This window comes from Hylobates moloch, unplaced genomic scaffold (assembly GCF_009828535.3).
Source record: "Hylobates moloch isolate HMO894 unplaced genomic scaffold, HMol_V3 SCAFFOLD_1, whole genome shotgun sequence".
Lineage (NCBI taxonomy): Eukaryota > Metazoa > Chordata > Mammalia > Primates > Hylobatidae > Hylobates > Hylobates moloch.
The window spans coordinates 204,644,751-204,788,929 of NW_026652276.1; the positions used below are offsets into that span (position 1 = coordinate 204,644,751).

A 144,179-nucleotide genomic window follows, 5' to 3' on the forward strand; every position below is an offset into this window, starting at 1 on the left:
GGTGGATAAGCTTTTTGATGTGCTGCTGGATTTGGTTTGCCAGTATTTTATTGAGGATTTTTGCATCAATGTTCATCAAGGATATTGGTCTGAAATTCTCTTTTTTTGGTTATGTCTCTGCCAGGCTTTGGTATCAGGACGATGCTGGCTTCATAAAATGTGTTAGGGAGGATTCCCTCTTTTTCTATTGATTGGAATAGTTTCAGAAGGAATGGTACCAGTTCCTCCTTGTACCTCTGGTAGAATTCAGCTGTGAATCCATCAGGTCCTGGACTCTTTTTGGTTGGTAAGCTATTGATTATTGCCACAATTTCAGAACCTGTTATTGGTCTATTCAGAGATTCAACTTCTTCCTGGTTTAGTCTTGGGAGGGTGTATTTGTTGAGGAATTTATCCATTTCTTCTAGATTTTCTAGTTTATTTGCATAGAGGTGTTTGTAGTATTCTCTGATGGTAGATTGTATTTCTGTGGGATCGGTGGTGATATCCCCTTTTTCGTTTTTTATTGCATCTATTTGATTCTTCTCTCTTTTCTTCTTTATTAGTCTTGCTAGCGGTCTATCAATTTTGTTGATCTTTTCAAAAAACCAGCTCTTGGATTCATTAATTTTTTGAAGGGTTTTTTGTGTCTCTATTTCCTTCAGTTCTACTCTGATTTTAGTTATTTCTAGCCTTCTGCTAGCTTTTGAATGTGTTTGCTCTTGCTTTTCTAGTTCTTTTAATTGTGATGTTAGGGTGTCAATTTTGGATCTTTCCTGCTTTCTCTTGTGGGCATTTAGTGCTATAAATTTCCCTCTACACACTGCTTTGAACGTGTCCCAGAGATTCTGGTATGTTGTGTCTTTGTTCTCGTTGGTTTCAAAGAACATCTTTATTTCTGCCTTCATTTCATTATGTACCCAATAGTCATTCAGGAGCAGGTTGTTCAGTTTCCATGTAGTTGAGCGGTTTTGAGTGAGTTTCTTAATCATGAGTTCTAGTTTGATTGCACTGTGGTCTGAGAGACAGTTTGTTATAATTTCTGTTCTTTTACATTTGCTGAGGAGAGCTTTACTTCCAACTATGTGGTCAATTTTGGAATAGGTGTGGTGTGGTGCTGAAAAAAATGTATATTCTGTTGACTTGGGGTGGAGAGTTCTGTAGATGTCTATTAGGTCCACTTTATGTAGAGCTGAGTTCAATTCCTGGATATCCTTGTTAACTTTCTGTCTCGTTGATCTGTCTAATGTTGACAGTGGGGTGTTAAAATCTCCCATTATTATTGTGTGGGAGTTGAAGTCCCTTTGTAGGTCACTGAGGACTTGCTTTATGAATCTGGGTGCTCCTGTGTTGGGTGCATATATATTTAGGATAGTTAGCTCTTCTTGTTGAATTGATCCCTTTACCATTATGTAATGGCCTTCTTTGTCTCTTTTGATCTTTGTTGGTTTAAAGTCTATTTTATCAGAGACTAGGATTGCAACCCCTGCCTTTTTTTGTTTTCCAGTTGCTTGATAGATCTTCCTCCATCCCTTTATTTTGAGTCTATGTGTGTCTCTGCACGTGAGATGGGTTTCCTGAATACAGCACACTGATGGGTCCTGACTCCTTATCCAGTTTGCCAGTCTGTGTCTTTGATTGGAGCATTTAGCCCATTTACATTTAACGTTAATATTGTTATGTGTGAATCTGATCCTGTCACTATGATGTTAGTTGGTTATTTTGCTCGTTAGTTGCTGCAGTTTCTTCCTAGCCTCAATGGTCTTTACAATTTGGCGTGTTTTTGCAGTGGCTGGTACCGGTTGTTCCTTTCCATGTTCAGTGCTTCCTTCAGGAGCTCTTTTAGGGCAGGCCTGGTGGTGACAAAATCACTCAGCGTTTGCTTGTCTGTAAAGTATTTTATTTCTCCTTCACTTATGAAGCTTAGTTTGGCAGGATAGGAAATTCTGGGTTGAAAATTCTTTTCTTTAAGAATGTTGAATATCAGCCCCCACTCTCTTCTGGCTTGTAGAGTTTCTGCTGAGAGATCAGCTGTTAGTCTGATGGGCTTCCCTTTGTGGGTAACCCAACCTTTCTCTCTGGCTGCCCTTAACATTTTTTCCTTCATTTCAACTTTGGTGAATCCGACAATTATGTGTCTTGGAGTTGCTCTTCTCGAGGAGTATCTTTGTGGCGTTCTCTGTATTTCCTGAATCTGAATGTTGGCCTGCCTTGCTAGATTGGGGAAGTTCTCCTGGATAATATCTTGCAGAGTGTTTTCCAACTTCGTTCCATTCTCCCCATCATTTTCAGGTACACCAATCAGACGTAGGTTTGGTCTTTTCACATAGTCCCAAATTTCTTGGAGACTTTGTTCATTTCTTTTTATTCTTTTTTCTCTAAACTTCCCTTCTCTCTTCATTTCATTCATTTCATCTTCCATCAGCGATACCCTTTCTTCCAGTTGATCGCATCTGCTACTGAGGCTTCTGCAATCTTCGCGTAGTTCTCGAAACTTGGCTTTCAGCTCCATCAGCTCCTTTAAGCCCTTCTCTCCATTGGTTATTCTAGTTATCCATTCTTCTAATTTTTTTTCAAAGTTTTTAACTTCTTTGCTATTGTTTTGAATTTCCTCTCGTAGCTCAGAGTAGTTTGATCATCTGAAGCCTTCTTCTCTCAACTCGTCAAAGTCATCCTCCATCCAGCTTTGTTCCGTTGCTGGTGAGGAACTGCGTTCCTTTGGAGGAGGAGAGGTGCTCTGTTTTTTAGAGTTTCCAGTTTTTTTGCTCTGTTTTTTCCCCATCTTTGTGGTTTTATCTGCTTTTTGTCTTTGATGATGGTGATGTACAGATGGGTTTTTGGTGTGGATGTCCTTTCTGTTTGTTAGTTTTCCTTCTACCAGACAGGACCCTCAGCTGCAGGTCTGTTGGAGTTTACTAGAGGTCCACTCCAGACCCTGTTTGACTGGGTGTCAGCAGCGGTGGCTGCAGAACAGCGGATTTTCGTGAGACCACAAATTCAGCTGATAGTTCCTCTGAACGTTTTGTCTCAGAGAAGTACCCGGCCGAATGAGGTGTCAGTCTGTCCCTACTGGGGGGGTGCCTCCCAGTTAGGCTGCTCAGGGGTGAGGGACCCACTTTAGGAGGCAGTCTGTCCGTTCTCAGATCTCCAGCTGCGTGCTGGGAGAACCACTACTCTCTTCAAAGCTGTCAGTCAGACAGGGACTTTTAAGTCTGTGGAGGTTCCTGCTGAGTTTTTGTTTGTCTGTGCCCTGCCCCCAGAGGTGGAGCCTACAGAGGCAGGCAGGCCTCCTTGAGCTGTGGTGGGCTCCACCCACTTCGAGCTTCCTGGCTGCTTTGTTTACCTAAGCAAGCCTGGGCAATGGCGGGCGCCCCTCCCCCAGCCTCGCTGCTGCCTTGCAGCTTGATCTCAGACTGCTGTGCTAGCAATCAGCGAGACTCCGTGGGCATAGGACCCTCCGAGCCAGGTGCGGGACACAATCTCCTAGTGTGCCGTTTTCCAGGCCCGTTGGAAAAGCGCAGTATTAGGATGGGACCGACCCGATACTCCAGGTGCCGTCTGTTACCCCTTTCTTTGACTAGGAAAGGGAACTCCCTGACCCCTTGCGCTTCCTGAGTGAGGCAATGCTTCGCCCTGCTTCGGCTCGCACACAGTGCGTTTCACCGACTGTCCTGCACCCACTGTTAGGCACTCCCTAGTGAGATGAAACCGGTACCTCAAGCAGAAATGCAGAAATCACCCGTCTTGTGTGTCGCTGGGGCTGGGAGCTGGAGACCGGAGCTGTTCCTATTCGGCCATCTTGGCTCCACCCCTGAAGTCTTGTCTTGTGTGTAACAAATCACTTGTCTTCAATTTTGCTTTTACATACAAATACTTATTTTCAATGCAAAATTTTTACATTGATCAAAAAAGATTGTGGTTGAGAAATGAGGTTCTAGAGGCAAGACTGGCCCCAAAAGTCTAGGACAGGGCAGGATCTATGCATGGAGGCTAAAGGGCTCCAAGGAGCATGTCACTAAGGAGCTGCCAATGTAGGCATTTCACTCTACCATCTCACTCTAACATTGGCACATTTTAGGGCCAGAGTTCTAAGAATATCTACATTCACTTGTGCTGACCCTCCTCCCTCAAAGACTCCACCCCTTTTCTATGTGAGATCTGGCGGCAGAGGTCAGGCTGTGTAGTCAGGAATTGCTGTGCAGGCTTCAGTTGGGAGGGTGTTTGGGAAAGTCAAGGGTTGACAACTGGAAAATGGAAGTCTGGTTCTCTAAATAAACTATCCAGAGGTGAAATTATAATCTTTAAAACCTTAACTCTTTGAGTTCATTAGACAAATTTGCAATCTAAAGCTGAGGGTTTCATTTAGATATATCTGTTTGTACATTGACAATGCTGCATGAATTTTCAGATGACTAATCACTTGTTCCAGATTGAAACACTGTGTGATTAGCTGTATAGCCTTTAGAACAAGTTAAACAGTTTGTTAGCAACACAACCTTTTTTTAAAGCCATATATTTAGAATGTCTTAAAAATTAGGCATGTTATTGAAATGTATACCAATCTTCTCACATCAAAAACTATAGTCACTAGCACTGCTAAATGTCTCTTTCTCCCTAAATAGAATCTCAGAAGATCCATTAATCACTGTTACATAAACACAAAAACAAATGATCTAAAGTCACTCTCAGATTACAGTTTGCAAGTTGTCCTTCCTGAATTTATCATGAAATAATTCCCTGTCAAGCCGGGGGTGGGTTGGTGGCAGCACCCAGATTAAACCAATACATTCCTGTGAACAAATTATCCAACAAATAGCAGCTCAAAGGGATACTTTACATTGAGGCAAAACTGGAAAAATACAGCTTTTTTTTTTCTTAAATTACATTTAAGGGGAAGAGTCAGAGGAAAAATATATTGATACCTATTTGTGAATGTCTTTCTAGAAGTTATACTTCAATCTTCTGCAGTTCTTGCTTTTTCAACATGTTAGCAATTTAGAGTTGTGGTGACTATGCAAGAAACCAGCAATGGCTGAAAATATCACATTCAACAGGAGCAAAGTAACACCAACTTTTTCTCTAAATCCTGCCAAGAATTTCTGGTGACTCTCTGCAGAGACACTCATAGAAAATTTAGCAGGAATCTTGACCTGTTAGAACTTGCTCGGATAGATTACAATCCTTTTGCCTCAGAAGCTGTCACTAATAAAAGCTGTTTTTAAGAAATACAAACTTTTTTTTTCTTTTAAGCAACAAATCCAAGTTGTTCCTGACCTCCTTAAATTAAAAATCACCATTGGGTTCATTCAGAAATATAAAATAAATATGAAATACTTAAGAAGACACATTGGCAGATTACTCTAAATTCACAAAGAAAACTCTGAGGTAATGCCAAATAAACTGTTGTGTAATCATTTATTAAGCATGTGGGATTACTCAAACATACCAGTTACCTAATCTTTCAAGTGGAAAAAATATTTCATTGGTGGTGAAGTAGGGAATGGGGATCAGGGATGAGCAAACCAGATAAAATATTTTTAAAATTCTATTCATGTACTCCAAAAAATCTGGGGCTGTTCTAATCTTAAAACTTGCCTTAGTGGCTGCTGGTTTAGTTGCATGATTATAATGTATTTTCCTTTCTGTTGCATTTTTTTTTTTTTTAAATCACAGTGTGACTGCATTTTTCTTTGGGTCTTTGCATGTGCATAAGCAGAAAAATCCCAAGTCCTCCACATTTGAAGTAGATATTGGAATAACCATTTTATTTTTGCATCCAGACCATCTCCGGTGTCTTAATGCTACCTGGTAGGCAGGGTACTATAGTGGTGAAGGGTTTGTATTAAGACAGACTTTATTTTGAAGCCCGGCTCTGACATTTATTAGCTACTTAAATTTGTGCAAATTATTTAATCTAAGTTTCATTTGCTTTGGCTGAAATATTGGGATATCTTGCTCATATAAACCATTTCATGTAGCGTGCAACACTTAATAAGTGTTCCAATAAATACTAGTTAGTATTATGAGAATTCTTTTCAACATGATTTTCCTCAAAGGAAAAACATTTTGGTGATGAAGGTCTGGGAGTGGGGTGAGTACAGCCATGGGACTTTTGGAAGCCCCTCTAAATGGCTTCATCACCGTCATGAAATAGTCCAGTTTGAAACTAGGTGAGAGTCCACATACCATCACTTCGTAGAAAGGAGACAGGGCCTGAAGATGCCACCCTCAGGAAGTCAGAGAGCAGTCTACACTGGGAAATGAAACTAAGTGGCTCAATTGCGCCCTCTGGAAACTGTATTTTAGAAAAATACCACTATAGACTGATACACATATTGCCACTGCAAAGTAGGATGAATATTTGAAGGTGTTCTTGTTACTACTAACAAGAAGTCCATGAAAGTTTCACTGTGCACCCATCCTCCAATATCTATTCACTTACAAGTTATAGAACCCATATATGAAAAAGCAAATCCTCCTCTGTGCATTTTATATCCCCCCCCCATTACCCTCTTAATACCTGCACTTGAAAACTAGTACTCATTGCTGTAACGGGGGGACAGAAGGAGGGAATGGCAGAAACTATAAAACAAAATTGCATTGGATAAATTCTCCGAGTTGTAAGCAGAATGAAGGTTATTACCATAATATTCAGAGAAAAAGTAAACCAATGCTTTGAAGAGAAGTAATAACTGAAGACTGAGAAGCAATGCCATAATTCTCTGAAACCTGTTGTTTCTTCTAGTTGCCTGTTCAACATCATGCAGTTTCTATCTTTTGAGATCCTGCAGGGAAAAAAAAATGCCATTGGAAATTTAGGTCTTAAAACCAAACAGTTGAGAAAAACAGTTTTCTACATTTTGACTTTTATATAGCATGATTTATGTTCCTCCATAAGAGAGCCGGAACAGCTCTAGCAAGTTGCCTAATCCCATTGCCAAGGTGCATATTTAGTCAGGCCAGTTCTTCCACAAGAAATAGATATTCGTCTAAGATGCCACCTCCACCTACATTTCTCTGAATAGCATGTTGGACACAGACTTCTGCATGTCCAAAATTCCATGGTTAATGGTCCCTTTTTCTAATTATAAGAGAACAGATGATTTAGCTTTGACAAAATGATTAAAGGATATGTATTTCCTACATCAGTGACTTAAACTCTCATATTTAGAAATAAATTATGCAGCAATTTGATATGAACCATCCTGCATAAAACAGCCTGTAGTCACCAAATCTTCCAACTAGCCTGTTTTCACCACTGAACCATTATCAGTCTTGTGGGTAACAATTACAAATATAAATCTCCTCCTTACCCTTTTGTTTTGCCAACATTTTCCCATTAGATTAGATGCTGAGTGCAGTCACGTAAACCTCCCAAGAATCATGACCTATGGATAAAAAGCTATTTCTCGACCTAAATGGAGTCAGCCACAGAATAATTTATGCACTAGTTCCTTCTCCTTGTACTTAGCAAGTTGTTTTAAATTTCCACAGGTCATGGTGGTTCTATAAATATTTTATATACATCAATATACATAAATGTTCTTGCCCATGCATACTAAGGCAATCTCTAAATAACATCAAGTAGCTCCAAGACTAGCCTCTCCAGTGACCTGCTAACGCAGGCTTTGTGTTTTGCACGTTTGGAAGTGGCCTGAGCTGTTGGTACACACACACAACCAGTGTATCTCTCCAATACTGTGTCAAACTTTTCCAGCTGTCCTTTACTTCTCCACCAATGCATGCCTTTTTGCCATTCTTTCACAATTGGTCATGTGCACAATTTCTATCCCAAATCCTACTGTGTCAAGGGAACTTAATAAACTATAAAAACTTGCTAAGGAAGTGACAGAAGAAAAAAAATTAGCCTGATTTCTCAATGGGACTTAGCATTATATGGTCACATGAATTTCCTGTATGACCCCGATCTTAGAGATGTATTAGTACACAGAGAGATTTGTTTTATTCTGGGGTCTCTTTCCAACTTACAGTAATGATAATCATTTGTTTGTTTCAGTATAGGACATTAGAGTAATACTTGCATTCAAGTGCATTTATCCATTGGCTTTGAAAACAAATCATACTTCTGGAAATTTCTGAAGACTCAGGAATATTAATTAGCAGAACATCTCCTTACATTTCTGTTCTTTATTCCTTTAGTCACCATTTCCTATTAATATTTAAGAAACTTGTATATTTAAAAGCTTCCTGGGGAAAACCTTCAGAAAAAATTCCTTTACAGTTTTACAATGCCTATCTCTACCCTCAATTTTGTGGAAAATCTTACCAATGTGAAGATAGAGCGATAGTTTTTCACAAGTTGAAAGATACCCCAAAGTTTACTATGTCAAGCAGTTCATAAGTAGGATCATTACCACAATCCTAATATCACAAGGCAAGACCAAGATACAAAGATAAGGCTACACTGAAGTGTTAACCTGCCATGCAGTGGAAAGGGCAACTACATTTCTTTTTTCTGTGCATATAAGTTACCCTATCTTTTCCAACAACCTTTCAAATACCATTTAACAGTAGTACATAATTAGTGAAGTAGGCTTTGCAAAGTCTTTACAGAATCAAAACTGAACTCAAATGCACAATCTGTTTTTCCTAAGCTGGTTGAATGATCTTGGTTAGTATGACTTAGACAATTTGGAAACAAACAAAAACCATGAAACATACCGTGATTCCCATAACGAATCAGTTTTTCCGCTGTTTTGAGTTTTCGGAAAACAAAGTGATGAAAGTGCTAAAGCGAATAGGGTGCTAAAGGGCTCATGTAGTGTGTGCAGACTACCTCTCTTCGCACAGTCTAACTGGCCTAAACCGTGTCAAGTTAATGCAGTATGTTGGCTACAGAACTTTTGCGCACTGATGCAGATCTCAAACAACCATCTGGCTCAGAATCTACTTGAACTTCCTAAACATCTCTGGGCAGCAAGTCCATTATAAGCACGTTCTATAGCATCCAGATATTCAACCATGGCCAAAGCAAGGCCTCTTAAATTGAATCATAAGGTCCATTTACTGGTGGGTTGGAAAGAATGTGGTTGAAATACTAGGGTTATGCTTGTATCTACAGCAAAGTTCAGAAAACTTAAAAAAAAACAAAAAAAAAAACAAAAAAAAAACCTTACACTTGAATGGTCAGGTGTAGTTTTGAGCTTTAGCTAACACAATTAAGGAAAAGTTTGGCCCTTATGCATTCACATCCTTGCTCAATAAACAAAACACAAATATGATCTCCTCCTCCAGAACTAGTTTTCGTCTCTCAAAATGGAGATTCAAATGCATTTCTTAATTCTACTTGCTGAGCATTCCCCTGATCACCACAATATGCTTACAAACACAAACTCTCCTTTCTGTTCTCTGCCTCCTTAGATTCCCACCCTGGCTAAAAAAAAAAAAAAAAATTAGGTCAGTCGCTGATTTAAGGAGCTAAATTATACTTGCCTTTAAGACAACTATAGAACTGAGACATGAACAGCTTTGTTTTCCCATAGTTAACCGGACATGATAATGCCTTTTCATTTGTTTCTTGTATTTGTTCCACAAATATGAGATCCACATTTTATTTTCCTGCCTCTTTTCCAGTAAGGTTGAAATACATGCAACCAAGTTAGGATCTCCCTCTCTCTCATCAATAATAAAGCCAGGAAGTTGGATTTGAAGCATTGTTTGTCCTTGTGGTCCTTGGAAGAACTCCCGGTCTTTACATTGACAGTGCAGCTGTTGATCAAAATTATTCAGAAAATTAATAATTCTTAAACTAATTTTCTATCAGACAAGTTGACTGTAGACTTATGAAATACTTATGTCTAAGTAAAAACAATGCCTATAGTTTCTGCAAGAAACTAACAAAAATAATTTGGTTGTAGAAAGAAAAGCTCAACCTCATTTGAACTCTGTACTAGATGACAGAAGTGCCCTGTGATGACCAAATGCTTGGGCAATGTAGGATGACTGCTGCCAATGAGCCAAAATACAATCACATGCATCAGAGTTACAGGCTGGCTCCTCAAAGCAAGCCAGCTTTTCTGGTTAGAGATGGACACAGGATGTTGGCGGCGTCTATCAACATCCAGATGATATGATAAAGGGTGACATTTGTAGCCAGAAACAAACTAAATCTGCGTTTATTCTTAAGAAAAGAGAAAGGCATACAATAGGATTATGGTGCATGAGAAACAGCAGCTGAACTAGTCAGATCTGGCTTCTAGTAGATACTTTAATTAACCTTGGGCAAGCCCCACAAGCACTGTGAATATGAACACCCTCACCTGCAAAATTAGAGAACAGGCTTGGTGGTGTCCACATGCCTCTGTTCTCATATAATTCAATGGTCTTCAAACGTCTTTCATTTATGAAATAAGTATGTTAGATTTAAATGATGTAAATGTGGGTGGGGACCTATCCTATCCACTGTTGTATCTTAATGTCCACCACACATTTAGTTCATAATATGATGATATTGATGTTAAAAAATCCTTAAAATTAGGCCTTGATGAAAATCTTCACACATCTAGCAATAGCTAAGACAAGACAAAATTTAGGTCATGAACTGCTAAGCAATTCAAGACAGAAAATAGTGTTTTGTTCAAGTTCTATAATGCAATCTGATACTGCTGAAATTGAACTTGCTGTTAAATAGAAACTTTTTTTAAAAAAAATCCTAAGGTAGACTTTTTGTGGTTGTTAATTTAGGGACTACTTCAAGTTTACTAGAAATGCCCCAATACACAAACATCTGATTAGACTGAAACCACCTATAAACTACAATCTGTTATGTTTTACTCAAAATAATTGTGTGCTACTCTTATCTTGACTTGTCAATCTTGATGGTGTGCATGGCCAATTTGGAGTCACACTGGACTTGTTTAATAGTAAACACTGTATCAACAGTTAGCACAATCTGTGATGCTTTTCTTTTTTTGGAAAAACCTATGGCAGATGCATCCAGAGACAAATTTTTCAATAGGCTCCTCATGGCAATGGAGGATGCCACGTATCACATACAGAAGTAAAGGCGGTAGCTGCAAAGCATGTTCTCTAACATATTCATAACAGTGTACTATACCTTTCCCAGAGGCTTCCTTAGAAAGCAAGGTTTTTGTTTTTTTTCAATCCATGAATAAATGATCAAGAGAATAAAGAATGCTGTGTTTTGGAGGTGAGATGTGACAATGTCAATAAATGTGGAAGGTAAAATTTCCCAACTTTTCCATACAGGCTTTTCTATTGTACTATAAATAAGCCCTATCTCTATACTTGTCCTTTAGGACCTCCGTTTCTAAAACAAGAGTTATCTCGGGAATCCCCTCTGTTGATTAGATAAAAATGATGTGACAGAAACAATTCTTAGGCATATTTCACTTCTCTTTAAAAAATTCTTTTAAAGGTCTAATATATTCTTATGTTCACATTTGTACAACAGAAACAACTTTTTAATAGAACGTATTACTCTTGAAATGGTTAAATTTGGCCAAAGCTCTTAAAAAGGAATTTTGTAGCATCCTACACTCTGAATTCCGCAACTCAGTTTAGTCTTCAGACACCCACTTGTGCCAGGGTCAGTGAAACAGAAAATTCTATTTATCAAAAACAGTTTCCCGTTTAAAACAAGCACCCTCTTTGATATCATTTATTAAAAGCTACTTATGTCCCATACAAACTGCTATATTTGGCATTTATTGAAACTACCAATAAACTCCAATATCATTCTGATTCAGAAAACTTCAACATTTCTGCTATGTGGAAGAGTTCCAAACAATTTGACCTTGCAATGTCAATGCTCTGTAAACGACAGCAGTGGCTTCTAGGGGAGCTGCTGAGCAGCTGTCATGTTTCCCAACAGAACAGGGTGTAACATTCTTCTGCTCACCATGTTTATTTAATGGCACACTCTTAACTCTCAGGGCACGCAGTCTGCTGAAAACATCAACCATTAACATTGATCGCTCTGTGCCCTTCGCCATACAGTTTAAAAATTTTAAACCTATTTTACTCTCTTAACAATAAACAAATGAAACACATTATTTTATACTATTTGGGTCAAATTAATTTTATTATGCTCCATGATGAATTGCCACCAGTGCAACATCCTATTCACTATACATTTCAAAAAAAGAATTCACATACTAAACAAAATTTCAGTTGTTTGAAAATGAAATGATTGAAAGTCTTTATGAATCTCATACATACAATATGTGGCTAGCTGAAATTGTCTATCACGTAGCATTTAGATATAAAAAGCCTCATGCTAGTTTGTTAAATGCAAAGGCTACCAGACGACCACTTAGCTGGAGAATATACGGAAGGCTTTCAGACAACGCACAGGTATAGTGCTGCTCACGGTGCAGGATGGTAGAGGACTGAAACATGCAACCTTACACCTTACTTGGTAAAGCAGATTTAGTCTTCATGCCTGGACTGAACTCCACAGCTGCTGTGTGTTTCAACAAATAGTAATTTAGACTTTTTGCAACAACAACCAATGTCTTTTTTTCTTTAAGAAAAAAAGAATAAACCAATTACCTTTGGCAAATTATATATCCATTTTACATGTTTAAAACTGTGCTTTGAACTCGAAGAATGGGTACTCTCTGCTGAGAGAAGTTCCTGATAAATATATATTATACCAAAGTCAGCTGGAAAATCTAGAATTTCTTGGCCAAAAGTTAAGAGGGATCTTAAATTGGCATTACCTTGAAGACATTTCTAGGAAATTAAAAATTTTTATATTGTCAAAAAGAAAAAAATTTTCAATTAACATTACTTAAAATAATTATAATGTCCCATTTAACTTTTGTACAAACTCCTGATTTTATTGGTTAGTAGTTGTCCAGCCTCATCTGCACCAGATTGACTGAGCTCAAGCCACAATAAAAATGATAGTAAGTAGAAAAAGGTTTCTAGCAGCAGAGGGCACTGTTGTTGCAAGAAACAAAAAGTCTAGACTCTTTCCCATGTGCTTAAATTACTCTTGCAAGAAAGATAACATTCTTTGAATAACTTAAGTATTTTACTGCACCACTTACTGCTTTCAGCAACAAAACCTTTTAAATTATTTCTTATGATAACTAGATGCATGATCACTAGAGATTATGTAATAAATGGTTAAATTCAAGCCACATCTTGCAGGTCCAGCCTGTCAAGATCTGCCAATACGAGATTTTGGTCGGTACAATTCTAGATAGCGTAATTTTTAGTTGGATATTGTGACTATAGTAATGAAATACATTTGGAACTACATTATGCATATGACTCAATGTGAGAAAAATATGTCTGTATTTAAATCAGATAATTTTCTACCTAAAATTTAAAGTAGGTAGGTATGATAATTAGCATTATAAATATGAAACAACCACCTTTAGGCAGATTAGTGTACTGTAGAGAGGCAAAGAAACCCTAATTTTAACACACCATTTAGTATGCATAACAAATGTGCAGGTTGTAAAGTTTTATCTTTAAAAAAAAAAAATCTATCATTCAGTTATGTGTTCCAAGAAATTTGACATTGGGACCACCAATCTTTTAAAAAAAATGTAACCCTTCACATGCTATTTGACAAAAACCCTCAAAAGTTATCCAAATCAATGCATGTTCGGTTCCGTGTCTCAGCGCATACCTTTGCCAACTCGATTACATTTTTATGGTTGGTATTTCAGAACACCTCAATCCACACAAAGTGCAAAATAAAAATCCTAAAATTCTACAGTATTTTAATACTATTCTGATTTGTATAGTTTTTTTAACCAAATATTGGAGTTACCATAATATTACTTCAGTTCATGTAGAATGAAAACTACTCCCTAAATCCCCGAAACTCCAACTTAAATTTTGTTTCAGAGTAATACCAAAAAAATTTTCAAAAGTTTTGCTAAAAAGAGCCTGTCACATTTGCTACAGCATAAAAATAACCTCAGTCAATAACAAGTATGTAAGGGCTCCTTATGATCCCAGTCTGCAAATACCACTGCTATACCAATAACAGGCAGTATTACTGTAAGAGGTGTGTTACTCGTCTTCCCCACTAGTATCTCTGTAGTGATTTTATGTAGAGCATATTGCTAAAATTTGAGAAACTGCATCGGGTGTAGTGATGTCTACAGAACTGTGCAATGTATCAGCTTCAACATTCATATGTAGCATTGTATTCAAAATAAAGGGGCTAAAGAAACTAAGGTTTGCATCACTTAAAAAAGAATGTAGTGCTATACTAGATTTCTTTTTAAGAAAATTTAGGTACAGAAAAAGTAGGGTATGAAAATAGTGTTTTCCTTCTGGCATTATAAGTAAATTACATTAAGGTTTTTGTCAGTCTCACATATAGTATTTAAACTCCCTTGTTGATGGAATGAAAAATATTCACAAATCAAGTGAGCATCCTGGTGTAAACTTGCACACAATAACAGGGAGTAGCTTTGTAGAGGATTACGACAAACCTTTACAGATTAAATGAGGTATTGCACAGATTAAAAAAAAGCAAAAAAGGCAACAAAAATATACAGCAAATTGGTAGAACATTTACATGATAATTTTACAGAATCCACAGACAGAAAGTAGTGTTTAGTATTTCACCTTAAAAATATATATATATAATATATAGATCAGTCTTCCCACTCATCATCATCCTCAAAATCTTCTTCATCATCTTCATCTTCATCTTCATCTACAAGAAAATCATCAAGACAATTAAAACATACGTATAAATAAAATGACATTACATAATTCTTCGGTGGTTTCTCCAATTATTTAACTCCTGAAACACAGATAATGTGACTCCCAGAAGAATCTAGTTACTAAAACAGTTTAAAGTGAATCTAAAGAAATATATTTATAGAGTATGATAGTAAACTAAAGATTAAAACAGGGTTCAGAAGACAATGGTTCTAGTTCCTTAATATCTATGTGACAAATTTCAACCTGTTAATGTATAAAATCACATCTGGGTTGACCTTTCTGTCACAAATCCAACTGCCTTCTTGTACTCTTCATATGGATTCTCAAACTCAAAACTTCTATTTCCTTCCCATCTTCTTTTCCTGCTCCATCCTGGTCTGCTGCTCCATCTCAATAAATGGCATCACCATCCTGTCACATAATCAGGCCAAAAACCTAGAAATTATTATTACTTCCTCCTTTTTCATGATCCAATTACCAAGCCTGCTCTTTTTCACCTCTTTCACTGCTACTCTCCACACCACCATCACATCCTGCTTGGATTATTGCAACTCTAGAGTCTATTTGACTCAGAGCAAATGGAGTGATATTATTTAAATTCCAAGTTTAAAAAATATGTTGCTACCCTTCTTAAAGTCCTCCTGCAGCTACCACTGCTATTTGAATGAAATCTGATGTTACCTCCCTCCACAAGACTTACATGATTTGCCCAGTTATTGTCTCTCTCTCTCCCCAAACTTTTCTCATAATGTACTCTCCCTTCAAGTCACTCTCTCTAGTAAGATGGTCTCCTTTCTGTCCCTTAAACTTACCAATCTTATTCTGGCTTTAGAACTTCTGCAGTAGCTATTTCTTCTGTTAAACTGAATCTTTTCATCATTCAGAAACCATTCAAAAACTGCTTCCTCAGAGAGGCCTTTCCTGATCATCATATGTAAAGTATAGCCCTTCCCCATAATCAGTAACTGCCTATCCCATTTTATTTTCCTCATATCACTTGCTAATATCTAAAATTATTGTACTTTATCTATTAAGCTCCATGACAGCAGGGATCTTGCCTATATTATTTTTCACTGTATCCTCAACACCAAAACAGCACTACACATCAGCTGTTCAATAAATATTTGTTGAAGGAATATTTAGATATCATCAGATTTTATAAGCATACTTCTATATTATACTGACTTTCCATATTTAACCTCTTTATATACCTATATATAAAATATGTATAAATATATATACCTATATATAAACATAAACACATATACCTATATATAAATATATAAATACATATAAATATGTATATAAATATATATATAGGACCCATGAAGGCCAAGTATATAAAGTGGGACAGCAGATGAGTAATTGTACTTGATAATGATAAACAGCCAGTAAGACTACGTGAAATATGTGTGGGTTACATGTACAGAACACAGAACAATCTTTTTCTTCTATTTTTCTCATGTAAAATTGATTGTGTGAAGGTAGTATTTGAAGAAGTACTGGAGCTCTAGTATTAGAACTTGAAAATTAACAGAAGCCCAAGAGAGGCAATGTTATCTTCTCTTAGCCCTAAATTAAGTTGTTACTTTTAAAACAATAATTATTTATTATTTATTTATTTAAGTCTGATGGTCAGCTCTAAATTGTCACAGAATTTATTTGGAAAGTTCAATTGAGTCTTGTTAATTTCTGTTTACTTTTCTAGCAAGGGAAATAATTTGCTACCAGATTTTGCTAGACATGCTTCACAAAATTTACCTGGATGAAAAGCATCAAAGACACCTGACTATGCTGGCATTGCAGAGTGACAAAAGACAGAAACTTATCAGTATCTATGGTGAAGAGGAAGAAGTAGCTAATAATTCCATCATCAGGTACGACCACAGAAATACTAATAGTTAAAATAAATGGGTCTGAAAATAAGTAAAAACCAACCTATATTTTCATTATATTAGCATGACTGTTATATATTATTTAAAAAAAACACTTATTGTAGGGAAATATTTAGCAGAACTCACAGATACCAGCATAGAATAAATGCTTTTTCAGAATCATGTAGTTCACAGAAGCCTTACATTTCTTTATGAATGAATGAAGACCTTTCTTTATCCCTTCCTAGCAAACAACCTCTAAACAAAGCTTGAAATTTTTAGATCTCATTCCTGTGACATCACTATGACATAAAAAATTCAGGCAGTTTACCTCATCTGTGAGGATTAGGGCTAAGAATTTAGGTAATTTTCACTGTTTTTAGAATTTGCTAAAGAAGACTATACCATAGACATAACCATAACTTTAAATGCCATGTGTCTATGTATATCCTATTGACATGCAATTTAACAATTCAGACCTCTCCTGACTTCCAGACTCATAACCAAATGCCTATTCCACATCTATAGTTGAATTAATAGGTATCTCAAATTTAATATGTAAAACCAAACTCCTAATCTTCCCTCTCAAACTTTTTCTTCCTAAGTCTTTCCCTTTTCCAGTTGTTCAAGTCAAAAACCTTGAACAGGCTGGGCGTGGTGGCTCACGCTTGTAATCCCAGCACTTTGGGAGGCCGAGGCGGGCGGATCATGAGGTCAGGAGATCGAGACCACAGTGAAACCCCGTCTCTACAAAAAATACAAAAAATTAGCCGGGCGTGGTGGCGGGCGCCTGTAGTCCCAGCTACTCGGAGAGGCTGAGGCAGGAGAATGGCATGAACCCGGGAGGCGGAGCTTGCAGTGAGCCGAGATTGTGCCACTGCACTCCAGCCTGGGCGACAGAGCGAGACTCCGTCTCAAAAAAAAAAAAAAAAAAACCTTGAACAACTGTGCAAGAGTCATCTTGCAAGAGTCATCTTGCACTCTTCTTTTTCTTCAACCTTCACTTTCAAACCATCATCAAACCCAGTGATCTCCACATTCAAAATATAACTAATATTTAACCACTTCTCATTGGTGCTATAAACCTGGTTCAAGCCTCCATCACCTCTTGCTTGGATCATTACTACACCTCTGCTAAAAACCCTCCAATGGCTTCCCATCACATTCAGAATAAAAGATAGTGCACTTTCAGGGGTCTCCAAAGCCTTACCACTGGCCTCATACTACTTCTTGTATTTCATTCCTTACTATTCTTTCCCTCCCTCCCTTGCAAGCTCCCTGATCTCCTCATTGTTTCTCAACCTCACAGACTTTACATTTTCTGTTCTTTTCATCGGATACACTTTCCCTAGTTTCTACATGGTTCACTTCCTGAACTGCTGGTCTTTTCTCAAATGTCACCTCAGTTAGGCTTTATTGTCGCTTATCATCCTTTATCATTTCAAAATGAACCTCTCTCTCAACAGTCTGCTCCTATTTCCCTTTTCTGTTAAGACTTTTGTCCTTAGTTCATGTCACCATTTAACATACTATATGTTTTTCTAGTTTGCTTTGTTTATTGCTTGTCTCTCTCTCTCTCTCATTAGACCTAATGCATGTCAATGAAGGCAGGGACTTTTTTTTTTGTTGTTAAAATTTTATTATTATTCCACAATAAATATTTACCTCTATCTCTGTAATGGAGGGTAGGTACAAATATGCCTATTTAAGGAAAACAAACATTGCTCAAGGATCTTAAAACATGCACATCCTTACAGAGAAACAAAAGGAAGGTAACATTTATTGGGCACCTACTATGTGCTAGGCAATCTGCTGATTAGTGACATACTATTTAATTCTCACATCTATACGCTTCGTGAGTTCTCTGAATGTAACAAACAAGAAACTGAGGCTCACAGAGATTAAATAAATCTAATAAGAAGAAAGATCTGATTCTAGCACATCATGTTGGAAAAGCTATTTAGCAAACCGCAACTACTCCAATCAGCAAAACTCACATTCTTGTTCTTTCTTTAAAGCAATATTCATTTATATGGTGGTATGTATATGTTTAATAATAACCTCAGAATAGGTACTGGTTTGTTCAAATCAACCTTTTAGAAAATGAAAAAGAAAGGTTTAAAAAAAGTTAGTATTCTTTAGCAAACTCTAGAAACAGTAAAAATTACTTAAATTCTTAGCCCTAATCCTCACAGATGAGGTAAATGGCCCAATTTATTTTTATTTTTATTATTTATTTATTTTATTTTTGAGACAAAGTTTTGCTCTTGTGGCCCAGGTTGGAGTGCAATGGTGCGATCTTGGCTCACCACAACCTCTGCCTCCCAGGTTCAAGCAATTCTCCTGCCTCAGCCTCGCGAGTAGCTGGAATTACAGGCATGCGCCACCACGCCGGCTAATTTTTTTGTATTTTTAGTAGAGATGGAGTGTCTCCATGTTGGCCAGGCTGGTCTCGAACTCCCGACCTCAGGTGATCCACCCACCTCGGCCTCCCAAAGTGCTGGGATTACATGTGTGAGTCACCGTACCCGGCCCTGAATTGTTTATGTCACAGTAATGTCACAGGAATGAGATCTAAAAATCTCAAGCTTTGTTTAAAGGTTGTTTGCTAGGTAGTCTATTAGCATTTCCTGATATAGGAAACAAAACTGTCAATATTCCCAAAGCTGTTCTTTCAATTTATGGCTATGGCTGTGGTGGTGTTGCATTTGTTAAGTCTCAGAGAGACTAGTCACAGATGTGACAACTTTTTAAAATATACCCTAGAGCCCACATCAGTAGTTACTCAATTAGCAGAGAGAAAGCTAGCAAAGACAGAAATAAAAATAACAGAACGTCAAACATTCAAATTTATTAAACACACACGCGCACACACTCTCTCTACCTGAAGAATGAATGGCTTTGCTCCTTTTCTGCATCACTTCCATTAATGCACCCACAATTCCTGAAGTGGGTGCAGGTGTTGGTGGTGTAGACTCTTGGCCATCAGACACCTTGGAAAACAAAGTTAGCAAAACTCAGTAATAAATCCTTAGCAAAGAATCTTTGTCTCCAGAAAGTCCTACTGTCTTAGAATCACTTCTTACTGTAAAAGACAAAAAAGGTATCAAACTGGCAAGTGCAGGACAAGATTAAATTAACAAGAAACAAACTGCTGCCTTAAAGATATTATTTAAAAATATTTCCTTTCCATCTTCATGTATAAGCCAACAATACATTTCCAAATCTATGTTTATGTTCAGATAACAAACCCTCTCCTGAATAATACTTGCTGGGTTACTTCTGTTTATTCCAGCACACACAGACTTAGGTGATCAACTTTAAAGCTATTATCAAGGGACTTCATGTTATAAACAGAGGGTAATATTTAGACTCCAGAGTTGTTATGTGGGAAGCACACTGAAGATACTGAAAAACAACGGTAGAAACTTATTTGTCTATAAAAATTCAGCTTTACACCTTTATGTTATATTTATACCTTCAAAATGAACCTCTTTTCTCATAGTATATAATTTCTTTTTAAGGAGATTGAGTTGAGCAACTTTCAAAATGTACCTGCCTCACTAGGCAAGTAACAATCCCTAACTGAAGTAATTCCATCTGTGCTAAAGTGCATTCAGGAAAAAAAAAAAAAATTATAATTAAAGATGAAACAGCACAGCTGTACTAAATGATTACCTATGTTTTAATACATACATATATATAATATATATTTTTGAAATTCTTAATCATTTCCCAAAGACAATTATTTTATTAAGACAAACTTTCCATTTTGATCTGTACGATTCTTCTTCTAATACTCCTTGTTCTTTCTGGAGTAAACACCTTTTTTAAAAAAATTCAAAGTGGTTCCCCCTAAGATACAGATTCATTCCTTAGTATTTTGGCTTTAAACATTATGTATTAACTATTTCCAGTATAGAAGTATCACAAATGAAGAAAGATAACAGAGTTTCAGAGCTTTGTATTTCTGCACAAGGCTCTCAAGGAGGTACAACAGCGGTAGGGACATTTAGACTACCTTTAAGCAATGTGATAATGTAAAGCAGAGAGCACAAAGCAGAAGTGAGCACACTCTCATCAAACACATTTTTTGAAGTGCTTACTTGAACAAGGTACTATTTGAGGTACTGAAATCATGGAATTCAAAAATATATGTGAGTATTTAATACCTCCTACTAGCTCTTTAATCTATGGTTTTATGTTAATCATATTCATCACAGAATAAATTGATGATTTACTCAAAAAATTTAAAGAAACATAGACATAGAAATTTCAACCACAAAATGGTTTTTTTAGAAAAACAATGAACCCAGATTACATGTATAACATGCCAATAGTTCACTGATTATGCACTCTATGATTGCAATAAATGCAATCAAAAGGAAAGTGATTATTTAGGATAAAAATGGCCCCCATCCAACACTTAGAATAGAAAATATGGAAAGAAATGGAGTATTGGCATGGGACAAAGTTATGCAGAAAGTAAACAAATTTAACTCTTACAACTTTTTAAAATAAATGAGGATACAACTTTATTCATTAAAAATTTAAAATCACCTTATTATAGCTAAATGAGAGAAAGAAACAAAAGTTGGTTTGTGAAAAGGAAATAGAAAAGGGAAAACAAAAAGGTGGGTTAGGAGTGAGAGTTACGGGAATGAGAATGACACAGGAACTAGCAGAAATTCCAAGGTAAAAGCTGGGCTGTGGTCATTTTGACATTAATTCTCCCCACTAACCACTCTTTAAAGTTCTTCAACTGCTCTTGACAGGCCTTTGGTCTGATCTAAATGGGGAAAGAGAACAGAGATGATTGTTCATAGGTTTAAGTGTCATCCTGAATACATGTAAAGACCTAGATATATTTTAAAGATCAGAGTCTTCTTAAATCTATGCTAACGTTTACATGTTTTCATTCAATTAGTTGTGCTTCCTATCTATTACTCTCCTTTTAGACAGTTTCTGAGATCTAGAAAGTTACTTTAATTCCTATACTGGGAAATAATTATCAATTAAAACATCCTCTGTCATCTCCATTTACTTCACAGAAAAACTGTATCATCCATGACCTGCCTGAAGTCCTGGAGAACATGTTATAAAAGGCTCCAAAAGAAGTATGTAAATGTAGACAGGTTAGGTTCTAGGACAGGAGTCAGCAAACTAGAGCTCATGGGCCAAATCTGGCCTGTTCTTGGATTTTTTTTTTTAAACTATCTAAAAACTAAGCTTGATTTTTACATTTTTAAATGGCTGAAAGAAAATGAGTATTTTTGATATGTGAAAGTTATATAAAATTCAAATTTCAGTGTCCAAATACAGTTTTATAGAACACAAGAATGTCCATTCATTTATGTATTGTCTGTGGTGCTTCTGTGGTAAAACAGCAAAGCTAAGTGGTCACAAGAGGCCATATTGCCTATATAAGCCTAAAATTTTACTACCTGATCCTTTATAGAAAAATGTTTGCTGAACTCTAGAAGATTAAATGACCTGTAAGATTAAATGATTACCTCATCCAAATCAGATAATCCTAAATATATTTGCCATCACTGTCAGAAATTCTATTACAACTCTTTCCATTTTTTTTAGTCTGATTCTCTACTAATCTAAATTTTAGAACGTGAAAACTTTGGAACATGATTTAATTTTCATAAAGCTACCGGTTTAGATTTCCTAAGGTGATCGCAATTGGTTTCAAGTAGGGCTATTTTTAATTCTCATAGCTTAATAAGGATTTTTCTTTAAAGTACCTTTTATTTGAAAGCAAAGTCTAGAACAATGAATTGCAAACATCCTGTAAAATTCCATTCATATGAAGTTCTAGAATAGGTAAAACTAATCTATGGTGATTAGATCAGTGATTGTTTATGGAAAAATTAACTGGGAAGAGGTATGAGAAAACCTTCTGGGGTGATAGAAATACCCTACATTTGGATATAGAGATATGGGTTACATGGCTACAGAGATGTATCAAAGCTGAATTAAAAATTTGTGCATGTCATTGCATGTAAAAGTATTTTTAAATTTATAGGGTTAAGAATGAATTAGCAAGAGAAAAAAAAGAATACACTTTTCAAAAATGTCTTTCAATAAATTACTTTAAAATTCCATTATGATAGAGAATCTAAAATGAAAAAAAAAAAAAAAAAAAAAGCTTACTTACAGACTTTAGTTGGATACCCTGTCGTATCTGGTCTAACAGTGCATCTCGTCCAGAGCAGGACACTGGCCGACTGTTCTGCTCCACTTTTTTTAGCTGAGCACCCTCTCTAATTTGATCTAAAAGAGCTGCTTTGTTTCCTGCAGTAGTTGGAACCTGATGGTCCCCATCAGAAGGCAGGCCAGCGGGGGGCGGTGGCCCAGGTGGAGGTGGAGGTGGAGGCGGTGGGGGTGGTGCCACTGGCCCTACCCCCAACACAGATGGAGGTGGTGGTGGAGGCCCTGAAGGTGCTGAGGAGGGAAGGGCTGGAGGTGGAGGAGGGTACATCCTATTTGGTGGTGGTGGAGGGACTGCTACACTTGGCCTGGAAGGAGGCGGTGGTGGAGGTGCAGCTGTGGGAGCTCTTGAAGGTGGTGGGGGAGGAGCGCCTCTTCCCCTGGCAGGAGGAGGAGGAGGACCTGAGTTGTGTGGAGGGGGAGGAGGAGGAGGTGGCCCTCCCCTTGATGGTGGTGGAGGTGGTGGTGCTGAAATGCAAACAGAAAAAAAGGCATGCTTTTTTCTTCTCATAAACATCATATTGAAAAGTAATTCATTTTAACATGTATAAAAATCAAATAATATCAAAAAAGGGTCTCATCTTTGCATTTTATTTTACAAAGATACCTGAGCACAGATGATATCTCACAATTTTTTTTGAGAATTGTCAGCCTAAAGATCACTTTCTTATTGGTTCTTAAAAAAATATGAGCTAAAACAGAACCAGTTCTGAAAGTAAGGGGAATAAACATTTTCTACTTTACAAAATAGTAACAAAATATATCAATGAAATTAAACATTTTGTTAATTAGCATTATTTTACATTTTAATAAAAACAAATACCTTCCCTCTTTAAAAAAGAATCAAGTACACTTGTTTTTTTTAAATAAAATCAATTCACATTCAGAATTATAGTGTAGCATAGCTTAATAGAATTCATTCATATTAATCTGCACTAAGGCCCAAATATAATGCTTTTCTTTCAAAATGTAAGACTTTGTCATTTAATTCACATTTGTACTTTTATAGTATAATGTCTGTATCTCTAAAAATTGCCTGCAATTCTAGTAATGGCATTATGGGAGGCTGGTTGCTTCATTGACATGCTCAATTACTTATTCCAGAGACATGAACTGGTTACTAAGAAATTAACTGAGAATTTCTATACACTGCAAAATTAAAGTTATCAACAAAAATTACTATTATTCTAGTAGTCATGATATTAGCAGTCTTATTCTACATCAGTGAAAATGTAAGCTATAACAGAAAAATAAACTTGGCTGAGCATGGTGGCTCATGCCTGTAATCCCAGCACTTTGGGAGGCCAAAGCGGGAGGATCACTTGAGGCCAAGAGTTTGAGACCAACCTGGCTAACATGGGAAAACCCCATTTCTATTAAAAATATAAAAATTAGCAGGGTGTAGTGGTGCATGCCTGTAATCTCAGTTACTTGGGTGGCTGAGGCATGAGAATCCTTTACATCTAAATATCCTGAGACCAGTACTGGCATAATAATGTTTATGAACTATATAAGTCAATCTATCAATCAAAGTTTAAATGAACACTGGCAATAAAAAAGACATAAGTAAACCAAATGCCTAATTTAAAATGATAGTTAAGTTCTTCAGAAGAATGTTTTAACCAGAGCTTTTGCTTAACTACAATATTATCAGTATGCAAAAGCCAGCAAGAAGAAAAGAAAGCAGTCCTAATAAGGTAGCAAAGAGATGACTGTTATATTGGAAAATTTAGAGTATTTTATTTGCATTTTACTGTGATAATTATTAAGACAAAACTGAAATACGAGGTCCTTTAAAATAAATATCAAATCTTAAAAGGTTATAAATTGTGCTCTCAGGTACAAAAGAAAATTTTATACTTTATCCAAGAAAAAGGATTTGTATTTCAAAATAGAAAGTTTACATTATTTACATTCTGAAAATACATGTATTACTAATTAAAAAGTGATTATATTTAAATTACTACTTCTGAATTACAATAAAATCTGGTTTATAGGATTCCTTAAGTAAAACATTTAGGCAACTATAAGTTTTTACTTTAAAATAGAATAGCTGGAAGATTTTGTATGGATTTTTATGAATAAAGACTTAATAAAACCTTGTAAAGTTTTTTAGTTATAATAAAATAATGTTAAGACATAGTGTGATGGGCCACATTAGTTGTCCATAAACTTCAACATTCTGCTGAAGGAAGGGTTCACATGTATGAATGTAACTGCTTTCCATGAAACTGACCTCAAAAGATTAAAACAAAACAGAATGCTGAATAGAGATAAAAGTTACCTTGCCTTCGCAGTTCATTTTTAACAGCTTCAACACCTCCTGTTTTTTCAATAAAGTCATATATAACTTTTGATGTTTCTCTGTCTTTAAGTTGTGCCTCTGAGATTCCACACATATCGAAAAGATTCTTCAATTCTGGATCCAAATTATTCAGCTACAAAAGAAAGTAACTGCTAACTATAAAAATATATCCCAATTAAAAAAAAAACATAATTTTAAGTCTCACCTGTGTCCTTCTGAAATTATTTTGCCTAAACTTTTAACATGCTTATATTACTTATATGCTAACTCAAATATTTTATTTAAAAAAAACTGGATAGATTCCCTATTTTCTTATTGTTCCTTTTCGTTCCCTGCCTTCAAAAAGAGGGCATCTCATTTAGATTTCTGTTAGCCTATTCATGATTCAGACATCTCCAATGCTCATTTATTCTACCTTGTCCTAAGTAAGTATGTAAAAATCAGGAATAAACACAAAAAAAGTAAATTAATTTGAAAATCTGAGAACAAGGATCTTCCTGTAATCCCAAGCACCTTGCACAATGCCCAGCACAAAGAGGTGCTCAGTATGTTTGTAGGGTTAACACTGTAGCTATAACAAAAATAACCAAAAAGATTTTTTACTCCAATCACAAGTAGTATCTCTTTAAAATAATGTATCCAAACTCTGATTAATTTTTTTTTTTTTTTTTTGAGACGGAGTCTCGCTCTGTCCCCCAGGCTGGAGTGCAGTGGCGCGATCTCTGCTCACTGCAAGCTCCGCCTCCCGGGTTCATGCCATTCTCCTGCCTCAGCCTCTCCGAGTAGCTGGGACTACAGGCGCCCGCCACCACGCCCGGCTAATTTTTTTGTATTTTTAGTAGAGACGGGGTTTCACCGTGGTCTCGATCTCCTGACCTCGTGATCCGCCCGCCTCGGCCTCCCAAAGTGCTGGGATTACAAGCGTGAGCCACCGCGCCCGGCTGCAGTTTCACAGTGCTATAAAACAACGGCAAAACTGCCAAAAAGAACAGGAGAATATAAAGATCTAGAGAATTCAACAACTGAATATTCAGAATTTGATTATACTACTTTCTAGTAATTTGGTATACATTCCCCTGAAATTATCACTTGGTAGAAATGATTTTCTTCTCTTGGCTTTCAAAGCACAAGGATTTTATTTATACAGTGTATAAAGCCAAGGTACACAAAATCTTAGTCTATGTCTTCAGAGACTTAGCCATGAATGACAGAACAATAATATGGTTTTAAACCTCAGTCGTATACATACATAAAACACAAGCACATTCAAATAGACACTAGAAACCACAAAAATGATAAAAAAAATAAAAATCTAAAATAGGCCAATACATTTCCACAGAGTTATAACGTATATGACTTGAAAACATACTTACATCAAAGCCTGTATTTGGATCCCAACCAACATGTCCAATGTGCCTAAAGTAGAAAATAGAAAAAAAATAGAAAAACAAAATGCATAAAGGGCATTATAAACACAATATATATGAAATCCAATCTACATTTGGCTTTGAAATTTTGGCCTGAACTAACAGTTCTCACAGACATAACCATATTGTGATAAAAACTATGTACAAGGAGTCAGAAGAACAGGATTCTAGCCCTGACTCTGCTACTAACTGAAACTTAAAAATTTTGTACAATCTCTCTGAGCATCGATTTCCTTAATTGTCAAATTAGCATAAGAGTCCAAGCATTATATATATGACGGGATAGGGGTTTCATGAGCTAATAAAATAATGCATATGAAAATGCTTGAAATATGTTATATAAATACCAAAGGGTTTTACTGCCCCTAGGCAGTATCTGTAAACAATTTCTAAATGCTATTTTTAGAGCAAAGTGAGAAATCATTTTTATGTCCAATAATTAAAGAAACAACTTTATCTAATTTTTCTTTTCTCATAGTTGAAAAAGTAAATAAACTGTAAGATTCCAAGAACGTCTATTGAGCAGCTGCCTTAAAAAAAAAAAAAAACGCCAATAAAGTGCATAGTTAAGATGGTATCCAAGTGATGAATGTACACACCCTCCCGAAAAGAAAATTTTCTAATAAGTTAAAAATCAAGAACAGCAATGAATAAATCAAAAGTGAAGATAAGAACAACAAAAGAACTGTCTTACTGGAAATTGCTTGGTGTTCCTATATCTGCCTTGGTTAATCTCTTCTTTTTAGCTTTTCCTTTCTTCTTTTCTTTGGTATGGGAGATGTTGTTGACTTGTGGACCATAAAATCTATTTGTTGTGATTTCTGGATTTTTTATATCAACTGTAGCCATGGGTAGATTAGGACCTGCAAATAAAACCAAATTATATAAAAGGGGTATAATTTAAGATAACAATGATAGACAATCATAATTTACAATTTAAATACTTTTTCTGAAATAGGATCACTTAATTATAAATTATTTATATTTTAAACTTCTACATTTTTTTCATAAAGTGCTGCCTAAATTTCTAAAACCTGTAAGTTCTTGAAGAAATTAGTGTAGATGCACTATTTCAAAGCAAACTTACATTTTTATACCATTAAATTTCATAAAGAATATGAACTTCTAGGTAGAATTTAAATATAATTAATCTCTTAAATGTTGATTATAATAGCCTCATACCCAACACATTGCTCAACAGTAAAGTGAAACATATCTTGTAACAAGGATAAAGAAAGTAAAGTATCTATTTTTGTTTTAAATTTAACAAAGAAATACAGGCTTAAGTCTTTGTTTCAACTTTATTAGTCAAGAAGAAAAAGGGTACTTAAAATTATTACTACCATTTTTTCCAAAACTGGCATACTTATGTCAAATGATATTTTCCCGACCAGCACGCATACACCTTGACTATCAGAAGTATAAGAATTTAAAAATTTAAAATGCAAAAATTCTTAAAGCACTCATCTTGTGCAAGAATCAACAGTAAAAATGCCAAAGGCATCTTTCCACATTATTAATAGTATCTTCAGAAGTGGTACTAAATGTAGCACAAAACTTGTCTTACAATTCAAAATAAAATTCTTGATCTTAAAAGTATGAAAGTCTGAATGTGGAGCATTCAAATGAAAAATTTCTTAGAAATTCAACTAAAGGGCAACACGTGTTCCTTAGAGAGCCTATTTTTATATATGGTTCTCTGACAAATCCTCCTTTGAGACCAAGTTCCTCTGAGGTGACTACATTAATGACCACTTCCAAAACATATGAAATACTATCATCGTTGTGTAGAAAAGAGTTTAACACAGCACAGTTTAGACTGCTCTTCTTAGAAAGGACCACTTGCAAGGTTGGCCCTCAGTTGACCATTTGGGAAGTTGGATTTCAAGAGGGCTCCCACTATTCCCTGATAAGGTAGGCTTATTGTGTCTAAATTGTTTGTGCTAACAATGCAGTTTATGTTGAACATCTACTTTCCTTCTGGGAGTCTGGAATCTTGGTAAGTGTAAGGCAGGGGAGACCTATGTAACTAGCCCCCAACAAAAACCCTGGGCACCAAGTGTCACGCTTTTCCTTTAGACAACATTTCACATGTTGTCACAATTCATTATTGGAGGAATTAGGTGGAACCTCTGTGAGAACTCTTGGAAACTAGTGTGTGGTTTTTTTTATGAACTTCATCCCACGTGTCTTTCCCTTTGCTGATTTTGTTTTATATGTGTTTTCACTGTAATAAATGTTTGCCATGAGTACAGCTATATATTAAGTCCTCTAAGTCCTTCAGGTGAATCACCACCTCTGAGGATGGTCTTGGGGATCCCCAACATAATCAATAAATGGCAAATAGAAATCTCAAGGCTAATGTATATTAGGTGATCCTTAAAATCCAATTTGACTGTAATTCTTTAATTATGCCCCAAACTGCCAAAGTATCCTACTTACTAAAATTATCTGGAAAAAAAAAAAGGTTTATTTACATGGGTAAATTGTACATACCCTATTTTCTCCCAACTCTACTATTAAAGATAAAATAAAACTAAAACAAATTTATGAAAGCCATGTCACCTTATCAAAAAAGTAATTAATTTGGAAAGGTATATTTTTAATATCACCAAAATTCAACTCTTTTCCCTTAATATTCAAATTCTATTTATATATAATATGTTAATAATCCTAAAGTTTTAGTTACAATTTCATTCAAAAATCCCATAGGAAGTTGCTGATATGGGTAAGAAATAGTTTTTGGGAAAAATGAGAGCTACTGAATAATATGGAAAAAATCATTAAAAGCTTTTTCAGTGCCCAGGAATAATCTGAAAAATAACTAGATCGGTAAGTAAAGGTGAGTTACGCAGTACAGAATGACCTGAAAGGCTGATTAGGATGTGAATTTTCAAATTTGCTCAGGTATCAGATTTCGGCATTTATGTAGTTGTACAAAATAAAGGACTTACTGAGAATATCCAGAATGTGGGGGCTACAGGGTTGAATTGGGGTTACACTCAGACCTTCACAGACTTATCTGGTGGTCTGCTTTTACTTCTCATTCTTCCCTTTCTGCCCTCTCGCTTATCTTTACCAGTCAGTATCAGCAACACCATCCACAATAAGGATGCTACAAATTACTTTTAGTTTCTTATCTTTATTCTTAACAAAATTTAAGAATTAAGACAGAATTAGGAGTATCAGAATTAGGTACTCCCTGGCCAGGCACAGTGGCTCACGCCTGTAATCCCAGCACTTTGGAAGGCCAAGGCGGACGGATCATGAAGTCAGGAGTTCCAGACTAGCCTGGCCAATATGGTGAAACCACGCCTCTAAAAAAATACAAAAATTAGCCGGGCATGGTGGTGCATGCCTATAATCCCTGCTACTCAGGAGGCTGAGGCAGGAGAATCACTTGAACCTGGGAGGCAGAGGTTGGAGTGAGCTGAGATTGCGCCACTGACTCCAGCCCGGGCAACAGAGCAAGACCCCATCTCAAAAAAGAAAAAAAAAAAAAAAAAAGAATTAGGCACTGTCTTCACTCATATGACTTTTCCTGAACTAAGTATTCAAATAGCAACTACAAACAATCAGACTCGCCAGTAAAATATAAAAACAGAAAACAACAAAAATATTTTCTGCCACTTTAGCTTATATAAAAGCCATCTATTATACTATAGATGACTAGCATGGAAATACAGTTGGATAAAGCTAAGTTTAATGATTTAAATTATCCAAGCTAGTACATTTTTGAAAAATCAGCTTCTTATAACCTTGATTTATAACTCACTAGAGAAAGTAATTCAGCTGTCTCTGAGGAAGATTCAAGAATGAAGATAGGAACAAAATGTAAGTGATATGTGAAACGAGTAACAATGTTTAACTCATATCATAATCAGACTGTGTGTTTCTCCTCTTCCTCTACCCAAAAATCAGGCATGAATATATTATTATGCATCAACATTATCTCTTTAAGTCATTATAGACGAATTTCATTAGTACTAGTTAATACATTAAGTAAGCCTATAAAGAAAAATCCATATAATGGAGATATATAGAAAATTAGTATTAGATGGGAAATTAAGAGTTTCTTTTCAAAATCGCCTTTCATTTTATTAATGAAAATGAAGGACAGTAAGAGTCAGGTGATCTTTATAAAGTCATATGATTAGTGACAGAAGCAAAGGTGTATTCTGGTATCTTGGTTCCTAGTCCACTACCCTTCCAATTAACTATTTTACTTTTTTTTTTTTTTTTTTTTTTTTGAGATGGAGTCTTGCTCTCTCGCCCAGGCTGGAGTGCAATGGCGCCATCTCGGCTCACTGCAACCTTCGCCTCCCGGGTTCAAGTGATTCTCCTGCCTCAGCCTCCCAGGTAGCTGGGACTACAGGTGCGTACCACTAAGCCTGGGTAATTTTTCATATTTTAGGAGAGATGGGGTTTCATCATATTAGCCAGAATGGTCTTGATCTCCTGACCTCATGATCCACCTGCCTCAGCCTCCCAAAGTGCTGGGATTATAGGCGTGAGCTACTGTGCCCAGCCAACTATTCTACCTCTTATACCTCTTACACAAAAGTCAAAGTACAAGGTGGATAACACTGCTACTTTTACAAATGCCATAATACATTCTTTGTTTACCAATTTATCAGTTTTCTTGGTCTGTGGTCCAACAATTCATTATTCAATAAATATTTACTAACAACTTACAGAATTTAGAAAAAAATGGATTTCTATACATTCAAGAGGTTAGGTACTTGGTTATTTCTGTTGACAATGGTTATTTACTTTAGAGTTTGAAGATGTTAGGAAATAAGTTTAAAATGCTATTCTAAAGCCAAATTAAGTATTTGTTTCAAGCGACACACTTAAAAAAGTGATAACCTGTTTAAGGTATAGAGCCATTTTTTAAACAACATAAAGTATATGAAAGATTTAGTAACAGATGTATGTGCTCATTTCTAGTAAAGTTTAATTATTCTATTTATGAAATTACACTTATCCTAAGAACTACTATGTAAACATATAACGAAGGCGGGCTGTTTTCCTTCTTTTTCAAAAAACAAATGACAAATTATCTCCTTCTGATTAAGGACAACTGTTGCAGGAAAAGGTTTTTAAATGTTCTTGTGAAGAGACATGTCTAGTTAATTTTAAATCTAAAAGAACTCAAGTTTCCCATTAATTACATAAGAAGCAAAGAAGCCTCACCAAGGAAAACAGCTGAAAAACAGGTGGCCTAGAGGCCTCTGATGTCAAGCAGTCACGAAGCTGAGAACTAATCATTGGAAAGCATATATGCTAAAATGTGAGACTGACCAATAAAGAAATTAGGAGTGAGGAAGATACTGAATTGCATTTTCGGAATGTATGTAAATTCTACATAAAGTATCTTTTTAATAATTAAAATGTGAAAAGATGTGGTAAACTGATAATCTAAATAAGGATCTGAGACAAAGCACCTGCATAGCTACTGGAGGACATGGTCCAGGGCCCCACTGCCACCTAGTGGTGGTGCACCAAATACAGTAAAGTAATAATGTTGCCTCTCAAACAGTGGTCTCCATTTAGTGGGGAAAGCAAGATAGTTGAATGTAAAGCAGTTTTAAAATATTACAACTTGTATTAATAATTATTTATTTCATTCTTTGTGTATTAATATATTAATTCCATATTATATGTATATTTTATAAGTATACAAATATTGGCAATACGTGCTGTTTAATTTTGTCCTTTAACAACACTATTAAAAAAAAAAAAATCCCTCCATTTATTTAATGAAAGAAGTCTGAAACCACTGAGCCAAATGATTAAAACTAAAGATTTAAAACCAATAGCCAACTCAGAGAAAGAAACTACATTTAACATTTAATTCTTTTGTTTTTGTTTTTTTTTTTTTTTTTTTTTTGAGACGAAGTCTTCCTCTTTTTGCCCAGGCTGGAGTGCAATGAATGATGTGATCTTGGCTCACTGCAACCTCCGCCTTCTGGGTTCAAGCAATTCTCCTGCCTCAGCCTCCCGAGTAGCTGGGATTACAGGCACGCGCCACCATGCCCAGCTAATTTTTGTACTTTTAATAGAGACGGGTTTCGTTATGTTGGCCAGGCTGGTCTTGAACTCCTGACCTCAGGTGATCCGCCTGCCTCAGCCTCCCAAAGTGCTGGGATTACAGGCGAGAGCCACTGCACCTGGCCTGAAACTACATTTAATTCTAAGTGGGTCTCTTAGTAGGGGTAATAAAATTATGAAACACTACTGTTACATAAGGAATTTTCAAATTCTATCTATTCATGGAAACTAGGTGCCTCTTCAGAAATTCATTTTATAAATGTTCAGCCCTCCATATTCACAGTTCCATATCCATGCATTCCACATCCATGGATTCGACCAACTGTGGATTAAAAATAAAAACAGATGGGTTCATCTGTTCCGAACATGTACAGACCATTCCTGCTATTATTCCCCAGACAATACAGTATAACAACTATTTACCCAGCATTGCTTCTCAGCCTTTTGGCTAAGATCAAATGTACCTAGCACTTACATTGTATTAGGTATTATGAGTACTCTATAGAGGATTTAAAGCATATAGGACAATCTGTAGTCATATGCAAATACTATGTCATTTGTATCGCAGACTTGAGTATCAATGAAGTTTTGTATCCATGGGGGGGATCCTGGAACTGATCCAACATGGATACATGTATTTACAACCTTAATTTTATTATTTCTACAGCATCTACACTTTAAAATATGGGGTTACTTTCCCCAAAGTGTTTTGATGACACCACTAGAAAGTCTTCTCCATTGGTTCTCAATACTGTATATACTCTCCAAATTCAAAATAATGTAACAAATTCAAAAAGGTTGAAATACTAGGCTTATATCAAGGAAAATTTCTAATACTACATCAAAAGTTCACAGATGAGCAACCTGTAACTCAGCTGCTTCTGTTTCTTTTGCCTCTGCCATGTACTAATTTATATATCCTGAGACATGATATTTACCCTGTGTCTCAGTTTTGCCTTCAAAATCATCTTGACATAACATAGTGGTTAAGGGGCCAGTCTCTAGAGTCAAATCATCTGATGCTGAATCTTGCTTCACTACTTACTAGTTATGAGACCTTGAGCAAGTTACCTGTCTGTGCCTCAGTTTCCTTATCTATAAAAGAGATAATAGGAGCTACTTCAGAAGGTTGCTGAACAGTGCCTGGCAGGTAGTAAAAGATCATTAACTAGTAGTTGCTATTATTATTGTTGTCATCATCTTCATCAGAATAACTAGTATTTATTAAGCACTATGTTAAGCTTTGATTACTTCAATCCCCATAAAAGCCCTAAAAAGTATTAATATTTCTATTCAAAAGAAAAAGTGAAACTATACAATATTTGGTACCTGTTAAGCACTACTGAAGGTAGTCAGGCATTTAAAAAATTAATAATAAGGTAAATAACCCAGAATTTAATACAGCAACGTTTGGTTCATGTTTCTGGATCAGGAAAAGAAATTTAAAGACAAAATCAAAAGGCAACATATCTGTTTAAAAGAAACAAACCCCAACAATCACCAATAGCTGTCATATATTAAGAACTTTGTATTACGTAAGTTTTCCTTGAATAATCATTCTAGGTTCTGATAAGAGGATTTGAGATATGCTTTTAAAAAGCAGCCATTTTCTCTATCATAACAAAGTGTCCTGGAGAATGGTTCTTTACCTTCATAGAGTCAGGGACCTCATTTAAATATGATTAAACCCATGGATCCTCTCTCTCCAGAGAAAAGAACATATTTAGCACACAATTGCAGGGAGTTTATGAAGTCTAGAGTAAGAATTTCTACCCCTGAGACCTTATCTTTTACATCCTGGTATTCTGCTTTTACTCTCTGGTATTCAATGTTTTTTAAAAAAATGAATTCATAATACTTCAAGTGGTCATTATCAAATTAAAGAGCATTATACGGAGCTAAATTAGTTCTAAATACACCATAACAGTAGGTGTTCATTCTGAAAGGGGCTTCATATAACACATAACCAATGTGAAATCATATTTTGAAATAAGAATGAAAGATAAATCTTAAAGTAGGAAATTAAAAAATACACTAGACGAAATGTACTGCCTCTAGGAAAAATGTTAAGGCCCGATTGTACACTTAGTCAACTGTGAATCCAGAATTAAGATATAAGTATTAGTGATCTTCACCCTATGTATTCTTTCTTCATGTTAGAAAAATATCGAAGAATATTGTTTCCTAAGTCTCATCTGTCAATCATTAATTAAAAATAGGAACACAATAAACTGTATAATTTGGTCATAGATACTAAATATTACTCATGTATGGTACATGGTTCCACAAGGATAAACATGTAAAAGATACTAAATACTACTAACGTATGGTACATGTTTCCACAAGGATTAAACTGTCATCTAAAATCTTAAAAGATTAATAATCGTCAAAAAGCTTACCATTTGGGGGATCTCGTCTTTTCTCTGTTAGAAAATAAATTAGAATAATATTATTAAATATATGTAAGACAACAGCAACATAAAAAAATTAATTCACTAAACTATCTTATTCCTAAATTGACGTATGTGTGACTAAGGAAGATTTTTCAGAAGACCCGACATTTAAGCAGAGATCTAAATAAAATAAGGAAGGGAACAATACATTCAAAGGCCCCAAGGAGGGTGCAACATGAAAGAACATCATGAAGGCTGGACTACAGTGAACAAAAGGCACAGTGAAAGGAGACCAGTAAGAAGGAAAGTCAGGGACTAGATCATGTAGGGTTCCATAGGCCACGGTTAAGGACTATAGATTTTATGTGTATATGATAGGAAGCTCTTACAGAATTTTAAATAGAGAAAGTGATATAACTTAATCTACAATTCTAAAAGTTTACTCTGGCTACTGTATAGAAAAGAGACAGTAAAAAGGACTGAGTAGCAGCAGGGACACTAGTCAGAGAGCTAGTGTGGCAGCCCAGCTGACAGATCATGGCGGCCTGGATTAGGATGGTAGCAGCAGAAATGGTAAGAAATAGTCAGACAGGACATGTTTTTGAAGGCAGAGTCAATAGGACTCTGATAGGATTTATGAGGGACCATGGTGAGCCTGAGGGATAAGATGGAACAAATGCCTTTTACTGAAACAAGGAAGATTAGTAGAAGAATAGGAACGGGTCTGAGTGGGGCTAAGGTTCAGGATACAGGACATGGATCAAATATTCTGCTCAGACGTGGTAAGTCTAAAGGCTATTCTGCCACTTGAGTACACAGAGTCTGAAGGTCAGGGAAGATGTCTCAGAACTGAAGAAAAAACTTTGAGAGTCATTGGCATACAGTTTTTGGAACTACAGAACTGGATGAAAGCACATGTTCTTTTTCCTGAAACTGATCTGCTTAAGATGATTCTGGAGAGGTTCCCCTTTCCTAGTCACCTTTCTCCACTTTACAGGAGAAAGGCCTGGTACACTGTTGTCGAATAATAGTTCCACACCAATTAATTTAAAGCTTTATACTATCCTGCATTGTTCTGTAATTGTTTTATATGTGTTTGAGTTGTCTCACACACTAAACTAAGTTCCTTATGGGTTTTATACTATATAGTATTAGGAACAAAATAGAAAGACAACGCAATGTTTACAGATCTTGTTAGCAACTCTGCTTATTTGCTTCTAAGCTTACCTAAAGTCTTTGTTTACCAAGTATAAAATACTTTTAAGACTTTACAAATAATGCTATCACAAATGCAGAATTAAAAGTCAATATATATGAAATTTTATCAACAAAAAAGGTTATTGGAATGGGCCCTTCAGTAAATCTAAAAAAAATAGTTCTCAACAAAAACATTACTTATTTTAAGGTAAGGACCACCAAATTTTTTTGTAAACAGTGAATATTTCAGGTAATAGTTTTGGCTGTGAGGACCATATAATCACTGTCATCACTATTTAACTTTGTTGTGGCAAAAAAGTAGCCAAAGACAACATGTAAACCAATGAATATAGCTAAGTTTCAGTAAACTTTTATTTACAAAAACAGGAAATGGACCACACTTGTCCCATGAGCATTAGTTTGCTGGCCCGATTTAAGTAATTAAAAAAAGTGTTACCAGATTTCCTTTGTCGACGGCCCAACAGGTCTGTAACTGCTTTTCGGAATTTTTTTGCTTCTTCTTCATTGGCAAAATTAAGAGCAACTTGACAAGTCTGAAATATTTTCATCACAAAGGGGAAACAACAGAATGTATGAATTTAGCTTTATATCATAAAAACAATGAGCAAAAGAAGTATATTTCTGAAGAATGAAAGGTTAATTTTACTAGCAGATAAGACATTATTTTATGATCTGAATAACAACACAAAAGCATGAAGAAGTTCAAGTAAAAGATGACTATTAGAGAAGTTACCTATCACAGCAGACACAAATACTAATTTGAATATTTCATCTTCAGCAAAAAAATAAAATAGTAAATTGAATTTGATCTTTCAATAAGGCTCTATAAATAATTTGGATTAGAAAAGGCAAGCAACGAAAAAAGTAAAGATGGCAATAAAGAAAAATATGACTTACATCTCCAGCAAAGGTATGAAAATATCCTCTAGGACTATTATATACAAAGTTATTGTATAGCTCTTGTTCCCACAATAGTTTCCCATCCTAGAAAAAAGTTAAAAATTAAAATAAGAACTACCAAAACATAATCTCTAGGAATGAAACAAAGAAGATGACTCATATTAAGAAAATTGTTTATATTAAAAATAACTTTTACATGCACACATGTAACATTTATAATATATAAATAGTGTCACAATCTAATCAGTAATTTCTTAAAACTGTAAACACTGGATAACGTATCTTTCACAAAACCTACATATCAAGTTCGTTTACTTCAGCTAAGATACAATCTCACTAGCCAACCATTTCCAAATTCAGTTACTTGGTCAAATACATAACCAGAATAATTACTAGGTCATCAATGTCACATGGAAGGAATAGGATACTTTTGCACATGAACTGATTACCAAAGCACAGTTCCACCAGCAATATTTAGACAACGTACTATCAAACACTGCAGGAATACTTTATGTTCTTTTCCTCAATTTTACAGATGTGGGAGGTTCAAATATACCTTCCTTGTACTGCTACTTAACCATCTTCAAATTCTTAACTTTTGCAGAGTACCTTTCTAATTATATACTAGTATAAGTAGTATTAATCATGATGCAGAAAGAGACTGATAATTAAAATGTATCAAGGTTAAACTATGGATAAGAGTGCCATGATGACTGCCATATCTATTGCCATAGTATAAAAAATATGTTGAATCTTAATACCAAAGGTGACTTATGAGTGTCCAGCAATTGGAAATAAGTGGTTAGAGAAAGATAGTCACTGCCCTATTCAGAAATGCAAGGTTCTACCTAGACAACAATTTAAAAATATGTAAAATACACTGTTCACACATTATAACCACTGCAGTGGAATTCCTTTCTTCTTAGTATGTGTATGCCATTTCTAAATAGTGCTTCTCAATGGTTATGACAAATATGTCAAAGCACTTGGAGGTTTCTTTCAAACTATGTAAACTATGCGTGTGTTCCCCACCCCCCAGAATCACTGCCATAGTAAGCCACTGCTAGTGACTACTAGTAAGCCACTGCTAGTGACAGAAGCATGTCGTATCTCTCAGCTGTCTTGGAAGCAGACGTTAAGAAGCACTAATTTAGCCCAGGACTGGTGGCTCGGGCCTGTAATCCCACCACTTTGGGAGCCTGAGGCAGGAGGATCACTTGAGTCCAGGAGTTTGAATCCAGCCTGGGCAAAACAGCAGAACCTATCTCTACAAAAAAAATACAAAAATTAGCCAGGTGTGGTAGCATGCACCTGTAGTCACAGCTACTCAGAAGGCTGAGGTGGGAAGATTGCTTGGGCCAAGGAGATGAAGGTTGCAGTAAGCTGTGCACTCCAGGCTGGGTGACAGCAAGAGCAAGACCCTGTCTCAAAACAACAACAACAACAAAAGAAGCACTAATTTACCAAATACCATAACTGAGATCTCATTTAATCTCAGTGAAATACTTCATAACAGAGCAAGATGGTTATCTGATTTTACAAATAAAGCTGAGACCAGAGGTGTAAAAATCTCTTGAATGTTATCTATCAGGTCATATTAGAGCCCAAGAGTTTAGAGGCAGTTTTAGTTTTTTTGTAATTAAAATCTCATTGCACTTATTGCCACATATAAATATTAATCACCGAGGCTTACTTACAGAAAGGTTTTTAAAAAAACGGAGACTTCGTCTTAGCAAAATATTTTTATGACAACTGTAAGAAATGAATACCTAACAAAGGGTATCCAATCTATAGCTATGTGATTTATGATTGGGGGGGAGGGATGTAAAGCTATGAAAATCTGAATATATCTATCATGAGAAACAACATAAGGAAAAATGAGTAGCAAACAGATTTTTATAGATATTGAAATGTTTTAAACCTGGGCTAAATAATAGTACATACTGAGCTAAAATATTATTTTGTTGTTCCCTGAACAGACTATGTACGCTATTCTATAATGAACAAGGTGGAATAAAAGAGTATCATTAAAAAAATATAGAGTATAGAGAAAGCCCAAGAACCAACAGGCATAATTTAAAAAAAAAAAAAAAAAGCTTTAATGCATTGTAGCAGTAGAAAGATAAAATAGGAAACTATTCACATTCTGGCTTCAGACATGTTCCCATTGGGTCATGATTTCCATATGTCAATATCTAAAAACCAAGCTTCACTCTTCTAATATTAGTTTATGTACAAATTTAAATATCACATATAGGATAAACAAATCTAAACTAAATTATAATTGATATAGAAAACCTAATCACCTAGTTTAAAGTGAAAGCAAAACAAAACTCACCTTAATGTCAAATATTCTTAAAAAATAAGATCTCTGTGGATTGTCCTTAACAAGACAAGCAACACCACTGCACTTCTTTGACCACATACAGTTCCGATCTGCTGCATATAACTGCACCACTGCTGAAGACATAGTCTGCAAAATATAAAATTTATAATCATTAGGTTCAAAATAATATGTAGATGATCATAGCTCCTGCTGACAGCTTGACTGCAACCACCCAGCTAAGCTGCTCCTAAATTCCTGATTCACAGAAACAAGGAGATAATAAACATGTATTGTTATTTTAAGCCACTAGTTTTTGAAGTAATTTCTTATGCAGTAATAAATAATATAATAATCATATAACATTACTTAAAACATTTATTGATGCTTAAAATGTGCTACGAAGTGTGTTAATCACTTTTAAATATAGCCTCATTTGTTATTACTATGATAACTTCATTTTTTACTTGAGAAACCCAACACGAAAGAGGGTAATTTGCCCAATACCACACAGCTAAATGGCAGAGCTAAAATTCCAAATCCAGGCAATTTGTGACTTCAAATCTAGCATTCTTACTCCCCCTATTATACTGTTTCCCAATAAAGTGAACACTTAAGCAATGAAGTAGCAGCATTAGTAATGGCTGACTTCCATAAAGCAGTTAAGCACTTATCTAGATAAGGACTGAGACAAACTTGAAAGCAGTATTACCACCCTAGAAGGCAGATTATAGTATCTCCTTTCTAAAGTGAGTTTAAGATTGTAAGTGATTTGCACAAGGGGCCACACAGTTTTAACGCTATACTGAGGATATGAAAAATATTTGAGTGACTATTGTCTAAATTTTACCAAGGATAGTCCCTAAATAGAACCCTTTCAGATGTATAGGAGTGAAGCTAACTCGTTACATGCAATGGACAATTTAGGGCATTAGATTTTCCAGTATACCATGTTGCCCCCTTCCTCAAGACTATATCATGAAAAGGTGTAAACTAATTTTATTCTAAATTAAGTTTATTTTATAACCTAGAATGTAACTATTCAACCTTAAGTTTCTATGAAAGTGATACACACATATACTGATAAAGCACTTACAAATCCTCTGAAAGCCATAATTATGTTTTCTGATCCAGTAATTTCACTTTTAAACTAGAAATTAAGAAAATCATTTAGAATATAATACTTCATATTTTAATGTAAATATAAAAATAAAATATTTCATATAAATATATATTTTTTTAAAGAGGAAGAACTGAAATAACCTAAAATAGGAGCTGATTAAGTAATTATGGTATCTTAGTTCAATGGAATTTGGGCTCTGTAATAAAAAATAGACTACATTAAGATTTGAAGATATGCTGTTTTAGGTTTACTTAACTATGCCTGAGGGGTGTCCTCTTTTGGTAAGAGGAATTTCAAAGAACAATTATATGCACAAATCTTTTATAACTATATACTAAAGTCAGAAATGTAAGATCAGTATACTGTTAGGATCAAAAGTCCATAAACAACTGCTCAGATAACAATGTTCAATGTTACGTTTTTAACATTACAGACCAAATTCAACCTTGAACTTCACACACAGTGCTGAGTAGGACACAAAGGAACAGAAAAATTTCTACAAGAGTCATTAAAAATTATGATAACTTAAAAACAAAAAATGTGTATACTGGGACACTGGGTTTCAAAGAGGAGACTGAAGAATGTGGGACACTTTTTGGCCTGCTCAAAACACACTTGTGTTTGCAAGTGCACAATCTCAGGATGATGGTGCCACAGGCATCCTGCTGCCAGCACTGAAAACTTCAGAAAAATGGGTCTTGCATACACTATCTAAAGGTATCAAATACCAGGCTGAAGAATTCAAAAATCAAACAAGCAAATTTGTTAGTTCTAAGGAGAATTCATATAAAGTCTTTTTTAGTATGGTACTGTGAAAATACATTCATTTCTAAAAAGGAAAGCAATTAGGAAATTAGATGTACCAAAATGAAGATCTAAAAATCTCCCTACTTTACTTTTTACCAGAAATCAAGAAGTAACAGCTCACACACACACACAAAAGTTATTCAATAGGGTCTGAAATTCCATTATGAAAATCCCCTTGCTAGCCAAAGGACTAAATATTCATGATGTTATAAATATTCATGTTGTAAAACATCGTGTGGCTATATATGTGAACTTTAAAAAACAAAACAAAAAAACCCAAACTAAAAAACATTTAAACCTTTAGATACACGTAAATTCTTAAAACACTTGCTTAAGAAATAAAGACTAACAATGCTATAATTTTTCACAGACAGCATACTGCATTATAAACATTAAAACTAAAAAAGCAACTATTCAAAAGCAATTTTCAGTAACTGGATTTTCAAAAATTTGCTACACTGTTATTATCAGTCTGTCTGTTTCATTAATTCTTACCTTCATCTGGCAGTCTGAAAATGACATACCACAGCACCTTGTAAAGCCTTTTCTAATTCAGAATAATAACAGTGAATATGAGAATAACTAGCATACATTTAATACAGTATATTAATGCTAGACAATATAAAAACAGTCACTAATCCCCACACTCTAGATTGACAGTGACTTAATTAAGTTTTTAAAGACATTCCTTCCATTCCTTTAGGTAATTACAATGAATCAATTCCATTCCTTCTTGTCTTTCATAATTAAGAAGATATTAATGAAAAACAACCTAAGAACAAGTGCTTAGGAAGGGAAATCTATTTCTTATTACCCTAATAATGTTAAGGTTAAAATCTGCTAATTAAAAGGAAAAAAAGTACTGTATCAACTTTGGTAGAAACAGAACCTGTCGTATCTTGTGTATTCCTGATATTTCAGTACTGAGTAACTGTAATAACATATTCATTCTCAGAACTTTGATGATCAAGGGCAGGAAGAACACGAGGGATGTATTCCAGGAAGTGAATTCCCTCCCACTGTCCTTCTGCCCGGGACTTCCATCTCTTTGAAGTTGACTCTGCACCAGTCGAGAAGTATTTCTGATTCCTTAGGTTGAAATGACTTCTTTTGGTTTTTTTTTTTTTTTTTTTTCACATTTCTGAAGTGCTTGTTTATGTACCTTGTGTTACTTTGTTATTCCACTGGTCTTACTCTACATCAGAATAATTTTCTGTATTGATTTCCTAACCAGTAAAAAGACTGCAATTCCCATAAGCACTTAAAGTAGTTCTGCAAGCTTATACTTTCACTCCACCTATACTTTGTCCCCAAGTGAACAAGTATTTGTTAAAAACTACATGTTCTGATTTTGATAATGATACTACAATAATAAGAGAATGACTCTGATTTTAGGATATATAGCCTGAAATATTATAAAGAGGCATTATGTCTGCAACTTATTCTCACGTTATTCAGTAACATGCATGTATACATATATATAGAGAAAAAAAAACGTGGTAAATGTAATAAACATTTGGCAAATCTGGATGAAGGATATATACAAGTTCTTTGTACTGTATCTGCAAGTATGAAATTATTTCTAACTTTAACAATCACAAATGATTCATTAAAATGTATGACCCTTAGCTCTCTTTCATAACCACAGCTATCTTGAGAAGGTGGTCCTCTCCCCAGAGCCATTACTACCTCTATATATGTTAGCCACTGCTGCAATGGCCCAAAACTAAGAAAACTCCCACTTCCTCCTATTCCCTCTATATGTGTATCAACTTTCTTAAAAGTTCTGTCCTGAGTAAGACTTAAACCACAAACATTCAGCACTTCTACTGTTTAAATTCCTTTCACATTTTCAGAACAACCACATTATGTAACAGGTCAGAGTAAGAATTTTAGATCAGGAAAATAGGTATTTCTTTGACTACAGAAACAGCTAGATAACGAAAAGACTAGAAAATACTAGGAGTCACAGGGATCCTTGTTTTTAGCCATCAACTGCCTACAACAAATACTAAGATGACTTAATACTGAATAACTGAATATTTAATAATAATTACTTTAACAATCTAATAAATATACAATGCTGTTAAAGAAAATATTTAAACATATTTTCTCTTTTTCTTTTTGAGACAAGGTCTTGCTCTGTCACCCAGGCAAGAGTGCAATGGTGAGTGAGATCGCACACCGCAGCATCAAGCCCCTAGGTTCAAGTGATCCTCCTACTTCACTCAAGCCTTCTGAGTAGCTGGGACTACCAGCACACACTACTATGACTGGCTAATTTTCTAATATTTTGTAGAGATGCAGTCTAACTATGTTGCGCAGGCTGGTCTCAAACTCCTGACCTCAAGTGATCCTCCTACCTTGGCCTCCTAAAGTGTTGGGATTACAGATGTGAGCCACTGTGCCTGGCCAAAAACATATTTTCAATAAATATCCAAAATACACTAAATGTGGGGGAAAATCATATGACTTAATAAAATAAAGTCTTTTCTATGACCACGTTGACCTAGATTAACAGTCAAATACTCCAACTTTTATACGTACGCATGTATCTGAATGTGTATTTGGCCTCAAATGTCTGAAAACTAACATGGGAAAATCCATTCTAAGTTTTCTCATTATATAAAAGCTAAGATTTAAATACATTCCTAGATGCTCTGATGATATATTTACATGAAATGACCTATTATTACTCTGAATATACAGTTGGCCCTTGAACAATACAGGTGTGAACTGTGTGGGTCCACTTACATGCAGATCTTTTTCACTAAATACAGTCAGGACTCCATATCGCAGGGTTCTGCATCCGAAACCAAACGTGGATTGAAAAATACAGTTATTAGCAGGATGAGACACCCACAAAACAGGAGGGGAGACTTTTCACATGGGTGGGTTCTGAAGGATCTCAATATGTGTGAACTTTGGTATCTGTGGGTGGCCCTAGAACCAATCCCCCATGGATACTAAGAGATGACTGTAAAATTTTAATCTATACATTATAAAAAGTAGTATAAAAGAAATGCAAAGAATTCGGTTGAATTCTTACAGTTTATTATGCAGTGATCTCATGAAACAATGTTCTAAATAATTAAAGTAGCAACAACCGTTATATGCCTACCTCAAAACCCAATACAGAAATCATAAATTTAAAAAAGAAAAACAATGTATCTGGCAGGGAACAAAAACTCCTGAGAGTGGTGAGTATCAGTAAGAACTATCCAGGAAAAGAAAACACAAAAATTCACTTTGGAGAGAAGGGATCTTATCACCTGGTAATTTCTAAAATGAGAAATAACCAGAAAAGAAAAGAGAAAACAAACAAAAACAGTACACGTTTTAAAAAGAATATGGCAATGACAAAAGACTCCACAAGAAATAATTTTTTAAAAAAAGCAAACCCGGAGGAATGAAGGAGGAAAACCACAAAAGCAAAAAGTAACAAACAGAATCTCAACAGTGAAGAAAAACGGAGCCAGATAAAAACAGCTGCTATCTTAGGGACCAAACACAGAGAGTCTTTTAGATCTTGGCAGCTTTTTAAGAAAATTTCTATGCCAGACATATTTGTTCACCAAATGTTGATGAAGAACCTACTATGTACAAGGGGCTGGGATAACTGGGGGTGAGGACAAGAATGAAAATGAGGGCAAATACAAAAATGAATTAGACAAGGTTCTAAAACATCTAGCTAATGGGGAGACTGGCATTAATAACTATTAAAATGCTACTAGGAAAAATTAGTATGCAAGAAAAATGTAAAACCTAACTAGTGTAGGAAGGCTTCCCTGAGGTGACATCTTACCTGAAGATGAAAAAGGGTGAGTCAAGTGAACAAAGCGTTGGTGAGAAGTAAGTACGGAGGAAATGGCATTCTAAGTAGACTCATCAAAAAAGACCCTACCATAGGATAGTTTGGTGAACTGTGTGGAGTAGGAAATAAGAAAGAGAAGAGTGGCATGGATTGAAGACACAGATTTAATGTTAAAGTAATACAAAACACAGCTCAATTTTGTGATTTAAAGAGATAAACAGCCATATACAGTTTGGAAACCTTGACTGGAGATTTGGTACAGTAGCACATCATTCCTTAATGGCCTTTGATTCAAGTTCTTATATATTATCTTCCTCCACTTATGCTGGATTTGTCTATGTGACTTGTTTTGACAAAGAAAACATTGGTAAATGGAAGGAGAAGTGGGAATACTTGTATCTTGCAGCTTGCCCTTTTGGAAGTGCTGCCCTAAAACCTGGAATCAAAGACCACATGGAGAGCAAGGCCCTAGTCCATTTCAACTGTCCTTTCTGAGCCCAGTCCCTACATTCTGGTGACATTAGTCACCAGTAGACCAATCACTCAATCTACAGAATGAGAAATATGTTGATACTGCTGTAAGTCACAAAGTCATTAGGTGGTTTGTTTGCAACAACAGATAAGAGATGTAGGGGATTGTTTTAATATACTAAAAGACGTATGACCTATAAGAAATGGCTCTACATCTTCCTCCATTCCATTTCTACCAGTATAGTTATGACAAATTTTTGGTTACAAATCATAAAAGTTTTAGACCTCACCTTCATTATCAGTGCACATTCCTGTTTGGAACCATTAAAAAAACCACTTTATTATATACAAAAGCCATATGGAAAGGTGTGTGCTAGACAGCAGGCTTAGGTCATTCACAACCACACACCAATCTTATATACTGCCTATGATTTAAATTCATATATCCAGAAAATTGCAAAGTATTATGTGGCACAGACCTTTAGCATTACCAGTAAACAACCAAAATTAGATGTTAAAACTAAAAATGGCAAGTCTTACTGTATTCTCCTTAACTTTCTACTACCAGAATGATAATCATATACAGATAAAGGTGAGAGGAATACTGATCTCATTATAGACTGGGTTATATTTGCAAATGGGTGAGGACACTGTGTTAAAAGGACAGCTCATAGGTGTGGCTTGTTCTCTTCTGGCCTACCCTGTAACTTAAGTGGATCTACTTAAAAGGAGTTTTTCCTCTCTCTTCGGTCTCCTTTTCCTTCTGTTTCTTGCAAATTCAGTTGGATTACGGTAAAACCTGAAATTTGGGTCTGGATTTTCAGGGAATACAGTTGGAAAGCGGGTACCCTAGGAGTCCCAGCTCACCAATTAGTTTATTTTTATTTTTCTTTCTTTATTTAGACCGAGGCTCACTCTCTCACCCAGGGTGGAGGAGTGCAATGGCACGATCTTGGCTCACTGTAACCTCCGCCTCCGAAGTTCAAGCAATTCTCCCACCTCAGCCTCCCAAGAAGCTGGGATTACAGGAACCCACCATCATACCCAGCTAATTTTTGTTATTTTTGTAGAGATGGGGTTTCAGCATGTTGGCCAGGCTGGTCTTGAACTCCTGACCTCAGGCGATCCGCTTGCCTCACCCTCCCAAAGTGTTGGGATTACAGGCGTGAGCCACTGTGCCCGACCCAAAGTTTAACATTACTAGTGGAGCCCCCAGTCCTGATAACAAGGGGAAAAAACAGAGAGATAATAGACGGAGGGAGCGTGCAACTGCAGGATGGAGGGAGAGAGAGGGAAAGAAACAGAGAGAGAGAGAGAGAGAGAGGGAGGGAGGAAGGAAGGGGGAGAGAAAGAGAGATTTTTGTTTTTTAACTTTGCTACTACTCTTCTGTGGTAAGTTTGGGATGAGAGGGTGCAAAGTAGTTACTGCAGTTGCTGGTGGGATGTGGGTATTCCTGAATGCTAGAGCCAAATAGCACTTAATACCATTTCACCATATATTTTATCAAGCATATAATCCAATCCCCTAATTTTACAGATGAGCTCAATTTATTTGCCAGAGGTCACATATTATACAGCTTTGGATGAATTTCCCAATCAGCTGCTAATTCTATACTCAACATACACTACATAATCAGTGATTCATCCCAATTCCTAATTTGTCATATTTTTGCCCTATGCCAGCTAAATGATTCTCCAAGAAGGATATATCCTTAATATAGTTTTATTCCTCTAACGCTCTCTTTTGGTCTGTTTTTTACCTTAATTTTGGGGCAGGGAAAATAGCAGGGAGGGAGAGTTTGTGGTAGTGGTTGTAGAAAGTAAAGGATTGCTGGTGCATGAGGAAAAAAAGATGTTTATGAAGGGAAAAACTCCAAACAGACATTAAGTTGTTTGTTCTGGGGAAAAGAGGTGAACTTACCATGAAGCTAATTAAGTTTCAGGATCTTTTACTTCGTAGAGTCCCTTACAAGGCTTGGATTATTCTCCTTTGGGACACAGGACCAGTGGCAACTGCAGCCTCATGCCTAGGGGCTCCTCTTTAGCTATCCCTGAAGATGATTGTGGAACTTCCATCAAGAATGCACTATCTCTGTATCCGCCTAGCTCCTAGCAGTAATGTCCCATCCCTCTTGGACCACATGATGCATCCAGACTCAATCTTTAACCCAAGGATTTGCATGAGTGTTACCCAGCTTCTGCTGGGTGTGACATACTATGATCCAACTACATGGACACTTCTGGGGTCGGGGTAGTGGTCCAAACAAATGAGACGTAAAGTTCTCCCCAGGCAAGAAACATGTTTTATGCAAAGTGAAGGAAATTACAGATGTGCTATTACATTACTAGTAACTGGTTTCAAAACTTTTTTTTCAGCTTCGCAACTATCGATAGTAAATAAATTTTGAGCAAATATGTTAGAGCAGGAGTCTTTTTCTGTAAAAAGCCAGATATTTAATACTTTAAGCTTTGTGGACCATATGATCTCTTTCAACTCATCCATTGTTGTACACAAAAGCAGCCACAGATAATATCCATATGCCTGTGCTGCAAAAAAACTTTATTTATAAAAACAAGCAGGCTGAATTTGGTCCATGGTTGGTACTCTGTCAAGCCTTATGCAAGAGGAAAAGACTCTTCCTATATAAAACATAAAACTGTCATGTAAAGAAGTGATCAATGAATATATGGCCACAATAGGTAGAAAAAAAGTACCAAACAGGTATAATATATCGGGCTGTTAATTAATAATAAACACAGTAAGTTATAATAAGCTACTTGTCTAAATTTTGTGAAGTTTATGGCATTTTTTATTTGTTGTGATCTTTTCTCACACCAAATAAACATTCACTCTTAGACTTAATTTTGGATTATTATTCTTAATGAGAGCCCTTCCAAATTATAAGCTTCAGGCCACAAAACCTGGATTAGCCTTGCTTGGGGTCAGAAAATGATGCATCAATCAAAACAACAGAATTTTGTATATGAAGAAAACAACTATCTAAGTGAATATATTCATTTTGCCAAACCACACTTAATGAAACAACTTTTGAACATATAGTGATCTTATCCATTTAAGAGAACTAAAGCCAAGCAACTTCAAAAAAACACAAAAACACTAAGATAGGTGGGTAATGACAGTGAGTGTATGTGGGAGGAGGAGAGTCTTCTATATTCAATGTTTTAAGAATCCTTCATATAACTTTTTTTTTTAAAGAGACAGGGTCTCACTATGTGGTCTAGGCTGGTCTCCAACTCCTAGCCTCAAGTGATCCTCCTGCCTTGGTCTCCCAAAGTGCTGGGATTACAGGCATGAGCCACCATGCCCAGCCCCATATAATATTTTTAACAGATGATTACAAAGCATTTGCTTAAATGCTTGCTGTAATGGGGTGCTCACAACTTGAGGGAAAAACTATCTTATTGTTTTAGCAGTAAGAATATCTTACTGTTAGAAAATTTTAAATAGTTAATCTAAACCTGTTTTCCTGGCAATTGCCACCCATGTGTTTTGTATTTTTTATTCTTTCATTCAAGTATATGTTGAGCATTTGTTATGTGGCAGGCATAATGCCAGGTACTATAGCTATAATAATGCAAAACCGAAGGTATATACTGCATCCTCCAGTTACAGCATACTTATTTCTGTGTAGTGGCAGCAACATTTTCGCTTCCACAGCAATGTTCCACTAAAACTCTACTTGTCACATCATCTCTTTTTAAGGTAAAATTTATTTTGATCATTCCTCATCTGACCTGGTTTATGAATCCCTTTATTAGTCTGGTCACTCTTGTTAAAATGAAGTCAATATTTTACATGTGTTCTCATCAGCAGTGCAAAATATTGGGAAAATAATGTTTCTGATCATAAAAAGAAATGTGCAGCCTCATTGTCATCTACCACATGATATGCTGAAGTCACACGGGACTGTCTTAGAAGTCATTAACCTCTCTCATATCCCGATCCTTTATGTCGAAATCTATGCTCTCAAAAGTGAAGTACCCTCTCTGACTCTCCTTTCACTTGGTCCCTGTTCAAACTTCAGCTATGACGTTGCCTGTGGGAACTGTGAAGTCCTAATTTGGGAGGGGAGTCAGGCTGGCGAGATGACCCAGGGAAAGCAAAAAGAGAAAGCAGATAAGCTGTAAGTCTGCCTTTCTTCATGGTCCAGGACACATAGCCCTTCTGTGCAAATAACTCACGATCTTCCTGAGCTCAGCTATCAGCAGACCCTTGGCTGACAGAAAAATTCAAGTTAGCTCACTGCAACCTTGTTATGAGTACTGCACAAAGCCCTCTTCCGTACAGAGCACAAGCACCATTCTATAAAATCTCCAACAAGCCTTTGTATCCTGGCAGTCAGCTCCTCTCTTGCTGACCTGTCTGTTGCACCCTTGCAACATATTTTCATACTGTCTCTAAGAAATCTGCCTTTCTGTGCCTACAACTGTCGTGGTAAATTCTTTTTACCACCCAAGCCACCAGACAGATAGTCACTAGCCACTGCTCACATGTGACAGGAACCTCCCAATCCACCTTTCCCTCAGTCTGCGACAAAGCCCTATCCATTGAGTTCCCATAGTGCCTAGGAACCTTAATTATACCAGTTACTGTATTATAATCTGTTCACTTAGGTCTTCTCAGCAGACTGTCAACTCCTTGAAGATAGGGCCCTGTCTTATTTCTATACTCACCTAGCACAAAATATATGGTTACCCCCAAACCTGTTTCCCAACAACCAGTTTATCATGTAAGAATTAAAATCAGTTCAGTAATGTGTTTGATCTATTTAATTAAAGCAGGGTAAAGGGGTAACACACTTTACAATGACTTCTATCAAAATCATTATTTTAAATCATTAATTCAAATCTTCAGAATCTTAAAATTATCCAAAATTACTCGAATTTTTTTGGTCATCAAGAAAAATACACACTCATTAAATAAAGCACAGTTCAGTTATACAAATAGGATATCATACAGCTGCAAAAAAAAAAACAGTTGTTATTCAAGTAATGATAAGATGAACAAGATACACTGTAATCTGAATAAAAGGCAAGATGTAAAAGGAAGGGTAGCATATACTAACATCTGTACACAATATCACAAACAAGAATAAATAACGTACATTTGCCTATGTATGCACAGAACCTTCTGAAAAAGAGACAAAACTAGTAACAGTTGTTTAGAGGTTCTGTGTGTGGACAGGTATTTTGTTGGAGAAGAAATGACTAGGCAAATGAAGGACTGGATAAATGAGAAACATCACTTTCTTTTCACACTGTGGGGTTTTTTGTTTTTTTTTTTTGAGACGGAGTCTCGCTCTCTCACCCAGACTGGAGTGCAGTGGTACAATCTCGGCTCACCGCAAGTTCTGCCTCCTGGGTTCATGCCATTCTTCTGCCTCAGCCTCCTGGTAGCTGGGACTACAGGCGCCTGCACACTGTGGGATTTTTAAACCATGTTGATATTTTGGCTTTCTAAAAATTAAAAATTGATTTAAAAAATATACACGTAAAAAAAAGACCTACTCAAATCACATCATGGTGCAAGTCTGAAACAAACAAACAAAAATAACCTTTCTGACCTAGAAACAGTAACCTAGCAAGAATTTTGAGTAGCTCTTTAGCTTCCTCCTAAAAAATTAAAAGTAAACATTGCTGAATAACATACTACAGTACCTACAGGGGCTCAAAGTAATAAAAAGCAAACTTTGGCTACTACAGGGAGATAGCCAGTCTATAATGAACAACAAAGTCTTTGATTTCTTTTACAAACTTACTCTTGCAGTCTTTCGAACTCTTAAACATGATCAATAAAAATAAGCAAATTAAAATTTTTTGTCTTCCATATTTGTTATTCTATATTCAGCAATTCAATGATCTAATAAGCATTTAAGGACAGTCACAGGGATGTACATATACTTTATATAAATAAGCACTTTTAGTTGGCTTGACTTTGACATGTACAATCAAGGTGGGCAAAAAACGTGCAAAAGGTAGGTTAATTTGAGAGCCATTTTATTTAAATATGAGCTTTTGAAGGCATGAGGTAAAGGTAAGGACTTTGTAACAAGTAACAGTTTAAATTCAACATACAACCTAAGGACTTAAAGTACAACATTTGAGACTCTCCTGTACATTATACACAAGAGCTAGATAGCATCCCCACCAAAAAAACAAACAAATGAACAACAACAACAAAAAACCCCGCCAAAGAATCCAAGAACCTTTCTTAAGTTTTGTTTTTACGATTTACATTTTATTCACAATTTAAGAGACTTAAGGCTGGGTGTGGTGGCTCACGTCTGTAATTTCACCACTTTGGGAGGCCAAGGAGAGTGGATCACCTAAGGACCAGCCTGTCCAACATGATGAAACCCGTCTCTACTAAAAATACAAAATTTGGCCAGGCGTGGTGGCAAGCGCCTGTAGTCCCAGTCTCAGGACTCAGGAGGCTGAGGCAAGAGAAATGCTTGAACCCAGGAGACAGAGGTTGCAGTGAGCTGAGATTGAGATTTAATAACTTAAATGTTCTCTATTTTTTAGAATGTATAAATTAATTGGGAATGATTTCAATTTGAGTCCACACAGATCTTTTACACTGTTACTGTCCTCTCTAGGTAAGCTCCAAAGCTGGGTGGCTTGGGGGGCGGGGGCAGGGGCAGGCGGGAGGGTACACTGTTAGTTTCTGGACTCATCTTGCTTTTGCTCTCTGGAGCTGTACTGTTTAATAAGGTCACCACTGGCCACAATGGCTATTCAAATATAAGTGAAAAATGTTGTCTCTCAAAGTCACACCTGCTACATTTTAAGTGCACAATAATCACAGATGTCTTCCATATTGGACAGCATCATAAAAAGTTCTATTGGACAATAATGCTCTGGAAAGTCCCAGGGATAATTTTACGCAAATAATTTATTAGAACAAGATACGGAATTTATAAGGTCAAGAGAAGGTCAAAGTTGGGATAACTACACAAAGGAATGTTCCTAATAAAAATAATTTTAAAAATCGTATTTATTCACAAAATGTCTGGCTAACCTAGAGACTAAATCTGAACAAAGCATTAATTCAATTAACAATTATTTATTATCTTAATCATCTTAGATGATTAAGAGAAGGTCTCTGTCTCCAAGATGTTAATAACCTAAAAAGGAGATATGTTTAGAAAAATAATTGTAGGCTGGACATGGTGGCTCACACCTGTAATCCTAGCACATTGGGAGGCTGAGGCAGGTGGATCACTTGAGGCCAGGAGTTCAACACCAGCGTGGCCAACATGGCGAAATCCCGCACCTCTATTAAAAATACAAAAATTAGCCAGGCATGGTGGTGTGTGACTGTAATCCCTGAGGTATGAGAATTGCTTGAACCTGGGAGGCAGAGGTTGCAGTGAGCCAAGATGGCCACTGCACTACAGCCTGGGTGACAGAGGGAGACTCTGTCTCAAAAAATTATAATGAAAATAATAATTATAACAAAGTATGATATAAGTACCAAAATGAAAGCAAGAATAAAAGTGTTCTGGGAGGCCTAAGAAGGGAGCCCTGAATTCTAACTGGACACAAGTGAGGGCAAAGAATCAGGAATGTCCCAGGGAAGAATAGTGTTATGAATGAAAGCACAGACTCCGGGATAGATTCCACCACTTATTAGCAATGTGGTTTTAAGCAATTACTGAACAATCCTATCCCTGTTTTCCCATCTATAAAATGGGACTAACTTTATTTAGTTAATACATGTAGAGTTCCTTATTATAGGGTTAATACGCATAAAGTACTTAGAACACTGGCACTGTATCCATTATTAAATGCTAATTATGATATTATCAGATGTATCATTGTGACATTTCTAATCAGATCATTTTAAGGCTCTATTACTAGCCAATAGAAGCTAGTAATGAAAAGACTAATCTTTCTTTAGTTTTCAGTACGTTGGTCAATTAAAGAGAATCTGAAAAAAGCCCAGGCTTCCAAAAATAAGAAAGATAACATAAGAAAGATAACATTCACACCTTTACTATGTGCAAATCCCAGATTGGAGCTGTAACTAAAAAAGCACTTCAGTACAGTAGAGAGTAAATATTTTGAACAATGGCATCTAAAGCAAGTTTAGGTCAGTGAGAAACCAGATTAATAACCATGTAGTATATTTTAATAGGATTTTTGCTGGCTTGTATACATATGACAAACCTACCTTGCCAGTACCACCCGTTCCCCAACCCCAATACTTCCAGTGTTAGAGACTCATTGCCTCTCTCCAGGGACAAGCACTTGTGCTACGCTCAATAAATTAAATTAAGATTCTCTCCCAGGAATTTAGAATTCTAAACTGGGACCCAGGACTGATGGGTTTAGTAAGGAAGGAGAGGCTTGGAGTTCAGAGAAGTTCCAATAACTCCTGCTGTTTTTCTCAGAGCTTCCCAGCTTCCTGCTGTTCCTGAAACTTCCTTGTTCAATTCTGTTTTGGAGTCCATGGGATCCTCTGGTAGTCAAAATACTCCTTTTTGGTTGAGCCAGCCAGAATTAGTTCATTTTATTTGTACAAAAAGAAGCTTAGCTAACAATACACTTCTTAAAGATTGTGTATATTCTCATATCTCTGAAATCTTAATGAAATTCAATGAGAAATGACACACTTTTTCATTATATGTATATGCTATTATATACAAGTATATAAGCGAGACCTGAAATTTATACCTTGCTTTGGCCTGAAGTATTGTAATACCTCCCCCCTCCCAAGAGGAGACACTGCCTCTATTTTATTCTTTCGTAAGTGCTTGCCAATTATCTTTCAGTACGCAGATCCATATTCGAAAACATAACAGGCTCCTATTTGATAAAAATAAAGTCCAAACTCTTCTTCAAGAATTCAAGCTATTTCTTAGTCTGAGGCAATCAACATTTTGACACTATATTGTTATGAACCCAATATATATCAGAGATAGCAGCCAAATAACCTGCAGACCCCCAAACATATCACACTTCTCAGCTTATAGTGTTCACTCTGCTGAAACATAATGTTGAAAACTTTTCAAACTCCATATATGTACTTTAAGTATCACACTTGATCAAGTTTTTTTCCATTTCCTCAAGCAAATATTTCTCCCTTTCTGTATTCTCATAATATTTCATTTATACATCCAATAAAGCACTTATTGAATGACTTATAAGTTCCTATGTAGGGTCTGCTTCACCAAAACACTGTTCACCCTCTAAAGACAAGGGCCACATGCTCTTGAACTGTTACTACCTTTAGCCTCCAACACAGTATTTTATATGCGTTTTGCATTTATTCATTTGCTGGATTGAACTGAAAGGGGTGCCTTTCTTAGAATCGTATTGATTACTGCTGTGCTATCAAAATTGTCTTAAATAATTTTTCAGAACATTACAAACTGCTAATCTGTGGTATTAAAATTATTTTTAGAAGAATGATGACACTTTTCTTCTTGGCATTTCATAACTAATCATAAACATTTATATGACATGGTGAAAAACCTCAGTTAATGCATCCCCCTTCATACTGTTTTAAATGCCACAACAATTTGCTTCTACAACAGCTTCCCCAATAGAAGGAAGTGGGGAGAGTTTGGGGGCAAAAAAAAGCATACCAAAGTCAACATACATTTTTAAAAAGAATGTACTTTTCCCACTAATTCTCAAAGCTTCCCCAGTAGAAGGAAGTAGTGAGAGTTCTGAGGCAAAAAACAGCATACCAAAGTCAACATACATTTTTAAAAAGAATGTACTTTTCCCACTGATTTTCAAAGTACAACAAGGCTGTAAGTCAGATGAGCACAGAAGCACGAAATAATCTGCAGTACAGTTGGTTAACCCAACAATTTTGTGGTTTTCAAGATGGTCTTAAAAACAGACGGTGTTCTATCTTTTACACATTGTTGTGGTATACAAACTGTATGTAAATTTAATGTTCTATTAAATTACTCAATAAAGATTAAGTATGCTCATCATTACTGTGCTATGAAAATACAGAACGGACTTTTAAACTCAAGATGCTAATAATCTGTCTTTTTAAAAAAGGAGGGATATAATTTGAAAACTGTAAAGCTATGCAAAGATAAAAATTAAAACACATGTAATTTTACACAGAATTTATGCCTCTGAAACCTATTTCTATTTTAATTTACATTAGGTTATATTTTAAAAAAAAACCAATTTCTTGAAATATGCGTTTTTCCTCATTAGAATCCCAAATAAAAATATTAATAACAACTGTCTAGAACTGATACTTGTATCAGGCAGACTGTTAGGAACTTTACTTGTATTTTCTTATTTAATATCAATCCTAGAAGGAACTAAGTTCATTTATGAGGAAATTAAAATTGAGCCAGATTTAGTAATTTGCCCATTGTCACAGAGGTAGAAACTCCAAAGAACAGGGTTATAAATTTAGATCTGCTTTACTGCAGACCCCATGCTGTGAACCATGTGTCTCAGTGCAGAAAACATTTAAATTAAATGTCCCACTGGCTTCTAGAAGGGGGAGGTGGGATTTCAATTCCTTCCCTAAACTAAAAATTTTTATTCAACACTAAGTCTGTAAGAATCCCTAACAGTCAATTTTGGTCACAAGAAAAGAAGATAACAGATCAGTGTTTTAAGCAAACATAAGTTCACTGTTAAATATTACCTAGAGATCTGAAGCATATTTTTTAAAGGTCTTGCAAAGCCAGTATTAACTCTGTTAATGTCACAGACCAGTGTTTACACCAATATTCTTCATGCATATGAATGTGAAAAATCATTCTAATTACAATCATATCAATAATATATTATATAAGGATGGAAAAACAAATTAATGGGACAGGTCAGACTCCAGAAATAGACCCAAACATGTAAGGTCAATTATTATTAGAAAGAGTTCCAAGTCAATTCAATGACAAAAGATAACGTTTTTTTACCAAATGGTGCTGTATCAAATTAACCACATAGGGAAAAAATGAACCTGTGAAGAAAAAATTCATATGATCATCTCATATGACCTTTTTTGCACTTTATATAACACAAAAAATTTGAGACGGATCATAAACCTGAAGTTAGAACCACAAAGCTTCTAGAAGAAGCAGAAGACTGCGACTGTGACCCCTTGGCATAGGCCAAGATTTCTCGGACCACAAATACATGTGCTAGAAAAGGTTTAAAAAAAAAAAAAAAGATAAATTAGCCTTATCAAAACTAAAAAATCCAACCCATCAAAAAACATTAAAAATTAATTAGGGCCAGGCGTGGTGGCTGCCTGTAATCCCAGTACTTTGGGAGGCCAAGGCGGGTGGATTACTTGAGGTCAGGAGTTCAAGACCAGCCTGGCCAACATGGTGAAACTCTCATCTCTAATCAAAATAGATAAATTAGCCGAGTGTGGTGGCATGCACCTGTAATCCCAGCTGCTCAGGAGGTTGAAGCAAGAGAATCACTTGAACCCAGGAGGCGGAGCTTGCAGTGAGCCGAGACTGTGCCACTGCACTCCAGCCTGGGCGACAGAGTGAGACTTCATCTCAAATAATAATAATAATAATAATAATGATAATAATTAGGCAAGTCACAGACTGGGAGAAAATATCTGAAGTACATATCTCTAACAATAATCTTGTGTCCAGAATATATAAAACATCCCTACAAATCATTAATAAAGAGCAAACAACCCACTAAATCTATGGGCAAAAGACCTGAAGTGCTACACAAAAAAAAACAAATATACACAAATGGCCAATAAGCACATGAAAGGGTGAAAGAATACCATTAGTCATAAAGGAAATATAATGAAAAGCCACACTGAGATGCCATTTCATATCCACTAAAATGACCAAAAACAAAAGGACTGACCACATAAAATACTGGAGACGTGGAGCAATGGGAAGTCTCATACATAGCTGGTGGAAGTGCAAAGATTGCACAACCACTTGGAGAACTATCTGAAAGTTTCTTATAAAAATAAACGTCCATCTTTCCAGTGACAATGTAATTCCTGAGCTATTTGCCCAAAAGAAATAAAAATATGTGTCACACACACACAAAAAAAACTTATACAAGAACATAGGAGCCTTACTCATAATAGTCAAAAACGGGAAACTCAAATATCCGTTAATAGAAGAACAGACAAATTGTAGTATATTCATGGTAAACACTGACCAGTTGACTAATAAAAAAAGAATGAATAGTAACAGAGATGAATCTCAAAAACATACTGAGTGAAGAGGCCAAAACAGACAAAACTCAGCCACCATGACAGAAATCAGAAAGTGATTGCAAAGGGTGGATGAAGATGGGAGAGAGGCAGGAATTAGAAAGAAACTAACTGGTTAGACTCCCAAGGGAACTTTTTGAGGTATTACAGACATTCTAAACTTTATTTTGGGGGTATGGTCATACTCTGTATCATCTGTCAAAATTCATGAAGTTAATATTTAAGATCTGTGTATTTTATTATACATAAATTATACTGTAATTTCTTAAGTGAAATAAAGAATCTTAAGATGAAGCGTTAAGGCAAACCACCAAAAACACTGACTTATGTTTGACACACTTCATTTCATGGTAGCTAGATAAATTGGAAAAAAAGTTCTTACTAACAATAAACATTAATGTAACCTTACTTGCTTTATTTGAAAAGAAACGTACCTCACTTTACAAGGGAGACAAAAAAGCTTAATTGTAAAATATACTGCTGTATTCATCATCTCAGGCACCCACTTTCATTTTCAAAGTGAGATGTCTCTTAAGACTCTTACAAAAAGCATGGACGGCATTCAGAAAGATCACATTTTAAAATTCAGAGCATTTTACAGCATGAAATACAAAAAAATAAAACCCACATTTGTTTAACATTACCTGGGGACTGGGCACTTTCAAGAACTACAAAGAAAACACTAGACTGTCATTATAAAAGGTATAGGTTATTGGAAAATGCAATTTGGCAAGTCAAAAATTGAATTTAAAACTGAGCAAACTTATTTCTTAGAAACTGTCATAAAAGAATAGATCAAGTCTGGTGAAGACAGATGAAGAGCATGTGTGTGTGGCCTGCTATGTTAGGGAGTAAAAAGGTAGAAAGGGAAAACAACAACCCAACACTGTCCATCTCTAGGAAATTGCTGATTCCATAAATGTGTCCACTGATAATGGTATATCTACTGACAAGAAACAAGGTCCATAAAACATTAATGTCGGCCGGGCGCAGTGGCTCACACCTGTGATCCCAGCACTTTGGGAGGCTGAGGCAGGTGGATCACGAGGTCAGGAGTTCAAGACCAGCCTGTCCAACACAGTGAAACCCCGTCTCTACTAAAAATACAAAAAAAAATGGTAGTGGTGAGCACCTGTAATCCCAGTTACTTGGGAGGCCTGAGGCAGGAGAATCGCTTGAACCTGGGAGGCGGAGGTTGCAGTGAGCTGAACTCGTATCACTGCACTCCAGCCTGGGCAACTCCATTATATATAACTGCTGTTAGTCATCTGGAGACTCTGTCTCAAAAAACAAAACAAAACAAACAAACAAACAAAAACCATTAATGTCTGTGCCTGTGGGTGTGTGTTTGCTGAGAGTAAGTACATACATGTGTAGTTATTCAATAATTCATGTAAGACAAAACCTAGGAGGATATGGACAAAAATGTTATAAGTGTTATTTCTGGGTGGTAAGGTTTATAGATGATTTGCACTGTCATCATTATTACTCTGTGAACTGCCTATGTCTACAGTAACGGTTGGAAATATAATGCAAGCCAATAATCAATTTCAATTATTTTGTAGCCAACTTGTAAAAGTGAAATTAATTTCAATAAATTTTATATACTGAATATATTAAAATTCTACCATTTCAACATGTAATCAATATTAAATGAAATAGTTTACATTTTTTTTTTGCACTAAGTCTTAGAAATCCAGTGTGTATTTCACACTTACTCAACATCTCAATTTGAATTAATTACATTTCAACTGCTCAATAGCTCATGTGGCTAGTGGCTACCAAGTACCACACTGGACAGTGCAGGACTAAGTCTTTAATAATCAGCACTATATTTTTAATGAGTAAAACATAATATTTTTTAAATAAGTCACTTGACTGCTATCAGAGCTTTTTCCAAAGTCTCGCAGCTGTGTATTACATAATGTTTTGGATTACTCCAAACTGTTCCTAGCATTCCATGGAAGATTCTTGTTCTTGGAAACGAACAGGTTGATGTAAAGTTATGGAATAAAGAGATACAACAACATAAAAGTCAATCTACAACGTAGCACTAAAATAAGTCTTTCTACAGATACGTATGTGGGTGTACACATGAAGCCAATTTCTAATTTCCAGATTTTCTAACAGTGAATTTCTGACAGTTAAATTCAATAGTTACTGACTATTCTATGAGCATTACTTTGAGCTCCCTTAATATGAGATTATGATAATTCGGTGTATGTTTAATCAAATAAAGTTAAAAGCTTCTTAAACTTTCTTAGGTCTTTCTCAAAAATAGGAAAAAGATAATAATTAGGAGCATTAAACAAGGCTCAAAAAATTAAGAATTCATTCTGTGTGCCTTCAATAAACCTAAAAATTCCTATTGGAGGAATTTTCTCTCCTGTGGAGGAAAAAAGTTAAGAATTATATTGGACTTCTCTTCAGAAATCATGCAAACAAGGAGAGAGTGTAGTGAAAGAGTGGAGTGAAATATTTAAAGTGTTGAAAGAAAAAAATACAACCACCTAACACTCTGTATCCAGCAAAATTATCCTTCAAACATTTTCGAAAGAGAAATAATTTTTCAACTGAAAATTGAAGAAATTTATTACCGATACGCCTAGCAAAAAATGTTTAAAGTTCTTTAGAGAAAGAAAATGATAGAGGTCAGAAACTTGAATACACATACATACAGAAAAGATATTGTTAGAGAACGGATAAATGGTAAATAATTTTTTTCTTTTTAATTGATCTAATAGATAATAGTTTGATTAAAATAACAGTAGACACAATGTATTCAGTGATTACAGCTTTTAGATAAATAAAATTAATGACAGTGGGGAGGGATGGGAGGAAGAAAATGGGAATATTGTGTTCTAAGGTATCTCCACTATTCACAAAGCACTGGAGTATAATTCAATACTAGATTGAGATTAGTTGTACATACATATTGCAAACTACAGGGCAACCACTTAAAAAATTGTAAACATAAGTACAACTGCTGTTAGAAAAAGAGAGACAATGGAATCACATAAAATGCTCAATTAAAACCAAAGAACAGAAGAAAAAAAAAAAGACTAAGGACAACAAAAACAGTTACAGTTGATATTAATCCAACTGCCAATAATCGTATGTGAATGGTCTAAATACACCAATTAAAAGAAGACTGTCAGAATGGGTTAAAAAATAACAACCCAACTCCACATAGTCTACAAGAAACCTATTTTATTTATTTCCAATTTTTATTTTAGGTTCAGGGAGTACATGTGCAGGTTTGTTATATGGGTAAATTGCATGTCACAGGGGTTTGGTGTACAGGTAATTGTCACCCTGGTAATCAGCATAGTATCCCACTTGTAGTTTTTAAATCTTCATCCTTCTCCTACCCCCCATCCTCAAGTAGGCCTCGTTGTCTGTTGTTGTCTTGTGTCCATGTGTACTCAATGAAGACACCCATTTTAAATACAAAAGCACACAGATAAATTAAAAGCAAAGGGGTAGAGAAAGACAGACCATGATAACACTAACTGAAAGAAAGCTGGAACAGCTATATTAATTTCAGGCAAAGTATGCTTCAGAGTAAACATGTATACACACACATACATACATACATACATATATATATATGTATATATATATATATGCACACACACATACCAAGGATAAAAAAGGACACTACATAATGATAAAAGAGTCAATTATACAAAAAGACATAACAATCTGTAATAAGTATGCAGCTAACAATACAGGTCAAAATACATGAGGCAAAAGCCCACATAACTACAAGGACAAATATAGACAGATCCTCTATTTTACTTAGAGACTTCAACACTCCTCTATCAGTAACTGACAAGTGGGCAAAAAATCAGGAAGGATAGAACTGCACAGCACCAATCAACTGGATCTAGCTGACATTTATTGAATGCAGCATCTAACAGTACAATACACATTCTTCTCAAGCACATATGGAACGATCACCAAGAGAGACCACATTTTGGGCCATAAAACACACCTTAACAAATTTAAAAAGAATAGAAATCACACAAAGTATGCCCTTAGACCATAATGGAATGAAACTATAAATCAGTAACAGACAGGAAAATCTGGAAATATTTCTAAACATACTTCTAAATAATTCATGAGTCAAAGGAGTCAAGAGAAATTTTAAAATATTCTAAACTAAATGAAGATGAAAATATAACTCATGAAAATGAGTACAATGCAGCAAAAGCAGAAATGTGCTAGAAAAGAAAAAGGATTTAAAATCAATAACCTAAGCATCTAACTTACGAAACTAGAAAAGACCAAATTAAACCCAAAGTTAGCAGATGAAAAGAAAAAAAGAATTATAGCAGAAATCAATGCAACTGAAAATAGAAAATCAATACAGAAATGAAAGTCAATAAAACTGACAAGCTTCTAACCAGCTTAACGAAGAAAAAAGAGAAAAGACACAAATTACTAACATAAAAACAGAAGAGGAGGACGGGCGCGGTGGCTCACATCTGTGATCCCAGCACTCTGGGAGGCCAAGGCAGGCAGATCATAAGACCAGGAGATTGAGACCATCCTGGCCAACACGGTGAAACTCCGTCTCTATTAAAAATACAAAAAAAAAAAAAAAAAATCAGCCAGGCATGGTGGCAGGCGCCTGTAGTCCCAGCTACTCAGGAGGCTGAGGCAGGAGAATGGCGTGAACCCAGGAGGCGGAGCTTGCAATGAGCCCAGATTGCGCCATGCACTCCAGCCTGGGTGACAGAGCGAGACTCCGTCTCAAAAAATAAAAAAAATAAAATTAAAATAAAAAAAGAAGAGGCCTATCACTATTGATCCTCCAGACATTAAAAGACTAACAAGGAATATTTTGAAAAATATTCCTTTTTTCAAGGAAAAATTCGTGCCCACTAATTTTAGTAATCTAGATTAAATGGGCCAATTCCTGGAAAGACATGCTCTATCAAAATTTACACAAAAACTAGAGAATCTGAATAGGCCTATGACTATTTAAAAATTGGATTAATTATTAATAACCTTCCAAAGCAAAAAACACCATAGCAGATGATTTCACTGGTAAATTCTCCTAAACATATGAGGAATACATGATAGAAATCTCTTCTAGAAATATAAGCAGAAGGACTACTTCGTAACTACTTTGTAAAGCCAGGATTAAGCTAATACCAACATCAGACAAAAACCTAACAACAAAGGAAAATTGCAAACCAATATCTCTCATGAACAAAGATGGAAAAAAAATCAACAACATATTAGCAAATTGAACCCAACAATATATAAGAAGAATTATACATCAAAACCAAGTGAAATTTACTCTAGGTATGCAAGGTTGGCTCAACATTCAAAAATCAACTAATGTAACCTATCATATCAATAGGCTAAAGAAAAACCAAATGATCATATGAACAGATCCAGTAAAAGCATACTCATACGTAATAATAAAAAAAAAAATCTAGGCCGGGCGTGGTGGCTCACGCTTGTAATCCCAGCATTTTGGGAGGCCGAGGCGGGCGGATCACGAGGTCAGGAGATCGAGACCATGGTGAAACCCCGTCTCTACTAAAAATACAAAAAATTAGCCGGGCATGGTGGCGGGCGCCTGTAGTCCCAGCTACTCGGAGAGGCTGAGGCAGGAGAATGGCGTCAACCTGGGAGGCGGAGCTTGCAGTGAGCCGAGATCGCACCACTGCACTCCAGCCTGGGCGACAGAGTGAGACTCCATTTTCAAAAAAAATAAATAAATAAATAAATAAATAAATAAAAATCTCAAAAATAGCAGGGAACTTCCTCAACTTGATAAAGCATTTCCATCAATAACCTGCAGCTAACCCCATACTTACTGCAGAAAAAGTAGACTGTTCCTCCTCTAATACTGGGAACAAAGTAAAAATATTTCCTCTCACCACTCCTATTCCATATCCTTCTAGAAGTTCTAGCTAATGTAACACAATAAATGGTATACAGATTGAGAAGGAAGAAATAAAACTGTCTTTGTTTGCAGATGACATAATTATCAATGTAGAAAATCCTAAAGAATCAAAGAAACAAAAAATTTCTGGAAACCAATAAGCCTTTATATCAAGCAAGGTTGTAGCATACAAGGTTAATATGCAAAGTCAACTGCTTTCCTGGGTACCAGGAATGACCAATTAACACCTGAAATTAAAAACACAGCACCACTTATATTAGTACCAAAAAAAAATCTCTGTATAAATCTAATAAATAAGTACAAAATCTATGACTATAAAATTTTGATGAAAGAAATCAAAGATGACCTAAACAAGAGGTATTTCAGGTTCACACAGGAAAAAAATACTGCTCAAATGTCAATTTTCCACAAATGGATCTATAGATTCAATAGAACCCCAGTCAAAATCCTAGTTATTTTGTGGATATCAAAAAACTGAAAGATACAGAAAGGAAAAAGACTCAGAATATTCAACACAACGCTGAAGAGTAAGAGTAACATCAGAGGACTGACACTACCTGTCTTCAAGACTTACTATAAAGCTGCAGTAATCAGGCAGTGTGGCCTTGAGAGAAAACACAAATAGACAAAATAGATTGGTGGCCCAGAAGCAGACCCATAGAAATGCAGTCAAATGATCTCTGACAAAGGAGCAAAGGCAATCCAATAAAGAACTAATAATAATCTTCTCAACAAGTGGTAAAAAGCTAGACATCCACATGCCAAAAAAAAAATCAAATCTAGGCACTGACCTTACAACTTACACAGAAATTAACTCAAAATGGATGAAAGATCTAAATGCCAATTGCAAAACTGTAAGAGTTCTAGAAGAGAACATAAAACAAAACCTGGGTGACCTGGGGGTCGGTGATGACTTTTTAGATACAATACCAAAAACATGATCAATCCATGAAGGAAAAAGCTGATGAACTGGATGGACTTCATTAAAATTAAAAACTTCTTTCTGTGAAAGACACTGATAAAATAATGAAAAGACAAGCCACAGACTCAGATAAAAATAAATGTGAAACACACAGGTGATACAGGAATTGATTCTGAAACAGATAAAGAACTCTTAAAGCTCATCAATAAGACATAAACACACCCAATAAAATATTTGACAAAGGACCTGGACATCTCACCAAAGAAGACATATAGATGGCAAATAGTCATATGAAAAGATGGTCAACATCATATGGCTTTAGGGAATTGCAAAAGCAATGAGATATGATGGCAAAACTATTAAAATAACTAAAAATCCAAAACACTGGTAAAACCAAATGCTGGTGTGAATGTGGAGCAACAGAAACAGGGAGCCAGTCTGTAAAGGCTACATACTGTATGATTCCAACTATATGACATTCTGGAAAAGGCAAAACTATAGAAAATGTTAAAAAAAAAAAAAATCAGTGGGTGCTAGGATTTCAGCAGGGAGAGGTGGGAGGAATAAGTGCAGTGCAGGGTATTTGTAGTGCAGTTAAACTATTCTGGTATGACACTGTAACGGTGGACATGATGCTATGTACTTGTGAAACCAAAACCCAATGATCTGTACAATACAAAGACTTAAACCTAACCTCAACTATGAACTTTAGTTAATAATAATGTATCAATACTGGATCATCAATTGTAACAAACTTACCTAATACAAAATGTTATTAATAGGAGAAACTGCAGAGGGAGTAGGGAAGGAGACAGAGTATATGGCAACCCTTGGCACTTTCTGCACAATTTTCCTGTAAATGTAAAACTGCTCTAAAAAATAAGACTGCTCTAAAAAATAAGACTATTTCATTTTTTTAAAAAATGCAAGCCAGCTACCTATATTGAGCAAGCAGTCCTTCAAATATAAATATAAACAAACAACCAAGAATAATAAGACAGCTGAGGAAAACCAGCAGCAAAGAGTAGAGGGACTACAATGAATACACAGTGCAAGTGACTGACCAAAAAAAAAAAAATTCAATGGGAATTTTAAAAAATCTATCTGTATCTTCAGAAATGTTTAGTTAAGTATTATTGTAAAGAGCACACAAAAGAGCAGGTTGCTATTAAAATAGATCAATTAGCAATTATACAAATGACTTCATGGAAAAAAAATAGCTTCTTACCATCAAAAATTCAAGACTGATTAAAAGAGTCAAGGTAAATTTTACAAAATCTGGCATTCAATCAAAAGTTTCCAAAAATGCAGAAAAACAACAACAACAACAACAACAACAACAACAAAAAACAGGAAAAGATGACCCATAGTGAAAACAGGAATAAAACAGAAACTGACTCAGATGATAGCAGACAGGACATTAGAACAGTTGTTATATCTGTAGCCCATATATTTAAAAATGTAGCTAGCAGACAGGACATTAGAACAGTTATATCTGTAGTCCATATATTTAAAAATGTAGCTAGAGCAAAGACTGGACATATATTTAAAAAACATGCAAATCAAACTTCTAGAAATGAAAACTACAATGTCTGAAATGAAAAATACAGTGGACGGTTTTAATGGCAGATTAGATATTGTAGACAAAATATTTGTGAATTTTAAAACATAGCAACAACTGCTATCCAAAAGAAACACAGAAAAGGAAAAAGCGAGGAGGAGGAGGAAGACGAGGAGGACAGAGAGGAAAAAATGCTGTACAGCAGTGAGGTATGGGACAACTTCAAGCAGTCTAATATATCTGAAACTCAAGCCCAGCAGGGCCAGGGAAAGAGAACTAGATACTTGAAAAAAATCATGTCTGAAGTTTCCAAATTTGATGTAAACTTAGTTAAAACCCAGCACGATAAAGAGTAAGAAAACTGCATGAAGGCACATCATAATCAGATCCCTTCGAACTGGTAATAAAGAGAAAAATCAGAAGAGCAGTCAGAGAAAAAAGATACATTATGTACAAAAAATTAAAGAAAAAAACAGCAGCAGATTTCCTGTCAGAAATAATGCAAACCAGAAGATACTGGAGCAGTATCTTTGAAGAACAGAAAGAAAAACCTATCAACTTATAATTCTATTCCCAGAGAAAATGTCTTTCAAGAATTGGGATAAAATATAGACTTTTAAGTTACATCAATCTGAAAGAATTTATAAGTAGAAGACCTGCACTACAAGAAACATTTTAAAAGAACCAAAGAAAAAAATACTTCTCCTTCTCACTGCAAGAAAATGATACCAGAGAAATACCTAGATCTAGACAGATGAATTAAGGGTACCAGAAATGATAACCAAGTGAATAAATAAATACAAGGTTTTTTTCCCTTACTATTTAAATGTCTCTAAAAGATAACTGAATCTTTACAGCAAAAACTACAAAAATGTATCATGGAATTTATAACATTTGTAGAAGTAAAATACATGGCAACAATACAGCATAATAGTCGGTAGGGCTACGTCACTGGGTGATAGGGATTTTTCTGCTCCATTATAATCTTATGGGACCTTATCACATATGTGGTCCATCACTGACTGAAACACCATTATGTGATACATGACTGTACCTGGGTATTATTTTGTACTTCAAAAAAAAATGTTAAAGAAATGGGTAGTGTATATATAAGAACAGTATAAAAGTACAGACGAAAACAAGACAAATACAGAAGAAAACAAGACAAATAATAAATAAAAATTCTTGCTTTCCAATGGAAAGCCTCAATATGTCAATTCTTCCTAAATTAATCTACAAATCCAATGCTACTCCAAATCAAACCAAGTGTTTTTTGGTAGAGGATAAAGCCTTAGAAAAAAACACTAAGCATATGCATATTAAAATAGCCAGAAAATATTGAAGAGTAATGAGAGACTTACTCTTATCAAACTGTATCATCATTATGAAGCTACACTAAATTAAAATCCAGTGTACTGGCCAAGAAATAAACAAATGAAAGAAACAGAAGAAACTTCAAAAATTAGTATAAGACTTAGGGCTGTCTAATCTTTTGGCTTCCCTGGGCCACATTCAAAGAAGAATTGTCTTGGGCCACACATAAAATACATTAACACTAACAACAGCTGATGAACTTTTAAAAAATTGCAAAAAAAAATCTCTGTTTTAAGACTGTTTATGAATTTGTTTTGGGCTGCATTCAAAACCATCCTGGGTCACATGCAGCCCATGGGCCACGGGTTGGAAAAGCTTGGTCTACGTACTCCTTGTAATTTAGTAAATTATAAAAGCAGCATTTCAGACAGGCAAGGTGGCTCACACCTGTAATCCCAGCACTTTGGGAGGCTGAGGCAAGCAGATAACGAGGTCAAGAGATCAAGAACATCCTGGCCAACATGGTGAAACCCCATCTCTACTAAAAATACAAAAGTTAGCCGGGCGTAATGGTATATGCCTGTAGTCCCAGCTACTCAGGAGGCTGAGGCAGGAGAATCTCTTGACCCAGAAGGCGGAGCTTGCAGTGAGCAGAGAGAGTGCCACTGTACTCCAGCCTGGGTGACAGAGCAAGATTACGTCTCCAAAAAAAAAAAAAAAAAAAAAGCATTTCATATGGGTGGGAGAAAATAAATTGCTCAATAAATGGTGTTGGGAAAACTAACTAGCCATTCATAAAAATAAAAAGCTGGATTTCTATTACATTCATTTTCCAAATTCACTTCAAGAAAGATTAAAGATTAAATGTTCAAAATAAAACCATAAAAATACCAGAAAAATGTGAGCAAATATTTCTGCAATTCTGAGCTAGGGAACTTGATATGATAATAGAAAGATTATTCCACTTAACTACAAAAAATGTTAAACCTGTACAATGACCAAAACCAAAGATAAATTGTCAAAAGATAAATGACAAACCACAAAAAAACTATAATATAGAATTACTATGTTTAACATATAAAGTGCTCCTCCAAGTCACTAAGACAAAAACAAATAATCCAATAGAAAATTGGTCTAAGGACAAGAAGAGGCAATTCACAGAAGAAATATGAATGGTCAACTGACATGAAAAGATATTCGGTTTCACCAAAAACTATGAATTGAACAATAAGATGTTTTCACCAGTGTGAGACTATCTATAGGGAAAACGATTACATCCATTAATAGAGGTTAATTACACATAAATATAACTTGATATAAAGCAGTAATATATTAATAAAAAGGATGCAACAGATATAAACACGGAAATATATATTAATACATATATTAATAGAAGTGAAAAAGTTAAGTTGCAGAACAATATGTATACCATGTTTCTAGGAAATTAAAGAGAATAGCACTTTAGCACTTGGCCAAAGCCATCCTCTTCCAATGCTGCTAGCCAAGTAAAATATTAGCTAGACTGTTCCCTCTGTAATCTTGAGCTTGACACCTTCACAGATCTAATTCCACTCCCACAGCCGCAATAATCAACACTAGAGTCCAAAGTTCTAGTTCCTACTATCTAGCCATTTATAGTATGAGGTTTTGTTGTCATCCAGAATTCACAAGCCAATTAAATATTGCCAATTTTTTCTTCATATGTTTTTGGTATCTAGCCTTGGAATGACAACTAGATTTCATCTATCGTGAACCTGGACAATTGGTAGTGGTTGCCTCTAGGAATACAATAAGTAGTCAGAGACCATGTCTGAACTCAATAGGAAAAAATGCTGTGATTGTTGGTGTCTGCCATGGACACCTGGATCAAGGACTTAGTCCTTTTTTTTGCTATACATCAGGGGTGTCCAATCTTTTGGTTTCCCTGGGCCACAATGGAAGAAGAAGAATTGTCTTGAGTCACACACAAAATACGGTAACGCCAATGATAGGTGATGAGCAAAACAAAAACAAAAAACTGCAAAAAAAAAAAAAAACTTACAATGTTTTAAGAAAGTTTATGAATTTGGATTGGGCCACCTTCAAAGCTGTCCTGGGCCACAGGTTGCACAAGCTTGCTCTAGAGGCTGCCACAATTCCAGGTTTCTTAGTCAGATCTGATGTGCTGAACTAATAAATAAGAAATTTAGTAAACAATAAACTATTACTCAATTATTTCTGTTATGAATAATAATTTCCAATTTTCCTTCTCCAGATCCTTCCTATCTTGAAATTTCTTGAAGGAATCTTAGTGTTTTCTTACTTTCTAGTGAATAAAGTTCAATCCTTAAGATTTGAAGTTCAAAGGTCTTCCAAAATCTAGCCTCAATTTACTCTTCAAACTTACCATCCACTATCTGCCCAAGCAAATGTCGTTCTCAATTCTAGCCAGCCAGTCTCCTCAATACCTCCTAAAATTCTATACACATTTTCTACCCCAAACTTTTGTTTACACATTTCCCAATATAAATACTCCCCAACTAATGATGGTTCCACTTACAATTTTTCAGCTTTACAATGGTGCGAAAGCAATACGCATTCAGTAGAAACCATACTTTGAGTACCCATGCAACCATTTAGTTTTGTACTTTCAGTATGGTATTCAATAAATTATGTAAAATATTCAACACTTTATTATAAAACGGGCTTTGTGTTACATGATGTTGCCCAACTGTAGGTTATTGTAAATGTTCTGAGCACATTTAAGGAAGGCTAGGCTAAGCTATAATGTTTGGTAGGTTAGGTGTGTTAAATGCATTTTTGACTACAACATTTTCAACTTACAACAGGTTTATCAGGACATAATCCATCATAAGTAGAAGAGCATCTGTACCTGATAAGCTGCTTCCTTGTTTCTGACATCAATTCTCTAGGCTATTTAAGGTTTTTTATATTCAAGTCTCACAATGATATACCTATCTCTCCTCTCTATTATTCAAATCTTTTATACATTTATATACGAGTGTGTATATGTGTGTGTGTGTGTGTGTGTGTGTGTGTGTATGCTGTGCATAATTTTTGTCTTCCTCAGCTATACAGTGAATAACTGAGGGGTAAGACCTGGATTTTCCTTACCGCTCCCTCATATTCCAAGATACTGGGAGGGTGTTATGTGCTCAGTAAGTCCTCAAGACTTGACTATGTTTCACTAATAAAAATCATTTCAGTTTCTAGCTCGTTTATGCATCAGTTTATGTATTAGTAAAAGAGTTGATTGATAAGACTTATATATCTCATACATATGTCAGATATATCTCATATATTATCTTTTATATATATATATCTTTCATTTGATCACATTTTCTTAAGGGGCTTTTCTGTATTTACCTCATTACTCTACAGTCAATTATTTGGTCTCTTTAAAAAAAGGGTTACAATTCCTCTACAATGCATTAACTCCAAAGAGACAATAATGTTTTCTAATTAGTTTTACTCTCCTATATGCTATTATATCAGTATAACTCTCTAATACTTCTGAGACTACTAACGTAGATGCAATAAATAAGATTTATTTTGTATTATACTACATTTATGAATATGGTTAAGTATGCCAAATGTCTCCTAATTACTAAATACTTAATACAGCAGGTCCTCAAATAACATCCTTTTGTTCAACATCATTTTGTTCAATGTCCTTTCATCATAACTTTTTTTCTTTTTTTTTTTAAGAGACCAGGTCTTGCTATGTTGCCCAGGCTGGAGTGCAATGCCCTCATCATGGCTTACTGCATCCTTGAATTCCTGGGCTCAAGTGAACCTCCTGCCTCAGCCTCTGGCGTAACTGGGACTACAGACATAAGCCACCACTACCAGCTATTTTTTCTTGTAGAGATTAGGTCTATGTTGCCCACGCTGGTCTCAAACTCCTGGCCTCAAGTGATCTTCCTGCCTCAGCCTCCCAAAGCACTGCAATTAGAGGTGTGAACCACCACATCCAGCCCATTATTAACTTTGATGAGAAAAGAAAATCAGTTTCCAGCTGGGGCTGCTGTCTGTGTGGAGTCTGTAGGTACTCCCCATGTCTATTGGGTTCTCTGGGTACTTGGATTTCCTCCCACATCCCAAAAATGTGCATGTTAGGTTCACTGGTGTGTCTACATTATCCAGGATAAGCAAGTGTGCGAGTGAGGTGTGGGTGTAGGTATGAGTGCATCCTGCGATGGGATGATGTCCTGTCCAGGGTAGGTTCTTGCCTTGTACCCTGAGCTGCCAGGATAGGCTCCAGCCACCTGAGACTGAAGTAACTGGGTAAATAATTATATTGTTTTTATTACTCTTTCTTAAATGTGTTACAGCTCATATTTATTTCATTAATTAATATTAGAAGTGTTTTTGTCTTTATTTAGAAGGTTGGTGACATATGCTACAAAAACTTAGCTCTTGTTTATATCAATTACCCTATGGTAAAACTGGTTTCATTATGTTTCACCTAAAGTCACGGTTTCCAAGAATTCATCAACGATGCTAGGTGACCTATAAGAATTATATTTTTAGTTAACAATGTATATCCTATTACTGTGACTATGAATGTATAAACTTTTGTTTCTAGAACCTTTAGAGTAAGAGTGAACTCAACAAAGCTATGACTTCCAGACAGAATAAATTATAACAAAGCTCAACTCTTATCTGCTCTTTTAAAATTTGTTTTTCTACTCAAAACTAGAATGGGCTACCATTATACTTCCATTAATATTATTTTATTTATTTATTTATTTATTTATTTATTATTTATTTTTTTTTTTGAGACAGCGTCTCGCTCTGTCGCCCAGGCTGGAGTGCAGTGGCACAATCTCGGCTCACTCCAAGCTCCGCCTCCCGGGTTCACGCCATTCTCCTGCCTCTCTGAGTAGCTGGGACCACAGGCGCCCGCCACCACGCCCAGCTAATTTTTTTTTTATTTTTAGTAGAGACGGGGTTTCACCGTGGTTTCGATCTCCTGACCTCGTGATCCGCCCGCCTCGGCCTCCCAAAGTGCTGGGATTACAAGCGTGAGCCACCGCGCCCGGCCAATATTATTTATTTTAAAAATCTATAGAATATGGACAAAAGTGAAATACACGAGATTACTACAAGCATGCATTTCCTTAGGAAAGTCTTGCTCTTACCACTTTTTATAAAGACTTTTAAAAAATCTTACTATAGAAGACTAGAATACTGACATACGTGGTAGGAGTTGCTCAGCAGCAAAACAAGTAGAACCCGGCTCCTCTGTACTTCGGCCAACGCTTAAGTAGCTCCAATTCTGTATGTTATGAGGAATACTGAATGTCCTAATCAAACCTACTCTCTAATCAAGACTTTATTTCTAGACTTTACAATTTGATATTATTCACAGATACAATTTTTACATTAAAAGATAACTTTTTAAAAAAATAGTGTATTTTAAATAAAATCCCTACAACTGTCCACAACAGAGAGATGGCCAAAGAGTGACTGGCAGAACTTGGTGAAGGAGACACTGTTCAAAGGGCCCAGTCACATCTTTCCCTCAAGAGCTGTGCTTTCTAATATCTAGAGCACAGCAAGAACAGAAGTTGAATAAGCAAGAAAGACAGTAAAAGATAAAACCCAGCCCTTTGCGTCTTAAAAGGATGCCTAATTTTGGCATTCATTTGGGTTTCAGAAAAGTTCTGTCAAAGGTTCTAGTGTCTCTTGGTATGCTGTTTCAGGAATACAAAATTCACTAATATAATAAGCCATAATTTCAGCATGTTGTCCAGTGCATTAAAAAAAAACATTTGGTGTTAGCTCACGCCTGTAATCCCAGCACTTTGGGAGGCCGAGGCGGGCGGATCACGAGGTCAGGAGATAGAGACCATCCTGGCTAACGCGGTGAAACCCCATCTCTACTAAAAATACAAAAAATTAGCCGGGCGTAGTGGCGGGAGCCTGCAGTCCCAGCTACTCGGGAGGCTGAGGCAGGCGAATGGCGTGAACTCGGGAGGCAGAGGTTGCAGTGAGGTGAGATCATGCCACTGAACTCCAGCCTGGGTGACAGAGCGAGACTCCGTCTCAAAAAAAAAAAAAAAAAAAAAATTAAGAAAACTAAGATTATTTTAATCACACGAATAATCCCCACAGTAACCTCAATTTGAATCAGTCTCTAAAATAACCAAGTCAATTCACTATAACTATTAAGTCTACCACTTAAACTAAAAACCTATTATTTTAATATTGGAAAATAAGCAGTAACATGTAACACCTATCATATCACTAATAGAATTTCATCCACAATTAGGATTCTAGATGGAATTGGTTAACAAAAGAGAAATTCTTAAAAATAATTCCATCTTAACCAAAAAAGCAGTTTCTAATAACCCAAAAATACATTATAATTACAAATAATAATAATTCTAAGTTAGCTAAGAGTTGGTAATTCTACTACTAATGCCTTTTTATTCTCTTTTTCTTTTATTCACTCTGCTGTTTTAAAAGTGAAATGCCTATTAAATTATAATGCTTAGAAAAAGGTGAATTAAAAATGGGAATTTTCAATGGAATAATTCAGGATTATCTACCTTCTGCTTAGATATATGCTATATTAGTCTCTGCTGTGCAAAACACATATATGCTAGAGTTAACATTAGGCCTGTTCTTTCCCTGCTAGAGTCCCTGGCATCTAGAATAGTTAAACTGATTAAGCATTAAAGCTGGAAAGACTGTGGAGTTATCTTGTCCAACCCCTCATTTTCAAATTAGAAAAGTGAAGTTCAGAAAGGGAGAAATGGCCAGGCACAGTGGCTCACACCTGTACTCCCAGCACTTTGGGAGGTTGAAGCGGACAGATCACCTGAGGTCAGGAGTTCGAGACCAGCCTGGCCAGCATGGTGAAACCCTGTCTGTACGAAACATACAAAAATTAGCCAGGGGTAGTGGCACATGCCTGTAGTTCCAGCTACTTAGGAGGCTGGGGGAGGAGAATAACTTGAACCTGGGAGGCGGAGGTTGCAGTGAGCCGAGATCGTGCCACTGCACTCCAGCCTGGGCGACAAAGCAAGACTCTGCCTCAAAAAAAAAAAAAAAAAATTCCTGTTCACATTCACAATGTATGGTAGCAGAGCATGGACTAAAATACAGGAACTCCTAACTTTTTCATCAGGACCCCTTTTCTTCCTCTTCAATTAGCAGCCAGGGAGGCTCAGGCTGCCCAGACACTCCCCAAAGAGATACATTCAAGCTGCTCCTTAACTTTTAATTCACACACTCTATAATTAACTGACTTTAAAATTGTTAATTTACCTAACTCAAAACAAATACAATATAGAGTTGAAAATTTTACTCTAAATCCTCCCTGCCAGTAACAGGAAATCTAAACTGGGCACTGAATGGTATTCATAACAACTTTCTTTCATATGCTCCTCCAAACTCCCAGAATACTTTGTGTCATGGACTCTAAGCATTTTCCATAATGATTGTATTACTCTTTGAAATCCTTGACTAAGCCCATTTTACAAATCTAGACATTAAGACTGAGACTAGTTAAGAAATTTCCCTGTAGTATAGAGCTAAGAATAACCAGAAACAAAATTCATAACCCTGTTGGACTTCTCTGAATCTCTTCTTGTGCTTATAGCTACGCTGCATCACATACATTTTTGTGCTCATATTTTTCCTCTATACTGGACAAGGGTATCTTCTCATCTTTGTATATTCCAAGTCCAGTGGATTTTAACTTTTATCTTTCCTTACTACTGAAGGTGAAATACATTTCCAGCCTAAACTTTCCACCAGTAGTACCTTACTCAGGCCATCATCAATACAATGATCCCTCTAAGCATATCCTTCCCTCTATGCCTATTTAAGAATCCCTACCCAAAAGGTCTGATTTAGAACACAAACAAACTACTGTTAGACAACTGTTACCACCTATATTAGTTCAGCAGCAGAACTAAACCATTTCAGTTGCTTAATAAATGAAGACTGAAGTCCAGATACCATGTGCATTAGAAACTGAAGGGCTTAACAACCTAATCAAGCAATGAGAAATGCAGAATCAGCTCCTAAAAAATAAACAAGTGAGTAATTATAATTATTCAATCAATCAATAAGTATTCACTGATCTGTGTGCTAGAAGTTATAAAAATTATAGAAGACTACCTAGGCATAAAGTCTATCTCCAAGAATTATATATAGTGAGGAAACAAAAAACTAAAGAAAATAAGCAAGTTAAAACAAGTGCTGAGGAGTTAAAGGAAATAAAGATTAAGGTTGATTAATAAAAATGGCTTAAGTATCACTAAATCTTGAAAAACCAAACCAGGTGAGTATGGCAGGGAAAGATAATGCTCAATAATATTATCAACCCCAATCCATATAAACCAGACATGGCTGTAGAGACGTAGTTTAATGTTTTATTTTTTCCTAATCCTTAGTTTCTCACTTATTTAGGACTACATATGTTGAATTTCACTTAGCAAAATTGCTAATCTTGTTTATAACCTTCTGAAATTGTTCTACCTTCTTAATACTACCAGCTAATGAATGGCATCAGAACTATTTATGTAAAAGTACATATCATGTATTTATGTATTACAATGAAATCTCAATTTCCACAAAATGAATTTTTAGAAACTATGGTAAAACAAAAAATTTACTGATGATCTGCCTCCTCCATGAAGCCAATCACCAATCCAGAGTCTCATTAACATTCAGGCATATTTGCAGCGAATGAGAATAAAAATATGTTTCTGTATACTTTTTCTGCTGGTGGTTATAATGCCTGCCTTTATTGAAACTCCCTTTCCCTCACCTTCTATATATAACCGGGACTAATTTCTGCTGGGGACTTTAATTGTTCTTGAATTCCCAAAGTACTCTTTTAATTCAGGCCCTCATCATATTTCACCTGCAATACTATAAATCAACTGTCTGATTTCCCTTGTCTTTCCTTCACAATCTTCAATCCACCTTCTATACTGCCTCTACCTTTCCCCTGAAAATTTTCTAAGTCAAGTATGATCTTGTGAGTCCCCATTAAATAGTGCAATACTTCCTCAACTGTATCTCCTTCTTAGTTGTGAAATGTATACTGGTATCTTAACCGGTCAGGTAAATGCTGTACTAAAAGAATTTGGTTTAACTTAATTTAGCTTCAATTTGCAAAATATAGACCAAAAATTGAAGAAAAATCTATTAAGATTTCCAATGTGCTCAAGGATTATCCTATCAGACAACGCGGACTTTAGCAGTGGTTTTCAAACTGTGATATACTTTAGAATTTTCTGTCAAGCTTGCTAAAAATAGACGTGTCCAAGCTTCACCTCAGATCCAGTGATTCTGAGTATTATCTAGGAATTGGGCCTAGGCATATGCATTTCTCATAATCTCCACAATGATTCCAATTCATACCTAAATCTGAGAGCCCAAGCAGAAGCCCTCCTTGCTCCCTAACCTAACAAACTTATTAGTAGGTCTCCTAACTTTTCAAGCTGTTTCATACCTCTCATCAGCCTAGGAGTACCTGTTTAAATATAAATAATCAGTTATCCATTTTAAAAAGCTTTTACTCATCCTCTCTCCCACCATTCTCTCCCTTAATCCCCTAAACCTTTATAAAAATAGTTTCCATATATTTATACACAGTCTTAATCCACACAACTACCCCATGAGATAGTCTCGTTTTACAGATGAGAAAACCAAATCTAAGATAGGAAGCTTAAGAAACTTGTCCAAAGTGACCCCCAGTTTGAACCCATATTTGCTTTTACAAAGCCAAGGCATTTTCTATCGTGAAAAGCAGCCTCTTACACATCACTCTGAAGCAGACTTATCAGTTTACACGTTTCCCTTTTTAGACCTAGTAAGCTCCCTGAGGACAAGTATCAGCCCTTCCAGATTTTGACCTCAACATTTATTCAATACATGTTTGTTGAATGAAAGAAGAAATGAAGCTCCTCCAGAGCTCCGACTATAACTGCTTCTGTTTCATTTCTTGAATTCTTAGATAGAGCTCTGAGTATACTTCAGCCTAACACATTTGGTCTGACCTGTAAATCTTATTGCTGGATTTATTATGAGACAATATATTTCAGTAATGTTTTAAACGACAAAAAAAAAAAAACCGGAATAATCAGCAAAGGGAGGGAAAGATTATTTCAAAAATTAAAATATCACTCTTACTTCACTATTAACTAGGGACTTCAAATATTGAAATTAGTATTTGCAACGACTTCATCCCACAAAAGCAGACAACTGAAACTGTGTGGTTTTTAAATGACAGAAACTCAAAAGGTAAAGTTGATTAATAAAAATGGCATAAAGAAATTAAGCACTGAATACTGACAGCCTATTCAGCAATCCACTTACACTAACCAACGTGCAACATCATTTTTCCCCATCACAGTATTTTTCCCCATCTGCCATTTTTCGAAACCAGTAAAACTATAGGTAAGCACAGAACAATTAGTATACTTGTGTATAAATGTAATGTCCTTTCTGCCTAAAGTTAATGTGTCTGGTATGTAGACACAGTACAACTACTTCCTTTTTGGTACAGGTTACATAGCTAATCTACTAAACCAGCAACTGAATTTTTTTTCATTGGAGGTAACTAACATTCAAAGTGCTGGAGATTTTCCTAAACTGAACATATTAGTGGTGCTTTAAGAATCTTGTATTTTAGTTTTTGGTGAAAAAGGCAAAGTGGTTATTTCTTTAACACCACTTTTAGAAATAAATCAGTAACAAGAAAAAAAATACCCTTCTAAAACAACATGATGTAGTGGAAAGTACAATGGGATGGGACTAGGTGTGGGGAGTCCTGGTTTTCTAGTTCTGGTTACATTATTAAATTGCTGTATGACTTGGACTCACTGGATCAGTTTTCTCATTTGTTGAAAAAAGTGTTTGTGAATGCGGAGAGACTTAAAGTTGTTATCCAAAATTCTCGTTTTGAGCCACTCCTCGTTTCATCCTCCTAATCAGGAAACTCAATGTTCTCTAAGGTCTAAATTCCGAAATATGAAACACATCTGAAATTGAATGGAACGATTCAATCTCCAACCGGATGTCACAAGATACAAAGGGTGGACTCCTATGAAGTTAACAATCCAATAACTTTCCAGAAATTGTCTAATCCTAACTTCTTAAAGAAGCAGGTGAAATCTGGTTTGGCGTACCTAACATTACTTAAAGGAGTTATAAAATGGTATTGCTCTATTGAAATTTCCGTGTTTTCTGGCTTCCAGTGGCACATACTCTGCAGGTGCTAGCAAACAAAGTGGAGAGAAAGGGACCCAGCCAGTATTTCAACAAATCACACTTCAACCCAGTCACCGCAGTATGATCCCGACAAGGCCTACACCACAGAGCAGAACCTCCCCACCCCCAGAATTGCCAGCAGCCAATGTAATGAATGCTTCCGTCAACAACACACATTCCCCTTCCCACAGCAGAACTGCTCACTCCCAACCGGCCATCTGGGGTTGGAATTGGCCGCACAGCACCAAACTAAGAATCATTCTCGGCCCCAAAAGCCAAGAACTACCAGAGATTGAGGTTTCCCTGCGCATGGCTACGGGGAGAGCAGCACCCCCTCCCACCAATGGGGGAAAAAAAAAATCAGTGGGAAGGAGAGTAGAAACCAGGCCTAGGCAAGGTTGCTGGAGAAATAAATCGTGTTTCTCTTTAACGAAGAGCAATAACATTTCTTGCACCCTCTCTAATCCGAAGAGAGCCCAGGCTCTTGCACTCGACTTCATTCCCTCTTGGAATCCTAATGGGAGATTAAAAACCACCTTCCTTCCCCGACCTATCCACTCCTCAAACCTGGCATTGTTAAGGAAGGTACCCCCAGATCAAGCAGTAGGAGGTGAAGCGAGAGCTAGAACAAGGGCCCAGATTCTGGGACCAAGCGGCTCTTGCAAGAAAATCCCCTTGTGGCCTGAGAGTAAAGTTTTAACCAGCAGCAAGGGCGCGGACCGAGACCCGGCCAGGCTGGAGGACAGGCCTGCGGAGGTGACACTCCCTTGTTCTCCAGCAGCTCGGGGAGGCGGCGCCCGACCGCCACGGCCCGCACCCAGGGAGCGGGGCGAGGGCGCCAACGAGGGGCCGGGGCCGGGGCTGGCGGGAGGCCTAGCCCACAGCGGGACCCTCCCCGCGCCGCTCCCGCCTCCTTCCCCACTCCCACTTCCCGGCCCCCAAGCCCGGGCCCGTGAGGTAATGTCACGGGTGGCGACGCGGGTCTTGTCCACTGACCACACATTTCTTGCCGAGGAAAGTGAAGAGGGACTCGTTCTCCTGCGGGGTGAGCAGCAGGGACCCCACGTTGGTGACCCTCCGCGGCGGCGGCGGCTGCTGCTGGACGGAGCTCATGGTTTCGCCGGCGGGGTTGGGAGTCCAGGGCCGTCTCCTCCCGCGAGTGGGCGAGAGCTCGTTCCCCCTCTCGGTGACAGGGGCGGGGAGAAGCGGAGTCAGAGGCGCCACATCTCGTAGCTCCTCCGGAGCGGGGAGGAGGACGAGGTCGACGGAAGCAGGCGCTGACGGCGAGCCACCTTCGGACCGCTCTGAGAAAGGGAAGCTCCCGGCTCCCGCCCGGCCAGGCTAGGGCCGGATGGTCGTTGTCCTGGCACTCCGGCGTCTGCGCTAAACTCCCAACTCCTCCCCCAACCCTCCCGCAGCGGCGGCCGCGGCCGCACAATCCAACATGGCAGCGGGGGCGGGCGAGACCACAGGACGGGCGCGGGGGAGCGCGCCGGAAACGCGCGGCTGGGGCCCGGGAGGAACCCCCCCACTCGGCGGCGGGCCTCGCGGCGCCGGCCTGAAGCCACGCCCCCTTCCGGCCGAGGCGCGGACCGCGCGGAGCTAAGTGGAGTCCCGGTTGGCTTGGGGCGCAGGCTTCCAACTTCGTACTCTGGCTTCTGGCGTCTCGGCTCGTCGGTTGGGTACCCAGACCCAGCTACTGCTGCTTGAAGAGAAGATGGATGGAGACTCCTCGCCGTCGCTGCGCCGCCGGCCTTCCCTGGGCGGACGCACACCTTTGCGAAGCGTCAGTGAGGACCCAGGGCCCCTCCTTGGAATAGCTCTTATTTCTTAGGCGGTGCAGCGTGCAGCTCGCTCTGCGGGTCCTAGAGGCCTGCGATCTGAAGACTGAAACCTGGGAAGAAACGCTCTCCCCTGTGCTCCTCGCCGGCTTCGATAGGAGCTGCAGGTGCCTGGGATTTTCTCAAACTTTGTCCCAAACTTCAGCTGTGGGAGTGGAGGAACAAACAGGCCTTTCCCAGAATTGTGAAAGAAATCGCCCTGATGGATGTAACAAAAACAAATGCACTTGACTTCCACCGCCTGCCTGGCGTGTCACGTGGGTTTAATGTATGTGTCACATTTAAATTCAAAGTATTTTCTTCTAAGGGCCTGGACACGTTTTTTTTTTTCTCCCTGTATCGTGAATTTGGAAAATACCCCAGGATATTAAAAGTTATCTAAGATAACCCCCTTTGTTCTGTGAGTTAAATACTAAACGGCTTAAGACGAAATTTTGGAATATAGAGATGATGATGCAGACTGCAGTGAATTATAAAATATGCATCTCACTGTTCTCCACATTAAACATTTTTGTTGCATAAATTCATGTCTGCTAATTGCTTAATTTCAATAAACAAAAAAGTTGTATGTTAAACTTAAGACATGTATAACAATTACACTTTGGTAAAATTGTTGGATGTTAACATCTCTGATAGCTCCCAATAGAAATCTCTGATGTACTAACCAGACTGATAAACCATTATCATGCACTTTGAAAATATTATAAAACATTAAAATTAAAGCTGCCCTTAATGAAATAGGCTGAGCAACAATAAATTTACAAAGGAAAATAAGAGTGCATATCCTTAGGAGTTCTCACATAAAATATGGAGATTTCAAAATTAAACTTGATTAATAATGTTAGGGTAAAAAGTGAATTAAAGCAACAGGACTATTTATAAAATAATTAGATTTAGAAAGCAGTAGTAGAAATACAAGCCTGGAGTTGCCTCTGAATTACATATTTAACAAACCTAGAAGCTAAATCAGTTTGTCTTTTATCAAAACTGCAACTCCTGTAAGTTGAAAGCACAGTGACAAGAGAAAGCATTACAAATTCTTGAGAAATAATAGAAATTAAAGCTCTTCTTTTCAAACATGTGAACAAGTATCGTACCAGAAGTATAAGATTCAGATAGGCCCATGTTGTAGTTCTTGTTATGAGTCTTACAACCCTATGGACTTTGGACAAGTCACTTCTCTGCGTCTGTTTCCTCATCTGTAAAATGAAAATTTCTGTTTCATACAGGTATAGTCTAAATAGGGATAATTACACCTACTTCAAAGTTGTAAAATACAAACTTACAACTAGATAGGAGGTATAAGTTCTAGTGTTCTGTAGCACTGTAGGATGACTATAGTTAAAAATACTGTATAGTTTCAAATAGCTAGAAGAAGGATATTGCATGTTCCCAAAACCAAAACAAAGACGTTTTTGAGATGATAGATATGCTAATTACCCTGATCTAATCACTATACGTTATATGTATTGCAACATCACTATGTACCCCCATAAATATGTACAATTGTGTATTAAATTTTTTTTAAACTAAAATTATAAGACATTAAAAAAAGATACCACATGTAAAGTACCTGATACGTAGCGGTTACTCAAGTATTAGTTGTCGGCCATTGACAGTCCTTGCCAATGGTCTTTTCTGCTTTCCCTGAGCTAAGGGATCAAGACAATATATGTCTTCTTACCTTTGTTCTAATTCTGACTCTTCAAAAACTGTCCTTCAAATATACAATTGTACATAATTTTTCAAAAATATACTGAAGAACTTGATAGCAGAATTTCTGATTAGGCCATATATTATGTCAAATAGGCTGCATATATCCCAGTATGCCACAATAAAACTTTTTTTAAAACTGTAAATCCAGAGATAGAATCCTATTAGCTTCTAATTTAATAAAAACTGAAAGATTAGCAAATTTTATGTTAGAAATACCAGCTTTTAGAACTTGTAGACCACCAAACTATTTTGAAGACAGGAAAGAGTAGTGGGAGAGGGCCGTGAAAAAAAAAAAAAGGGCCGTGAGATGATAGGTGACTGGACAGTAGCTGCGTTGAAGAAGCTATCTCATTCTGAGAACGACTGAGTTCCAATCATTTCACAACCTCTTACTAGCCTAGCCTATCTATTGTTTTATTGATTTTCTTTTCTTTCAGGAAATTTTATGACTTACCGAAATGCAATTTTCTTTTTACTATTTGCCCTTGTTCTGTTTTCTTTAGACTTGGAGATGGAAAATTATGACCACAGTAGACTTTTTTCCTCAGGTCCAACCTTTCTTTAATTTTTCTCCAAATTTTCAATATAGTCCTTTGTCCACAAAATTGCAATTTAAGTTCTTGTCTTCTATCCTCCACTGTTATTTTTTTGTTTGTTTGTTTGTTTGTTTGTTTGTTTTTGAGACGGAGTCTCGCTCTGTCGCCCAGGCTGGAGTGCAGTGGTGCAATCTCGGCTCACTGCAAGCTCCGCCTCCCAGGTTCACGCCATTCTCCTGCCTCAGCCTCTCCGAGTAGCTGGGACTACAGGCGCCCGCCACCACGCCCGGCTAATTTTTTTTGTATTTTTAGTAGAGACGGGGTTTCACCATGGTCTGGATCTCCTGACCTCGTGATCCGCCCGCCTCGGCCTCCCAAAGTGCTGGGATTACAAGCGTGAGCCACCGCGCCCGGCTTGTTATTTTTGTTTTTCTCTGGGCTTTTTCCAATTCTTGATGTGGAAAATGTAAGCATGAACATTTCACTGGAAATATGACTTCCTTACTCATTTAAGCCTGTGAACAAGCAGTATTTGGGGATTCCCTCCTTACCATACATAAAGGATTCTATTTTTCCATACTCATCCTGAGACCAAGCAGTACTGGCTGTTTTTGTTTCAAAAGTTTTAGCAAGTCCTTTCTTTCGTTCTTGATAGCATATCCTCTGTTTGGCAGAACACAAGACATCTTTTCTCTCTGTTTTCTTTGGCAAGTTATTTTCCTTATCTCAAATTTTTTTACCCAGTTTGAGAGATTGGAGTTTATCTAGGACATAAGCATTCTGTTTCCCTTCAACAGAGTATCTTGAAGTTCGTAAGCTAAGTTAAGACGACTAGGGATTTTATCTTAATATACATACAAAATGCATATGCTAGAAATACCAGCTTTTAGAACTTGTAGACCACCAAACTATTTTGAAGACAGGAAAGAGTAGTGGGAGAGGGCTGTGAATAAAAGCTTTATTAAGGTGTATATGAATATAACAAAAAAAGGCAATTCTTACATTTAATTTCTTCCATTTGACTTTCCTTACCTCAACTAGCATCTATTCTCCTACTCCATTTTCTTCTTTCTTTCTTTGGTGCGGTCTTTTAAGGTAAAGCCCTCATTTTAACAGAAAACATTAGGGTAGCTTATTATGGAAATGAGGGCATATTTTCAGATACATTCCTGCTGTTATCCTTATGGGTACTTTGCAAGCTTCTCTTGTTATGGTTCTTTGTTATATATTTTTCTTCTTTACAAATGTCATCGTTTATGTACTGTTACAAGTCCTCTGAAACACCCTATTCCCCTTGCTAATGTTAATAATTTAAAATGTAGTGACACCCTTTACTGTGGGGGAATATAAAGGTGGCTGAAAGCACAAGGCATTCAGCAGCCATTCACTGTAGCCATAATTGCTGCTTGGCTATGGCAGAACTGATTTTATAGAGACAACAACAGCAAATCTGAATACTGCAAATCTGGATTTGCAGAAAAGTGCAGGGGCAATGAGTGCTACTTCTCCCATGCAGTCTCCAGAAATGTCATGTGTTTTAACTGTTCGTCTTGTAAAATATCTGCACATTTTTATGTAAATGTTGCATATAGCAATGCTTACAAGAATTTGTTCTAGTACATGTTATCCCAAGTTAAATGTTAATTGTTTTCTTTTTCATCAACTAAATTCTGAAAAGTAAGCTAGCACACCATTTTTTTTTTCTGCCTCTCGTTTTTAAATTCATTTTAACTACAAACCTCTTTGGGGCTTTCTTTTTTAGGAATAGTTTATTTACAAATCATTCTAATTTCGTATTGAAGTTAGTGGAAAATTGAACACTTATTCATGCTACAAAATTACGAGTGATAGTTAGTACCATTATATGGCCTAGTCTCCAAATACCTAGTACTTACCTGTAATCAAGAAATGATTTGAAGAGCTAAGTATGTTATAGTTCCCAGGATGCTGCTTACTGGTTTTCTGGCTCCTCTTTAACTTTAATGAATATTCAATGGCTTATTATTATTCCAAATGAGAGAGGAACAACATTGATTTCTTTATTGTAATGTTCTCAAGGTCAGTCTACATTATAAATGAGTAGGCAGGTTGGATACTTGGGAAAATTTGAAGATGCCACGTGTCCCCATTACCACATTGAAATTATTGGGGTCAAGGATATGGTCTCTGCTACCACATAACTTTTTAAAATCAATTTTTATTTTTATACAAATGATAAATGCACATAATTTAAAAAGTCAAATAGTAGTACAAAACTTAAAACAGCATAGAACAGAAGTTACATTCTTGTACCACTTTAACTTTGTTGGATTTTCCCCCCTCAATAATTTGCTTAAATTTTATTTCTTTTATTTCTTCTATATTAACAACTATAAAGTCCTTCCTCATATTATTTTCCACATAATCAAGTGTATCAGGAATCTATTACACTCACTAATTTTAATCAAAGACCTGTCTCCCAAAGCCATCCATCATCCCATATTAATCTGTACTGTTGCTACATGGCTATCATCTGGAATTTTACTGAGTTACTGTCCTGGGATTTCCCTTTATCTTTCTGTATTAGACCCTCTGTTTCTTGGAACCTATGTCATCCATCTTGATGTACTCCCTTGTTTTGATAGTGTATATCCTTTAGTGGCTTCCTAAGAAAAAGTGCATAGATAGTAAAATTTTGAGACCTTGCATATCTGATAGTTTTATTCTAATCTCACTCTTGGTTGATTAGTTTAACAGGGTAGAAAATTTCAGGTTGAATACCAGTTTTCTTCAGAATTTGAAGGTGTTATTTTATTGATTTCGAACTTTCAACATTGCTGTTGAAATCTGAAGTTATTCTGATTCTGATCTTTTGTATATGATTCTTTATGACCTCTAAAAGTTTTTAGAATCTTCTGTTTGTTTATGGAATTCTGAAAGTTGATGATGTACCATAGTGGAATACTTTTACATTTATTGTACTGGGTATTCTAAAGGCCCTTTTTATCCAAAAACTCATGTCTTTTAGTGCTGGAAATTTTTCTTTTGTTATTTTCATATTTTTCTTCCCCTTAATTTTTTTTCTTTTCTCTTTCTGGAATGCCTGTTGGTCAAATGTCAGATTTCCTGACTCACTCTATACAATTAGAAACCACACCCAAGTTTCACTGTGGAACTACTCCAGTGAGCCCTTGAGTGTTGTCATCTCTGGGCAGAGATACTGTAGATTTACTGCTAACATTGGGAATTGGAAACTAGAATCTCTTCTGAGATTCTAAAAGCGGAGTGTTTCTACTGCCACCCTTGCTGCCTGATGCCACATGCTTCTTCACTTTATGTGTTTTCAAATCATAGTTGCCCATGGGTGTGTCTGATTAGGGAAAGGTCACATACCTGTACCCTAGCTGTAAAAGAGCTGGAGATTTCAGGCTCATTGTTTAGGGTCTGCAGATTCATAAGGTCAGAAATTCCATGAACACAGAAAAAGTATTCAAAAGGTACTCAGCAGCTAGTGAATTCAACTGGGGACAGTTGGAACTTCAGGACGTTTGATGACTGGGGAGAGGGTCTTTGTTAAGAAAAAGCAATAATATGAAATATTAATGCTTTCCAATTTTATCAAGATGATAGCATTTTTGTGTACTGAATGACATGCATATTACATACATAATAAAATTGTTAAACTCTGTATCTAGGAAGTAAACAGTATTTATTTTTGCCTCCATACAAAGTCTTTAATAAGAACTGTGTTTTTTCCCCCACATTAACTAGGTTACTTGTCCTTAGAAAGTTGGCAATGGTTGAATGGGTTAGTACTATATGTTCATACACGTTGATATCATTTATCTATAAATAGCTATTTAGCTGATTCATTAAAGAAAATTGAAGTAAGTCATTTTGATATAATAAATTGTCAAAGTCAGTGGTATGCAGGCTTTTCATTTGTAAATTATAATTACTTTTTAAATGTTTGTCTCCTACATTAGCCTCAAAGCTCTCTAGGAGCTGGTATCATGTCTTATTCATCTTTGTATCTTTTTAGTCTTAACATTGAACCTATACATTATTCAATGTATATTTGTAGATCAAATGACCACCTTTGATTCAAATAAAAACATATGAATTTTTATCAGGTACAAAGATAGTTACACAGAATCTGAGATCAAATAAAGAGAAACCACAGTCTTGCCCAAACTTCCACACAGTACTAAGCATGTGGTATTCTGAGAGCACCTGGAGAGAAAACACAATACATAAGAGACTGCACACAGCCTAATGGGAGCCGGAACAGGGCTTGTGACAACAGCAATAGAAAGGAATGACCTCCACTTGAGATGACCCAGCAACCTAATTCAAGTCCAGAGGATAAAGTGATTTTTTTTTTTCCCTCCTAAGTGAGCTCAGGTGTCCAGGGGCCTAGTCTGAGAAAAGAAATGTGTGTTATATTTTAGGGATTTGGGGGAATAATAGTTTTTAGCATGAAGTGATTGCAAAAACACTATGTCAAGGCTTCACTTGGTCTTAGAAAGCAACTCTGGAAGCATATGGAAGCAAGCTTAGTATCCGGGAGCATTGGAAACTAAAGTGAAAATAACCAGGACAAAAAGTAGGCTGGCATCCCAATGGACTGGGGGAGACTGGCAGCAGTTCTTATAGCAGCATTAGCATCACGTGTTAGAAATGCACATTCTCAGGCCCCACTCTTGACCCACTGAACCTGAAACTCTGGGGATAGGACTCATCAGTGTATGTTTTAAGAAGCCCTCCTGGTGATTCCAATAAGTAGACCTTCAAGATGACCTCCAAGGGATGAAATTTACCACCCCCACCAGCCACCTTCCACCCTTTCCCAAGCATATAATGCTTATGGCATTACACAAACTATGTTTGAATCATATCTTTTGAGGGGATGGAACTTGTAATGAACCACTGGGATTTATTCTTGTCAGTTTAAGACCTAGATAGGATAGAGTCTGTAGGTGGAATGTCTTTATTGTTCACACCTGGCAAAATAGCTGCAAGGGCAAGCAGGTATTTATTAGCTATAGCTTTTCTAATCTGAGTTCTGATAGTAACTAGCCATGTAATCTTAGTAAAATCACTCAACTTCATCATGCTTCTCCTTACTCATTTGTAAAATGAAAGGAATGACTTAATGATTGCTAAGGTCCTTTTCAGCTCAAAATTATATAATCAATCCCATGTATTTTGGATTTTTAAAAAAATGCTGCATTTTAAAAACCAATGGGTAAAAGGCAGTGCATAAGGGAATATAAACAATTTCATGTTTTTTCACTATTACAAATCCTTTTTTGGTGGTATGAAAATGAATATATAAGCCTTATCATAAGCCTACTCTATTGAAAGAGGGATTGGTAAGAATACAACCCCCTGAACATAAAAATCCTACTTTTAGTTACCTCAGAGCAGGAAGGAAGGGTAATCGGTGACTGTGGTTTCATGGAATTATTGATCTAATATTTATCATTTATATTCAAAACTGGATTGCATAATACTTGATAGATGTTACATCAGTCATGATTCTCAGTTCCCCAAGGCTGGAAGTTAGTAGTATTCATTGATTTTTTTGTTTTGTTTTTTAATAGAGGAAGAAACACACTGAACACGCAAACAACTTAGAGTGGATGGTCACATTAGAATAAGTTCCTCATTCCTAGTTTAGGAGTCATTCAGCTCAATATCTTTACTTAGAATCAGTTTAAAAATTAAATTACATATTCGCTTTCTCACATTCAATTTTTCCTCTTTTTAGGAAGATATAATAGAATATTGGCACTTTTCTTTCACCTTCATCCTCTTCATATTGAAGCTATTGTGTGTTTATTATATGTTCTGTTGGACTGGAGCTTTGAACTGATGAAAGAGGAAAGCTATAACAAGCATCAGGGCTGACTTGTATGTTGACTCAGTTCCCACATAATGATTATGCATGCACATTATAATGTTCTGACACACAGAAGGAAAACGTGTTACCCTGTCTCAATTTCCTGTTTTAATGCAAGTCCATACAACATGCCAATCTTCCTCAGGCTCTCCAAGCACCCTTGGATTTATTGTGTTGTAAGCAACAATTCACAGACTACCTCACCTCAGCCTGAACTTACTAGAGAGAGTCTTCTTTTGCTCTCAGTTCCATTGAGAGATTGCAGCATTGTGATCATTGGACAACGTGATTGAAACAAGGCACTCAACTGTGCCTTAGTGTCATTATCATCCAGAGAGGCCCACCAAGCCTTGTTCTTGCTGGAAAGGCATGAAAGGAATAGCAACATGTCCTTCATTTTGAAGGACATATTTTTGCTTGCCTCAGAATAACAGACCCCCAGAAACACCCCTGAGGTATCAGGCTCCTGTATTTCATGGCATTTCTACCCCCCAGCATTCATTTATGTGACCAAGGACATAGTGTACTTGCAACTTCCTGCTCTACAGGTCATTTCAGCATGATGTTATTTTGTACAATGAGCTAGTCTTATATCAAGTGGAATAGGAAGATGGTCTAGGATAATTGCCCTCTGCTTAAAAAATGAACTGACCTGTGAGGCACACAATATCTTTCCCATAAATTCCCTTTTGCTTTAGCTAGCCTGGGTCAGATTCTGTCATTTACAAAAACTCTAGGTGACTCTGAACTGGAAAACCTAGGTATTCTAAAATTTGTACCATGAGGGTGGTTACAGGCAACAGATCTTTCAGAAAACTGGGTCATTTGGCACTGTTTACCTGGCTATACTGAAGCAAGAGGTGGTGAAACTCTCATTTATATTCCAAGATGGGAAACTAGCATCAGACAATTACATTACTACCTCTGGTTATTAGGATCTAGAAACTTCTGAGGTTCTAGAAAGCTTTTTTTTTTTTTTTTTTTTTTTTTTTGAGACGGGGGGTCGCGCTATCGCCCAGGCTGGAGTGCAGTGGCGCAATCTCGGCTCACTGCAAGCTCCGCCTCCCGGGTTCACGCCATTCTCCTGCCTCAGCCTCTCCGAGTAGCTGGGACTACAGGCGCCCGCCACCACGCCCGGCTAATTTTTTTTTGTATTTTTAGTAGAGACGGGGTTTCACCGTGGTCTCGATCTCCCGACCTCGTGATCCGCCCGCCTCGGCCTCCCAAAGTGCTGGGATTACAAGCGTGAGCCACCGCGCCCGGCCGGTTCTAGAAAGCTTTATGGCCAGGATCAGCAAACTATACTCCACCTATCCTGTTGCCTGTTTTTGTAAATAGAGCTTTTTGGGGGGACACAGCCATGACCATTGTTTTAGTATTGTCTATGACTGCTTTCATGCTACAACAGCAGAGTTCAGTAGTTGTACCAGAAACCTTATGACCTGCAAAGCCTCAAATGTTTATTATCTCGCCATTTACAGAAAAAGTTTCCCAAACCTTGCTTTAGGTAACTGCATAGTTTTTGCCATCGAATAATATAAGGGTGAGGAATTCAAGAATTGTGAGATAGCATTAGATAAATTAACCAGTAAGAATGAATGAATGTTGCCTCTGAGGATAGCCTGCTACAGGGATATTTTATGATAATGCTAAAAAAAATATATCCCTGATAGTTATAGGACTGAGACAGCCAAAAGTGAAACTCATGATCTGATCCAGGTTTGCTAAACTAATAATTTATGAATTAAAGTATCTTAAATACTTTGTAATGAGATAGGAGATGACCATGAAAATAATTTATAACAAAGACATACAGTCTATCTTTGTGTAAATTTCTTATAAGAATCATTAAACTTAGGATGTTACTTTTTTTAAAACAAAACAGACAACTGTTCAAGTGTGCTGATCTTTCCAGTGACAAGAAATCACTTTTAGTAGATATTTTTGAAAAAAAGAGAAAGAAAGCACACATTTACTATGTGGCTTCAAGGTTTTTAACCATGAGTAATAAAGTAACTACTTCTTAAAAGAAACTTACATTGTCAAAAGCATGTTTTGAAAACAGTCATTTGGAATCTTGTCCATCATTATGTGACTTTAAAGTTGAAAATGACAAAATATGTCACCTGTAAAAAACATATATTTCTAAACTTAAAAACAATCTTTAAACCTGTTTAAAATTTTTCCAAGTAAAAAAATTTTGGTGTTTTCTTATTTGCTGAAAATATGGAAATGAAATACTTCTCAGTTTGCAAGAAAATTACTATCAAAATTTGAACAAATTTATAACAGGTGAATACAATTGAAAAACATTAAGTATTATGCTCAAGTAAGCAAACTCACGTGTATTTCTCCCAGGTGGGTGTATCTTCATGTTTTTTGTAAAGTGTCCTTTTCAGTTATGGCCGCTAAAATATAGTATAGATAAAACTCACCTTATAGCAAAACCTTTGGATCCCATGTCAAAAAGGGTTAAGCCAAATTTTCAAAAATTATGCAGCATATTCAATCACATTGCACGCATTAAAAACTATTTTCTTAATATTTTAGGGCAAGCAAACAATTGTTTTGTTTTGTTTTACTATTTATTGGCCTTTTTACAGAAACTTCTTTTGGTATCATTGATGTTCTTTATGGTTTTCTGTTTTCTACTTCTTTGATCTGTGATCATTAAATATGATGCTAGATGCCATTTATTAAATTGAGGAAGTTCTTTTCTATCCCATCTTCCTGAGAGGTTTTCCTCATAAATTTTGTCAAATGCTTCTTCTGTTTATGTTAAATAAGCTCATATTTTGTCTCCTATTTAGTCTGTTGATACAGTGAATTATACTGATTTTTATTTTTATTTTTATTATACTTTAAGTTCTGGGATACACGTGCAGAAGTGCAGGTTTGTTACATAGGTATACATGTCCCATGGTGGTTTGCTGCACCCATCAACCTGCCGTCTATATTAGGTATTTCTCCTAATGCTATCCCTCCCCTTGCCCCCCCCCCCACCCACAGGCCCCAGTGTGTGATGTTCCCCTCCCTGTGCCCATATGTTTTCATTGTTCAACTCCCACTTATGAGTGAGAACATGCGGTGTTTGGTTTTCTGTTCCTGGAATTGCACTGATTTTTAAATGTTGAAACAGGCTTGCATTCCTCGGATAAACCCCAGTTGATCATGATATATTATCCCTTTTTAAATATTGCTTAATTCCAGTTGTTGATAATCTGTTAAGAGTTTTTGTGCCTATAAAATATTGGTCTAGGAGGATAGATCTCTTCCAGCTCTAACAGCTGAAGGACTTTTCTGATGCTGATTTCCCAGATTTCCAAGTAATTCCAATTCCTCCATGCCCTGACTCTAAACACTGTTATTTCATGTTGAGCTCCCTTATAGTGACCACTGTTAAGATCATCATCTCCCCCAATGCTAAGATCTGCCTTCTGAACCAGAACTTTTCCACAGTGCCTGAAGCTGCACATGCCACCAGTTCCTGTTCATTCCCAGTGGTGAACTGACTTTCAGTTATTTCCCAGATGGTCATAGTGTTCTGTATCCTAATGTAGTTAGCACTCTCTCAACGTGGAATTCAGTAATTCTTTGATAGCCTCAGAATTCTTCAAGTGGCAATAAAGATAACTCAAGCACCCATTAGGTCTGGCATCTCTGTACTCACTGAGTGAAGCACTTTGCTCTTTCTAAGGCCTTCTGCTTTGCTGCGCTCTACATTTCCTCGTTTCCTTTTGCTCCATCAGTGATTCTGAGTCACCTTCTTGCCTATATACATCGTTTTGTTTTCTCCATTGGCTCTTTCCGGTCAATGTATAAATATGTTCAGATATCTCTCAAATTAAAATAAAAACTACCTTCATTAAAATAATCGTTTTAAATAAATAAATACCCTGTTACTAATTTGTATCTTTCCTCTTCACAGCCAACCTTCTAAAAAGAGTAATCTATACTTATTGTCTACTTTCTTTTCCTTTCTTTTTCACTCATCAAGCAATGTGAGCTTGTTTCCATCCCCAGTATTTTAATATTGGGGGTGACATTTAATATTTAATGTGACATTTTTGTCACATAACTAAATGTGAATTGGACATTTTCTTCTTTGCAAGCTCTCTACCATCAATCAATATGGTGTCTATCGGTCCTATGTAGGGTGTCTCTATCCTGCTTTTATGATCACTCATTGGCCGTTCTCTATGGCTCTGCATCTTAAACATTAGTTCCACCCAGAGCTCTATCATTTTGCCTCATTTATTTGGCCTTGAATAGAGTAGGGGTCCCCAGAAGATTTAGTGAATAGGTGAATTTTAATTTTCTCTGTCTTTTTTTTTTTTTTTTTTTTTTGAGACGGAGTCTCGCTCTGTTGCCCAGGCTTGAGTGCAGTGGCGCGATTTTGGCTCACTGCAAGCTCCGCCTCCCAGGTTCACCCCCATTCTCCTGCCTCAGCGTCCCGAGTAGCTGCGACTACAGGCACCCGCCACCACACTCGGCTAATTTTTTGTATTTTTACTGGAGACGGGGTTTCACCGTGTTAGCCAGGATGGTCTCAATCTCCTGACCTCGTGATCTGCCTGCCTCGGCCTCCCAAAGTGCTGGGATTACAGACGTGAGCCACCACACCCAGCCAGGTGAATTTTAATTTTCTAATCCGATTCATCAGAGTATAAGGTAGCATTACCTAGCACTTACTACATGCCTGACACCATGTTGAATGCTTTAGATACATTTCCATTTAATTCTTTAGTGGTTTATAAGAGATATTATTAACAGCACGTTTCAGATTTAGAAAACTTGCACAAGGTCAATGAGAGAGCCAACTCCAATCTGAGTCTTTTGACAGCAGAGCCTATGTCCTTAACAGTGACACTATTAATGTTGATAGCTTTTATTGCCCTCTTTGTGATTCCCAGATATTTCTCCAAACCTCTCTTCTGGAACTATAGCTACAACTGATAAGTTCCTGAAAGTCATTGTGTACACATCTGTATTCATGATCTTTGTTCAAAATCTTTTCTGTGTTTCCTATCTTAGTGATTAATACCACCACGCTCTCTTTTCCAATTACAAACCTCAAAAACCATCTTGTTCTCCTATTGCTCACATTGTTTCTGCCCTCTAATCTTCAGTCACCACCTCCCGTCAATTTTATCTCCTATTAGCCCTCCACCACCACTTCCTTTTCATCTCTTCTGCCTGTGCCCTAAATCAAGCATCCTTCACCACCTCACTTCTCTCGCTGGTTTTATTCTCACAATTCATCCAGCACATCATTGCCAGCATGCAAGAGAGAATCTGATCATGTTACTCTTTCTCCTAAAAATTCTTCAGAGGGCCGGGCGCGGTGGCTCACACCTGTAATCCCAGCATTTTGGGAGGCTGAGGCGGGTGGATCACGAGGTCAGGAGATCTAGTGGCTAACACAGTAAAACCCCGTCTCTACTAAAAATACAAAAAATTAGCCAGGCGTGGTGGCAGGCGCCTGTAGTCCCAACTACTCGGGAAGCTGAGGCAGGAGAATGACGTGAACGCAGGAGGTGGAGCTTGCAGTGAGCCCAGACTGCGCCACTGCACTCCAGTCTGGGCGACAGAGTGAGACTCCGCCTCAAAAACAAAAGAAAACAAAAAATTCTTCAGAGGCTCTGCACTGTTTGCAACACTGTGTCCGGAATTGGTGGGTTCTTGGTCTCACTGACTTCAAGAATGAAGCTGCGAATCCTCACGGTGAGTGTTACAGTTCTTAAAGGCGGCCTGTCTGGAGTTTGTTCCTTCTGATGTTCGGATGTGTTCGGATTTTCTTCCTTCTGGTGGCTTCCTCATCTCGCTGGCTTCAGGAATGAAGCTGCACACCTTCGTGGTGAGTGTTATAGCTCATAAAAGAAGTACGGACCCAAATAGTGACCAGCAGCAAGAGTTATTGCAATGAGCAAAACAACCAAACTTCCACAGTGTGGAAGGAGACCTGAGCAGGTTGCTACTGTTGGCTCAAGCAGGCTGCTTTTATTCTCTTATTGGGCCCCACCCACATCCTGCTGATTGGTCCATTTTACAGAGAGCCGATTGGTCTCTCTTACAGAGAGCTGATTGTTCCGTTTTGACAGGGTGCTGATTGGTGCATTTACAATCCCTGAGCTAGACACAAAAGTTCTCCACCTCCCCAATAGATTAGCAGATAGAGTGTGGGCACAAAGGTTCTCCAAGTTCCCACCAGAATAGCTAGATACAGAGTGTCGATTGGTGCATTCACAAACCCTGAGCTAGACACAGGGTGCTGATTGGTGTGTTTACAAACCTTGAGCTAGATACAGAGTGCCGATAGGTGTATTTACAATCCCTTAGCTAGACATAAAGGTTCTCCAAGTCGCCCCCAGACTCAGGAGCCCAGCTGGCTTCACCCAGTGGATCCCGCACCTGGGGCCGCAGGTGGAGCTGCCTGCCAGTCCCGCGCCGTGCGCCCGCACTCCTCAGCCCTTGGGTGGTCGATGGGACTGGGCGCCCTGGAGCAGGGGGCGGCGCTCGCCGCAGAGGCTCGGGCCGTGCAGGAGCCCACCGCAGTGGGGAGGCTCAGGCATGGCGGGCTGCAGGTCCCGAGCCCTGTCCCGCGGGGAGGCAGCTAAGGCCTGGCGAGAAGTCGAGCACAGCAGCTGCTGGCCCAGGTGCTAAGCCCCTCACTGCCGACCGCTCAGAGTGCTGGGCCCGCCGAGGCCACGCCCATCCGGAACTCGCGCTGGCCGGCAAGCAACGCGTGCAGCCCGGGTTCCCGCCCGCGCCTTTCCTTCCACACCTCCCCACAGGCTGAGGGAGCCAGCTCTGGCCTTGGCCGGCCCGGAAAGAGGCTACCACAGTGCAGCGGCGGGCTGAAGGGCTCCTCAAGCGCAGCCAGAGTGGGCACCAAGGCTGAGGAGGTGCCGAGAGCGAGCGAGGGCTGCGAGGACTGCCAATATGCTGTCACCTCTCAATGTAAGATTTGAGTTCCTTACCATGACATGTAAGGCCCTTTAATATCTCTTCCTTCCAACAGCTTCAGCCTCATCCTCTGGTAGCTGCTCCTCCCACCTCCAAACCCTCCCTCAAACTTTACACTCTGTCAGTACGTGTAGTTCCCTGAACACGCCACACTTCTCGCACTTTATTCCCTCTCCTTGGAATGTCTTCTCTCCTGTTTCCCCCAGTTTGTCTGTCAGGCAAGCTTTCCTTCAGTAAATTAGTTTGTTGTTTTTTGAGACAAAGTTTCACTCCAGTGCCCAGGCTTGAATGCAATGGCAAGATCATGGCTCATGCAGCCTTGATCTCCTTGGGCTCAGGTGATGCTCCCACCTCAGGCTCCTGAGTAGCTGGGACTACAGGTGCGCATCACCATGTCTGACTAATTATTTGTAGAGACAGGATCTCACTGTGTTGCCCAGGCTGGTCTTGCACCCCCAGGCTCAAGCAATCCTCCCACCTGAGCCTCCCAGTGCTGGGATTATAGGGGTGAGCCATCGTGCCCAGCCTCCTTCAATATTTATGTCAGGTGTTTACCACCTCAAGAAGCCTTCTCTGAATTTCCCTGGTGAGTTGTCCCTTTTTCCTCTGTGCCCACATTGCAACTTGCATCTAATCCCCTCACAGCTTAAGATGAATTGAACTTATTTGACTTATCTGTCCCCTCATTTGACTCTAAGGAGATGGATCCTGACATTTACAAGTATATGTCCCCGAATATGTTTGTTTTTCATGAAGATGATCCTCCACTGCCTAGCACAGAGTCCAGGGGTCTCAGTAAGAATTTGTTGACTAATGATTAAAGCATATAGTAGGGAGAAGGGAGGAAAGAAAGGAATGGAGTGAGTGACAAAGGGAAGATGGTTCGGAGTTTTAAGAAACTTTCATTGTAGCTCTCTATCTCTTTTTCTGCTAAATAATCTTGAATCTCCCAATGCTAAATATTTTATTTTAATCATGGCTGAGACTTCTGTTCTCACCTGTTTGGATAGAAATGCCAAAGTCATCCTCTGTAGCCAGGTAAGTGCCTTGAAAATTCTCCCACCTTCATTGGAAGATCTTTTGCCAGCTACCAGCTTCCACTCCAGTTTTAGTTCTTTTTTATGGACACCCTTGATCCATAACAATCTGATAAGAAAAGAAAACAAAATTTTCTTTTGAAAGTGACAGTGATGCTTAATGATAGAAATATATTCAACCAAAGTGTCAGATTGCCCAGCAATAACATACTATAATTAAATAGTCTGTCTAAAGATATTTCTATTACAAAAAAATGCAACATTAAGTACTTAAGAGCTACTTATTTTGGACATTTTATTCATCAGTCAGAATATGTGTTAATTTTTAATTAATAAAAAACATCAATTTCTCAAAGAAAAATATTTCTGGAAGTTTTTGCATTTTAACTCTTTTGAGTTAACAAAGCTATCAGTGATAAAAAAATTGTCACTCTGAGGGTGAAGAAAGATGAAAAGACGATAACAGAGATGCTTTGTATAGAAAAATCTTGTTCTCTAAGCAAGTTTCTAAGAAGGGTTAAGGAAGAGTTTTCGTGTCAGTGTAGGTAAGGAGAAAAATAGCATATGATTAACTAAACAGGGATTTTTGCAAGTCAGGAGTTTAAAATGTAATCTTTAATCAGGTAGAGAAATCCCCGCTCTTCAGAGTATTAGGTATCTCTTAGTTCTATGAGAAATGTGGTATGAAAGGGAATTTAAGGTCTGTTTAATTATCTGACCTTAATTCCCTTCTTAGTTTTCATAAACTTTTCAGAAGTAAAATCTGCTAATGAATAGTTTGTATTTTCAAAATTAATGCAATAGAAGGCAAATATTTATGCAATAAAAGAAAAAATAACTTTTAAATATTTGTTTTATCAGAAATTAAAACTTAAAGGAACATCTTCTTTTGTAGTCTGCCTTTCTGTAGTCAGCATTTCAACTACTCTACTACCAACAGAGTGCATCTCTTTATCTTAGTCTTTGTATTTATTAAACCAAGGCTATGACTGAAACTACTTTATACCCCAGAATAGCAAACAATATACTCTTCCTGCTTCCTTGGTAAGAGAAACCATTGCCCCAAGGACATTTATTCCCTGGATATGTTTATTCTCTGGATGTGTTCTATCACTCTCTTGTGTGAGATTAGGTTTCATTTATTATTGTTTTACTCTTCCTTAAGCTATTTGAATTTCCTCTCCAAAATATGCTTTAGAAAGCCTAACTTCATATCTTTCTCTCATTTATCTCTTGCTGTCGTTCCATTATATTACTTGTTCTTTCTTCAAAAACTATTCTTGATTTCCCACTTTACAACTCCTATTCCTGTAATTCCTAATAGAAAAGGCCTACTACACTTGGATTTCTAACAATGTACATTCTGTTCTGAGGGACATTATGCTGGTATCTTACCTATTATGAAAGGTTCCTAATTGTAATTGCTACAGAATTCTTTGAATTACCAAAACCTTTTTTCTTTTTCTCATTAATAACAGTTGTCTTTTGTGCTCTTGATTTTCAAAGCATATGAATCCATTAGCAATATATGGCACCAATATTCTAAAGCCACCTCAGATCGCTAATTGTTTGCTATTCAGCTGCTTTCAAAACCCAGTAAGAGATGTGGGGTTTACGAGTTTTCAATGTAACTGCTCTTCATTGAAACCCCCAGGTAACCTAAGCTTATTTTTTTTTTTTCATTAAATTAGATCCCTGAAAGGCTGCATGGTTGTGCCATATTAACTTACATTTTATAGAACCAGTTGTACTAAAGTATATTTTTAAAACTGTTGACTTTAATGGAAGATTTTATAAGAAAAAACATTAAAAATTTCCTTTTATATTGATGGTTTTATTTGATTATAAAACTATTGCTGAGGATATTCTCCTTAAGTAATAAAGGTTAACAGTCTTCATGTAAGTACTAAATGAGAAATTTGTTTTGGAATTTGGCTGCAGAGAATAAATAGGTTTTCCAGAAATATTGACATAATTTTTCTGTTCTGATGATAGTTATAAAATAACATATTTCTCCCCATTTCCTGCCCCAACCTTGACTGCTAGGTTACTCAAAGCAAAACGTGATATACAATCACATTAACTATGTCAATGCTTTCAAAATTTTGGACCCTTGCATGATACCCTCATGATGTTTGCTATATCCTTATATTTCCAGAAGAATAATTTATATTCTAATTTTAATTAAATCATATTTTTACTTTAGCAAATGTCTTTTATAAGAACATTTTGGTATGATGTGCTAGCTATGTATTTAATTCACATTCAAATACTATTAAACTATCAAAATGAAAAATTATTTATATATGTTTAAAATCATCTTACTATCAGTAGTACACATATATTAGAAAACATTAAATTATGTTAACTTTTAGGATTGGCTTACTTTGTCCTCATATATTTGGTTCTGATTTTTCTATTTAATAACTTTATTGTATATGTCTCTCATTGCCTAAAAATATCTTTGCTAAAAGAGACTTTTGGCTGCAGGTGGCAACAATTTAAGTGCACTAGCTTATGTTTTTTTTGTTGTTGTTTTTTTTTTTGTTTGTTTGTTTGTTTTTTGGTGAATTGGATTTATCTGTTCTAATAATGAAAAAGTCCAAGATAGACCTCTTCAGGCTTAGCTGGATCCAGGGCTCAATGACATCAGTAGGTCTCAGTCTTTTATTCTTCATCTTTCAGCTTTATCCCATGAAGCCACTATTTTTGGACAGACTCTTTCCATGTGCTGGCTCCAGGACATATTATCAACAGGCTTAGCAATAATTTCAGGAAAAACAAGCAAGCAAAACAAGACAAAACAAATAGATAAAAAAAACTCTTGTCTTTTCTACAAAGAGCATAAAAGTCTTAGGTCTGGCTCTCATTGTCCTGACCAGAGTCATGTCCCCATTACTGAACCAATCACCGTGGCATGACATTGCAGTTAGGTTGATACAGCTTGAATCATGCACCTATAAGAGATGGGCCAGTTCCACCCACACACATATATTAATAGTAGAGTGGATAGTCCTCTAAAGGAAAACAGGTTTGGTTACCAGTCGTAGGGAAAATGAATGCCAGATAATAAAAAACATCAGGTATGCATCACAAAGTAAGGTTGTCAGATTTAGAGGGAAAATAAAAAGCAGGACACCTGAGCACATTTATAATTCAAATAAACAATGAATAACTTTTAGTGTAAATATGTCCCATGCAACCTTTGAGACTGCTTATACTAAAAAATTATTTGTTATTTATCTGAAATTCAAATTTAAGTGGGTATTATGTATTTTATCTGGCAACCCTACCACAAAGGTATGTAAATAACTTTAATTTTTAAAAAATGTAAGATTAAGGTTAACTTTAAAAGAATAGGAAAATAAGTAATCTCATATTAGGCAGCCACTTCGTCCATCCAGAATCATAGGTGCTATAAACATAACTACAGTACTACATAACTATAGTAAAAATAAATAACATTTACAATCAAATTTCCATTATTAAAATAAAAACCAAACAACTTGATATCAATAATGTAAGCAACCTGTCCTCACTTTATTTGCATAGGTTTGGTTGATATGATTTAAGTATCTATATTTTGTACTTTCTGGTTTGTTTGATCTGGTAAAGACCTATCTTATTAGGATATTTCCACTTGTTTAGCACTCCTGAAAAGTGAAACTATAGGGCATTTTGATTATATTTATTGGGCAATGGCTACTACAATATTGTCTCGATTCATCCTCAGACTCAGAGACTCGGGATGTTTTTTGCTTATGATCATCTGATAGACTTGTATAAGGTAGGCCGATTCATCAGTCAGTTACACTGTACATCTGCACCAACCTTATGGCAGCACTTCAGCTACCATTTGAGGAGGTACATCTCTTGTTGCATGTAATCTTGGTAGTATTGTCAGTCCAGTGTCCTGCCATCTTTGACCAGGTGAACATGTGACACAACTCAGGCCAAGCAAACAATTTCTCCCTGAATTTTGAGTTTCAAGAGGAATTACTTTGGAGCCAAAAAAGGAGCTGATTCATTCTGATCAGCTAGCTGAGGAGATTGTCCATTGGTTCCTTTGTTTTGCTATGATTCCAGGCAAATGACGTTGCCCTTGTTTCTGTCCTGAGATTTGTATGAGCCTTTTAATAGTTTCCTTTTTGTATGCCAGAGTCTGTTTCTGTTTTCAGAGACCCATAAGCATTTCTAAGTAAAGGTAACATTATTTTGACATTTTAAATTGTATTTCTCATGTCAGCTTATAAATTCAACATAAGAATCTACCAATACTGAAGTAGAATTTTTATGATATCATCACAGGGAGAGAAACACAAGTGAGTTCATTACCTATGTATGTTTAGTCTTCTTTTTTTCCTAAGTAGAATTATGGGTTCAAGCAAGAGGATCTATCTTAATTAACTTTTCTAATTGCATCAAGTACATGTTCAAGACACAATGTAAGGCTCTTGGGAAGATGTAAAGATTAAAAGCATAGTTCTGGATTTCAGTGAGTTAATAAAGAAGGTTGGGTTCCGTAGGAAGCCAACTTTGGGATGGAGTTTAGCAGTTAGGCTGTGTATAGGAGTGTTTATGGGACCTGTACCTGTTAGAGAGAGGGGAAGGAGGAAGCAGGAGTAGGCAGAAGGAAAAGTTAAATTTGGAGCAGACCCAGCAACAGTTTTGCTGATCCAAGGAAAACCTCTGGGGTTAGAATGGCCCTTCAGAGTATTCCTGACATTGTGTGAATTAGTCATTGGGTATGAGTTGCCAAGAAAGGGGCATGACCTTGACTGAGGTGGCTTTCTGCAATTGGAGCAATCCCGAAAAGGCTGGCAGCTGATGGCTTCTGCCAACAGCCCTTCCAGCATGGGGGAAACAAGTCCTCCCGGAAGGAGGATCTGGGTGATGCATCACAGTGTCCATTACAATTCACCGTCAAGTGCAAGAGACTACACAATGCAAACATCTGTCTGCTCTATAGTTTAAACAGTCCTTTTGTAAATAACCTCATAGAGTAATAATAGCTGCCTCAAATCTGTAAGTGAAAGAGACTTGAAAAAAAAAAACACCATGAAACAAAAAGTTGACCACTTACTAATCCTGGGTAAAATGTGATATGAGGACTCGTGGATTTCACAGACCAGTGAAATTTCTCTCAACAACTGAAATAACAAACGTGTGGTTATCAGCTTTTATTTTTGCCAAGATATTTTTTAAACAATATTATAAAAGAGAGGATATTTTAATAATAAAAGGCTGGGCATGATACCAGAATAAAGTTTAAACTAAATAAATATTCCTTTATAAAACGTTCACCTACATTGTTCATTTCATCATGGACAGGAGAAAAGTTTGTCACTGATGGTTTGTCTGTGAACCGGCATTTGGAAATCATTACCATAAGTGGGCTATTAAAAAAAAAAATCCCCTTTGGGAGGCCGAGGCAGGCGGATCATGAGGATAGAGACCATCCTGGCTAACACTGTGAAATCCTGTCTCTACTAAAAATACAAAAAATTAGCCGAGCGTGGTGGCGGGCACCTGTAGTCCCAGCTACTTGGGAGGCTGAGGCAGGAGAATGGCGTGAACCCGGGAGGCGGAGCTTGCAGTGAGCAGAGATCGTGCCACTGCACTCAAGCCTGGGCGACAGAGCGAGACTCCGTCAAAAAAAAAAAAAAAAAAAAATCCTGCCATGGAAGTTCCAGGGAAGACCTGGGAGAAAAGGTAACATTAAAGCTGGAAAGACAGGTAACAAGATGAGTCAGGGTAGAGGTTTCTAGCTGAGTGGACAGTGTGAACAAAGGCTCAGAAATGGGGAAGAACAGGGCGTAATTACACAATGAAGTGTAGTAATCCTGCTCAGGGGAGCGTTAGTCATGGAGAGGAGTGTTGAGAAATGAAACTAGAGTACATTGGGGTCAGATTATTCAGCAGACAATAGGAAGTAGTAGAGATTTTGGGGCAAAGAATTTACATGATCTGAGTTGTGCTTTAAGAAAAGTAATTTATCAAAAAAAGGTTTTATGTATGACATATGCTTAAAATGGATTACATGGCAGAGATTCTGTGTCTCATTATGAAGCAATTGTAGTCTGTGAAAGGCAAAAGGAAGATATGAATTAGAGATGGGGTACTGAGAATAAGAAGGAGGAAATGAATGTAAATACGGTAGGAATAGAACCAGAGCTTGGTAATTTATTGGAGGGCTTCAGGAGACGGAAGAGAAAAAATAATGGTAGTTTCATTAACAGAAAAAGAGGATGAGTAAGAGATAGGTTTTAGAAGAAGATAAAAAGTCCAGTTAGTTCTAAGCATCCTGACTTTAAATAATCTACCCTGGGAAGAACAGGCTGAAGAGAAGATCTATTTCTAAAAATACCTTTCCTTTCCTACTATAATATCATGGATAGTTGAGCTTCAACTGACAAATAAAGGCAGTCCTCATCTTGCTTGGTACGATGTTAACTGAATCTCATATTTATTGAAATTATTTCCTCACTATTCACTGATTCCAAATCTCAGTCAACATGGTATCATGCAAAATGAGGGATACAGATTTCAAAAACTACATGTATGTGTTGCTGTATCTTAGCACTAATGATATTTCAGACTGCATAATTTTTTGTTGTGGGGCTGTCTGTTCATTGCACGTTTAGCAACCTCTCTAGCTTCTACCCACTAGTTGCCAGTAGCATCTAGTATCTGATTTCAGTTACCCAGCTTCTTATTCTCTTCAGCTCATCATTCACATACATTGCAATCTTATATATTTTTTCTATAGTGTTTCATCTCCTTACTAATATCTTGTTGCAATTTAAAACCTTTTAGTTGTTATGATATTTTGGCATTTTTGTTATGGGTAGTTTGTACATAATACCAATTACTTGATTATTGGTTAGTGTGTCAACTTCACTGATCACAGGGTGCCTAGGTTAAACTATTTCTGAGAGTGTCTGTGAGGGTGTTTCTGGATGAGATTAGCGTTTGTTTTCTTTGCTTGTTTTTCGTTTGTTTGGTTTGAGGTTTTCTTTTCTTTTCTTTTTTTTTTTTAACTTACCCATTCATGTAGAGATTAGCATTTGAACTAATGGACTCAGTAAAGTACATTGCCCAAGATGGAGGGCATCATACAATCTGTTGCGGGCCTGAGTAGAACAAAAGGGAAAGGGAAGAGAAATTAACCACTTTTGCTTTCTGCCTGTCTGTTTGAGCTGGGACACATCACCTTGTCTTCTCCAGCCCTCAGACTGGGATTTACACTATCAGCTCCCCTGGGTCTCAGGCCTTTGAACCCAGACTGACTGACATCGTCTTTCCTGAGTCTCCAACTTGCAGATGGCAGATCATGGGACTTCTCAGCCTCCATAATCATGTGAGCCAATTCCTCATAATAAATCTCCTTTTTTATATATAAAAAGGTGGAGACCCAGGAAGTTCAAAGCTCTGATATGTTTATATATTTCCTACTGGTTTTGTTTCTCTGGAGAACCTTGACTTATATGCTTGGATTTGGATAGAAGTCACTAAGGCTGGAAGCAGAGTGATTGGTGGATAGATTCCCTGGGCAATGGCAACATCCTGTCGTGGTTCAGGCAATACTGGGCATCTCAACGGGTGGCAAGAGCATAATCATGATACCCATATACCTGAGACATGTGACACTCTGGCATCTAGACATGTGACACATGGGACTTGTCATCTGAGAGGCTTGTGCACAAATAACAGGTTTCCAACCATTGAAAACAATGTTTCTGTTAAAAAATTTCAAACGCAGAGACTAAAGTTAAAATAGACAAAAAGGCGCTTCATCTTAGTGGTAGGAATGAGTAAGTAGGCAAAAAATTGAGACTGAAACTAAGAATTAGGGACAAAGCAGCAATCCAATTATCTGATGCATGTGGTGTAGAAATTGTGACTTGTGGAACAGTAAATGAAACCTGTGGAAAGTGAAGCATCTTCAAAATGGAATTATAGAAAATTGTCTTAAAGCCAAGCTCTTCCTGATGAAAGCTGCTTCTGTGCCTTTTGCCTCAAGTCAGAAGGAAGTGGGGTGGGGCTGAACGATCAAAAGCTGCAGAGGGCCATCCACCAAGTGAGGGACAAGGACACTGTTAGCAGATGTTACAGTTAAAAAACGGAATCTGATGTCAGACCAGACTACACCCTTGAAAAAGAACTGATAGTGCCAGCTGTTCATGGCACACCACATTGTATCTCCTAAGATTCAGTGGTGGTCTTGATTTGTTTTCTTTTTTTTTTTCCTATGTCATTGGAACTTGTATTCCATAAGAATATTTTTCTGATGGTTTAAGTCTAATCTTGCCCATGAAAGCTACTGGAAGTCTTTGCTTTTTCCTGATTCTTATTCGCACTTAGTTTTTGCTTCTTTATATTTTATAGTTAATTAAGGAGTTTTCGCTGTTAATGCAACAAATAGTCCAGGTGCTCTTCTTGTACAAGTTCCTGTTTGTGCTCTTATATGAGAAAAAACATACAAACTGTGGTTTATCAGATTTGACCTATTTCTACATTTTAAAAAAGTAAATATTTGCTATTTCATTTATTTAATACTTATCTATTTATGAATAATAAGTATTCTTTGTTATTTTCCTTAATTATTTCCTCTTTTCTATGGAAGATTAAGATAAGAATAAATTACTACCTGAAATTACATTATTGGTTTTTAACTTTCATATTAATTTATACTAGCTCAATTTATACTAGTTCAAACAGGAATAACTACAGGGTACTTACATACTTTAGGGATAGATTTTATCTCACAGAATGTTTTTACATAATGTATATTTTTTTACATGGTATTAGCTGTTAACGATTCAATTTTACCTTGGGGTGTGTCTGTGTGTGCATGCACATGTACGTTTGTGTGCATTTTCCTTACAGGAACCAACTCATCGAGTCAGACCTTTACTGTTTGCTTAATTACATTCCTCAAGCTCATGATTCAGAATTCAAACAATATCTCAATCTAGATGGGAATTTTTAATTTTTCAGATTGAACTTTCTTCTTCTTAGGCAATGCTCATTCTTTGTTTTCACCTCTCCCTCAAGTTTCCTGCTTCTTAATGAATTTAATTAGTCAGTCAGTCAATAATTCCATATTCATCCATCTATTCATCAAACATTTGTTTTACACTCTGTTATGCATGGCAGGCTGCTAGGCAGTGGAGGGTCAAGGGTGAGTGAGACATGGTCTTGTATGTTTAATTTAATTGTATTTTATTTTTTATTTTTGTTTTTTTAGAGGTAGAATCTTGTTCTGTTGCCCAGGCTGGAGTGCAGTGGCTTGATCAGAAGCTCACTGCAGCTTCAAACTCCTAGGTTCAATTCCTGGGTTCAAGTGATCCTCCTACCTCAGCCTCGCAATTAGCTGAGACTATAGGTGCATATGCCCATGCCCAGCTAATTTTTTAAAAACTTTCTAGAGACATGGGGTTTTGCTGTGTTGCCCAGGCTGGTCTTAAACTCCTGGCTTCAAGCAGTCCTCCCACCTTGGCCTCCCAAAGTGGTGGGATTATAGGTGTGAGCCACCATGCCTGGTCACATGCTTAATTTTTGCTCCTATGATTTGCTCACTGGGTGTGGTATGCTCCCTTGCCTTGACCTTCAATTTGTCACAAAATCTTGTCAATTTTGCTTTTTTTTTTTTTCCTGTGGCATCTGTCCCTTGCTGTTCTTAGCAGCTTTTGTTACCATCCTAGACCAGATATCTATTATAATTGGGATAGCGGCAACTGCTAATTAATGGATCTCTCTTTTTCTCCTAATTCATGGTCAATGCTGCAGTCATAGGATCTCCTTGAAATGCAAAGCAGACTTTGTCTCAAGCCACTCGACAACCCTTCAGTGTTTTTTTCATTTCCATTATGATAAAGTCCAGATTCCTAATGTTCTTCAAGGCTTTTTCTGATCCAGCTCACATAGATCTCACCTGCCTGTTCAGTTCCTTGAACATGTGTTCTCTCACCTCTGGTTCTTTGGAGGCACTTTCCCTTCTGACTCTTCTGCTATACTTTATCTCTCACCTTCTTTGCCATGCTTTTCCTGGCTAATTCCAACAAAATTTAAGTCTCAGTTTTGTGCTCACTACTTCCAGGATGCTTTCTCTGGGTTAGGTATCTTCTTCTATGTGTACCTTTACCACAGACAGTACTAAAATTGCTTCTTTTCTTGTTCTATGTCCCTCTACAAGCAACTTGAGAGCAGGGAAAATATCCTTTCCACTCTGGATATCTGGAGTCTAGCTTAGTGCTTGTTGCATTGTAGGTGCTAAGTAAGCACTTGATTGAATGAGGCAACTCATGAAATGTTTTAAGAGAATACTTGCACATCTTTTAAAAATGCCTTGAGATGCCAGGCATGGTGGCTCACGCCTGTAATCCCAGCACTTTCGGTGGTCAAAGCAGGAGGATTTCTTGAGGCAGAAGTTTGAGACCAGCCTGGGCAACATTGCAAGACCTCATCTCTACAAAAAATTTAAAAATTAGGCATAGTGGCACATGCCTATAGTACTAGCTACTCAGGAGGCTGAGGTGAGAGGATTGCTTGAGCCTAGGAGTTTGAGGCTGCAATGAGCTGTAATTACACCATGGCACTCCATACTGGGAGACAGAGCCAGATGCTATCTCTTAAAAAAAAAAAAAGGAAGAAAAAAAGTGCCATGAGAGTTCCTATTTTATATTCAATACTAAAGCTATATACATTTAAAATCAGAAACGACTTGTTGTTAGTCTACAACCACATCTGGAGTAAGACAAAAACTACAGCAAAGTCAGTCTGCTTTGTGCTATGTATAAAATGCTGAATGCACTCCACTTGTGACAAGGACTTGATGGACTTGATGCAGCCTTCTTCATTCTAATCTCTGAATTTGGTTTTATCTTTCTTTTTCCTCCACATTAGATGACACATCAAAAGAGTTCCCTACTTTTTTTTGATCATTCTCCAGATGAATCTTTAAAATGACACACTACCCTAGGCAACTGGTATAACAGGAAGCCCCCTAAACCAGAAGTTGGAAGACCTGCAGCTATCTGGAAATATAGAGCAGACCGTGTGTATTTCAAGTTTGCAAGCTCAAACTGTCCTGGCCACTTTAGCCATCTGGAAAATCAGAGCAATTGAATTAGAGAAGATTTTCTCAGGCACACCCAACACTTGCCATCTATAATCCATTTTAAATAGGAATTAATTTAGACAGTTTCAATTTATATAAAAGTTTCACGAAAACGTCTACTGCATAAAGTAAAATATCTTTCTGTATGTCTCTGCTTATACGGCAAAGATCTCAGCTTTAAAGAGGACTGTGCCTATTGCTGGGATTCAGCATGACTGGGTGGCATTTGGGAACTGGTAGAATAAGCCTAAGAAGAGTGTGATTTCCATGGATTGATTGGGATGAAGACTTTCTGGCTGCAGGAAGTCTGAGGAAGCTTTGTGCATGGGAGCCTGGGAGCTAGAAATCAATGCAACAATGGGCAACATGCTGTCTCTTTTTTGATCTTGTATTAAATCAAGGCCCTTTGGGGAGAGGCATGTAAGGTGAAAGCTGCAAGTGTGTGTTTTTTTTGTTGTTTTTTTGAGATGGGGAGTCACTCTGTTGCACAAACTGGAGTGCAGCGGTGTGATCATAGCTCACTGTAACCTCAAACTTCTGGGCTCAAGTGCTCCTTCTGCCTCAGTTTCCGAAGTAGTTGGGACTACAGGTGGGCATCACCACACCTGGCTAATTTTTATTTTTATATTTTGTAGAGATGTTGTTTTGCTATGTTGCAGTAGGCTGCTCGCGAACTCCTGGCCTCAAGCTGTCCTCCCACGTTGGCCTCCAAAAGTGCTGTGATTGTAGGTGTGAACCACTGTGCCTGGCTGAAGGCACCATTTTCATGAGGGAAGATGAGGTTTTGGAGAGGGACATGTCCTACATTTTGGGGCAGCACACACTACAGCACTGGCACAAAGAGTTGTGAGGTGCTCTTTCCATCTTTACACTGCAGATTTGGGATATATTAGGAAACCTGTCTTTTGACAGTGTTGATGCTTCCCTTCAAGTGGCTTCTCAACCAAGGTTGGTGAAAGGATTGATTGATTGTGACTACAGGCAAAATACCCCTGAAAACTCTCAAAAAATAATTATGGTGAAGGGGAATTTTGCAACAGACCATTATCCTGGGAAATACATAGGAGAATAAGAAGCTCACCAAATTCAAGTAATTACAGTTAATAAAAACTCCTTGGCACTCTCAGATAATGAGACCATTTTGAAGCCATACACCACCATTGTGCCATTTTTATGAAAGAAATTCTCTTACCATTATTTATTCTTGCTCTGTGCCGAATGGTAGCCACTAGCCACATGTGTCTGTTGACTACTTGAAATGTGGCTGATTTGAATTGAGATGTGCTATAAGTATAAAATACATGCTAGATTTCTGAAACAGTATAAAAAAGAATGTAAAATATTCATTTTTATATTGATAACATATTGAAATAATAATGTCTTGGATATATTGGGTTAAATAAAACATATAACTAAAATTATTCATATGATTCTTTTTACTTCATTTTAATGCGGCTAATAGAAAATCAAAAATTATACATGTGGCTTGCATTATACTTTTGTTAGACAGAGTTGACTGATATTTAACATTTAAGTGCTAAATCATATGCTGCTTATTTTACTTTTTTAATTCACACATGCAAAAAGTTTTGGCTTGATAAAATTATACACTCCTTGAGGATAGGTTCTTTGTTTCTATTTTTCATTATTCCAGATTCTTAAGCACTGTTAGCACCTGATTTCACTATATACTTGTTGATTTGAATTAATTTAAAAATATTTTTTTATTTCCATAAAACTGTGAACCACTTTTAGATGGTGTCCTAGATAAGTGCATTTTAATTATAAACAGAATTTTGTATTGTTATAAAAAGCATTCAATTCAGAAAATGTGCTAATGAATAACAGAATTATTTTAATTCCATCATGAGTTTATTTTTCCATCTCCTTGTTTTATACTTCTAAAATGAGAAATTTAAGAAAGAAATCAGGGCAAAATTCTTCATTAGTTTTTTTTTGCTTATTTCTATAAGGTTTTATTAATTTATAATTGAGAGAAATATTAACTGAAGTTCTAAAATTCTAAATTATTTTTATTTTAACTACTTATTTTGAAATAATTTTGTCATAGAAGGCTTGTAAGAACAGCACAAGACAACTCCTATATACCTTTCAAGCAGATTTATCAATTTTTTTTTGCCACATTTGCTTTACCATTCCATACCCTCTATCTATCTATCTATCTATCTATCTATCTATCTATCTATCTATCTGTCACCTATTCATATTATTTCATGAGTCATTTGAGAGATAGTTGCAGGCATTATACTTCTTTACTCTAAAATACATCAATGAGCATTTCCTAAGTGTATTCTTTTACAAAATCATAATAAAACGATCAATTTCATGACATTTAACACTAATTCAATGCAGGTATCCATTATACAATACATATCTAAATTTTGCCAATTGATGGGGGTTCAATTCAAGATCACATCTTGCATTTAATTTCCATGTCTTTTTTAGTTTCCTGTAATCAAGAACAGTTTCCAGCCTTTTTTTTCCTCTTTTGTCTTTCATGACAGTATTATTTTTAAGAGCATCGGCCTCTTAAATTTAAATAATTTTTCATTGTTTTGTACAATGTCTTTTGATGTGAGTTTCCTAGTGATGAGATGCAGGTTATGAATCTTTTGGCAGGAGCACAACGTAAGTGAAGTTGTGATCTTGGTCGCCACATTAGGAGCACATGATGTTAGCTTCCCATTTTGGTGATGCCAGCTTGATTAAGATAGTGTCCACAGATTTTTGTACTGTAAAATTTCAGGTTTTACCTTTGTGATTCATAGTCAGTAGAGAGACACTTTGACAATTGAAATATCTAAATATTCCTTTTCAAATTTTTACCTAAATTTTTAGCCCAGATTGATGAATCTTACGTGAATTAATTATACTTCCTCATACTCTTTAGCCAAAGCAATATATTGCAACAGTTTAAATGCCAAAGTAGATATGAGAATCCAAATGAATTCTATTAAGCAGACATTGAAGAGATTTGTAAAAATGTAAAACAATGCCACTCTTCTCACTAGCTTTTTTGTTTGTTTTGGAAAAATAAATCTATTTACATACAAATATGTTACCCATGTTAATATGTAAGAGGCTTATATAAGATTCAAGATACCACATTTCAGCTAAACTTTATTGTTATTTTAAAATGAATTAAGATTTTAAAAAATTTATCAGTATTAATTTCTAATCTAGTAAACATCAATAGATATAGCCCACATAAACCAAAGCTCTCTAAAGTCCTCAACAAGTTTGAGAATAAAAAGGGGTCTTGAGAAGAAAAAGGTTAAGAACTATTGTCCAAGACCAAATGAAATGCTGATATGAGTGCTACATCCTAGACAGTTCTCGGGGCAGTGACAATGAAGGAGAATTGAAACTGAGATTCCAGAGTGCTTGCCCTTTGGACGAAAGCATCTTTAGCAAAGGTCTGATACTTTCCATAGAACATCTTTAATAATGCACATAATGTAATATTTACAGTTGAAATAATATGGTGTCTGAAATTTGTTTTAAAATAATACAATGAAAATAATGGTGATGGTGGTGGTAAGGGTATAGATGGAATAAGATTGTGCTGTTAATTATTGAAGCTGCATGATTGGTTCATGGGGATTCATTATAAAATTCTATTTTGAGTATGTTTGAACATTTTCAATATAAAAAAATTTTCAAAGTTTTCATCTCTGGGTAAACTTTTTAATAGTATAAATTTAGGAGAGAATCAAGCTTAATTTTCTCAAATGTTATAATTATTTAAAAATTCTGTTAATTATGGTTTCTTGGATTTACATAGTACCTTTCTTCTGTAGAGTTCAAACTGATTCATCTTGGCTGACTTTTAAAATATGAGTACTCATTATCTATTTATTTGGTCTTTTGAAACATCTTAGGGAAGTTTGCAAAGTAAAAAAATAAACACATCAAATACGCATAAAAAAACTATCATACAATGACAAGTAAAATTATTGCATTTTTGGAATTAGCTGTAATACAGTATGTGTTGCTTGCATGCAAATTGCATAATTCTCATTAAGACTGTAGGCCCTAAAATCAGTTAAATTTGAGTTTGATTTCTGGCTCTCCTACTTTATAACACCTGTAATAACCGTAATAATAATAGAAATACTAACAAATCCAGTATTTGTTGATCTTGAAATGTGACAGGTTTTGTGCTAAGTCATACTGTAAGTTACTTTTGGTGAGTAAATAAGCTTCCTAAATATATATTTGCTAAGAATTTCATCAGGATTTCAAGACCAGGGTGCCAGATCATCATCCTTGCTCTTACCCACTGCACTACATTGCTCTATCTTACCAGCTAAGTGCTTTGCCTAAGTTATTTAATCTTTATCAGCCTAGTTCCCTACTTAATACAACAGGGATAAAAAAGTGTCCACTTCATAGGCACAAGGATTACCTCAGATAATGTACAGAAAAGACTGACACATGGCTGTCACATAGCAATATAAGGAATGACAGTTAAGATTATTTTTATTATTCGTTTTTCTTCACCAAGTAGTATAGCTCCCTTAGAATCATCATCTAAGAATATATGAAATCATCTGCACAGCCAAATACAAAATATCTAAGAGTGGTTTTAAAACTCTCCCTCCAATATGGTTGCTACTGGTCACATATGCACTTGAAATGTGGCTAGTCAGAATTATGATGGGCTATATGTATAAAATACACACCAGACTTCAAAGATTTAGTATGAAAAAGTATCTAATATTTTTATATTGCATGTATATTGAAATAATAATACTATGGATATTTTGAGTTAAAGTAGTATTAAAATTAATTCTACCTGTTATTAAAAAATTTTTAAGTGGCTATTAGAACCTGTAAAATCAAATTGTGGCTTTCCTGTTTCTATGGACAGTGCTAGTCTAGAACCTGGGTTACTTCATAAATGGTAATTCCTTTATGAAGCTTTTTCTTTGAGGTAGGGTTTCACTTTGTATCCCAGGCTGGAGTGCAGTGGCAAGTTCCTGGCTCACTGCAGCCTTGGACTTGTGAGGCTCAAGAAATCCTCCCACCTCAGCCTCCTGAGTAACTAAGACTATAGGCACGCCACAACCATGGGCTAATATGATGCTTCCGCCACCTCTGCCTTGCGTTAAAGCCTGAGATACTGCTGCCTTTCCATAGTTGAAATCACTTACAGTGTGGTCAATATCAATAATACAAAAGAAAAAAGAGGTTGTTGACATATATGAGCCTAGTATTTTTGGTGGGGTAGACTCTAGGCAGGAAGCCAGCATTCTTCAATCATCTTCCTAACTGCTAAGTGAGAAATTCCATTGTGTATTATTCTTCCCCAACCATACAACCTTATCACTCAAATTATAGTTTCAGGAAAAGAGCTATAAGAATGGTGAGAATCTTTGAGCTAGAAAAATAATAACATATCATTATGTTTAAAATGCAAGTGATCTTCCTCTTGATATTATCAACACATATACTAATAGCAGACGTGTGTTGACATAAAATAGTTTTATCTCTTGGCCATATTAATTTAGTTTTTTTCAAAGTGTATTTAAAAAAAATCTTATAAAAGTAGGGTGACCATACATCCTGATTTTCCTGGCAGGATCCCAGTTTACACCTGTTGTCCTGGCATAATTATTAACTAGCTCTCCCTTTCACTTTCAAAAGTGTTTCAGTATGGACAGTAAGTTTCATGGTTCACCTTTCATAAGATCCTCATTGATGGTAGGATTTCTTGATTCAATAAGCTTCGGAAATAAATCATATTCCATCTCCCTCTTAGAAATTTACAACATGTACTCGCCTCTTAGAAGTCATATAATAAATGTTTTTAACTTACTGTAACTCAATGTTTCCTAAATTTATTTCATTATTGAAACCTCCTTTTTTCCTGTGACACATATAACATCCCACGGAACACACTTAAAATTAGTTTAACCAAGTTCAGAATTTTTCAGTGCCAGGTTTTTAACTAACAGGTTTCTACCATAGGAGGAATAACAATTTTTTATCATTATGTAAATAAATATATAATCTTTATATAATAAGCCTTTGACTTTTTCTAAAGTGTAGCATTGATATGAGCAGGTATCTGCTTAAAGAAATTTTTTCTTTTATTCATGATCAGGAAATCTGAGTTTCAGCTAATTTCAGTTAATTTCAATAAATATTCATCCCATGCTTCCTACACATCAAGCCCTGGGCTAGTACTGATAATGCAAAGATGAATCAGACATGATCCTTTATGGATTAAGTTGCATAGAAAATGTGGATTAGTTTGCCTTCTAATTAGGACTTTTTTCCCTAATTTTTATTGATTGGTTGTTTTCATAATTACATTTCTACTTCTCATCATATTACCAACAGTCTATGAAGGTTAGTAGAATTAATCTAGTGGTGGAACACACATGATTGTATTAAGAATTAATAGTTAAGTGATATAACAAGACATAAATTAAGTGATATTAAAACATAGAGAAGGAATTACTCAGTTCTCCCCAGAATCATTGAAAAGGATTTCACTGAGGAGGTCCTATGTGAGTAGAGCCTTGAAAAAAATTAAAATGCTGACAGACACAGAGAGAGTGTAAGTATTTGCGGGCCAAGTGAGTTGTTTGCACAATTAAAAACAATTCCAGTAGAGACCATGTAAGCCCATGTTCCATGCTGCAGGGAATAGGTTAGGGTGATGGGGGGCAAATATAAGTTTAAAAAAATAATTGGGAACCAAACATAAAGTCTGTTTAAATATGATGTAAGGAGAATGAAGAAACGACCTATGATTTTAACAACTAGACTTTATGTCATTGGTGAGTACCCTTCAGTATTGGACAGCCAACTCTTTAAGAGCCTGATGAGAAAATTTCATAGGCGTGTTAAATGTCTACCAAAGAAATAAAAAGTATGCTAAGTTACCACCACATAAAATAGCTTTTGGTCACTCCCTTTCAATAAAATAATTGTCATAAAATGTGTTTGTAATCTAATCTTACTATTTTAGCAAGAACTTCCTCCAGAAAGTACCTAGTCACTGTGTACATGCGTGTGTGTGTGTGTGTTCATGTAATAGCAGCAGAATATATTTGTAAAAGAGAGTTTAATTCTGTTATTTGAATATCCTTCAGTTTCCTATCTGTATAGTAAATAATTTTCCTGGTATTTTAAGGTATGTCTAGTCTTGATTTAAAAAGAAACTCCTTAATTTCAGTATATTTGTTAAAATAAGATGTTAGATAAATGAGTTCAAATTATGTCTAACAAACATATTAGTCAGAAATTTAGCACAGACTTTGTATACTACGTAATAGCAATATCATCACTGGTTTTCAAAACTCTTGAGATATTGATAATCTAGAACTTTACATTTTTCACCAGTTGCGAAGTTGCTTAATCCAACTAGAAAATGTGACATAAGCCTCACACTGACCTCACTTAATGACCAGCCAAAGGAAAACAGAAGTTTAGAGGCTTCACAGCTGCTGACACAGAGTCCTTGGAAAGAATTATTTTGGAATATTCTTACTGTTGCTAAAGAAAGGAATTAGAAGGTCAGAAATAGGAAACCAGGAAGAAAACAAGCTTGTCAGCATTCAAAACTGATTACCAGGGAATTACTTTGTGGTTAAAAATCCACAGTGTTTCAGTAACTTTATTTAGCAATGTTTTTCTCAAAGGACTTTCATTGCGTGTGTTTTGCTACAAATAAATTTGCTTACCTTAACTCTATAAAGAGCTAAACAAACCACATCTGCTTTTATTTGAATTTGCTAGTTTTCACCACCACTACCAATTCCACTGAAAATGAGCCTTCCAGGATGTGGGAAGGACCTTGGTAGTCGCAGGTTGGATTATGTGGTTGTTGCTTTTGTTACTGTACATATCTTAGAGTAAGTCAGGTATCAAGCTGTGTGACCTCTAGAACCAGCAACTAGAATCCTGCTACTGTGTTAGGGAGTTGTATGCTGAGTGTAACAAAGGGAGAAGTGGTGTTTTCCTGATCAAAACCAGCTGGATAATTTATTTTCATTCTTCCATTTGCCTTGACACTTGTACCATAAACAATTATTGAAAAATTAAGTACGTATATATTTTTTGAGACAGGGTCTCGCTCTGTCATCGGGCTAGAGTGCAGTGGCATGATCACGGTTCACTGCAGCCTCCACTTTCCAGGCTGTAGCCTCTACATTCTGTGTTTAAATGATCCTCTGGCCTCAGCCTCCCAAGTAGCTGGGACTACAGCTGCACGCCACCACGCCTGGTTAATTTTTTTTTATTATCTGTAGAGAAAATGTCTCCCTATGTTGCCCAGGTTGGTCTCAAACTTTGGGGCTCAAGTGATTCTCCCACCTTGGCTTCCTAAAGTGCTGGGATTACAGGCATAAGCCACTGTGCTGGACCTAAGTATTTGGATTTCTTTAAACGAATAAAACATGTCTCACTTGGCTAGCTAGCCACTCTACCTGTTATATGAGGCAGTGGGCAGTCCATGAGTTGAGATTCAGAAGGGCTGCACTCAATGTTCTACTTATTTACTACTTGATTAACCTTGTCTAAGGCAAGTTAACTTTCTTAGTCCCAGTTTCACCATCTTTAAGAATGGGGATGATGATACCTATATTGTAAAGAAGTGATCAAAACAGATTGTATATGCCACATATTTCATGAAAATAATAATGTGCTGCACTCTGCTGTACTCCTTCATCTCCCATCCCTTCCATAAACACATTTTTACTTCCCTTTTGCTTCTTTAAGTTCTTTGAACTCAGAGCTGGATTAAGGCATGGGACACATGGACAGCCTCAGCTGAGTGCCAACCTATAAAAATGCTACCCAGCCCTGGATTACATTGAAAATGTGTTGCCAGATAATGCAGGCTTTGATTTGCTATCCTAGGCAAAATGTAAATTTACATTTCCTTTCCTGGCAAAAGAAGCAAGCCCTTCAGTAGAAACAAGAAAACAAAACAAAACAAAACAAACAACTACAACTCCTTGCTAGAATCACCTCTCTTTTCTGAGCTTTCTTGCACACAAGCAGTTACAAATAGCCAAAATCCCAAGGTCCAAAATGCAGGCCATAATACTGCTTAATAGGGATATGATTCACCTTTTAATTTAAAATTTTAATCTCTGAATATGCTTCTAACTAAGTGGTCTCATTTTTTCAAAATACAGACTGTGCTTTAAGTAGAAGTCAATCAGTAAAAAAATTTGTTTTTATGTAAAACTTTTTATTAATGTAATTTTTCACACTCTACATAAGTGCTCAAAGAGTAGTTTGGGGTGAAAGAGGTGTCAAATCACTTGGTTGCCAATGATGCTGAGGTTTTCTTGCACTCACTATGATTTTTCTACATATTTCCACCTCCACACATACTATCCTTACTCCACTTTGTTCACTGCTTATCTTTTGACCATTTGAAAAATCAATTCATCTATGATACCTTCTTTTCTCTGTTATTTCCCTACAGGAAATTACGATGACTCCTTGATTCTAAAACATCAGCTTTATTTTTTTTTTTGGAAAATCAAAGCCAAACAAATAGAATATTAAAAGTATGCATCAGTTTTAAGACATGTTCCAATGGGGAAACACTAAAGTAATCAAACAAGTTTTAAAATCTAGTAAATGGGGTAGTTGCTTTGTCTGCCACAATTGTGTTGCAATGCTAGCACATAATACATTCTCTATTTTGGTATGTATCACACTCTATCTATTATCTATCTATCTATCTATCTATCTATCTATCTATCTATCTATCTATCTATCTATCTATCATCTATCTATCTAATCTATCTTTCATCTATCTATCTAAACTGTAAGGGGTATGAATTTGGTTCATGAAACTTGGGTGAATAAAGTCTGCATTATTGGCTGGGCGTGGTGGCTCATGCCTTTAATCCCAGCACTTTGAGAAGCCAAGGTGGGCAGATAATCTGAGGTAAGGAGTTCAAGACCAGCCTGGCCTACGTGGCAAAAACCTGTCTCTACTAAAAATACAAAAATTAGCCGGGCATGGTGGAGGGCATCTGTAATCACCGCTACTTGGTAGACTGAGGCAGGAGAATCGCTTGAACCCAGGAGGTGGAGGTTGCAGTGAGCTGAGATTGCACCATTGCACTCCAGTCTGTGCAACCGGGGGAGACTCCATCTTGAAAAAAAAAAAAAAAAAAAAAAAAAAAAAAAAAAAAAAAGAAAAAGAAAAAGAAAAAAAAGCTGCATTACTTTATTTTGAAAAACAAAATGTATCTCACTCTGAACTTCCTTGTCAACATGGCTATGATTTACTAGAGGGCCCTTCCTTAGCATTGCTCAAGATTCCCTGGGGCATTATATAGTTCATCCCATGTTATCACGAAAGAAAAAATTCTTTTATATTTTAAATTTTTTTTTTTTCTGTGACAGGTCAGCTGAGGAGAGGAAAGGATTCTTAGCTTGAGTTCACTCTAGTTGCCTAATGTCATGCCCATTGCTCAAGCCCATGTGGCCTGTTTGAAGGGAGGCTGCCCTGCTGCTTGTGAAGTGTCCTCCTCCATGCTCAACTCAGCCCTAGCAGCCTTCTCCAAAGCTTGCAAGGCCATGGCAATATTGAGTCACCAGCCATTTATATGCATTTCTTATCAGCAGTCCTACCAACTATTGGGATTCTGAGTGGGAATAAGACCCAAGTCCCTACCCGCCTTAGGAAATCCTCTCTATGGCCCAGTCAACCCCATCATCAATTTCAAACAATAACCTCACCTTCTGAGGAGTGGATTGAGGAAGCATAATCTTCCTCAATGTGCCTGAATCCCAAACAGTTTTAATTTGGTCCCTAAGAGTTCAGTGTGTGTTTATTGAGTGGAGGAGGGGCAATTGCAATGACAGCAAACTTCATCTCTTTGGATGGAAAACAGAAAAAGAGATAATTTTTTTAACCATGGTGAGTCAACAGCAGGGAAATCCAAAAATAGCGTTAAGCAACAAACACAACTTACCAGTTGGTTTGTTGTGTGTGCCCACCCCCTCTCAATAGACGTGGGTCTTGAGGATAAGAGCTTTGTTTCTTTATAAATGGGTCTTCAGCACTCAACATAGTACATGTTATCAGCCAATAAATATTGGCTCGATGGCCAGGAGAGGTGGCTCATGTCTATAATCCCAGCACTTTGTGCAGCCAAGGCAGGAGGATCACTTGAGCCCTGGAGTTTGAGACTAGCCTGGGCAACACAGTGAGACCTCATCTCTACTAAGATAAAATTTTAAAAATTAAGCTGGGCATGGTGGCACACACCTATAGTCTGAGCTACTCGGGAAGCTGAGGTGGGAGGAATGCTTGAGCCCAGCCTGGACAACATAGTGAGATCTTGTCTCAAAAAAAAATGCTCAATGAACTGAATGTGTTGTCGGTTACTATTCGTGTCTTCTAGAATAATTCTGGTTTTAGAAACTTTTAGATGCATTAAAACATGAAACTAACTGAATAGAACTCAAGAACAAATCTCTGTTCTCTAACCGTAACGTTTTGATAAATTTGCTCCCAAATGAACAAGGAATATTGGTTATCCAACATGCTAAATTAAAATTTTAAAATTCTGAGATCTAAAATAGATCTCAGCTCTGCTTTTAACCCCTGAGAAGTCATTCTATCTCTTTGTACCACTGTGTCTCTTCACATATTGTGAAGTTACTAAAGTGTTCTGAATTTAGATGAAAAGTACACACTGTTCATGGAGGGTACAGGAATATTTTTGAAAGTAAAATATTTGATGAGTACACAGACACTTGTACTTTGTTTTTGTTACATATTTAGCAGTTAGTTTATATCACTGACAAATATCAAGAACATTTCATGTGAGAACAAGGAAGTACCTTGGTTACTGTGCAGTTATCAGTGCACACTTCAAAGCCTGTGCTATTTTACTACCTCTGTTCGTAAAATTCCTTCATTAAAAATGTAATTGTAAGCCGATTTTCAAGCTTGTTCTTTAGATAGCTAAAGCCCCATACTGCTGCTTTTCATCCTTTCTCTATCTAATAAATATTCACCACCAGACCACCACCATACATTAAAGATTACAGCTGCTCTGATAGAAATTACTTATAGGACTTGTTATGGCACAAATTAGAGAGAAGAGATTGAATTCTGGAGACTGAAATGACCCATGAAGGTGTATTTATCCAGCACATATTTATGAAGACATCTTCACCAGGAGCCACAGTGGGCTCTGATAAAAGCTATGATTTATCAGTAAATGCTACTCTCAAGAAGATTGTTATTTCTAGAGGTGGAAACAACACAAACACACAAATAACTGTAATTTAGGACCTGAAGTGATAAATAGTATAAGAGGAATGGAGTTTAGGAGAGGTAGTGACCATTTTCAGCTAGAAGAATTGAGCACTTCAGCTTAGAAGGGTCATTGAACTATGCCTTAGAGAATGGACTATAATCCATTTTGGACAAGGGGTGACTGGGGAGGGAGGTAACATGATGCAAGGAACACCTTGAACAATGACATACACTCTGACCAGGACAGGCAAATCAACTGCTTCAAACAATAGTGAATAGTCATGTGTCATTGTATTTCCTGCTTGGGTATACAAAATGTGCATATTTCATTGAAATAATGAAAGGTATAATTATGAAACATATGCTCTGTTATTTGCTACTTCATAAATATTCAAAAATGACCAACAGAAAATATATTTAGAGTAAAATAGTACTTTCTGAAGTCCTTTTAATTGCTTTCCAGATTTTTCTTGTCAAAGTAAGCTGTTAGCTCAGCTATTAGATTAGTCAGAGTTATCCTGAGAAGTAGAACCAATAGGACGTATACATGAATACATATATGTATGTATATATATCCATATACACATAAGTACAAACACATATATGTATGTATATGTGTCTGTGTGTGTATATATATATCCTATTTGTTGGACAGAGAGATTGAGAGCCAGAGCAAGAGTGAGAATGAGTGAGCCAGAGAGAGAATGAGTGAGCCAGAGAGAGAGAGAGATTTTAAGGAATTGAATCACACGATTATGGGGTCTGGCAAGTCTGAAATTTGAAGGGCTATTAGGTAGGGAAAATTCTGGCAGGTGTTTATCTCACAGTCTTGAGTCTGATGCAATTTGGAGGCAGAATTTCTTCTTTGAGGCGGGGGAAACCTCAGTCTTTCCTCTTAAGCCTTCTGATTAGTTGAAGCCCACCCACATTAGCCAATTCAAGTTGACACATGAAATTGACCATCAGAGCTGTCATGAATCATGAAGACATGGCAGTAATGAAAACAGGGGAAACAGTAAAGTCTTTCCTTTGCTTACACAGCCATTATGTTTTGTAAATGTTTTTGCATATATAATCATTAAAAATCCTGTGAGAAAAGAAGGTAGCATATTATTATAAACAGTTTCTAAATGACAGATCTGAGGCACAGAGAAATTAATAATCTGGAAGTTTAGGGAACTAGAAGTGGTACAGCTGACGTCAGAGTTGGAACTGATGTCTTCAGATTCATTATCTAGTGTTCTTTCTGTTGCACCATCTACTAGTTCCAACCCAAATTTCTATAGCATTCATTATCTGTAACCCTCTCTTGAAACTTAGTGCAAAGTACCTTTATGGATATATATTCTATCTATCCAACTAAATTCAAAGACATGCCTGTTTATGGCCAACCATGTTATGTACTACACATAATTGAATATGAGTAATTTTTTTTTTGAGATGGAGTTTTGCTTTTTCACCCAGGCTGGAGTGAAGAGGCATGACCTTGGCTTACTGCAACCTCCACCCCCCGAGTTCAAGTGATTCTCCTGCCTCAGTCTCCCCAGTAGCTGGGATTATAGGCACCCGCCACCACACTCGGCTAATTTTTGTATTTTTAGTAGAGACAGGGTTTTGCCATGTTAGCCAGGCTGGTCTCGAACTCCTGACCTCAGGTGATCCACCCACCTCGGCCTCCCAAATTGCTGGAATTACAGTCATGAGCCACTGTACCTGGCCTGAATATCAGTGAGTATTTTTTTCAAAGAATAAATTCTGCTATACATTCTGTTTATGCTGGTAACGATTTGTTTATGCAGCTTGTGGTGACAGGCTCCTTGAATTAGTTTTCGCAGCATGTATAACAGTGCCACAGTGTTTTTCATAAAGCTGGGAAGTCTGAAAGGCCTGAATTCCTTATATTTAAAAGGGCTTCTGAGTCATGTCAACATGGGCATGTTGTTCAACTTTAAGGTCTAATTTCTTTATCTGTAAAAAGTGAATGATAATAGAACTTCAGTAATACATCGTGTAGATGGAAAATGATTTATTGTCTGTGTAAAGTTATTAATAGCTTCTTGACACTCAAGATACAAGAGATGGTATGCTTCTTTATTTTCTAAATAAAGCCATCTCCAAATCATAACTTATCAGGGTCAATGATAAGCTCAGTATCAGTGATTAACTGGGGTTATCCTCACTGGAACTTACAAAACCCCTGGGGCTTACACATTCCCAGGAAAATGGGGAAGGGCCTGGTTCTTGGTCCACAGGGATAGCCATTTACCCCTTGGCTCCACTTGGGTGCTGTGCACAGGGCCATTTTGTATACAGCCTTCACAGACATGGATGGCAGCTCAGTCTTCCAAATGTTCAACAGTAGTTGAGCATGGTTTCTTTGCCATGCACTGGAGACGGCCTCCTTGAGTGAGCTGGCCCAAAACTTCCTCAGAATTCCTCTCTGCTGACTGCTTAGTCACAAATGTCTTAAAAAGATGCTCAAGACGTAGCACTTAATGGCCAATTCTCAGCTGTTCCAAACACCTGTTCCCATACAAGGACTTGTAACCTCCAGAATGCCAAGTCCAAACACGTGAAGAAATTCACAATTCTCCCAATGTTTGCATCTGTGAAACCAACTGCAAGGTTGGGCCACTCTCCCAAAGCCTCTATTTTCATCTTCTTTGGGACAGTCCAGTTTAATTTCTTCATTGGCTGAGAGCTTTGAAATGAGTCCTATGAACTCTCACTCTGAGGACAAGGGAACTCTAGACCTCAAGGGCATAGAGCCCTGACCTCATTGTTTCACTGATGAGAAGAACATAGGGGGAAAAAAAATCAAGATATCAATAAATTCCTCAGGAAGTCACACTGTTATACGGCAGATCACATAGCACATAGAAATTGCTCACATTAGGTTGCTTTTTATCATTATTTAGAATACTGTACGTATTTATTGGTTATGCTCCACTGAATCTTCCACCTCTTGAGATGCCTTAAGTTGTGGAAGTAAGAGCCTGGCTTTTGGAGTCAGACAGCTCTGGTTTTGATTCCTGGCTTTGCCTCTTATCTCTTTGCACTTAGGTAAATTACCTTGCTGAGGCTCAGTTTTTCTTCTGTAAAATTAATTGTGAAGGTTAAATGCACCGAACACAGATAGCTTTAGGCTTTACCTGCCAGGGCATACAAATAGTCACATATATAATAATAGTCCAAATCTCCAGGCTTGGAGCCCACACCTGCTTGACTGGGTCTTTTAGTAGAAGCCCCTCCTGTTAATTTATTCTGTCTGGGAGGTCCCGTGGATGAGGTTTGCGCACAAGTTCCTTTATTCTCGTGCCCTGTCTCATCCCCAGACTACTGATCTCTTGCTTTTCTCCCTCTCTGACTGGTAGGAAAACTCCCTTAGAGTCTCATGATCAGAGATGTTTCTCACAGAAGAGTTAGGGCCCTAGAAACAGATGTAACTGACATCTTAGCCTTCTACTGTCATAACACATTGATGCTCAGGGGGAAGGGAGTAATATCAGGTAAGGTCAAGCTTCCTCCTACCATGGTCCACTGCTCCTCTGACATTCGGGCAGGCGACCAGTTCAGCTTGCTCTTCCAGACCTCCTCTCATAGGCTCTGAGGTCCCTTCAGGCCAGCCTTTTTCAGGGGATCCCAGTCCCCTAGACTGGTGTGTGGATGCCTTAACACAGTTGGTGGACCAGGATTGAGCTCTCTTCTACAGCTATCCTAAGACCATGCAAAACCAGGTATGTGTCTGGTATGTTGTGGTGTTTCAAAACGTTCTATGATGGTCAAGAAGCTCTGGAACTTTGTATAACAGGAAGCTGTGCTATCCAGGATGTACAGAGGGTCTCATGCCATGCTCCAAACTTGACCTGGTCCAAAATATTCCTTAAAGAAACCAGTGCTTGCCACACAATAAGCTACCCATTTTGCCTTCTTTGCTTAAGAACAGTTTGAAGTATTTGCTAGACAGTTGTCTCTAAATATTTTGCCCTTATGCCTAACTGTTTTTACAGTGATAAAATCTGAGACCCAAAGTTGTCTGGGTCATGTTATTACATAGAACATCTCAGGACTTGGGAGATTACTATCTGATATGGTTTGGCTGTGTCCCCACCCAAATCTTATCTTGAATTGTAGTTTCCATAATCCCTAGATATCTTGGGAGGGACATGGTGGAAAACAATTTAATCATGGGGGCCATTAGCCTCATGCTCTTCTCATGATAGTGAGTTCTCACAAGATCTGATGGTTTTATAAGGGACTTTCCCCCCTTTTGCTCGGCACTTCTTGTTGCTACCCTGTGAAGAAGGATGTGTTTGCTTCCCCTTCCCCCATGATTGTAAGTTTCCTGAGGCTTCCCCAGCCATGCTGAACTGTGAATGAATTAAACCTCTTTTCTTTATAAATTACCCAGTCTCAGGTATGTCTTTATTAGCAACATGAGAATGGACTAATACAGTAAATTAGCACCACAGAGAGCGGGGTGCTGCTGCAAAGATACCCCAAAATGTGGAAGCGACTTTGGAACTGGGTAACAGGCAGAGGCTGGAACCATTTGGAGGGCTCAGAAGAAGACAGGAAAATTTGGAAAAGTTTGGAACTTCCTAGAGACTTGGAGGGCACAGAAGGCAGGAAGATGTGAGAAAGTTTGGAATTTCCTAGAGACTTGTTGAATAGCTTTGACCAAAGTGCTGATCGTGATGTGGACAACAAAGTCCAGGCTGAGGTGGTCTCAGATGGAGATGAGGAACCCTTTGGGAACTGGAGCAAAAGTGACTGTTATGCTTTAGCAAAAAGACTGGTGGCACTTTGCCTCTTCCCTAGAGATCTGTGTAACTTTGAACTTGAGAAAGATGATTTAGGGTATCTGGTGGAAGAACCATCTAAGTGGCAAAGTGTTCAAGAGAAAGCAGAGCATAAAAGTTTGAAAAATTTGCAGCCTGACAATGTGATGGAAAAGAAAAACCCATTTTTCTGGAGAGAAATTCAAGCCAGCTGTAGAAATTGGCATAAGTTACAAGAGGTGAATGATAATCACCAAGACAATGGGGAAAATTGTCTTCAGGGCATGTCGGAGACCTTTGTGGCAGCCCCTCCCATCACAGGCCTGGAGGCCTAGGAGGGAAAAATTGTTTCCTGGGCCAGGCCCATCCCCTGACCCCCCTCTGCTCTATGCAGCCTTGAGACATGGTACCCTGAGTCCCAGCTGCTTCAGCTCCAGCCATGTCTAAGGGGGCCCAATGTACAGCTCAGGCTGTTGCTTCAGAGAACATAAGCCCCAAGCCTTGGCAGCTTACATGTGGTTTTCAGCTTGTGGGTGTGCAGAAGTCAAGAACTGAGATTTGGAAACCTCTGCCTAGATTTCAGAGGATGTATGGAAACACTTGGATGTCCAGGTAGAAGTTTGCTGCAGGGATGAAACCCTCATGCAGAACCTCTGCTAGGGCAATGCAAAAGGGAAATGTGGGGTCAGAGCTCTCACACATAGTCCCTAGTGGGGTTCTGCCTGGTGAAGCTGTGAGAAGAGGGCCACTGTCCTCCTGACCCCAGAATAGGTAGATCCACTGATAGCTTGCACTATGTGCCTGAAAAGGCCACAGAGACTTAATGCCAGCCCCTGAAGGCACCCAAGAGTGGAGCTGTACCCTGCAAAGCCACAGGGGCTGAGCTGCCCAAGGCCGTGGGAGCCCACCTCTTGCATCAGCATGCCCTGGATGTGAGACATGAGTCAAAGGATATAATTTTGGAACTTTAAGGTTTAATAACTGCCCTACTGGATTTTGGACTTGCATGCAGCCTGTAACCCCTTAGTTTTCACCAATTTCTTCCATTTGGAATGGTTGTATTTACCCAACGCCTGTACCCCCATTGTATCTAGGAAGTAACTAACTTACTTTTGATTTTACAGGCTCTTTAGTAGAAGGGACTTGCTTATCTCAGATGAGACTTTGGACTTGGACTTTTGAGTTATTGCTAGAATGAGTTAAGACTTTGGGGGACTGTTGGAAGGGCATGATTGTGTTTTAAAATGCAAGGACATGAGATTTTGGAGGGGCCAGTAGTGGAATAATATGGTTTGGCTGTGTTCCCATCCAAATCTCATATTGAATTGTAGTTCCCATAATCCTCATGTGTCATGGGAGGGTCCCGATGGGAGGTAATTTAGTCATGGGGCGTTTTCTCAGGTTATTCTCATGATAGTGAGTTCTCACAAGATCTGATGGTTTTATAAGGGGCTTTCCCCCCTTTTGCTTGGCACTTCTTGTTGCCAACCTGTGAAGAAGGATGTGTTTGCTTCCCCTTCTGCTATGATTGTAAGTTTCCTGAGGCCTCCCCAGCTATGCTGAACTTAAGTCAATTGAACCTCTTTCCTTTATAAATTACCCAGTCTTGGGTATGTCTTTAGTAGCAGCATGAGAACAGACTAATATACTATCAGTGAAACCTATGCAGTTGTAAGTATGACTGGGTTGATAGAAATGCTATTAGTGGAGTGTTTAGTTACCAAGGAAGAGGAAGAGTCACAGTCCTGCATCATGGTTGGATCCATATAGCTTGGACCCAACATGTGAAAGATTCTTACCCCAATGGAGCAGAATAAAACTGGTTCCTTGAGTACTGTTTGACAGAGACACGTAGGATAAGATGCTTCGTTTAAGAGTATAGGGTGAACCAAATCAATAAAAACCTTCCTCAGGGTTTATGAGAAAGCAGGAAGCCAATTGTTTGCAAACTATATTGCAGGGAAATGAAGCCTCTGTAAAGCTTGTATTTAGGTGAACTTTGAACTTTTGCCAATGCAAAGAGTAAGCACTATTTGCAAATCCCCAGAAGGCCCTGAAGGCACCAAGCAACAATTCAAATACAGAACAGCGTGGATTAGACATCATGGGAACAGACAACTGTGGAGCCTCATAGGAAGAGTCATCCAGACCTGGCCAAACCTGAGACAATTCCTTCTGTCACTTGGATTTAGGGATTCTCACAAAATCTTTAAAGAAGAGAATCTGGAAAAAAATTTTTTTAAAGAAACACTTATATGGTGTTTATAAGTATACTATGAGCCTTTCAAGTTGTAATTATTTAATCTTTAAATCAACTATATGAGATGCTATCAGTTCCATTTATAGATTAAAAAACTGATTTAAAAAAATTTTTAAAAAATTTTTTAAAAATTTGCCCAAGACAACAGAGCAAGCAACAATAGAACCAGGCCTAAAAATCAGGTAGTCTGTTTACACACAGAATTACCATATGACCTAGTAATTCCACTTCTAGGTATATGTCTAAGATAAGTGAAAACACGTGTCCACATAAAAACTTGTACACTAATGTTTATAGCAGCATTATTCATAATAGCCAAAAGGTAGAAATAACCCAAATGTCCACCAACAGATGAATGGATAAACAGAATGTAGTATGTACATACAATGGAATATTATTCAGCCATGAAAAAGATTGAAGTGCCAATACATACTACATACTACAGCATGGATGAACCTTGAAAATATTGTATCAAGTGAAGGAAGCCAGTCAAAAAAGACCACATATTGTATGATTCCATTCATATATGATGTCCAAGATAGGCAAATCTATAAAGGTAGAAAATAGATTAGTGGTTTCTTGGAAGTGGGGAGGTGATAGCTAAGGGGGCAACAAGATCTCAAAAAAAAGTCAGGATCTGGATCAAGAGTCTGTGCTCTCAATCTCTGGGCTATGCCCATCTTTCTTGATCACAGAAGCCTACTGACTAGGACTTCTTGCTGTATATATTCACATACCATAAAATACACATGGTTTTGGTATTCATATGGGGGCAAATTCAGGTAAAAAGTATCCTTAAGGTAAAAGGTTAAAAAGAAGCCTGGCTTAATGAGACTCAATCATAAATGGATGAGTAACAGGTTCTATGAAGTTTTAGCATCTATTTGCTATGACTATTTGTGTACCCTTCTCTTTTTATAGAAAAGGTCTTCTATTCGCTCATTGCTACTGAACATCACAGAAAAAGCTGTAATAAAGTGTCAGGGTAAAATTCCAGAACAGGTCCATCACATTGCTGCTCTGTTGAACTAAGTAACCTTTTAGTCAAATAGAACTCCAAACTTAATTGCTCAAGGAAGCAAAGTTAAAGTTCTGAGAAAAATGTCAGCTAAGTAAATGGGACCCAGATACTTGAAAGCTGAAAAGCCAAAAACTTATTTTTCTTGCCTTTGCAAAAACAAAACAAAAATAAAAACTATTATTTCTAAAATTGGCTAACAAATAGATCAAGTAGATATGAAAAAGGGCCACCTGTTGGCCTCTGCTGATAAATACTAAGTAAATTGGAGATTGGAGGCCCACACTAAGGCCTGGGCCTAGCATATGTAAACGTTTTTAAATTACTAAGGCACGTGGCTCATTGACGATAATAGTCTCAGGTTATAAATAACCTCATCATTACTAGACTCTGCTTTAACTCACCTGGAATTCATACGAGTAGCTATCAATCAAAAATGGCAATTTGCAAAGTCATGCACTTTCTATTTATCAATGTTTTCTAAGAAAAGAATTTTGTTCCCCAGGTCTCAATTCCAAATTCCCAAAAAGCTTATATTTGAAAACTTAATTACACCTATGGCAATAACAATAATTTTAAAAAGTGCCCACAATTACACATTCCTCAATAAGCAATTCCACAAATTTTCCTATTTTACCCACCAGAGGGTGCTACTTCCTTACATTTCCTAAAGATGTAGCCTGGCTTCTGAAGGAAATTTTTATATTGTTTTAAGTACCCTGTGTTGATATTCAAATTGGCAACTTTCTGTTATTCAAAACTCTGTAATGCAATAGGAATTTTGTAATTGGACACCTGTCAGAGGTAGTTATAAAGCTAGTTGCAACACAGTCAGATGTTTAAAGTCACTCTTGTGTATTTAAGCCAGAAGTAAGGTCAAGTGATTACAGGTCAGTTGTGGTATAGAAACTATGCAATTATCAGAGCCTCCACCCTTCTACTTGCTCAGTGCTTTATTCTTAATAAGGGAAAGAGTAGGTGTGTTCCTTCATCCCAGAAACACTGCTTCATTTAAAGAGAGAGAGAGAGAGAGATTACCTACAATGATCTTAGAACCATACTTTAGTCCTAAATAAAGACTTATAAAGATCTTGCACTATCCTTTTCAAACCACAAAATGTAAAGCCATCTCTAAAAATGGATAATCATATTATCATGAGCTTAAAAGCAACCTTAGGAAAGACAAAGCTGAAACTAGGATTGGGACAGGTGGTTGGGTGTGTCAATCACGTTCACGGGGCTGACAGAAACAGATCAAACGTGCCATTTACTCCCTTCCTGGCATTCTTGCAATTAAATGAGTGGATAGGACAAGTTCTGACTAATAGAATGTTTGTCGATATAAGTGTGTCCTTTCCAGACTGAGGTAGTGAAAAGTCCACGCAGATTTCTCAAGTTTCTCTTTCCCTTTAATAGAATACCCAAGGAAGTGGCATGTTTAGGATGAAGCAGCTACAAGATGGTGGCAGCTGAGTGACTGTGTGGAACATAAAGTTCTATTACTCTAGAGTATGGTCTAGGGGAGGGAAATAGGAAAGGAAGTAAGAGAAGTAACTGTGATCAGATTAGATAGAGCCTTGAGGGAAATGGGGAGCCATTGAAGAGCTTTGAGCAGAGGAGTGCCATGATCTAACTTAAGATTTTAAGAGAACACTACGCTTGCAACTAGACTGAAGGGGGCAATCATATAAGCAGGGAAACTTGTAAGAGGCTATTAAATAATTCACGGCATCCACATTTATCAGAGTTAACTGTATATATCAGTAGACTCATTACAAACTCTTAGGATTGATAAAGTAATGTCATTTCTCTCTGACTGATTCACATTTAATGTATTTTCCTCTCCTCCTCATAGCGTTATATAAAGACATTATTTCTTTATTGTAGATTTCCCTTTAATTTTCTGGTTAAAAGACAATCAGAAAAAAATTAATTTCATAGCTCCTTTTAAGCCAATATTTTCAGTTCCCTACTCCTTTATCAGCAGGCTCATTTTTCTAATCTTTTTGAAAATATAATACTATGGAAGGTTTTTTATAAAGGTAATTTATAAATTTATAAAATTATAAAATAAAATTATATTATAAATTATAAACTTATAATTTCAAAATAAATTTTATTTATAATAAAAATAAATTTTATTTAAGCAAATTTTAAAATTTATTTTAAAATAAAAATAAATTTTATTTTAGCTAAATAAATAAATTTTATTTTGAAATTACATTGAGGCTGGGCACAGTGGCACATGCCTGTAGTTCCAGCACTTTAGGAGGCCAAGGGGTGTGAATCTTCTGAGGTCAGGAGTTCAAGACCAGCCTGGGCAACATGGTAAAACCCTGTCTCTACTAAAAATAGAAAAAATATATGTAAATTTAAATGTTAGCAACATTTTGCTAACATTTTTGTTAATAATTTTTCATTTACTCATTTTGGTTCCATGTTTCTTGTTCTTTTTGTTCTTTTTATCAGACATGTTTTTCTACCAACGAATGACTGCATTTTAAACAAGGTCTCTTATTTACTTCAATTCCAATATGAATTTTTGTTTGAATACATTATTTGGTACATGAAATCACTATTAACTAAAAATGGAAGTCTTGCCTGGACTTGGTAGCTCACGCCTGTAATCCCAGCCCTTTTGGAGGCTGAGGTGGGCTGATTGCTTGAGCGCAGGAGTTCGAGACCCACCTGGGCAACATGGTGAAACCCCATCTCTACTAAAAACACAAAGCATCAACCAGGCTTGGTGGCGTTCCTGTAGTTTCGCTATTGGAGGTGGGGCTGAGGTGGAAGGATCGCTTTAACTGGTTAAGTGGAGGTTGTAGTGAGCCGAGATCGCGCCACTGTACTCCAGCTTGGGCAGCAAAGAGAGACTGTCACAATTTTTTTTTTTTTTTTTTTTGAGACAGTCTTGCTCTGTCACCCAGGCTGGAGTGCAGTGGTGCGATCTCGGCTCACTGCAAGCTCCGCCTCCCGGGTTCACGCCATTCTCCTGCTTCAGCCTCCTGAGTAGCTGGGACTGCAGGCATCCGCCACCATGCCCGGCTAGTTTTTTGTATTTTTAGTAGAGACGGGGGTTCACCGTGTTAGCCAGGATGGTCTGGATCTCCTGACTTTGTGATCCGCCCGCCTCGGCCTCCCAAAGTGCTGGGATTACAGGCGCGAGCCACCATGTCCGGCCTCAAAATTAAAAAAAAAAAATAATAAAATAAAAATAAAAAAAAAAATTAAAAAACTAGAAGTTTTTCTTTTGGTAGCTAAAATATCAAGTATATCATCTATGATCTAATTACAATGCAATCACTTCATTTTCTTGCATCTTTAACAATTCTATCTAGTGTAATACCCATTTAAAATCTCAATGTAATTTTTTTCTCTTTCTTTTTGTTTTTGTTTTTGTTTTGTTTTTAGACGTAGTCTAGCTCTGTCACCTAGGCTGGAGTGCAGTGGTCTGACCTTCGTTCACTGCAACCTCTGCCTCCCGGGTTCATACGATTCTCGTGCCTCAGCCTCCTGAGTAGCTGGGATTACAGGCACGCGTCACCACGCTGGCTAATTTTTTTTTGTATTTTTAGCAGAGATGGGGTTTTACCATGTTGCCCAGGCTGGTCTTGAGCTCCTGACCTCGGGAGAGCCACCTGCCTTGGCCTCCCAAAGTGCTGGGATTACAGGCGTGAACCACTGTTCCCAGCCTCAATGTAATTTCAAAATAAAATTTATTTTATTTGGTACATGAAATCACTATTAATTAAAAATAGAAGTTTTTCCCAGGCTTAGTGGCTCACTTCTGTAATCCCAGGACTTTTGGAGGCCAAGGTGGGCTGATTGCTTGAGTGCAGGAGTTCAACACCCACCTGGGCAACATGGTGAAACCCTGTCTCTACTAAAAATACAAAGAATCAGCCAATGAGAATATGGTCAATTTAGGCATTATTCATATTATTTCTCATTCACTTTTGGTTTTCTTATTGAGGCACTTAAATAAATCTTGTTAAATCTACTAAAAATGTTTAAAAGTGATTGTCTTTTAAATTTATGTAGAATTGAGTGGGAGTGGGAATAGCATTGAGTTATTAATCCAGAAAAGGAATACTGATCTGTTTTCTATCCATGTACTTTAATATTCAATCAAAAATAGGTAAACTATTTTAAGGTACTCATTAGCTTGAACCATAAATTACCTGAGGCCTTTTCTCTCATGAGGAGAAAGGATGAAAAAGTAAAAATTGACTTATTGAAGATGACTTAAATCCTAAAGTTAAATTAAAAAATACAAAAACCTATTCTTATTTCTAAGCAGTTTAAACATTCTCTACAAAAAATAAGATAAGTAAATGTATCTTATTTATTTGATTTCATCAATTTTATTTCATGTTTGATTTTATAATCCTTTTTTCAGTGTCCTAGTCCTCAATTTTGCAGGCTAAGTAGAAGTTATTACGAAACTTCTATTTTCAGTATTATGCATCTCTTGAGTCTACAATTGCTACATATTTAGGCTGCTCATATAATTTATTGTCTAAATTGGGACAGTTTGGGGTATTAAAATGTGCACTACTAATTATCACACGATAGCAACAGGTGTAAATTGTGATTCTCTCCAGCAAACCACGACTGCCTGGTCACCTATAGACAGGTGTGAGGGCAGTGCATTTTTTTCCCCCATGGTTTTTGGTCCTAGAGGGTAGAGAATTTCTAGAATAGTATGGAAAACACTTTTATCTTTTCTTGTCTTTTCTCTTATTCCCCTCCAGGGGAGGAGGAGTGACTTTTCTGATTGATGAGTTTGAGAGAAGAAACTGAGCATATAATCTCCAAGTATAACTGTTGCCAAAGTAACCAATGTAATGCCTGATGCTTCCAAAAAGAAAGATTTCCCCAGATACTTGTTGCAGAAGTTTCTGATATTATATAAAAAGGTTATTTTTTTGCTTCATATTCTAACTTAAATGTCCATTTGTACTTTTGGAAAATTACATTTAAACGTACCCCTTTCCTCACCATAGTCCCCTCTATTGTAAATCTTTTAATAATCTTCAGATAGAATGATCTTTTTAAAGGAGAGCTTTCATCTCATTTTTCCATATCAAGGATGACTTCTCTGTTCCTGACAATCCTCTGTTCAACTTTTAATAAATCAAGATAATTTGATTTAAATGGAACTTATGCCTTTTGGCACACATCAACAGTGCTTGTATTAGACAACAAATCAAGTTCCATTTACTTTGTCTTGTGTATTCTTTGGCTACACTTATTATTAATATAAATTAAAATATCTAACCCACGTTGTAGATCCCAAGTTTGGAAATTTTTGTTTTTATTTTTTTTTTCTTTTGAAGACGTCCCTACAAAAGAATACAGCTTGGGCATATGTTACTCTTCAACGCCCTATAGATCTTTTTATGGCACTGAATCTTTAATTTTAAAGACAAATAAAAGATACTAAAGGAAAAGCCAAGTATTAACAAATACTTTCATCTGCTTGTAAAAATAAGACAGCTTAATAAATAATTCTAAAAAGATGTAGTACCATTTCAAATAGGATACATATTTTAAGATTATGAAACAAATGCAGTTGTATACTACTATATTACACTACTGTGTAAGGTCAACCTTATGTCTTAAAATCTGTCATGACTGACCATGCTGGTGTCTCAGGACTGAAAGACACTAGGCTCCATACACCTGATTATTTACTACAACTCTAAATCTGGTGTCATTCTGTTCCCTTAGCCTTTCAGGAGTAAATTCAGTTGAGTACCACAAAGTTGAGAGGCTGTACCATCTAAGCATTCCCTTGTTGAGAAATAATCCTCTCTCTACTCTAGCTGAAGGATCTCTAGGGAGACATAAAGAGGCCGCAGACTCCATGGGCAAGGTGGCATGCACCTCTAGTCCTAGCTACTTGGAAGGCTGAGATAGGAGGATTGCTTTAGTCCAGGAGTTTGAGGCCAGCCTGGGCAATGTCTCTAAAAAATAAAATAAATTTTTAAAAAATTTTAAATTTAAATTGAATTTTAAAAAATTTTAAAAAAGCGGGGCCACAGAGACATCATTTGAGTGTAAAAAAGAATGCCGCCTTCACTAGACTAATTTACTCATAAACCCCTTCAATGTTTTAATACTTGTATACTGATATCTTTAATCAGCATCTAGTGGCTTCAGCAAAGTTGCCTTTTCTTGGTTTTCATCTTTGACAGCTTGCCTTTCTTAAATGTTTGTGTTCCTTATCTTTAGGTACACTGTACTGTCCTCCCAATTCTCTCAAGACTATTTTTCCTTTTATTATTGGACATTTTCCTTTTTCAATATAAATGTAGGTGATTCTCAAAATTCTATCTTCAGGTCTGATCTCTGCTCTGTAGATACTTTCCTGCTTTGCGTCAACCATCACTTCAACACAGAACATGCCCAATTTTATACTTCTAGAAAAATTTCTAACTGCCTGCAGCAGATCTCCATGTGAAGATATGTACACCCCCGAATCAGTGTCTGTTACCATTTGTACATGCCCTTTGTCTTTCTTCTTCTGCATTTTTCCTCTTGCCATTTCCTCCATCTGGAGTCCCTTTGCAATTTCAGCTTGTTGAAATTCTGCTTATGTTTCAAGCCTTAAATACCACCTCCAGCTTGAAGTTTATCCAGATCTTTTAAACCACATTTGATAGCTCCATGTTTTGAACTCACATGGCATTCTGGGTATGTCTAGCTTATGGAACTGATTTTACTCCACATAATATATAGGTTATTTATATAATTGTCTTATCCTTATACTAGAGTTCTCAATTTACTCCCACAATACTATATATGCTAAGAAAACGTAGCTATCTCCCCTCTCTAACAAAGCTGATTATTCTCACAAGTCGCCACCTAACCTATGTGAATAAACACAGTAGCAAATGGCATATATAGTGTGACACTGTTTTTGTAACAAAGTATACGGTGAGTGTGGTTATGCACATATGTTTCTTGACTTTACCCACCATTGGGTATTACTGGTTCACAGGTGTAATAATACTACAAATCCCAGTGCTCTGAGACTCCGCATATGGAAGTCTGGCCTTTTGCCCTGATTGTCCTCTTCAGTTTTTATCTTGAAGAGTCCTAGAGGAAGGGAGGGAAAAGATTCTCATTTAATCAACACTTTAGGGTGCACGGGAAAAGTATTACTTTTTGAGTAATAAGAATAAAATTAATCTTAATTTTGTCTATATTTTTCTGTATCTTGTGCAATGATCATTAATTTTGTAACAGCTAATTTAAAAAAAGAAAAAGCATTCATGCTATTCTCTTTGGTATTTTAAATAGGATGTATATGTTTCCTTCCTTCCTTCCTGTTCCCATCACATACTTTCCCACACATACATTCCATGTGTGCACACACACATGGCCCCCACACATTAGACCTTGAACTTCTTGGGCAGGATTTTGTGTCCATTTTTAGCGTCAAACACCATGCCATGAATGTGGTGGTGAACTCTGCTGATCCTGAGTTGAATCTGAATGTTAGAATCTCTATAAACCTTGGCTATAGATTAGACATTATTCCACAGATATTTCACAGGAAGTCCTTCAGTAAATCTCTTTATATCGATGAATTCTCACTGAGCATTTAAAATTTTTTATCTTAAGCACAGTGATTTCACAGGTTATAAATGTAACCTATTCTCACTTCCAGATGTGGAGGTGGGGTCTCCTAGGCAGGATCTCAGAGATAAGCCCTTCCTTAATCGCTAGCCTCTCTTCCCCAGGTGGTTTGGAAAGGTGAAATCAGTGTAAATCAAGAGATTGTGCTATGTAGTGAATGGTATGGGTGAAAAAGTCGTAAGTCTATTTATTTAGGTCTATAATATAATCTCAAAAAAGATGAATAACTTTCCCCTGTAGAGGCCTTGCACAAGTTTTGAATCTTCTTTTGTCTTCTCTTCAGTTATGCTGGTGAGTAGAAATACATCTGACTTTCATATATTAATCTTATATCCAACAATCTGTTCAACTCTCCTATTATTTCATATAATTTGTAGATTCTTTGAATTTCTGCATAAGCAATAATGTTGTTGGATATGAATTTTATTCTTTTCCTTTCCAATTCTTATGTATTTAAATGAAGAAAGGTATAAATGAATTATATTATTGTAAAGTTATTACATTTTTGAAATGTGGAGTGTAAAAGGTGAAGGGGGAAGTGAGAATTGAAAAGTAGAAGTGGAAAGTGATAGGTATGAAATGTAAAGTGTGAATAACAGTAATACTGAAGCTAGGTAGACATTGATAATTTAAGTTATATTATCAGTCCCAGAACAACCACTAACAACATAATAAAAAAGAAATAGAACGATGGAGGCAGTAGATAAAGTGAAAGAGCAAGAAAGGCATGATATTTAATAAAAAAGAGAAGATACAAAATGAAAATAAGAAGTAAGATCATAGACTCAAAATCCACTGTACTAATTGTTACATTGTGTAATATATTTATTATATTGCATAAACACACCAGTTAAAAGGCAGAAATTGCAGTAAAATAATCAGCAGGCTTTTTTGGTAGAAATGACTAGTATATTTTAAAATACAGGCTGGGCATAGTGGCAGGCACTTGTAATCCTAGCTACTTGGGAGGCTGAGGCAGGAGAATCACTTGAACCCAGAAGGTGGAGGTTGCAGTGAGGCAAGATTGCGCCATTGTACTCCAGCTTGGGTGACAACAGGAAGACACCATCTGAAATAAATAAATAAATAAATAAAATCAGATCAAATCAAATGTATATGGGAAATGCAAAGGATCTAGAGTATCCAAAACAATTTTGCAAAAGAAACATAAAATTGAAAGAGTTATACTATCTGATTTCAAGACTCATCAACAAAACTGAAATAATCAAGACAAGATGAGGCTGGCCTAATAGTACATACAGAGATCAATCAAATTACTGATGAGATGAGAGTGTTGCACTGGGAGCAGCTGGCCTTGGAACATGGAGGGGAAAGGAGGATGCTGAAACTAAAGTAAGTTCCATAGGTGGGCTTTAGGTAGGCAGGAAGAAGGCCCCAACCTTGCCAAAGTAATGAAGGTTTTCCTTTCGGGTGGAGGCTTTAGTGTATTTAGTGTATCTCATTCTTGGGAAGTTCAAACTTTCTTTTTAAAACAATTTTGACTTAGTTTTATTTTTACTTTTTATGTTTTTTTTTTTTTTTGAGACGGAGGCTCGCTCTGTCACCCAGGCTGGAGTGCAGTGGCACAATCTCAGCTCACTGCAACCTCTGCCTTCCAGGTTCAAGCAATTCTCCTGCCTCAGCCTCCTGAGTAGCTGGGATTACAGGTGCGTGCTGCCACGGCCGGCTAATTTTTGTATTTTTAGTAGAGATAGGTTTCCACCATGTTGGTTAGGCTAGTCTCGAACTCCTGAACTTAGGTAATCCAACTGCCTCGGCCTCTCAAGGTACTCGGCCTCTCAAGGTGCCTGGCCTATTTTTTATGTATTTTTGAAGACAGGGTCTCATTCTGTCACCCAGGCTGGAGTGCAGTGGCATGATCATAGTTCACGGTAGCCTCAAACTCCCAGACTCAACTGATCCTCCTGCCTTAGCCTTCTGAGTAGCTGAGACTTCAAATGCATGCCACCACATCCAGCTAATAGTAGTAATAATAATAATAATAATAATTATTATTATTATTATTATTTTGTAGAGACAGACTCCCACTGTGTTTCCGAGGATGTTCTCAACTTCTTGGGCTCAAGCGATACTCCCCCCTTGGCCCCCCAAAGTGGTGTGATTACAGGCATGAGCTACTATGCCCGGCCAGGGCTCAAGCTTTCATGCAAACAAGACCCTCCATGAAAGAAAATCTCATCTTTGCCTGGAATGCCCGATAATACATTACAAAAGGCTTTATGGTTATATATGTAAACCTTTGTTGATTAAAAGTTCTTGCAAACTCCAATGTGATTTTTTTTACTGGGTCGTAGGTTTAACAATGCTTTATCGTAATGAACTTAGTGATTGATGATTTCATGGTACGTAAGAATGTATTTCCCTGATAAGACTTGCTATCCTTGAGTGGAAAGAATGAAATTCCCGGTTGCATAGGAATATGGACACACACACACACACATGCATGCACACATATTTTATATATATTATCACGTGTGTGTGTGTGTGTGTGTATTTTCTGGTTTAGACCATCTCAGTAGGTCCACATTTCAGTTGCAGAAAATGTATAAAAAAAAGCATGGTAAAACCTCATGCTCATTTTGGACGCTGCCCTTGGCAGAACTGAAAAGAGACCTCATAGAACTCTGAACAATCTAGAGAGAAAGCTGATGCCCTTTCTCTCTAGATCTTCCCACTACAGAATGTCTAAGATACCAATGGTCTTAGTCTGTTCAGGCTGCTATAACAAAAATATCTTAAACTGGGTGGCTTATAAAAACAGAAATTTATTTCTCACAGTTCTGGAGGCTGGGAAGTCCACAATCAAGGTCCCATTAGATTTGGTGTCTGGTGAGGGCCTGCTCCTCGGTTCATAGATGGCACCTTTTCACTGTTTCCTCACCTGGTGGAAGGGGTAAAGGCCATTCTCTGGAGCCTTTGTAATAAGGGCACTAATCGCATTTAAGAGGGCAGAGCCTCCAAATCATCTCCCAAAGGCCCAATTGTTAATATAATCACATTGGAGATAAGGTTTCAACATATGAATTTTGAGGGGACACAAACATTCAGACCATAGTACCACTGACAAGAAGGAGGATATAATTGGATCTGATTATTCATCTCCCTTTAAGAATCCATCAGAACTCATTCCATCATGCCTGTAACACATGAAGCCCAAATTCCCAGGTTATTATTTGTCTTTTGTGTGTTCTTCTTTACACCCTCTAATGGAGCCAAGATCATGCCACTCCCTGACCCTGAAAACCTGTCCATTATATTCTTTGTAACTTAAAATCTCCAATCAAGAGAATCCCCTAGATCAAATACATCTTCTCTGAGTTTTCTCTGTATTTTCTTGCTATAATAGGAAACTGGCTGTCCTCCAAGTGCACCGCTTCCCTTGTAGCATTCTTTCTCTCTCTTTTTTTTTCTTTTTTGTTTTTGTTTTTTTGAGACAGAATCTCACTCCATTGCCCAGTCTGGAGTGTTGTGGCATGATCTCAGCTCACTGCAACTTCCACCTCCCAGACTTAAGTGATCCTCCTACCTCAGCCTCCTGAGTAGCTGGGACTACAGGCACGCACCATCATGCCTGGCTAGTTTTCGTATTCTTTTTTGTAGAGACAGGGCTTCGCCTTGTTGCCCAGACTGGTTCAGAATTCCTGGCCTCCAGCGATCTGCCGCCTTCAGCCTCCTAAAGTGCTGGTATTACATGCGTGAGCCACTGTGCCCAGCATTTGCAGCGTTCTTTCTTGCATTAAGTACATTCATATCATTGCAGCCATCACCACCATCCATCTCTAGGACCTTTTCTTCTGCATCTCTCTTACCTGCTAGTTGTGTTCTCTCTCACCTGTCACATCCCACTGGACAGGGAGGGAGCAAGTGTCCCTTCCATTAACAATTTATTGAACAGCCCCAGTTTATTGAAGCATATGCCATCAGATCAAACTGAAGAGCAGACTAAACCCCTCAAAGTTATAGTCACCTACAGATCCTTAGTCTCAACAACCAGATTTTAGCACTTCGGTCACTAATTAGGTTTATAAAATGAAATTCAAAGTTTAGTAAAAGTTAACTCTTTTTTCGTTCTTCTGGATTAAATCTGATGGAAGAAAATATGCCAGGAGAAAGATGAGGTGTGTTTCACTTCTCTATCCCTTGCCAAGTGCTTTTTTCCCAAATACTAGGTTGCTTCTGGTTCCTGCATGGTTGAAGTGTGGGTATCAGTGGCTGCAAGAGAAGCAGAAAATGTTTACTTGACAGGTGTCAATCTGAAATTGGCTCTTTAAAGCTGACTTTCTTCTTGTGAGGGGTTTCATGGCAAAATGAATGAAAAAGTTGAAAGACAACAAGAAACTGGAAAAAAAAACCCGTGTTACTTCATACTATAATATTTGGTGTAATTACCATAATACAGTTCACAATATATTTAAGAAACTCCTTGTTGGTCACATAGATGTTGTTTCTAGGATTTTCTATTACAAACATAGTAGCAGTGAATGCAATTGCATCTATAACTTTCTTCATTCAAATAGACTTTACTTTTTAGAGCACTTTTAGGTTCCTAGCAAAATTGAGCAGAAAGTAGAGAGACTTGTCGTATACTCCCTTCTCCCTGACATCACAACCTTCCCTGCTATTGACATGCCCCACCAGAGTGGTACATTTGTTATAACTGATGAACCTACATGGACATGTTCTTATTATCCAATGCCTGTAGTTTACATTAGGGTTCACTCTTCGTGTTGTGCATTCTATGGCTTTTGACAAATGTATAACGGCATGTATCCACCATTAAAGTATTACACAAAATAGTTTCACTGCTCTCCAAATCCACTGTGTTCCACTTATTCATCTGTCCCTCTCCCCAACCCTTGGCAACCACTAATTTTTTTATTGTCTCCATATTTTTTCTTTTCCAGAATGTCATATATAGTTGGAATTGTACAATATGTAATCTTGTAAGCTTTACAGATAGTTTATTTCACTTAGTAAGGTGCTTACTTAATTCTCTTAGTAATATTAAGTTTACTCCACATCATTTCAGTGCTTGATGGCTCATTTCTTCTTAGCACTGAATAATATTCCATTATCTGGATGTACCACAGTTCATTTATCTACTCACCTACTGAAGGACATTTTGGTTGCTTACAAATTTTGGCAATTATGAATAATGCTTCTATAAACATTCTCGTGCAGATTTTTGTGTGGACATAAGTTTCCAACTTGTTTGGGTAAATGCCAAGGAGCATAATGATTGGATTGTATGATAAGAGTATATGTAATTTTATGAGAAATTGCCAAACTGTCTTGCAAAATAGCTGTAGCATTTTGCATTCCAATTGGCAATGAATGAGAGTTTCCTGTTGCTACACATCCTCACCAACATTTGGAGTTGGAATTGTTCTGGATTTGGGCCATTCTAATAGGCATGTAGTGGCGTCTCATTGCTGTTTTAATTCGCAATTCTCTAAGGACATACAATGTTGAGCATCTTTTCATATCTGTATATCTTCTTTGATGAGATGTCTGTTCAAGCCTTTTGCTCATTTTTTAATCTGGTTGTTCATTTTCTTATTGTTGAAATTTAAGATATTTTGTATATTTTAGATAACATTTCTTTGTTAGATATGTCTTTTGCAAATATTTTCTCTTAGTCTGTGGCTTGTCTTCTCATTTTCTTAACAGTGTCTTTCACAGATGAGATGTTTTTAATTTTAATGAAATCCAGTTTGTCAACCATTTCTTTCATGGATTGTGCCTTTAGTATTGTATCTAAAAAGTCATCTCCTTATCTAAGGTAATCTAAATTTTCTCCTATATTTTTTCTAGGAGTTTTATAGTTTTATATTTTACATCTAAGTATTTATATCTTTTGTTGTTGTTGTTGTTGTTGTTGTTGGAGACGGAGTCTCACTCTGTCACCCAGGCTGGAGTGCAGTGGCACAATCTCAGCTCACTGCAACCTCCGCCTGCCAGGTTCAAGTGATTCTTCTGCCTCAGCCTCCTGAGTAGCTGTGATTACAGGTGCACACCACCACACGTGGCTAATTTTTGTATTTTTAGTAGAGATGGGGTTTCACCATGTTGGCCAGGCTGGTCTCAAACTCCTGACCTCGTGATCTGCCTGCCTCGGCCTCCCAAAGTGCTGGGAATACAGGTGTGAGCCACTGCGTCTGGCTGGTATCTATACCTTTTTACAATGTATAGAATTATGTTGCCTTCCCCACTGCTTCGCTAGACCTGGCTACTTGCCTGAAACATATCAGATTTGTTGAATAAAAATTCAAGTGTATGTATGTATATATGTATGTATTTATTAGTATATATATTTTATAAGTGGAAAAATGTAGATCTAGTTTTATATTTTGAATAATAAAAATAGCTAGAAAAAATAAAATCTCAGCAAGCAGCATGTAGAAAGAATTCATTATATTTAAAAATGCATACCATTATAATGCATATTTTTGTTACTGTAGTAGAAGTCTGTTATAAAATGTAGACTAGGGACCAAAATAATGCCAAAATAATTTTTCCATAGGCTAGCTACAAAAATAGATGATTGTGTATTATTTATATACATGGAAAACATAATGAAAATCTCCCAGAAGAGGAAATTTGTAACAGTATTTTACTAACGAACAATATTTTGTATTTTTAGGCCCTTTGGCTCTAAAAAATTTATTGTGATATGACATTTTAAAAAGGTGTTTTTTTTTTCCCAAGGTTGTCAGTTTATTAGGCATATATACCCAATGTGCTGTCATGACCAGAGGGAGGTAAAGAATAATATTTATGGAGAGTAGATATTCTTACATTTTCCCTGAACAACAAATAAAGAATGAAGAAGATTTGCCTTTATATTTTTGTGGGGGAGTGGGAGTCAAATTAAGATCCCATGATTGGAGAAGAGTGATGGGACAGAAACCATCTCTGATAGCTTAGAGATTCATCTGGTACTATAATACACACTCCACATGAAGGCAATTGTCTCAATAATATCCAATTTATTTAAAAGAGTAAATTATCATTCACATTTGTTAATTTAAAAATTCAGTGTACAGACAGCCTACGACTTACTCAAGTTTCTTTACAAACTTGGGGTGCTATATTGTGAGAGTTAGTGTACAATTTTGATTGGTGTCTTTCCTGAATTTCGTACATTAAATAAAGACACCAAGAACTACATGAGAAACAATGTATGACTGCTAAAAAGAAACTGAATTTAATTATATCAGAGAAAAATCTGTTTAAAATAAATTCCTTTATTTAAAAAAATCCATAAGATAAGATAATTTTGATATGTAACTGAAACCATATTGCTTTCAGGATGAGATCTTGTTGCCTGGAATGTATCAACTATTAGATAGTCCTTATATTCTGGGAAGATTCTTTGGCAGTTTTTGTCTCAACGGACTAGTTAGAGGGGCCTAAAGAGACCAGTTTTATTTAGGGTTTAACTGCTGAATATACAATCCGGTTTCTTTATAGGAAAACCACTGGAGTTAAAGAACTAATAGGATTTTAGGCTTGTTTATATGCCTAAGAGAAGATGATAGCACCAAAGTTCATAATCAACAAAGGGTAATTAACATTTCTACTTGTTTTTTATTTCAGCCTATGCTAGTTCCAAGGGTAACTGCTCTCTGTTTTAAAAATAAACATTTGAAGCCAGTGCATTTCAAATTGCATGTAAAGTATTACTTACTGTTAGTACAGTTAGTTATTTCTTTTTGTTCTATTTAATATTTGTTAAAATCCCAATATTTGTTAATTTTCAAGTGGGCATGTTCTTGGAGTCACTTTGCAAGCAATCAATAAGGAGATATGACAATCCATTCAGACTTTCTTTTCTAGTTCCTCTTAGAGCCAATGAAGGCTTGTCAGTACAAGAAGGTTTGGGTTAGCGTATTCAGAATTGTAGGAAATTAAAACCAGAATGGCTAGCAGCTAGAGTTTGCATAGCTGACGAATGTGTGAAACTTTTTATAGTTTTTATTGACTATAATTTTTTTCACATTTCGAGTAAAAAAAAAAACCAAAAAAGCCTCACTCATCCTCCCTTGTTCAGATGAAACTATAAATTGGCATAGTTTTTTTTTTTTTTTTTTTTCAGACGGAGTCTCGCTCTGTCACCCAGGCTGGAGTGCAGTGGCGCGATCTCGGCTCACTGCAAGCTCCCGCCTCCCGGGTTCACGCCATTCTCCTGCCTCAGCCTCTCCGAGTAGCTGGGACTACAGGCGCCCGCCACCACGCCCGGCTAATTTTTTGTATTTTTAGTAGAGACGGGGTTTCACCATGGTCTCGATCTCCTGACCTCGTGATCTGCCCGCCTC

General features: G+C 37.0%; 1 protein-coding gene across 3 annotated transcripts; it reads right to left on the reverse strand.

Annotated features, from left to right (window-relative positions):
• Positions 1-8,270: 8,270 nt before the first annotated feature.
• Positions 8,271-80,030, reverse strand: WASL (WASP like actin nucleation promoting factor). Of its 3 annotated transcripts, none has more exons than XM_058426313.1 (12): positions 79,755-80,030; positions 39,390-39,524; positions 37,049-37,135; positions 36,588-36,684; positions 34,940-34,963; positions 27,181-27,349; positions 26,433-26,475; positions 25,039-25,192; positions 22,702-23,222; positions 19,420-19,528; positions 14,560-14,650; positions 8,271-9,708 (listed from the first exon to the last, which is right to left on the reverse strand). In XM_058426313.1, the coding sequence occupies exons 1-11, from the start codon at positions 79,869-79,871 to the stop codon at positions 14,589-14,591; spliced, it is 1,518 nt and encodes a 505-aa protein (XP_058282296.1). In that variant the 5' UTR covers positions 79,872-80,030; the 3' UTR covers positions 8,271-9,708; positions 14,560-14,588. The 3 variants fall into 3 exon arrangements, with proteins under 3 accessions (XP_058282296.1, XP_058282299.1, XP_058282304.1); XM_058426316.1 differs by lacking the exon at positions 8,271-9,708 and adding an exon at positions 21,278-21,324 and having other exon boundaries at positions 11,645-14,650; XM_058426321.1 differs by lacking the exons at positions 8,271-9,708; positions 14,560-14,650; positions 19,420-19,528 and adding an exon at positions 19,544-21,324.
• Between the last annotated feature and the right edge of the window lie 64,149 nt (positions 80,031-144,179).

Bases quoted from the DNA above. Each gene is read 5' to 3' on its own strand.
- WASL (XM_058426313.1), bottom strand. From the start codon at position 79,871: ATGAGCTCCGTCCAGCAGCAGCCGCCGCCGCCGCGGAGGGTCACCAAC. The intron at 36,685-37,048 runs GTAAGTCATATT...AAAATATTTCAG, and splicing joins TTCATACCTTTGCTGGAGAT to ACTTGTCAAGTTGCTCTTAA. The intron at 26,476-27,180 runs GTAAGACAGTTC...TTTCTACTTTAG, and splicing joins GGAACACCAAGCAATTTCCA to GCACATTGGACATGTTGGTT.